The following is a 142,136-nucleotide window of genomic DNA, read 5'->3' as shown; positions in this document are numbered from 1 at the left end:
TGATTTGGAGGCGATTACGCCGAACCATCTTCTGCTCGGCCGACGGGTAACTTGTCTGCCACCTGGCGTCTTCGACAACGGCGAGTCTGCGAGCAGGAGGATCTGGCGACAAACACAAGCTCTGACAGACCAGTTCTGGACCAGATGGCTGAAGGAATATGTCCCCAGCCTGACCTGTCGCCGCAAGTGGACAAGAGACATGCGGAACTTGGCGCCCGGCGACCTGGTTTTGATCGCAGAAGATAACGTGCCGCGGGGTCAGTGGCCCCTCGGCAGAGTGATCGAAGTGATGCCCGGCCCTGACGGCCGGGTGAGGTCAGCTCGTCTGCGCGCTCGTGGTGGTACAGTGCACCGACCGGCCACCAAGATATGCCTTCTCGAGGAGGCGAGATAACTGCTGACGGTGTCCAGTGATACCGGCGTCTCACGCGCGCGTGCGCGTGGAGGGGGGAGGATGTTCTGTCCGAACAAAGTCCATATTAGAACGATGGCGCGAGACAAAAGGCGCATGAAAAATGAAATGTGTTACACTGATGAAGAATGTGAAGAAATGATAACTGGGGAAAAAAGGAATTTGAAATTTGGCTCAAAACTTGGTTCATTGTGGTATTGTTATTGCTTTGGCTCGACGAATGAATGAAATGTTTGCTTGCGTTTCCATTTTTTCTTGATTGGAAAGATCCGGCACTTTTGTTTAATGTTGCAGACACAACAGTTGGCATGTAGGTAGGCACCCACTAGGCACTGCATATACATGTGCCAGAGTTGGGGTGCTGCTGCACGTGCGCACGTGCAGGGGTCGTTTCCAGATCTCGAGAACGGCTCGACCGATTGCGCTCAAATTTGGTACACGGTTAGGGACCGGTTAGTAGGGTGCCGTGCACAAGTCAGTTGGGACCCATTTTGCACGTGCGCACGTGCAGGGTGCCGCTTCCAGATCTCGAGAACGGCTGGGCCGATTGTGCCCAAATTTGGCACATCGCTAGAGACCAGTTAGTAGGGTGCAGTGTGTAATGATCGTGTGTAAACTCAAAATAAAACTGCAATGTGATGTAGAATTTGTATCAACACAAAAGAAGAAACAGAACAAATTTTCTTTGAATCAAAATTCTTGCTATGTAACAAATTTCATCCTGAAACAAAACGAGACATTGATTAGCACAAATAAAATGCTTAGTATGGCCAGACAAATTTAAATGACACATATTCACAAAAATAATCCTTACTTCATTGCAGCCAAAATTCAAACTATGTAGCTGAGTAGCTGATAGGTCATGACAAATCTTGCGTTCAAAATTTAAATGTGATATTCTCGTGCGATACTCTTCTTTCGTTTTCGCTATTGCAATTCTTGCAATACACTCCCCCCACGATTCGTCATAGTCATCGTCATTCGACATCGTCATTTTCATGCGCTTCCAAGTTCCAGTATTGGTACAAGACGATGTATAGGAAGTTTGACTATGGCGTCGGGCTGGCCAGTGCTTGCTTGCTTTTACCTACTTGCTTGCATTTGTAGCATTTTGGGAAAGTGCTGTATCGCAGTATCGCAGAGTAGCGTTCCTCACTTTGTCATCTTAATTGATATGCACTTAGATATGAACTGAACCCCTTTCTTGAACTTGTAAGGACTGACTGATATGTCATTTCTCGACAGGTAGGTAGTGACAGAAAATCTGGTCCTCTTTGACACACAGATCCAGGCCCGATATGGTATGGTCGGGTGAGCCTGATGTCCGCTGGGTTGTCAGTAGCTGCCATCCGCCACCATTCATTTTGTTCCGAATGAATTTGAATTTCTGCAAATTTGGTCGCGATAAACAAGTCACATCCATACAATTCCTTTGGAATTTGATCCCTCATGATAGCAGAATTCACGACATCAAGAAAGTTTTTGTAAATAAAGTTCATTTCTTGCTGGATTGTTTTTCTCAGTCTGCAGTCTAATGCCGTAATCAGTTTCAATTGCACATACACGCATGCTTCGTATGCTTGAATACTTGCATCAAATAAAGTAATCAGTATAGGTTCACCAACAGTATTCAACGGTTTCGGACACCGAGCTAATCTTTCGTCCTGTAACTTGTAACCTGTAACTTTGACAAACTGCTTCCTCAATTTGTTTTGCACATCTTCGCCCAAACTAAAAGTATCTTTCTCATGAGGAACTGGCTGAATAAAATCGTCAGCATAGCTATATCTTATTGTTATAATAGTGGCTTTTCCATGTGTGCTCCTGTTTGTTTCTGCAATTGTTTTCAGTGCTACCATTGCTATTGCTATCAATGCTAACAGCTGAATACCATTAAAAACAATGTGCATTGGAGTCGATGGAGAGTCTGGCCTGACAAGTTCGTGATGTTGCATGTAACGTACGGGATCCGTAGAATTTTCTATCTCTTCATTTGATGATTTTGGAGCTATTCCTCGTGTTACTTTATCTTCCGTTTGCTTGACATAATTATTTCTGTGTTCTTCTCCCATTTTAGTGACATCGCTAAAATTATTGACGGTGTCCGAATCATCCTTCTTCGTGGTGTGTAATGCATCCGAGTGGACGCAACCACGAACACAAAAACCAAATTGATTTCTTAGTAATTGGATCTTTTCTATCGTTTTAACAACTTCTGGTAGTAGGACGCAGCAGTCTGTCCCAACAAGCAGATCAACTTTACCGTGTGGTCTTTTGATGTATTCTGGTTGAATACGAAATATGTTTGCAATATTGATCATGTCGATTTCCTCTAATTCTGTAATTTCTTCTATCCCATATGCATTAATTTCCCAATATTTTCCGTCCTCGTCATATAGAGGAACGACATATCGTTTAGTCGTCAATGCTTGATATTGATTTCCAATTTTCTTGATAGATAATTCAACATCCATACCAGTGAGATTTAACGTAGCTGCAGTTTTCCGATCAATGAGTGACACATTCGCTCCGGAATCCCATAAAACCGCAAGTTTACTCTCGTTGCAGATGACATGGCTAACTGCAAGCAATGGCTCTTGTGTTTTACTTCTAGTCATGTGAATCGCATTTGTGGAGTCATTGACCGGAATTCTGTCAAGATGCAGATATGGATGATGGCGCTTGCCGCATTTTTGTCGCAGATGCTTTAGTTTGTCACATTGGTTGACAAAAGGACATGCCATGGCTATATGCCTTTGCTTCAAACAATTAAAACACACTCCATTTCGTTTTAGACTACAAAGTTTCTCTTCATGATTTGATTTTAAAAAATCGTTACACTTATAAATTGGATGTGCGTCTGTTTTATGTATCCAACAAATATTATTGTCGGCACTGGAGAGTTGTTTCTTTTGATTGGGTCCGTTGTTTCGTTTCGTTCGATCGTCAAATAAATGTTCAATTCGTTCGGTCATGTTTTGAACTTGATTACAAAGTTGAATCATGTTATTCTGAGAATTGTTCGCTTTCATTTCGTTCGTTTCCTCGGATTCGCCGTTCGTTTCGCTGTCACACTTCACTGTATCCAATTCAACGTTATGCACTGTTTTGCTGGTGAATTTTGGTTTAGAATCGGCTGGATTTCGTACATCATTTTCCATATATTCTATTACTCTTTTTTCCTGGAGTAAATATGACAAAAGTTTTTGAAATGTCGAACTGGCTGGTGTATCTACATGTTCTCGCCGATCCAGTAGTGTGACCCATTCCCGCTTTTGCGTTTTGGGAAGTAGCCTTTCTATCATCGTTACCATTGTTGTGTCCATCTCATTTCCCATTCCCATTCTCTTCAGCTCCAACCAGTTCTTCTCTACTATCTTCACCATGTGAATAAATTTAACGTGGTCCCCTTCTGCGATAGGTCTTAACTCTTTAATTTCGTGTATGATTGAATCAACTAATTTTCGTGGCTCTCCGTACTTCGCGTCGAGTCGCCGAAACATTTCGGCATAATCGTCTTCTATTCCTCTGATCGTATTCAGTGCGTCGTCCGTTAAGCATTGACGTAAGGCATACGCGTCCTTTCCAAACTGCTTTTTCATTAACCTGTCAAAATCCTGCTTGAAACTGGAATATTGCCGAATATTGCCAGAGAACTGCGGCGCATTTAGAGGTTTGACTTTTATTTCTGACAATTTAGCATGTTCCTTTTGATTTTTAGTTGCAAAGTGCATTCTTACTTCATCCATGTATGCTTCAATATCAATCATATATTCGTCACTTTCTTCCAACAATTTATCAATCAAATGGTGTGGCCCAGTTGCATTGATTGCTGCGTTGACAAAGTCGTTACACTTTTCGAGTTGACGGTACGAGTCCTTAATGTCTTCAAATTTTTCTTGGATCGCCAATAGTGGACCATCTTTTTCAATCATGTCGCGAAAGCCCCAAATTTTCCTAGTAAACTTTCGTTTTGCATTTCCTCGTTCTTGTTTCGCTTTTCGTATGTCTTTCGTTGTATCCGATGTTCGTGGTTCCTCCTCTTCTAGCTTCTTGTTCATTTTTAAGTAGTTTTACTTAAATTATTTTACTTTACTCAAGTTACTTTATAGTAGGTTTACTCAAGTTTACTTACTCAAGTAGGTTTGTTCAAGTTTCAAAGAAGTTATGACTATGAAGATGAAATGTAATGATCGTGTGTAAACTCAAAATAAAACTGCAATGTGATGTAGAATTTGTATCAACACAAAAGAAGAAACAGAACAAATTTTCTTTGAATCAAAATTCTTGCTATGTAACAAATTTCATCCTGAAACAAAACGAGACATTGATTAGCACAAATAAAATGCTTAGTATGGCCAGACAAATTTAAATGACACATATTCACAAAAATAATCCTTACTTCATTGCAGCCAAAATTCAAACTATGTAGCTGAGTAGCTGATAGGTCATGACAAATCTTGCGTTCAAAATTTAAATGTGATATTCTCGTGCGATACTCTTCTTTCGTTTTCGCTATTGCAATTCTTGCAATACACAGTGCACAAGTCAGTTGGAGGTACCCCCTCGCAATTTCGCACGTGCAAGGCCCACCCTCTCGCTCGCTCCGTTAGTCGCCCCAAAAGGCGTTATAGGTGAAATAGGGTAAAACAAGCTCTTTGGATATTTTCCTGTATTTCGGGGCTCATCTAATTTATCTAGCTTTAGCATAATATTTTTACTTTAGCATATCATGGTTCCAGACACAGGTGGTTAATTTCAGCGCGTAAAGAAATAAGAATAAAGACTTATTATGTTATACAGAATGCAAGTCGCCAGTCCCTGGTGGTAAAGTGAATGATACACAGAGATATCTGTTTTTATCCCGGTAGAAGCATCCTTGTGATCTAAGTGTGATCGATCATAAATTGTCTAAGAATCAGAAGTTTAGCTATAAGTCAAGAACCACGAAACAACCAGCTTATAGCTGGTGGAAGAGCCGCCACTCAGAAGCTTTCAGAAAACCGTGAACGGTTGAGACAGCCGACAGGTTGAGAAATCAAGAGACCTGAGGCGCCAGAGAACCAGAGAATGCCTGGGAACTTTAACCCGGCAGGCGGTGGGCCTACCAGCCACCTTCCGCGCGGTGGGGGGGGGGGCATTTTTTGCCCCCCCCCCGTATCTCCGAAACTACTGGACGGATCCAGAAAATTCAAACGGCGCTCGATAGCCCTGTCAAATTTGTCGAAGGAAACCAAATTTCATTGACCTCGGGGTCACCGATGACGTCACAGGTCAGGTCAAAGATAAAATGTTTCACCGTTCACGGGGCTTCTAGGGAAAGCGCTATAACACCGAGTAAAACGCATTTTGTCGAAAATCAGCGATAAGGCGTCAGTTGTCTAGTACATATGTTGCTATTAGAGGTCACTGGTCATACCAGGTCAGGTCACAGGTCAGGTCACCAAAGGTCACCAAGGGTCACCCACATGAGCCCAACTTTACTAAGGTTATGCGATGCATGTTTTATGGCCAGTTTTCATTTCCAACTCAATGGTGTTGGTTATAAGACCATCAGGTACGGTTTAGGTCACTTTCTGGTGGAGGTCAGGTCAAGGTCAGGTCAAAAAAGGTCAAATATCAAAGTTGATATTTTGCATAAAATGGGTATTGATTCGATGCAGCTCGTCACGGGGAGTCTAATGGTGGTCTTTGTTTTGCGCTACGAGGTCTAGAATTGCTAAAAATTGAGTTTGAAAATTTGACGTCATCAATTTTGAACAGTTTTTCGCTATAACTTGGCCAAAAAAAAAGAGGTATCGATCTCAAATTTGGTATGTAGATAGAAGGCGGTAGGGACTATCACATATATTCCGGTTTTTTCGAAATTCAAAATACTTTTTGGATTTTTTTGGCTATTATATTAAAAAAATATATTTTTTTTTTATTTTTGGGGGTCAAAATCCAAAAAATTCGAAAATCCGAAATAGCAGTTTTGTAGTCCTTTTGATTCCACACCTTTTATGTCTGAAACATTTTTCTGTATCTCTAAAGCTGTAGGCCTGACAGCTCTTCCCGCGAAACCTTTTTTTGGGTCGAAAATGGCAAAAATGACGTCACCCTGACGTCATTAGCGGCCAACCTATCATAGCCTTTGGAAAAAAAATTGGTCACCATGTGCGCTAGCTGCTCCCGGGAGGGTACTGAAAGTTTGGTGACGATCGGCGCAGCGGTTCTCGAGATATATTGAAAAACTAAGGGGGGGGGCAAAAAATGCCCCCCCCCCCACCGCCTGGAAGGTTAAGGAACCGCTGGCTACCAGATCTTGACTAGAAACCAGAAGCCATGAAATGACCATTTCATGATCTAAGACATGGATGATATAACACTGGATTGGTGTCTCGTGGAAATTAGCATTGGGATCCGCGACATTGGGATCAGGCCTGCCATCTAGCGAGAGAATTATCGTAAGTTAGGAGCAAGCCGAGTGAACGCCATCTCTCAGCATTATGACACACGTGGGTGTGGTGTGTTAGTTGGCTTGAAGTGCATATTCCCACGAGTTGGAGGTAATTTTATTTGACCTGAGACGACAAAAAATGTCTTAAATGCTTGAAAGCCAAAAACGTCAAGCAGCCTTTAGGCAATAACGAAAATAAAATGCGTGAGACAGTGTGTATTGGAACGCCCAGTCCGATCGGTTTGTACGACCTTTTCAATGGTCATTTACTCACAATGGTACAGCAGTTTGACAATATGTCATGCATATTTGGTAGGCTTATTCCTTCTTCTCCGAATTTCGCTCGATTTTCTTCATCTTAGTTAAAGGTAGTGTGCCACCTTTGAAAGATTTCCCATTTTATTTTTCCTAGGATAAGAAGCTTCTGGTTTTACCTAATATCGCAAAAAAATCAAAAATGGGCCTGGAATAGTGCCTTTTTCGCCTAAAAGTTTTTCGGTTTTTAGATATGTATAACAACTGTAGTGGGCTCACCTGCAAACAGGCGTCGGGCAACAATCGCGAATGCGGCGCACTTGTGACAATAAGCAAAGGTCATTATAGTGTTACGACCATACGACGTACGGGAATGAGTTATCAGCTGTCTAATCGTAGACAACACAATGTCGAGCCTTAAACTGTATTGGTATTGTTTCTTTTATTTGGCTGTCGAACATTATTTATGGTTTGAAATATGATTTTATGTAAAATAATTGATATGAAAAAGCCGTCTTATAAGTTATGACCCCATTTCACCACACGCAAGTGGCAGAAATGACAATGATCAGCTGACGCATTTTTCTTGGCCGAAGTCAGAGCGCGCGGCCCGACGCACCACGCGTATTTGGAAATTCCGACCTCGACGAGCATCAGAAGCCACCTAACAGGCGTGTTCGAAACCGCAGGAGCTGATGATGAACGGGTTTATCGAAACTTGATTGGATGAGCATATCGGTAATAGCGATTTCAGTGTGTGCATTTATTGTTCATAGTGGTGTGAAATGTGGTTGGGGTACGACCGACAACCCGTCGGGGCGAATTTCGCACTGGGGTACTCAAAATTTGAAGAATTTAAGACGTTTCCATGAGTTTTGAAGGTATGGATAAGTTCTAAAAATCCGGTTCTCCTTAACTGGGCCATTAACTCCATACGGTCCAAGAAAGCTGGCACACTACCTTTAATGTTACGGCACGTGTCACGTGCCAACTTAGGGGTGTCGAAATTGTTCCACATAAAGTAACTCCGCAATGGCTGGGCCCATTACAGTAAAACTTCGTCAATAGTTCGGCACCCAGTGGCCAATGCATTTCCATGTGTCACTATGGGGGTGCTACTGCACGTGCGCACGTGCGGGGTGCCGCTTCCATATCTCAAGAACGGCTGGGCGGATAACACTCAAACTTGGTACACAAATGTCATATCGATGCTCGCAAGTCGCACTGCATTGATCAGTGCTTACATTGGTGCAGAGTCATTAGGAAAACGATGAAATGAGATGCCGGGTGTGTATGCCTTTCTGTTCCAGCAGCTGATTGATCCGCAACAGGAGATCCCTGTTTGTGAAGGCTTCGTCTCCCCTTTCCACTCCTTGTTTAAAATAACATTAACAATGTACGAAGAAGATCACACATCAAAGTTGTTTTAGGCGGCTATCTTGGGCCAGGGCTGCGGAGTTGTAGTCAGAGCCAGCGGCTCTGTTCCGACTCGGAGTCGGTTGATTTTTAAAAGCTGTAGTCGGAGTATGAGCCGAACGTCACCGAAAAGTCGTCGACTCCACAGACTTACCAGGGCTGCAGAGTCGGAGTCAGAGTCGGAGTCTGTGTGAATCGACAGTTCTGCCCGGAAGAGTAGGAGTCGATATTTGGTTACCGGAATCGGAGTTGGACCCAAAGTCACTGAAATTTCATCGACTACGCAGCTGCACTGGTTGGGTCCTTTTCATAGAGCGTCTTGAATGACATATTGAGCGGCAATGACGTTAGCAATTCCGTTTAACTTTTTCATTAGACTTATAGATAGTACTTAGTACTTACGTTCGTTTTGTTCTTTGATTGGACAATTTGTTTGATTTAGGCCAAGTAAAGACTTATGTGAAAAATAGCGAAAACGACACGTGCTGGCGAAGTCTCCAATAACTCCCTGTTTCACGATTTAATGAGGAAATAACATGGAACTGCTTATCATATTACTGACCCTGCACATAAATCTATTAATTTCTACGTTTTTACTGACATATAAAGACATAATCTTTTGAAAAATTGCACAACAAGCCTGCTACTACACCACACTCCCGTGTGTCACAATGCTAATCAGCGGCGTTCACTCGGCTTGCTCCTAACTTACGACAATTATCCCGCTAGATGGCAGGCCTGAGCTCAATAATAATAATAATGCCATATATTTCGCACCATCAGAGGTACATACATCACAGTCACAAGTACATCACATCCTACATCCACCATACACTCACCACCAGACAACCACATTCCGTAGTACCATAATTATTTACATTGTTCGGCTTCCGATCGTTCGCTGGTCATTCGCTAATCTATAGGTCTCCGTCTCAATACAACACGCTTTAAATGAGCAGTGAATATGTTAACGATGCTCGCCTGGCTAGCAGAGGGCAAATCAAGTTCCACCAGCCCATATTCACGCCGAACCGCACGATGAACTCTGACCAGTGTTCCATTCTGACCAACGTCACTATCAAGCACAGTTTTGATAATCGTATTTTCACTCGATGTCAGTCGTCTATAGAATAAGAGTTGTCTACTTGCTACCAGCATTTGACACGTCAACAACCTGTTAGCATGGCATAGTGGATGATTTCTGAATGATATTGGCAACCTTAGTAACTTTTTTAAACATGAGTGATAAGCCACGCACAACTCGCGGAAAGCCTTCTTATCTCTCACAGTGTCCCATAGCTCACAACCGTAAAAACCTGTACAATATGTACGGAACAACTTGACCAGAATGTCTTTACTCGCGTGACCTATTAAAGCACTCAACATATTTACACTGGAGTACAGTGAACGCTTCATTCTGCGCATGTCCCCGCTGTCACTAAGATTACATTGTATCACATGTCCTAGGTATTTAAACTCATTGACACATGCCAGTTTGCTACCATCTAATATGATAACTGGGGACCGTGATTCAGACAGATGGCTATGATAGCGTTGTGGATTAAAAACCATACATACAGTTTTCTTCACATTGAACTTCAAATCCCTTGACACAGCAAATGCCTCACACTTATCAACTAGTCTTTGAAGGCCTGCTCTAGACGGTGACAAAAGAACAATATCATCGGCGTAAGCCAAAATATTCAGAGCTCGACCTCTAATGTGACACCCAACAGGATCTGATTGAATGCTGCGAAGGAGGTCATCTATATACACATTGAATAACAAAGGTGAGAGATTTCCACCCTGTCGAACACCATTAGCAATTGGAAATTCATACGATGTGCTATCGGACCACTTCACACACATCTTTTGAGACTTGTACCATTGCATTAGAAGTCTGAGGTAAGATGAGGGAATCCCCCGATCAGAAAGAATTTGGAAAAGTTTTGAGTGGGCAACTCTATCAAAGGCCTTACTTGCGTCAAGAAAGCAGGCATACACAGGACTGCCCTGCCGTGTATAAAATTGAACTGTCTCCAAAAACTGTCGCCAAAAACTGCGAAGACACCAATCCATTATTATCTCATCCATGTCTAAGATGCAGATTCTGGTGACTGAAAATCGTGTGAACACACTTGACATTCCAACAGCAGCTCATTTCGGTATCGTTATAAGTCCAGGGCTGCGCAGTCGATGGATTTTCGGTGACTCTGACTCCGACTCCAACTCCGGCTTCCAGAAACCAACTTCGACTCCGACTGCGGGCATACATTACCTATCGACTCCAGCCGACTCTATTTCCGACTTCGACTCCGCAACCCTGCCAGGTCTGCGGAGTCGATTGATTTTCGGTGACTCCGACTGACTCCGGCTCTGGTTTCCAAAATCGACTCCGACTCCGACCCCGGTCAGAACTGTGGTTATATGTAAATAACATGTCTGTGAATAAAAGCAGTTTCGGGTGCAACCACCCCCTTTTGCTTTTCACACTCAAAAGCTCGTCCAAAACAGGAAGATGAACAGGAACTCAGCTTAAACATCGGTCTTGGAAAGGTCACCGAACGTAATATTTTTCCGCAAACAGACGAAGACCACGAATTTGAGCAATGACATGTCGATTAAGACTCTGAATCCGGGCAAAACTGTCGACGCCGATCGACTCCGACTCCGACTCCGCAGACCTAAACTTTATTCAACGGATTTCCATGAGACTTTACGCCGGCAAAATGCAGATAAACGTGCTCCTCTCGTCAATACGCGTCAAATAAACTTTGAATTGACCACAAAAAGTCATTTCGACAATTTTACCTCATTTCCAGGTCATGTCCTGACCGGAAAATGCCGTAATGCATATCAGTCGATCTGTATCGTTGGGCTGAACACATTTAATGTATTTTTGTTGCTGTTTAATCAAGAATCATATCTCTGTCAAAGGTTACGGTACAACAAAAACTGCTGGAGACCATTCTTGACCTGAAATGACCTTAGGGACATAAAGAGGGGTCACGGGTGCAATGCTGCGCCTCTTGGGGCACCATATGCGATGAGATTGATGCGTGGCGACTGGCGTACAGTCTGTCTTAAAAGTACCGCGCAAACTGACGGTGGATCCATCAAGCCTGACCAAGGAATGGCCAGCTAAAATTTGAAAGTCACCGAACCAATTGACCTGGGGAATGGGCGAGGATGTCAATTGCTTCGGTGACTCAAATTTAGCAAGCCCTTCCTCGGTCATGCTTGATGGATCCACTTTTACTTTGCGCGGTACTTTTAAGACAGACTGTACACCTCGCTGTTTCTGCCTTTGAACAATTTTTGTCTGCTTTATCTGCTAAAAACACAATAAACACATTATCGAGCGTAGAAGCATGACTCTTTTGTTACGTACAAGCTTTGTTCAGTTTGTCTGTAAGCACCATCAAATATTGCAAGCTTCAAGGGGTCAATGCCCTGGGGCTGTGACGTCACGCTGGGGATCGTGACGTCAGCCGTGGGGTTGCTAGTCTAGTATGAACTAGACTTCGACCCCCCCCTGGTTTTATTCACCTCGGTTTTTGGCTACGGACCTCGTGCGTACCGGCACTCGGTCCTCCGCACAAAAACCTCGGTGAATAAAACGCATTTTCCCAGCCCCGGTCGGGAATATATATTCCCACCGATGTGAAACTTTCTCACCGATGTTTTCTACGTGTGAGATTGCCATAATATAGATATTTTCCCGCAAATGACTTGGTCGACGAAGGGTAGGCGTGGAGGGTAACCCCCTCTCCTAGGGGTTTGTGGGGCGCTGCTGCCAGGTATAGGCGTCGATGAATACCTTTCGATGCAGGGGTCGCGAGCCACTGGTGCGCGAATAGTTGTGAAGGGTTACTACTCTCCAGAGTGAATTGCTAAAGTGTTATGTCCTAAATTGACTCCTGGGAGGGTGGTTAAAAATGGTTGCGGATAGGGGTACCCGCGAGGCACCGATTTACTCGCCAGTTTTGGGTGAAATTGTTTTCAGTGTGGGTCCCCAGGGGTAACCTTTTTACTAATACCTGTGGTGGCGGGCTGTCCATAGCTAGAAAAAGAGCGGGGAGTGATGTGACCTAATGTGCTTGAATTCCCCTCCTTGAATGAAGTTCTATGGTACTTAACGTAGCCAGGTCACATGGGCATGGAAGGGCACTCCTGCATACCTGTTCCACTATGTTTCACATGGTGGACAATTCACAATTCAATAGGTATGGGACAAAAAAAATTGACAGGCATTTTTCACAGGCGTATCTCGGTGATGGCGAACCCTCCGCATGGCGGGAACCATGTCCTCGACAAGAGCATAATGGGACCGTATTAGAGCCGGCGATAATCACGGAACATTAGTGTCGGGGCAGACTGCGGCGGGGCAGACTGCGGCGACCCCTAGGAAGAACAACTAGGGAGAACAGCATTCGACAGATGGCAGCACTAGACGAGATAATCAGGCGATACTTTAATATTAATGGGAAAGAAATCATGTCAATGTTTGCCCTCACCAAGCATGTTACCACGACAATGGAAGAATGTAGTGTAGTACCCCTCCCCGGGCCCGCCGCGGGCTGGCAGCGGCGGCCGGAGCCGGTCCGACCTTTGGCCGGCCGGGTCAGGTAACCGGGACGGCCGCGCCCGGGCCGGCCGGGAGACGGAGTCGGGTGCCCGCCGGCGAGCCGTCGGCAAGGGCGCGGGGCACATTAGTCGAGTTGAATGTTCACTGTTCAGTCTTGAGTGCGAGTGATGTATGTGTGAATCGATATGTGAGCAGCAAAATCCAACAAGAAAACAAATCCGTGAAAGAAAGGCAACGCTGGCAAACATCACCACCATAGTCTTCCTACGCCGAACGAGTTCCACACCAACGTGCATCAGCGAGAGTAAAACTAGGATCCTACTGTGGTCGCGATGGCCCCTCGCCAGCGCACAAAACTGCAGGTATGTTACTGGACATTCCCTGCTACCTAACTAGGTCTGTCGACGGCTTTCACCGCGTGCATGGGGAGATTACCCCCCCCCCCCCGGCGCCGGGCGCCATTTTGTCTCGCCCGTTCCTCGCCGCGTCCCATAACACGCCGGTGGTGATTGCCACTTGCACCTTACTCACTCACGTGATCGCTAACGGCGATTCAATATAGCATACATGATAAGAGTTTGCCCCCATCGCGCCCCCCCCCCCCCTAGCCGAGGCCGGGCGCCGTGCGCCACATTACTGACCATAACGAGCCCCACACTGACTGCAATCAGGTGTCTCACCACCTGCAATGTGCCTGGGGAGCAGCTCACCCCGGTGTGATTTGCTCAGTGTATGAACCTGTGACTTTTTGTACATTTATCTTGTGCCCGGCCAACCAGGATGACCTCCTCTTCGGTACCTACAATGGTTCTTTCCACCAATGTCATTGCTTGCATGGCCCCAGTCATTGACGTTTCTTAGCCTGCCATGCATTTTTAGCCCTATATACTCTTTGCTTGCCTGGCATCAGTATTGATGTCCATGGCCTACGCCCAATGCCCTGTCGCCCTGACGCCATCTTGGCGGGTCCGACCAGCCATAGCGTGATCGTGACGTCAGCTCTACGTGGCACTTCCAACGCTGGTAGCGCCGCGGGCGGCGGCAGCAACAATAGCTACTGATGGTCACGTGGTTGCCAGCGGCGCAGGCGCGGGCGTGTGACACTTGACCGTCCTCCGCACCGGGGGCGGCCGGGTGACTCATCCGGCGTGACGTCAGCTGCCCTTGAAAAGGCCATGACGGGCCTGTGGCCGGCGGTCGGACTGCCGTTGATCGGGGGTGTTGCCTTTCACCGGTCTGCAGCGGACCGACTGGGGGTCAGGTCACTGCTGGCAATGTGCCACACTGTGGATGCACGTATGCCTGCTGCTATGCTGCATTGCCGTCATGAGCCTGTCCACCGACCGTATACCTACACGGAACGCGCACCTACCTGACACCAGTTGGCAGCGCCAGACTGTGACGCAAAGATGCATTTCCGACCCGGCGCCAAGACTGAGAAATAATAAGGGGTCGGCAGACACCCCCTCCGGCGGCGCCTGTTTGCAGTAGTGGCCCTGTCCCATCCCCTCACCTGTCCACTTAGACTCCCCTACAGACATCAAGGGCTGTTTGTGATAGCTGCATCTACACACATACACGGCTGTCCGCGATAGCCCCACCTACAAACAGGCACGGCTGTCCGCGATAGCCTCACCTACAAAAAGGCACGGCTGTCCGCGATAGCCTCACATGCCGACATGACATGCACGGCTGTCCGCGATAGTCTCACCTGCAGACGTGCGTGGCTGTCCGCGATAGCCTCACCTGCAGACATGGACGGCTGTCCGCGATGGCCCCACATTGTCACACGTCAGGCTGTCCGCGATAGCCTCACCTACAAAAAGGCACGGCTGTCCGCGATAGCCTCACCTGCAGACATGCACGGCTGTCCGCGATAGCCTCACATACCGACATGCACGGCTGTCCGCGATAGAGTCACCTGCAGACGTGCACGGCTGTCCGCGATAGCCTCACCTGCAGACATGCACGGCTGTCCGCGATAGCCTCACATACCGACGACAGTCTCACCTGCAGACGTGCACGGCTGTCCGCGATAGCCTCACCTGCAGACATGGACGGCTGTCCACAATAGCCTCACATGCCGACATCCACAGCTGTCCGCGATAGTCTCACCTACAGACGTGCGTGGCTGTCCGCGATAGCCTCACCTGCAGACATGGACGGCTGTCCGCGACGGCCCCACATTGTCACACGTCAGGCTGTCCGCGATAGCCTCACCTACAAAAAGGCACGGCTGTCCGCGATGGCCCCACATTGTAACGTCAGGCTGTCCGCGATAGCCTCACCTACAAGAAGGCGCGGCTGTCCGCGATAGCCTCACCTGCAGGCATGCACGGCTGTCCGCGATGGCCTCACCTGAAGACATGGACGGCTGTCCGCGATGGCCCCACATTGTAACCCGTCAGGCTGCCGGCGATAGCCTCACCTTCAAAAAGGCACGGCTGTCCGCGATAGCCTCACCTGCAGACATGCACGGCTGTCCGCGATAGCCTCACCTGCAGACATGGACGGCTGTCCGCGTTGGCCCCACATTGTGACACGTCAGGCTGTCGGCGATAGCCTCACCTAAAAAAGGCACGGTTGTCCGCGATAGCCTCACCTGCAGACATGGCCGGCTGTCCGCGATGGCCGCACATTGTAACACGTCAGGCTGTCCGCGATAGCCCTACCTACATACATGCAAGGCTGTCCGAGACCTCACCTCCAGACATGCACGGCTGTCCGCGATAGCGAGGATAAGAAAGGCACGGCTGTCCGCGATAGCCTCACCTGCACACATGCACAGCTATCCGCGATAGTCTCACCTGCAGACGTGCACGGCTGTCCGCGATAGCCTCACCTACAAAAGGCACGACTGTCCGCGATAGGCTCACATGCCGACATGCACGGCTGTCCGCGATAGTCTCACCTGCAGACGTGCTCGGCTGTCCGCGATAGCCTCACCTGCAGACATGGACGGCTGTCCTCGATGGCCCCCCATTGTAACACGTCAGGCTGTCCGCAATAGCCTCACCTAAAAAAAGGCACGGTTGTCCGCGATAGCCTCACCTGCAGACATGGCCGGCTGTCCGCGATGGCCCCACATTGTGACACGTCAGGCTGTCCGCGATAGCCCTACCTACATACATCCAAGTCTGTCCGAGATAGCCCCACCTATAGACATGCCCGGCTGTCCGCGATAGCCTCACCTCCAGACATGCACGGCTGTCCGCGATAGCGAGGCTACAAAAAGGCACGGCTGTCCGCGATAGCCTCACCTGCAGACATGCACGGCTGTCCGCGAGTCTCACCTGCAGACGTGCACGGCTGCCCGCGATAGCATCACATGTAGACATGGACGGCTGTCCGAGATGGCCCCACATTATGACATGTCAGGCTGTCCGCGATAGCCCTACCTACATACATGCAGGGCTGTCCGAGATAGCCCCACCTATAGACATGCCCGACTGTCCGCGATAGTCTCACCTCCAGACATGCCCGGCGTTCCGCGATAGCGAGGCTACAAGGCACGACTGTCCGCGGTAGCCTCACCTGCAGACATGCACATTGCACGGCTGTCCGCAATAGTCACACCTGCAGACGTGCACGGCTGTCCGCGATGGCCTCACCTGCAGACGTGGACGGTTGTCCGCGATGGCCCCACATTGTGACAGGTCAGGCTGTCCGCGCTACCCCCTGCCTACATACATGCAGGGCTGTCTGCGATAGCCCCACCTAAAAAATGCCCGGCTGTCCGCGATAGCCCTACCTACATACATGCAGGGCTGTCCGCGATCGCCCCACTTACGTACATGCAGGGCTGTCCGCGATAGCCCCGGGCCGTCCACGATAGCCCCACATCCATCCATGCAGGGCCGTTCGCGATAGCCCCACCTGTAGACATGCCCGGCTGTCCGCGATAGCCCCCACATTGTGCTACACCAGGCTGTCCGCGATTGCCCACTTAGACATGGAGGCTGTCCGCATAACCCATCTGGTCACCTACGGCTCTCGTGACCATTCACTGCCGTTCACTGTGATCTCACAGTCTGGCTCTCGCCAAAAAACTATCCGTTAGGCGCTCCACAATTAACACCCTCAGTGGGGTGGCCCGTTACGCATCCTTTAGCCTGTAAGTACCAGTGCCCGATATGTACTTACGACAACTACAGAATGCCACCATACACTTCGAGTTGTGCTGCCATCAGGTGGCAGTGCACCCCGCACCTGGCCTGTCGCTGGGGCTGGGCGGTAACCTAACATTAATGTTCACTCCACAGCTAGTTCGGCCCGCCAGCCCAGCCGGCTCGCCATTCGCCACCAACTGCGACTTCCCTCTTCCCGTTTATTATCCAGGCGACAGACGGCCGCGCCCCCTGCGCCTCAACCCACTGCCAGTGAACCCGCTCTCGTGTCAAGGCCGGCTACGGCAGCCGACACCGACAGCCGTGGCTCTCCCGCCGACGCAGACATCTCGGTTAGTTCGGGCGGATGCTTCCCGAGACCCGGCCGTCGACCGTCCATCGCAGGCCGCGCCACCGCCGGGCCGGCAGGTCTCCGCCAAGCTTCCCGGCCTGCGGATCCCCCACACCGGAGGTGGTCACATTCGTCTGAGAACCGCGGCCGCCGCCGACGGAGGCGCAGTCCCAGCAGCTCCGGCCTCTCCGAACGGTCCGACTCCGAACCCTCGCGTTCTGCGGGCGAGCCGTCGCCGTCCCGCCGCCCAGAGCAACGGAGTCATAAGCGCCCGCGGACAGGCGGCAGCCGGGGCCACCCCACCTGATACTCAAGAATCCTACTAGTACATTTTCAGTGGACCACACTGCAGTACGCACCACTAACGGACCATCCGACTCTGCAGGCGGGCGCTCCGCTGCAGCAGCACCGGCTCGACCTGAGCCGGCTCGGCTGCAGGAGGCTCAGCCACAGCCGGCTCGGCTGCAGGGGGCTCAGTCCCCGTCTGCTCCGTAGCGTGCTGCAGTGTCTCAGGCACGGCACGCACGGTCGTTCCATTGTCTACAACCGCGTCAGCGCCGTCCTCAGTTGCCTCCCAGTGACAGTCCACGTACAATGGCGGCCCGTCATCGACACTGTCACTGTCCCCGTCGCCGTCATCGACACTGTCACTGTCCCCGTCGCTGTCCTGCCGGTCACATCGGTGACGAACGTTTCTGACGTGCCATGGGACCCCATCGACCTCGACTACCTGTCGCGACACCAAGCCCGTCACCGTCCCGCGCGGTCCTTTGGCGTCTTTCAGCTACGCAAGAAGGAATCGGCAGACGCAGACACCTGGGCGAGCGAGGAGGGGAAGTCGAGACCGTGTTTCCGCCAAAAGAGAAAACAACCAAGGTAGGTGGTAGGTAACTACACCTGCGCTATCTACATCAGCTGCCCGCATGACACTAATGGGACCGTATTAGAGCCGGCGATAATCACGGAACATTAGTGTCGGGGCAGACTGCGGCGGGGCAGACTGCGGCGACCCCTAGGAAGAACAACTAGGGAGAACAGCATTCGACAGATGGCAGCACTAGACGAGATAATCAGGCGATACTTTAATATTAATGGGAAAGAAATCATGCCAATGTTTGCCCTCACCAAGCATGTTACCACGACAATGGAAGAATGTAGTGTAGTACCCCTCCCCGGGCCCGCCGCGGGCTGGCAGCACGTGCGCACGTGCAGCAGCACCCCAACTCTGGCACATGTATATGCAGTGCCTAGTGGGTGCCTACCTACATGCCAACTTTCAGCGCAATCGGCCAAGTAGTTACCGAGATATTGCAACAATTACAAAACTGACACCTCTTCGTTTTGCACGTGGCACGTGCATAAGGGGTCACCCACATGCATCGGGAATAGTCCAATACTTGGTAGAAGGAATGAAGCTACCCTACAAAAATTACCGCGTGTAAATCGGTCAAGTGGTTGCTGAGATATAAGCCTCGCAAAAGCGTGACCACGGCCGGCCGGCCGGCCGGCCGGCCGCTCATACTCAGAAATTTCCGTTAATCTAAGGAAAGACTACGCTCGCTTCGCTCGCTCCGTAATCAACCAGTAAAACGCCTTTTGGGCGACCAACGGAGCGAGCGAGAGGATGGGCCTTGCACGTGCGAAATTGCGAGGGGATACCTCCAACTAACTTGAGCACTGCACCCTACTAACCGGTCTTTAGCGATGTGCCAAATTTCAGCGCAATCGGCCTAGCCGTTCTCGAGATCTGGAAGCGGCACACTGCACGTGCGCACGTGCAAGCGGGGTCCAAACTGACTTTTGCACGGCACCCTACTAATTAGTCCCCAACCGTGTACCAAATTTGAGCGCAATCGGCCCAGCCGTTCTCGAGATCTGGGAGCGCCCCCTGCACGTGCGCACGTGCTGTAGCACCCCAACCTTAACACATGCAGATGAATTATCTGATGGAGACCTAACTTTGTACCGAGTTTCAATTCAATCGGCCCAACCGTTGTGCCGTTATTGAGGTTGCAATTTTGGGGGTTCTTAAAAAATGTCCAACTTTACCACGCGCCACGTGCGGTGGTTGGCAAGAACGCATGGTGGCCATCACACCACAGAACTTTTACGTCCAAGTGACATTCAGTAAAGAAGACCGCTTGTCAATCGGATGTCCCGTTCCTAAGATATTAGCTTTTGAAGAGCGTCCCCACGGCCGGCCGGCCGGCCGGCCGGCCGCTCATACTCAGGATTTTCCCTTAATTCAGTATGAGACTCCGCTCGCTTCGCTCGCTCCGTAATAAATGCACACACTGAAATCGCTATTACCGATATGCTCATCCAATCAAGTTTCGATAAACCCGTTCATCATCATCTCCTGCGGTTTCGAACACGCCTGTTAGGTGGTGCGGTAGACCGCGCCCAAAGCCAGGGCCCCGGTAACGTGAGGTAGCCGAGTCGGGGCAGCGTGCGCTGACCCAAGCCGGGGCCGCGCGTCCTCCCGGTGTCATGTAATAGCCCGGGGCTGCCCGCGGGGATGCGGTAGACCGCGTCCAAAGCTGCGGCCCCGGCTTGGGTCAGCGCACGCTGCCCCGACTCGGCTACCTCACGTTACCGGGGCCCTGGCTTTGGGCGCGGCTTCTGCTCATACTTTGTGGTGCGGTGGTGGTGCGTCGGGCCGCGCGCTCTGACTTCGGCCAAGAAAATGCGTCAGCTGATCATATATAATACTGAACGAGGCCGGTGTAAATAAATTTTCAAGACCGAGGTCCTTACTGGATTTTTGAACGAGGCCGAAGGCCGAGTTCAAAAATCAGTAAGGACTGAGGTCTTGGAAATTTATCAACGGCCGAGTTTGGTATGTATTTTACTGTATGCCAACGATAAATTTATTTTCTGGACCGAAGCTCTTAGCCGACTTAGGAACGAGACCATCCCAAAATGTTGGCTTAAGTACATTCTGGTAATGCATTTTTGACCGTGGTCAATTTGCTTACACCAGTTATTACCACACCCCTCTGGCTAATGTATTTGAATAGGCCAGGCATACAGTAATTGTCATTACTGTATGCCTGGCCTATTCAAATACATTAGCCAGAGAGGTGTGGTAATAACTGGTGTAAGCAAATTGACCACGGTCAAAAATGCATTACCAGAATGCACTTAAGCCAACATTTTTGGATGGTCTCGTTCCTAAGTCGGCTAAGAGCTTCGGTCCAGAAAATAAATTTATCGTTGGCATACAGTAAAATACATACCAAACTCGGCCGGTGATAAATTTTCAAGACCTCAGTCCTTACTGATTTTTGAACTCGGCCTTCGGCCTCGTTCAAAAATCCAGTAAGGACCTCGGTCTTGAAAATTTATTTACACCGGCCTCGTTCAGTATTATATATTTCTGCCACTTGCGTGTGGTGAAATGGGGTCATAACTTAAGAGACGGCTTTTTCATATCAATTATTTTACATAAAATCATATTTCAAACCATAAATAATGTTCGACAGCCAAATAAAAGAAACAATACCAATACAGGCTTACAGTTTAAGGCTCGACATTGTGTTGTCTACGATTAGACAGCTGATAACTCATTCCCGTACGTCGTAACTCTATAATGACCATTGCTTATTGTCACATGTGCGCCGCATTCGCGATTGTTGCCGACGCCTGTTTGCACGTCAGCCCACCACAGTTGTTATACATATCGAAAAACCGATAAACTTTTAGGCGAAAAAGGCACTATTCCAGGCCCATTTTGATTTTTTTTGCGATATTAGGTAAAAACAGAAGCCTCTTATCCTAGGAAAAATAAAATGGGAAATCTTTCAAAGGTGGCACACTACCTTTAACACTATTCTGGGCGGGGGGGGGGGGGTGGCCTTTTCGGCCCCCCTTCAGACCTAAAAAAGTACACATCGCAGCGACAAACGGCAAACGGCGTTTGATAGGTCGTTTAGAGATCTACAACTTTTACATAACACATTTTCAGGTCAGGTCAATATTGAGGTCACCAGAGGTCATCAAGGATAAAATGTTTTGGAATTAGTTACCTATATAACTTTTAAACTAAGACACAGAGACATAAAATTAATAAATTTGTTGTTGCTCTCGTCGAGACGATGCGAATTAGGTATGCGATGATATTCACAGGTCAATTTGAAATTTGACCCGAGGTCAAGGTCACGTCATTCATCAATGAGGTTGCGGAGTATGGTCATGCTGCATACCAAACGACGCGCCTTGACCAGGCGAGCAGTTTGGTACCACTTACAAGTCTTTGGCACCATCATGTCATGATTTATTGACAGAAAAACGATTTATGACATCACGTGACCTCAGATGACTTTTCCCGGTGCCCCTGTCAATTAGCGGCACCAGGATCATCACCGATGAGATAATCTTCCATAATACTGGAAGAATTGGGTGGTTTTGACTCGTTTACACGAAGCAGGAGGCGTTTCAATATTTTCCCATAGGCTTGCAATGTAAAGGTCACGAGTCTGGCCTGACCTCAGGTCACAGATATGAAAATTCTGAGATATACAAATACCACATACTGGTACCCTAGCTAAAATCTGAAGAGAAGAAATTGATCCGTCAAAAACTCTAGCTCTGGCGTGATTGCAAACTTCTAAGGTGGGGTCACCAAACCGCCTCTGGTGACCTGACCTGACCTGACCCGGCAACTTTTTTGTCAAAATGTGCGCAATGAATTTTTAGAAAAAGTCACCGAGTATGAGCTTTCAGTCTTGCGGCGTTTGGCAATGGCACAAGAAAAACCTGAAGGGGGGCCTTAAAGGCCCCCCGCCCGGAATAACGTTAAAGAAGATTCCCTTTTGTTTCTACAGCGTTATTGACTGCAATTTCCTTCACTCAATGAAGGAAGCCATATCAGCGACAAAACTGTAAGTCCTGGTGGCAGCATTTTGTTGAATACGAGGCAGGGCAGCGAGCACTGAAAAGGTATAAGACAACACTGGCACAGTGCAAGAGTCTGCGCATACAAACGACCAACGCTTGACCGGATCTGCTTGGGGTCGGCATAGTTCGTCGAGGGCGCAGTAGCTTGGGTCCAGGGTGACAATGCCCCCCCCCCCGCCTCGGTTCAAACAGGCTAGGGGCCAGCAATGTCTGTATCTGCCCTTCCCCCTTCCACTTTCAGTGCAGTGGCGGTCGCAGAGGGGGGGGGGAATCAGGGACATGCCCTTACCCCTCCAAAGGCAAATGAGGGGGCCATCACATCATTTGTCCCCTCCCCCAGCAACCAATGGGCCCCCATGGGCGTATGGGGCTCTGGGGCCGATTCGAGATGGCGCACTAGGAAGCTAGTAGGACTAGGCGGCCAAGTGACACTTGAAGGTGGTGACACTAAGCGGTATTTTACACCAATCGGCTAGTGGCTCAGCGCGAACCGAAATCGCATAGTGACGCTTGAAATCAAGTGTCACTAGGACCTTAGTGCGCCAACGCGAATCGGTCCCTGGCCCTTATTCGACTGTCACGAGGCTCAAGAAACCCACGCCAGCTATTAACCCGCGCCCCGCTGGGGGTCCTGGATTTTCACGCCCTGTTGGGGGGGGGGGGGTGTTTGAACACCCCCTTAAACTCGGCTCCTGGGCCACGTAGCGATACGCGAGAGGCGGTGTTCGAAAGAGCGCCAAAAGTAATGACGAAATCACTTCGGTCACTTTTTTGGTCAGGTCACCAGAGGTCATTGAAGGCAAAATTTCGCTGATTTTCAGGTCGAATGTCAACAATTTCCAAGAAGCCAACGCATAACTCGAGAACCAAAAGGGCATCGTGTTCCTCTCGTCAAGACGCATCGAATGAAATATAATTTGACATTTAAATGTCAACTTGAAAATTTTACCTCAGGTCAAGGTCATGACCTGACCGGAAAGGGTCATGTTGTATATCAATCGATCTGTATCGTCGAGATGAACACATCTAAGGTGTTTTCGATTTTCATCGCTCCAGCATGCCTCTATCAAAAGTTATTCGCGAAAAACTGTTAGACACCATTCGTGACCTGAGATGACCTGACGGGCATAAACAGGGGTCATGGACACCATTTTCATGTCCAGTGTGTCTAAGTTACTTGTAATTCAGTGTTTGGGAGTGTTTATAATGGCTTTCGTCCAAAAGAGACGCATTTTAGTTCTCTCCCATTGACTTATGATGACTTGAGGATGTCGCAAAATTGACCTGACCTTAGGTCATCGATATCAAACTTCTGAGACGTACATTTTTTGTACATTTTGACGTACATGTTCATGAGGTACATGTTGCATGTTTTCGAAAACAAAGTGGCCGAAATCCGAGGAGAAATTGGATTTTGGGGGTAGGTTAGGTTTTAGGTCAGCCGAGGAATGAGCCTGATATGGGACGCCACCTGCTGCGACACCTTCTCTGCAACTGCTGTCATCAGCTCTGCCTTGAGCCTGGCAGCGCCGCTCGATGTGCGGAAGGACACAAGCGCGTCCGATATGCCGCTCTCCGTGAGAGATACGTTTTCGTTCCTTTCGCGGTTGAGACATCCGGTGTCCTGGGTCCAGCGGCCACAGGTCTCATGAAGGAGCTTGGCCGTCGGCTGACGTCCCGCACCGGGGACAAACGGGAAACAGTCTGGCTGGCACAAAGAGTTTCGACCGCTGTGGCCTGTGGCCAGGGGCAACGCTGCCTCTGTGCTGGCCACAGCTAAGCCAGCAGCGACCAACAGACTGGGACCGTCACCGCCGTCATCCGGGATGCCACCGCCGCCACAGCCTGGGCTGACCCCGAGTGTATTTCTTGACCCCGAGCACGATCGCTTCTTCAATCGAGGCATCGAAGGACGAGTCAGCTGTGGGGCCGCCTCTGAACTCAGTGACTGACCCACCAGGCCATTCACCACCACTGACCCCTGCCTCATAAGTTTTGGATTGCTGACACATAATTTTCGTTCAAAGCGTGACACGAAATCTCCGGGGCCTTTCTCAACTCCCGTCAAATGTCTGCGACAGGCTCAAGTACCGTTCAAGTGCCCCATGGCTCATGAGCTTGCTTTTCACACAGGCTCCTAAGGAGCTCCACTGAGCTCTAAGAAACTTTCAGAGGGCCCAAACCGGCCTCTGAGAGTCCCGCACTGGTGTCCATGTTCTCTGAGGGCCCATACAGGGATCTTTGAGGACCTTATATAGGGGAGAGTGGGGAAAGATGCCCAGGGTTTTACTATGTCATATATTGTTCGAAAATGACGATCGGAAAGCAAAAACTTGGAGTTTCAACGGAAGCCGACATCATTTTTCTCCAAAAATATCACACTTTCGTGCTTGAAATATGATAACTTTTTTTTTGCTATTAAGCATTTTCCTGAAGAAGTGAAAGGGGGCATCTTACCCCACAGGGTGGGAAAGACGCCCCTGGCGTTGGGGAAGATGCCCCCTGCACTATAAGTGACATAAATGGGCACGTGAATCGCCTGAACGAATCAGTAGTCCCTTCGAACTTGCAGTAGACACCAAACGTCATCGTAAAGGCCCTCAAAAGTAGTCGTAAGGGGCTTCAGAGGTCATCGTTATGGCCATCATAGTCCAGCGCGGCCAAACAAGCCTCCGTGGTGGCGTTCGGAGACCACTGTGGGGCCCTTATAGGTCTTCATGATGCTTGAGGGCCCTCGAGCCCATCGTGGGGACCTCAGATGCCAGCGCGGCCCATGGAGCCAACGTGAGAGCCCTCAAGGGATGTCGTGAGGGGCCCTGGAGCCAATAATGGGGCCCACAGAGGCCGTCATGAGGGCTCTCAGAGTTAGATGCCGCCCAAAAAGTCGCTGTGTGGGCCGAGAGACCGGCATGGGGAGCACCCGACCGTACTGGACTCTCAGTAGTCCCAGATCGGCTTTTGTCTCTCATCACAAGTATGTAATAAATGATTTGACGGGCTGCTTGAAGGACAGCCTACGGATTTAGGGGGGCGTCTTTCCCCATCAGGACAGGGGGCATCTTACCCCAAGGTACCGAAGTAACATTAAATCAGTACACTTTGTTAGCCATAAAACTACACCCTGAAACAAACTGTTTGTGACACAGTACACACATGTTAATGTATCACGACTATAGCAAGGGACGCAAAAATTATCTACCTAGTACCTTCCTTGATATTTACAATGTTTTGGCACCAAAATATTTTTGAAAGCAGCAAATAAAAAACATGCAATCACCAGCCAGCCGTTGCCCAACTGAGCTTCGCAAATTTTTGTGCAGTTAACAAGGCAGGCTTCCGCTTTATGCTACGAACATTAATTTCCAGGTTCGATTCTTTGTTTCGCCGCTAGAGGGGGTGGGGCGTCTTTCCCACCCTCGGCATCTTACCCCACTCTCCCCTACCTATATGTAGACCTCTGAAGGGCCACACGAATCTTTGAGGATGCCTCCGAAAATTTCTGAGAACCTTCACTCAAAATTTCTGATAGTTCAGCCAAACTTTTGAGGCGACAGACTTTGCTAACCCCAAGCTGGCATCCGAGGGGTCACAACTCACGTGTCCCTCTGAGGGCCGCAACACATGTTTCTTATGTCCTACGTAGGGTCCTTGGGGATTCGACACAGACCCCGAGGGCTCACACTATCCGAGGGCTCCAGGTCTCCAGGCTCACCCTGGGCCTAGTCTCCTAGCGCCCGCCGCCCACACTGGCTTCTGAGGGTCCCACCTTGGGCTCGGAAAGCCCTAAAGCACCACATAATGCACATAAATATTTGGGGTAACCCACGCCGATCTCCGGGATCCAAAGCAGGCTTCTGGAGTCCACACTGACCCTGAGTGGCCTGAAATGGCCTGGAAGTCCCAAGCCTATCTCTAAGGGATCCCCTACCGCTATGCCGTGCGTAACTTTTGGTTCTGATCAGCCTTTTTTGTTCGCGTTTGCAGCGCTTCCCTTTACACGAAAAACGAGAAACTAGAAACTAGAAACTTCCCTTTTTGTTCACACTCGAGTGAACAAAACACTTCCTCTCACTGGAGCAAAGATGATGATGAATTGCTTCCGATTCACATTCCGACATTCACTCTCCGCCGAATGCCCAACCTAGCTACAATCGGCGGCTGGGATAAACCCTATGAGTATGCATTTCACGTAAAACCTCTGCATGCACGCGTGAATGGAGGTTTTAGCAGGGTGATCCGATTAAATGGAGCGTTTTTCACCTTTTTCTGGGTGATTGACCATGAGCGACGAGCGTCTGCACACTGCACAGGCCACAGGTGTAGTTGCCGCTGTGCGGAGGCGCGTCCGGTGCAGGGCGCGCGTGCGAGTTGTCGCGTGCGGCTGGGATTTGTTGTGGAAAATGTATCAGCGGTGAGTCGTGAGTCGTCGGCGAGAGGGAGCGCGGTAGGGAGCGGCGCGGGGCGGCCGCCGAGCGTTGTTTTTTGCGAAGTCGGTTTTATTTCTGTGCGAGTTTAAATACAAGCTATTTCGGCATTATGGCGACGAATGTGACAGTGTCATTGGACCAGGTTCCGGTGATGGCAAGTGCAGTGGCGCCGACAATCGTCCCGCGACCGGTGACAGCGCCGGTGCCGGTTGGTGATGGTGGTGTGACAGACTCGGCACCCGTCTCACAGCCTGTGGTCGCGGTACCGTCGGCACCTTTTGATGCGCGGCTGATACCGGAGTTTGACGGGACCGAAGATGTGGTTAGCTGCTGGCTGGCGCGTGCTGAGATGCTGTGCCAGCTGAGGGGAGTGGCCGCCGAGACTGTGATTCCTCTGCGCCTCGCTGGCGGTGCTTTCCACGTATGGTCCCAGCTGCCGGCGGCCAGTCGCTGCTCGCTGACGGCCGTGAGAGACGCCCTCCAGGCGGCGTTTGCTCTCGATGAGTACGCCGCCTATGAAGCGTTCGCCGCTCGGCGACTGATGGCAGGAGAGTCGGCGGACGTATTCCTCGCTGACCTCCGCCGGCTGGCGGCGCTGTTCGGAGGAGTGCCGGAGCGAGCGCTGGCCTGCGCATTCGTGGCAGGCCTGCCGGACAGCGTCCGGCAGATGATCCGCGCTGGCTGCCGGGCAGATGGACTGGACCTGTCATCGGTGCTGGCGCGCGCTCGCGCTGTGCTGACCGACGAGCGGCTCTCCGCAGCAGCAGCAGCGGCGCGTCGGACTGTGCCGCCGCCGGCTAGCCACCCATCTGCGGCGCCTGGACCCGGCCAGCCGCCGGGGCCGACGCGTGGACGGCCTCCGCGCGGTCCGCGTCCGCTGAGATGCTAGACCTGTGGAGAGCCCGGCCATATTGCTGCGAGATGTCCGCGTCGGTCGGAAAACGGAGCCGGAGGGGACGGGTCAGCACCGCCGTTCTCTCCTGCGCGACAGTGAGCGGTGCGCTGCCGATTACACGCCTGCACGTGGACGGACGAGAGTGCACGGTCCTCATCGACACCGGGAGCACCGACACCATCATCTACGCGCCATTCTGTGCGCAGTGGAGACGACGGGTGGTGCGCGTCACCACGATCAGCGGCGACGACCTGAAATGCAGCGGCATTGGCAGTGTAACGGTCGAGGCGCCGACGGGCCATCGTGCCGCGCTTGAAACGCTGGTGGTGGAGGAGCGGCCGCTCGGCGTGGACATGGTGCTCGGGGTCAGCGGTATCTCGGCTCTCGGGGGCGTGACGGTGCTGTCCCCCTCTGTGGTGCGGTTCTGTGGAGCAGTGTGTCGTGCGCCGCCAGACATTGAGACGCCGGACTTCCGGGTGCAGTTCAACGCGGCTGCCCGGAAGTGGTCGGTTGCATGGAAATGGTCCGATGGGATCGGACCCCAGTGCCTCACGAACGCTGTGCCGCAGTATGCTGTGCCGCCCACCGCTCGTCACGAGTTCGAGACTGAACTTTACGACTGGATAGAGCGGGGGTGGCTCGTGCCGTATGACGAGCGGCGGCAGGGGCCGCCGAAAGGGTTGGTGCCGCTAATGGCTATGGAGCAGCGCAATCGGGGTAAAGTTCGACCGGTGCTGGACTACCGGGAACTGAATGACTTTGTGCAGGCTCACACAGCTGACAGCGACGTGTGCGCGGAACAGCTCCGCAAGTGGCGCCGGCACGGCGCAAATGTGGCGGTCGTGGACCTGAAGCGTGCCTACCTCTAGCTGCACCTGGAGGAGCGACTCTGGCCGTTTCAGACGGTGATGGTGCGGGGCAGCGATTCTGCTTGACCCGCCTAGGTTTTGGTTTGAATATCGCGCCCCTCGTGATGAAGGCTGTCGTGCGTGCTGTGCTCGATCAGGACCCCGACATCGGGCGTGCCGTCCTCCCATATGTGGACGATCTCCTTGTAAATGAGGACATTGTCAGTGCCGAGCGCGTGGTGGCGCATTTCGCGCAGTTTGGGCTGGACTGTAAGCCGCCGGAGCGGGCGGCCAGTGGAGCGCGGCTCCTGGGCCTGCGGGTGCACGAGGAGAACGGGCAGCTGCGGTGGAAGCGGGACAATGCCGTGAGCGCGCCGCCAGAACGTGTGACTCGCCGATCTGTGTTCGCGTGGTGCGGACAGCTAGTGGCCCACGTACCAGTGTGTGGGTGGCTTCGACCCGCGGTCGCATGGCTTAAGCGGCGTGTAAATGAGCTGACGCGCGGATGGGACGACATCACTGGTGACGCCGCGCTGCGCGTGCAGATGGACTGTATCGCGAGTCGCCTCGCCAGTGACGACCCGGCCCGTGGCGTGTGGTGTGTCGACGGGGACGAGGTGGTCGCCTGGACAGACGCCAGCTCGCTGGCCACCGGAGTGGTCCTGGAAAACACAGACGGTGAGGTGATCGAGGATGCATGCTGGCTCAGGCGAGACGACGCTGTACACATAAATATGGCCGAACTCGACGCCGCTATTCGAGGCATTAACTTGGCTGTTGCGTGGGGCGCACGGAGAATCGATCTCCGAACCGACTCGGTGACGGTGAAGCGGTGGATCGACGACGCGATCAGTGGCCGCAAGCGCCTCCGTACTAAAGCCAGCGGTGAGCTGCTCATCCGACGGCGTGTGGCGATTATCCGTCAGCTGGTCATCGAGCTGGAGCTCCGTCTGACCGTGGCGCTCGTTCGATCGGCGGATAATCGCGCTGATGCACTGACTCGAGTGCCCAGGGAGTGGCTCCGAGACGATCTGACGTCGACAGTGAGCGCGCAGCCGTGAGCGCGGCTGGCGAGCCGTCGGCAGTGAGCGCAGCCGCTGTGAGCGCGGCTGCAGCGGGCGAGCCGTCGGCAGTGAGCGCGGCCTCTGTGAGCGCGGCTGCAGCGGGCGAGTCGTCAGCAGTGAGCGCGGCCGCTGTGAGTGCGGCTGCAGCGGGCGAGCCGTCGGCAGTGAGTGCGGCCGCTGTGAGCGCGGCTGCATCGGATGAACCGTCGGCAGTAAGCGCGGCCACAGCGGACGAGCCGAACGCTGTAAACGCGAGCCTCGATGGTGCAGAGAGCGTGGCTGAAGTGCACGAGCGACCTGGTCATCCGGGCGTCCGACGGACATTGTATTTTGCTCGCCGATGTATCGGCCGCGTCTCGAGAGACCAGGTACGCGCCGTGGTGACAAATTGTGATGTCTGTCGAGCGATCGACCCGGCTCCAGTAAAGTGGCGACACGGGTCGTTGGGTGTACCACAGACGTGGCACAGACTGGCCATTGATATAACTCATTATGGGGGCCATCCGTACCTCAGTGTAATCGACTGCGGGCCGTCGCGGTTCACTGTATGGCGGCCGCTGCGACGGCAGGACAGTGTGTGCGTTATTCAGTGGCTGGAGGAAATATTTTTTGATCGAGGAGCTCCGGCGAAGCTGTTGTGTGATAACGATCCTGTGTTCCGCGGCCGACCGTTTGCCGTGCTCGCCGCGCGCTGGGGAGTGGCGGTGAGGTTCCGGGCGGCCCATGCACCGAGCGGGAACGGTGTCATCGAGCGCTGCCACCGGACAGTGAAAGTGATCGCCGCCCGGAAACGGTGCGATATCGCCGAGGCGGTACACTTGTATAACGTGACGCCGCGTGACGGCGAGGCGGTGGCCAGCGCCCCGTTTTGTGGCGTGTACAGGTACGAGCCGAGTGACTGTGTGCGGTTGCCGGCTGCTCCGCCAGGGACGGCCGCGGACGGTGGGGCCGGGGCGCGGGAGCTCCCTGCGGTGGAGACGGGCCCATACACAGTCGGAGACGCGGTGTGGGTGCGCCGCCGTGGGACGCGCTGCACGGAGCCGTCCCGCCGGGGTACCGTCACGGCGGTGGTCTCTCCGCAGGTTGTCGATGTGGACGGTATGCCACGACACGTCAGGGATTTGCGGCGCAGAAATAGTGAGCCGCCCCCATGTGCTGAAATTGACGCGGACGACCCCATCTACGTGATGGATCCCCCGTCTCTCCCAGTCCTCCAGCCGGCTCCAGTTGAGCAGGGGCCGGAGTTATGCGACGCTCCAGCGCCGGAGCCTCCTGCCGTGGCTCCTCGGCGAAGTCAGCGCACCCCAGTGGCGGCGGAAGCAGGGGGGCAAGGGGGGCAGCTGCACCCTAAAGCTATGGAAAGGGGCGCCTCGAAAATCTTTAGAGGAGGCAGGAAGTTAAGAGGTGCGGCAGCCATAAAGCTGAGCAGTGCGACACCGCAACTGATAAAGGCACTTGTGACACGAAGAGGGTGGCAATGACGTGGGAAAAGTATCTTTTGATATGCTGAAGAGTGGAGGGCATCCTTATCTGAAACAAAGGCAGATGCTGCCGACCCTGTCGAATATAATCTTGCCAGGCGATAAAGGCTAGGAGGGCGCAGCCACTCGAGAAGCGCGCCATGCGGAAGAGGGGCGCCTGCATGCGAAAGAAGGGCGCCTGTGTGTGGGACGAAAAAGAAACATTTATGGAGACGTCTTTGAAGGCGATAGCCTCCGAACGCCAACACGAACATATGAGGGCTTATAGCGTTGCAGGCTCCATGCGACAAAAAGGGGCGCCTGATGGCCGATATGCGAGAGGAAATTAGTTTGTGTAACATTTATCGGGGGCGGTTTGCCGTTTACAACATATGAATGTTAAGGGAGGTCCGAGATTGGGGCCTGTAAAATTGCACTGTCCGTATGGGCGGTTACACTCCTAGTGCTAGGGCGTATTTTGCGTTTTTTTTTTTACTGGGGAGATGATTAGGACCAGGAATAGCACTCTGCAAACTTCTATGGGCGCCTGTATAGGGGCGAAACTGATTTTCCAGTGGAGGGACGGCCATCGGCATTGTGGGGCGGCATTCATTCCACTGGGGCGTCTGCCAGTGTTGAAGGGCGGGATTCATTTCAATGGGGCGCCCGTTGGTGTTGATGGGCGACATGTATCACCTGGGGCGCCTATCGGAGATTGGGGCGGCATTAATTTCACTGAGGCGCCTATCGGCGTTGACGGGTGGTATTTATTCATCCGGGGCGCTTATCGGTGGTATAGGCCGGCATTCGCTTCACTGAGGTGCCTATCGGTGTTTTAAGGCGGCAGTAAATCCACTGGTGTCTGGGGCGCCTACCGGCGTCGAAAGGCGACATTCATAATTCATTTCACTGGGAGGCATATTGGTGTTGATGTGTAACATTCATTCTCCTGGGGCGCCCGGCAATGAGGGGGCGGCATTTATTCCGTTCCCCTGGGATGGGCCCCTATCGGTGTGGAGGCGTCGCCGTCGTATTACTTTGAAATGGGGGCACCTCTGGATGGTAGTAGATGCATTCATTTCGCTGGGACACCTACCAGCGTTGATTGCCTGTATTCATTCATTTCGGGCTCCTATCGGTGTTGAAAGGCGCATTTATTTCACTGGGGCGTCACAAACCTGCTACTCCCACCATAAACCTCAGCCTATTCACTTCACGTTAGCAGTAACTAGAAGTCTCTTAGGGGGGATCCATAGGGGGAGGCTTAGTCTCGGCATAGTCTCGGGTATCATTGCGTCGCGTCGGAGCGATTAGAAACCGGGTTCTAACGATCGAAATTTCGCAGCTCTAACCAACTTGCCGGGAGGACGGATGCAACTTAAACGCAATTTAAATGAGTGTTTTTTTTTTTAACAATTCTCTGTCACCGAGTTAGTGTTATGGATTCGGCGCCTTATTCACTAGTCCACACGAAGGTATTGGAACCGTGGAACTCTTTTCGATATGCCTTATTCGGAGAATCTTATGATATGGTGATGAGGTTGTTTCTAAACGAATATTATGAAGGTTATATTTACGCTATGGAATGTACCTAACTATTTCTCGTTACATAAAAACTGTAAATTCTGAACGTGTTAACAGGTACAACACATTGTCAAACGTCTCTTCACTGTTTGTGTTACTACAACCGTGTATATGGTAAGGGGCGCCCAGCGGGAAGGGGCGCTTCAATATCGTTTGCACCCCTATCCTAGAATACCTTCCGCCGCCACTGGCGCACCCGCCGTCCTCCGCAAGGATGTTTCTGTGAGGGATGTAAATGATCCTCAGGATCAGGGGGAGGTGTAGTTGCCGCTGTGCGGAGGCGCGTCCGGTGCAGGGCGCGCGTGCGAGTTGTCGCGTGCGGCTGGGATTTGTTGTGGAAAATCAAGGCCCTAAAACATAAGGTTGGACGAAGTTTTCTACCAAAAATGTACTAGAATAGCGCACGAGTCAAAGCTATTTCCGTTGTTTCTTTACAAATATGTCGCTAACAAGCTTTTTCTGTAATAAATCATTATTTCGAAGTTAAGCAACCAGTTGCTATAAATTCGATAAGCAAACACTTATTTTTTATATAAAAGCCTAGCTGATATAGTCCAACTCTAGTTGAATAATCAAGTAGCTACTAAATTTTCCAGATGTGACACATATTGCGCACTTCAGACAAATGCGTTGCTAGGGCGTTGCTAAGGACTCTTTCGCATGTATAGGGGGTTTTTGTTATGAAGTGAGGGAAGTGAGATGGACAGGCTTTTAATTTTTTTTCTGGTTTTCTAGGACGGTCTCAGTTATTTAACTTGACATACTTTTCTTGCTTTTTTATCCGAGGCTTTTTCAATAATTGATAGATTCCAGCGTGGAAATAAAAGGGCGAGCAGGCCACAGGGGTAAGAGCAAGTCGACTGATAGCGAAATAAAAGGTAGAAATGTCTGTTCCATTAGAAATTTAATGTGATGTGATGGAACATGAAGCAACAGGATCAGACGCAAGAACCACCTATTGCAGAACCAGCAAGCGCCATGCAATCAAAAAGCAGTCATGGTAACGTTTGATTAGCTTTCAGAAAACCTTGGAAGACGCAAGACGGTGAGCAATGAAAGAGATCTTACAAGACCAGTAGTTACTTGAAAACGAGAGCCGCCAGGAAAATCAGTAGATTCTTCAATGGCAACACATCTCAACATCTATCTAGCAATTATTTGCACCAGCGAGGTGCTATCATTGTGTTTTGTGTCTGTATCCCTAACTGCTCAAAAAATATTTGTCAATAAATAAACAAACAAAATAATACGTCTTTTTCTACTGAAAGTAAAGTCCTCCAAGTGGCAGGGGATGAATGATAGAAGGTACCTACCTAATTAATTGTCATCTATTCATTCAATTCATAGGCAATTCAGGGGCATCGATCGGCAGCGCCCTTACTGCATGGTACTGCGGATCGTCGATGGGTTTCTTGATGACTCCGACTCTGACTCAGACTTTCAAAAATCAACTCTGACTGATTTCAAATGTCGGCTCTGACTGACTCCGACTCCACAGCCCTAGCAGGTCTGCGGAGTGCGGAGGCAATGGTTTTTTTGGTGACTCCGACTCCGACTCCGACTCCGACCCCGACTCTGGCTTTCAAAATCGACTCTGACACTGACTCTGGTCAGAACTGTCGACTCCGACCGACTGCAACTCCGACTACGGAACCCTGAAAGGTCTGCGGAGGGGATCGAATTTCGGTGACTGACTCAGACTCCAGGCTTTTAAAATCTACTCTGACTCATACTCGACGACTCAGGTCAGAACTGTCAACTCCGACCGACTTCATGACTCCGACTCCGGAGCCCTATTGGCAGCTATCACGCCAGGGAGCTGCAAATCGTATGTTCCGTGGCGGTTTATGGCATTAAAGTCGATAATGCGGCTGAATCGCACTATGAAACACCCTTATTGGCTGCAAGAACCACGAACGTTAGCGCATCACCACTGGAAAACGTGACAGGTTATCGATTAATTGGCCCTGGATTTGGATAAATAACATGTTAATGATCATATTAGCACACATTTACATTACCATCTATCTCAAGGCTGCCCTTCAGGCGGCTCTAAACTATGGCAATTTCCCTATCTTCAACATGTAAATGCCCTCGGGCGTCCTCGTGGTGACGTAGGCATGGGAGTGCCAGGTTGGTAGGAACTAGACTTCGACGCCCCCTGTGGAAAATGTATCAGCGGTGAGTCCAAGGCCCTATATACCAGGTAGGGTCGTCCGGCGATTCTACCTGATCGTGACGTCAGCTCGTGACGTCATCTGGGGGCAAGTCTTGAAGTCCCGTTTAAGTCCTATGCAAATGGGCGATTTTTGAAGCGCTGTGGAACAAACTCTGCTAAAGCTAGCACAAAACTAAGTGCATCACCGGAAAGCCGAGACATTTTTCTTCGAATTATCTAAGAAGCGTTTTTCACTAAACCCATTAGTTTTTCCAAAAATGCGTAAAAAAGCCCCCATGCCTCCGCAGCCTCCCTTCCGCCGGCCGCCACGCCGCCGCGGTAGTGTAGTGGTTAGGATGCTTGCGCCGTAATCCAAAGATCGTGCGTTCGAATCTAGGCGCGGGTCGTGCTTAAATCGAAAGTGCATACAGAATATGTGTTTTTTTCTTGATAAATCACTTATATTACAGCTAACCGTTCATAAAACTATCGATAACAATTGACTGAAACCCAAAATATAGAATACATTCTAATAAAACAAATTCAAATATGGCGGCCGTTGCGCCAGGCTCCGCCCCCGACTCCGCCCCTTCGTGTGACGTCATCTGTGCACTTGGACACACAGTGAGATAGGGGATGACATGGGCCTGGGTGAGTCGTCGGCGAGAGGGAGCGCGGTAGGGAGCGGCGCGGGGCGGCCGCCGAGCGTTGTTTTTGCGAAGTCGGTTTTATTTCTGTGCGAGTTTAAATACAACAGGGGCCCTCTGCAGTGCGTCGGCTATCTGTCCGTCGGCAATGGTAGCCACTGTAATTTTACCGGTCGTTTTTGTCCAGAAATTTCAAAATTTCGAATTTTTAACGATTAGGTATACCTATGTCATAGCTAGAAGGAAAACTTTGTCACCATCGTATTACTCGCACCATCGCGCGTCGCATGGTGCGTAAAACAAGTGAGTACCGACTGGGAAAAGGCAAAAAGTTGGTTTTGCCCCCCCCCCCCAACCGAAAATCTCTGGCGACGCCCATGTGCTCATGAGAACTTTGTACCTATCCTATGTATTCTGTTTGAGACGTGGTATATTATCGTGTTATGTAAATATTGTCTTGTAGCACACACCATGGCCCAGTGATACTAATACAGCAGTAAATGCATTTGAAATGCACTGAAAAAAAACTGGGTGTTATCTTGGGTGTAACTTGGGTGTAACCAGTAACCATGTTGTAACGCTGTTTACAGGTTTACAGAAGTTTTTAATTTACTATGCATGAGTTAAGACAATTTGCGCTATGTCTTGAAACTTGTGCGTTGTTTCTGTTTCCTTTTTGTTTATTGTTCAGATTAGAATAGAAATCATGTTAGTTTGTTCCAGTCATCTGATCTCATTGGTCGATGAGAGCGTTGTCATGGTAATTTGACGTCACGTACATTCATCAGGTACTAGTAGCTTACAAAAGAACAGCACCAAACATATTTTCTCAGATCGCCATATGGCGAGTGCAGTGTGTCAGGGGAAAGAAATTAAATAAATTGTGGCATCCTAGCGCTACAGGGAAGTAGGTAAGTTCTGTAACAAAGCAAAAGCAGCAAGAGTCAGAAGTCAAAGTCGTGTTTCACCGGATGGTAGCAGCACACTGCTTTTACAAATTACATGTGTCAAGTTGGGTTTCCATTGAGACGTCAACAAGGCACAAGCCCATTTCTCTAACTGGCTGTAACACTACTAGTGTGACCTAGGCCTTGAGTGTGACTTAAGCTCGCGAAGTGGAATAGCAGTGTGCTGCTATCGCCGGTGAAACTGGTGAAACACCACCCTGGTCAGAATCGTCTGACAGAACTTTGGGCATTAGTAGAGCAGACGTCACACCCACACGAAGGTTTTCCAACCAAGGAGAGGCGCTGTAGGTTTGTAGGTTGTAGGGTAGGTTTGTAGGTTGTAGGTTGTAGGTTTGTAGGTTAGGTTAGGTGAGGTTAGGTTAGGTTTGTTTAGGTTTTGTTAGAAAGAAGGGTATTAGTATATATTAGGTCCGAGTGGACAATTGTGACGCTGTTGATACAAATATGTAATAGCAAAAAAATTAGGTTTTAGGTTAGGTTGTAGGTTTTAGGTTGGTAGGTTTGTAGGTTTTAGGTTGTAGGTTTGTAGGTTGTAGGTTTGTAGGTAAATAGGTAAGGTTAGGTCAGGTTTGATTATGTTTTCCTTATATTTCTAGGACATATAAGTATCATTTTTGGATTCAGGATGTCAAATAATATAAGAATATGAAAACTTTATCTTTAAACAGTCACTCGGACTTAATATATACTTTTACCGAAAGAAGTACCTCCAGGCATAGCGCCTCTCCTTGGTTAGAAAACCTTCGTGTGACGTCTGCTCTACTAATACCAAACTTTGTCAGCTGAGAATATATAAGCCTGAGCCCCACCCATACCACACTGCTAAGTTTGTTCACAGTTGGCTGACAGGAAATGCCAGCCATTCAAGGATGGTGCTCCAGAGATGGTTGAGGAGAGCGAGCATTTTCATGCTTTTTTACTACTACCTATCTTCGGTTGCATTACATTTCTGAGGTTTATTTTCTGAGGCTATAGCAACAAGTTACAGGATAGATAATTGGGGTGGTGTTGGCACTTCAAATTATAGGTAGGTACTGTTTTCAGGCTAACTCGCAATTGCACCATGAAAAAAATAACTGCTATTCATGTGAAATATTAAATACAATATGTAAAGAAAACATGGAATTAACAACACTGCCTAACCAGCTTCGCTTTGACTTGCATGCGCTGTTTTCGAGCCATTTTGAATTTCAGTAAACAATAAACATGCTGCTGCCCTCTCCCAGGCCCAGCAGCTGAATTGCCGGCTGTCAGCAGAGGTCTGACGTCACAGTGCGTGAAGTTGTAATACATCATCTATATTTTTTTAAAAATAAATTTAGTCCGAACCTTTTGATGGAAAGGATTCACAAGGACAGAGCCACCGCTAAGCGAAGCTTGTTGCGATGACCCTGCCCTCTACCCTCCGATCGCGTAATTCCGATTCTATGGCAGAATTTAGAGTCCAAAGCCCTGATCGGCGGCCGGCTAGTACTCTTGCCCGCGCTCACATACGTGCACGTTTCCCCGGCAACGGGCTATTGACCAATGAGAAGCGAGAAAAGTGTTACGTCACTGCGATTTTTCATATACCTGTGCCCCCCGGACGTGACGTAGTGTGCTCGCGCGCGTGCAGGGTCTCTGCGATCGAAAAAGACTCAGAGCGCTAGCAGCGCGCCACTCGACGCCGCAATTGTTAAAAGCGGCGTGTTAGTATGCTTTATTATGAATGATGTGTGTAAAAGTGAGTTTTTATGTTGTTTATTTGGAGGAAATGGTTGGAATAAATTAAGTTATTTTTATTTCTGTTGGCTGGAGTTTTTATTCAAAAGATTTCGGTCTATACCATTGATATTTACTGAAAATACCTTCGCTTGAATAAATTGTAGATATTTGGCAACTGAAGTGTTAGGTAAGCCTAAATGATATGTAAAAAGATAAGAGACACCCTGATTATCATTTGAGAAACGAAAATATATGAATTTTCCTTATAAGACTCGCTCAATATGCTACTCCGCGGTTTATGCCCCGAGGGTGTCCGAGGGTTCCCGTTAGTTTGTCGTTGGCGCTCGGCTCGCGCGCGAGCCGACGTCACCGCCTGTGACGTCGGCTCGCGAAATACGTCATACCCTGCACACAAAATAGCCGGCTGCCGAACAGCGCCCAAAGTTTAACGTGCGCACAAAGCCGCGCACGGCCGGTCCCCTCGCTGACTTCGCCTGGCTACGGCCTGCCACCAACCGCAACCATACCTGTCAGGAGGCCCATAAATGTCGAGCGCCCGTCGCGCTTCGAACCCGGACTGTCATAACCGGGAACGCGTGCTCTCACCACGCGGAGTCCAACGCTCTAACCAACTGAGCTACAGGACCGGCATATCTCGACCAATCAGGGTCTTGGATCTCAGCTTAGTGCTGATGGCAGCACAGCTGCCGATTCCAACCAGGGCTAGAGTTGCAAAGAAATCTTAGGTGCTTAAGTTACAGGTTTCCTAATTCCTATTAGGGTTTGCAGAGAGGTGAGTCTGTGATAATGAGAGCCAAATTGCAATTTTTGTAAAAATTTGATTGTGTCAGGCCAAAACTGCTCAGATCAGCTCAGATCATGAAGCTGGTTGAAGGAGCCAAGGGATCATCCTGCATATTTATATCATTTGATTTGGCAGATCTGTCTTAGTCCATTGATGCCTGGTGGTCTTTCTGACTGCTAGGTACTCACTAGCCCAATTTGATTTGGAGTTATTGCCAATAAATAACTTAGGAGACAATATATAATGCCAGACAAGGTAGTCAGGGTCTCAGTTTGCCTATGATTTAGTGCGGTCTCAGTAGTGCTCTTGCTCGTTGGTCGTCCAAAAAGCCTGGTTCTAAGCCAAGGGCTGATACTCACTGAGCATAAAGAGACTGAAATAAAGCTAGCGAATATGCCATTATTATTGTTTCTTTTGTAGTTAACAGCATACCTATTTCTGCATTGCAGGCTGTTCTGCTTAGACAATGGGCTCCGACTGGGATGAAATCAAGCGTCTAGCTGCTGATTTGCAGCGTGCCCAGCTGCTCTCCACAGCACAGAGGTAGGTACCACACTATGACAGAGGTCGGTACCGCAGAGGTACCGACCACTGACCACACCACTGACCACTCTATCATAAAGGCCAGTGCCACACTATCATAAAGGTCAGTCAGTGCCACGCTATCACAGAGATCAGTACTACACTGTCACAACTCACAGAGATCAGTACTACACTGTCACAACTCACAGAGATCAGTGCCACACTGTCACAACTCACAGAGATCAGTGCCACACTAGCACATAGTTCATTACTGCAGAAGTCAGTAGTTAGTAGGTACTCGCTCACACCGTGACATCGGCCGTGTGCAGTCTCGTTCCGCTGTTGCATGTGGCCCGTTTCTGACCCGCGGCACGGCGGCCGGGCCGCAGGCTTTCAGAGCGCAACTGTATCGAGATCGTCACCAAGCTGGTGGAGCTCGGCCTGCTCGATGTGGTGCACACCAGCACCGGAAAGGAGTACATCACGCCCGAGCAGATCTCGCGAGAGATCAGGGACGAGCTGATCGTCAGCGGCGGTAAGGACCAGATCAGGGATGAGCTGATCGTCAGCGGCGGTAAGGACCAGATCACGAGCTGATCGTCAGCGGCGGTAGGACGGGATCACGAGCTGATCGTCAGCGGCGGTAAGGCGGGCTGCTTGTCAGTTATGACTAGGACGGGATCAGGGATGAGCTGATTGTCGGTGAAGGTAAGGATTGAATAGGCGACAGGATAGGTCGGGGGAAGTGAGTGGTCCTGCATCAATACTCCACTTCTGCTGTTGTTAAAATGAGTAACTACCGTCGCTCCCAGACCTTCTCTGTTGCATTTACTCATTGCTTTATGCAGTCGGCTCCAGCCCCCGCCTTTGCTGCTAGTTCAGTGCACTGTCGTCTCCAGCCCCACCCCCCGTCTCAACTGTTACCGAGTACCGTCGTCTCCCGTCCCGCTCCGCTGGCTGGTGTTAAGACGGGCGCCGCCGTGTGTTCAAAGGTCGCATCGGCCTGCCGGAGCTCTCACAGACGCTCAATGTGGACTTTTCCCACGTGGAGGCGCGCGTGCAGAAACTGGTGAACGAGGAGAAGACCATCTTCCTGGTGAATGGATATGTCATCAACAACGTCTACCTAGGTGGGTGGCTGGCTGACGCGCGACCTCTATGTAGATCGGTGGCGGGCTGGCGCGTCCGGATATTACACTTCTGAACTCGCTCACTTGTCTGCCTCTTTGGACGTTTTCAGATATAACTGTTTTGATTGTGGCAGTTGGCAGGCGAATGTGTAATGCTGCATGTCAATGGTACCGCATATCAACGGTCCGTCATCGGAGCGGTTGTGACTGAGGTTGTTCGGTGCTCTATCTAATGTCACTGACTCCTGAACAGCAATCTCTTCCGGTCACTAAACTATAGGCTAAGTCCCACGCGTACAAATACCGTTTAGTCGGAGCTACATACAGCGGCTGATTTTCGCACGGCCGTGTGTCGACAGACTGTATCGCCGAGGAGGTGAATGAGAAGCTGCAGCAGGTCGGCGAGATCTCGATCGGCGCGCTGACCACGCAGTACGACCTGCCGTCCGAGTTTCTCGAGCGGGTGAGTGGCGCCGTCCGGGCTCCTCGAGAGGAGGATGAGAGGCCAGGGACGAGAGAGAGAGAGAGTCGCCTCCGTCAGCCGCGAGTGGCGTCTCACCTCCGTCCGTCTCTCCTCATGGCCCTAGCAGGAGCTGCGGCGCCGGACGGCTGCCGTCCCCAATCACCCTCCCTCTCCTCCCCTCCACCAGGAGCCTTGTTGGAAATATGGCCATTTGCTGGTCCCAGTCGGGTCCAAACGATTTTGTTCTCCTTTACAAATTTACATATACTCCGGCACCTGAAATCTCTTAAATTTTCAGCCTGTGTGATGAAAACTGCTATTATTACGCCTAAACATGCAGTTATAGCATTGAAATAACACATTTTATCAGCTGTCACAGTATGCCAAACATATTATTTTCCTGTTGAGTGTTCTTAAAGCTGGCCGGGTCTCCGGACAGATTTTATTCTCGGGGACCAGGACCAAAATTCGCAATTCCAACACGCAATTCCAACACAGCTTCTGGGCCAGAAGCTGCTGCGGTCCCCCTCCCCCCCCCCCCAGGAGCTGCTGCGCCGCACTCCCCCCCCCTACCCCCAGGAGCTGCGGCGCCGGACGGGCTGCGGCTCCCACTCACCGTCCCCCCTCCCCGTCCCCCAGGAGCTGCTGCGCCGGACGGGCTCCATCATCCGCGGCCAGCCGGACCCGGACGACCGGCGCACGCTCTTCACCGAGGCGTTCGTGGCGCAGAACTGGGCGCGAGTACGCGGCGCCCTGTCGGCCATCACGCGGCCGGTGACGGTGCTGCAGCTGCTGCAGCGGCACAACATCAAGGAGCAGCTCTTCTTCAGTCAGTGCTCCGACACCCACCACCATCTCCGGGGCCCGGGCTGACTTAGTGGCGACTGGAGAGTTATGATGCGCTGCTGATATATCGAGACAGCTTAGGCGGGTGATTTAATTTAACGGGTATGACCAATTTTTTGTCAATATTCAGCGATTAATTGGTATTGTTATCCTTACACTAGCATGCGTATTTCTATAAGTGGGTTTGTTTTCTGAACCACTGCAGCGGTTTTGCTCACCGTGTTGTTTTTTACCGAGCGCGGTGTTTCGACGTGATCAGCTCTGCATCTGCTCCAGGTGTGGTGTGCTGATGCGCCTCCTCTGCTACCTCCCCAGGCGTGGTGAGCGACCTGCTCTCGTCGGGCCGCCTGAAGGGCTCCCTGACCGGCGGCCGGACGGCCGTGCGCGCCGTGTTCATCCCCGAGTGTTACACAAGCGCCCAGAACGCGTTCGTCGACCACCAGTACCGCCAGAACGGCTGCATTGGTTAGTGGGGCAGCTGTAGCTACCATACCTTACCCAAACAATTGCTACCCTTGTCCACCCTGACAGTGCCGCCAGAGCGGCTGTATCGGCCATTGTTTCCGTTATAACTTCATACCTCGACCAAACCGAGTAACATCGGAACGGTTAACTAGATCGTCAGTACGGGAGGTTTGCTCCCGCGTCTTCTTCACCTCATTACATCCTTAGAGTACGAGGCTGTGTCACCTGTGTATCTGACACTGCGGTGTCCTCTCCCAGAGTACGAGGCTCTGTCACCTGTGTATCTGACACTGCGGTGTCCGTCCCCAGAGTACGAGGCTCTGTCACCTGTGTATCTGACACTGCGGTGTCCGTCCCCAGAGTACGAGGCTCTGTCACCTGTGTATCTGACACTGCGGTGTCCTCTCCCAGAGTACGAGGCTCTGTCACCTGTGTATCTGACACTGCGGTGTCCTCTCCCAGAGTACGAGGCTCTGTCACCTGTGTATCTGACACTGCGGTGTCCGTCCCCAGAGTACGAGGCTCTGTCACCTGTGTAAGTGACACAGCGGTGTCCGTCCCCAGAGTACGAGGCTCTGTCACCTGTGTAGTTTAACTGACACAGCGGTTTCCGTCCCCAGAGTACGAGGCTCTGCGCAGGGTCGGCATCACCGACCCAGAGGCGTTCATCAAACGACGCTTCAAGGACGAGCCGCTGCGCTACCTGTCCAACTGCGCCGTGGGCGACACACTGGTCGAACAGGTCAAGGTCAGTGACATACTGACACCAGGGTCGAACAGGTCAAGGTCAGTGACACACTGACACCCTGGTATAATAGGTCAAGGTCAGTGACACAGGATGGGGAGGCCTGTCATTGTCAGCTACACGGGACAATGGCACGGTTGGATCGTTGGCAGTGTGGTACGATGGTGGGTCATCGTCATCTGCTCTGCCTATGGATAGATCCATGATTGCCATCGGTACTCGGCAGGCCGCGCCTCTGCCCGTCCGTGTGCTCCCCTGTGCTCCCCTCACCCGTGTTGTTCGGGTCTGACCCCGCGTTCCCTCAGCCCGCGGTTTCTGACTCCCGCCCGCTGCTGAGGCCGCGGCTCCTAACTCGCTCCCACCGGCGGACCGCCAGGTGTCGCTGGAGGAGGCGGCGCTGGCGGGCAGCTTCGTGGACGTGGTGCCGCTGCTGCCGGCCAGCCTGTCGGCAGAGGACGTCGGCCAGCTGCTGGAGAGCTGCCGCGCCGGCCACGTGTTCGCCGACTCCGTGGTGGTCAGCGAGCGGCTGCTGGACCAGCTGCGCCAGCCGCTCGAGGACGCCATGGCCAGACGCGCCAAACAGGTGGGCTGCCCAGGCCGGCCGGGGCGCCCTCAGTGCAATACCTTACAGTGCAATACAATTGAGAATTGTCACTTGTGGAAATGGTTAAGACCAGTTGTAATAATTAGGTATCATCATTAAATTTGAATTTAAATCAACAACATTTGTACTACATTTAAAATAATCCAAGAACATACACATTAGGGTGGCACTTAAAAATCAATTTTTGATTTTTAATGCGTGCGGGTGGTTTTCCGGTTCCATTCCCGTAAAAAATAAGGGAGGCAAATTTTTATGGGAAAATATTGATGTTTAGAGGTCGCGAATCAAGGTAAAAATTGAGATTTTGGTAGCATATTTCAATATCATTAAAATCGCTTCTGAGTTTCCTATTACGCTATAATCGGATGATAATAAGGCATTTCTTAGTCATTTTCATATTGTTTATTGATATTCCATGCAGCTTCGGCCACGCCAGAACGCTGGTATATGTACTCCACTACTCCAGTTCCTCCTCTTTAGTAGATTATTGGCGCCTCATTGGAGGGAGGGGTATCATGGGCAACGGGCACCCAGATCACTTTGTGTGTAGCCTGGTTAGCAATTGCAGTCGATCTTCGGGTGTCAGGTTAGCGTTTTATGTGATCTTTTCAACGACATGGAGGAAGAACTGGCGCTAATCTTTGTCTTCCATGAGTGCCAGTCCTACATCAGCGCCATACCGCGCCTGGTGAAGTCATTCACCACCCGCAGCTCCCGGACTACACGAGCTGCGGTTTGGTAGCCGCTGTCCTCCCAGTGGCCTTGGTCATTGATGATGAGCCCCGCGTCCAGGTCGTGTATCCTTGAGAGCTTTTTGAACGATGGTGTGAGGAAGCTCGCCAACGTCTCGGTCGCGAGAGCGGCGTTCATAGTGTCCACTAAGGACTTACGGGGCGGGTCCCCTCTCCTACAAGTCTATTGCCCGCACCATGTCTTGATTGAGCCCGAGGGTCGGGGTCTAAAAGCTCCAGAGTCACCAGCCGATCACTCAATTACTACAGGTGACGGCCGAAGACCGGGACTGTCGCCTTCGACAGCTCCTTGTCGGGGTAGGTGCAGAACGAGTTCACGAAGGTCAGGTCCAGAGCCGGCGCAGTGGCAGTAGAGTCCCAGACCAGGCGGCGGCGGCGGCGGCGAACTTGCAGGCAACGAACAGCGCACAGCGTCTGATGACCTGGGCCTCGGCCGCCGTCAGCCGGAGCCGCTCCCTGAAGAGGAAGGCATCCACGGTACGGATGGTCTTTGCCATCCACCTAACTCAGTGGAGTACTCTGAGGCGGAGAAACGGATGCCGTGCTTGGAACTCCACCGAGAGCAGTTACGCAGAGCTCCAGAAGTTTTCGGTAGTCTTCCCGGAGCTAGGCATAGTCCAGCGATGGAAGCGATGGAAGCTTACCAGCAGCTTGTCCCACTCCGGAACGTCGTCGACGGCGAACGCCACCGGTGTGATCCTGTCAATGAAGCATGAACTCCCATCCGCCTTTGAACCTCTTAAACAGCCGGATGTAGAGGCCGCTCGAGATTCTACGGCAGGTGGAGAAGGCCTTCTCTAGGACCAGCTCTTACACGTGGTGCCGGCAGGCCAGCTGGAGGACGGGCCGATCCAGCTTCTGCTCGATAAGGGCAAGGCCCTAAATGATAAGGGCTAAAGTACCGTTCACCAGCGTGCTGTTCGCCGTCGTGGCGTCGAAGCAAAAGGCCGCAGTTTCGCTTCTCCAGTTCCTAGCCTCCCAGCGCTGTGAGCATGGCCTCCTGTGCTTGGATGGAGGGGAGTTTGGGAACGGCGAGGAGCTTGGCCACCCTAATCCCCCCCCCCCATCACCAGGACCTAGAATCGGTCGACGCTCCTTCTCTCGCGGTTCAGGATTCGCGGTTCAGCCGGAGCCGTATCAGAAGTTCCGTGCCGCAGTTGATAACAGGCTCACGTGTTCTTCACACATTACGGTTGGGCAGTTTGGCCCGGTCGAGGCCAGCTCACTGTTGGGGACGTCCACTCGCCCGCATGCGCTTGGGAGTGTGAGTCGACGTTTCTCTCTCATGGTCGCCATCGTCAAAGACGTTCCCTCCGTGTGCGCGCCGCGACGGCCGGGTAAGTCTGTTGCTGGCACTGGCACTATGTAGAGTCGGAAGAAGCGCCCGCGGAAGAGCATCCCGAAAGCACAATAAACCAGCGCAGCTCAATGCCCACTCTCGCCTCTGCTTTCCCCCGCCGGCGATAGGCTGGCTCCAACTTCTTCACATTCTCTTTGACAGAAAAGGAGCATGTCTCAAGAACCGATAGAACTGTGGGGCTCGTCCTCCCTTTGGAACAGGAGAGACCGTTCACTCCTCACACTCATAAGAGGATATGACCTCCACTGTGAGAGAGAAGGCACCGGTCGCAGGCCAAAAACAGGCCTGACATGGGTAAAACAGCCCAGATCAGACCTGTCTTGGCGTGACCTGGACTGGCTACGATCGACCGGAAGTGATGGGATAAGCAATTGTTATACAAATAAAGGTCAAAATACGTCGGATATGACGCTTAATGACCATATATGTCATTCCAAATAGGTTTAAAGTAGTTTCCAAAAAGTTGATTTTTTCCCCCAAAACTGCCAACTTTGACCTCAATTCGCGACCCCTAAATATCAATATTTTTCAAAATTATTTTGCACACATTATTTTTTACGGGAATGGAACCAGAAAACTACCCGCACGCCTAAAAATCGGATAACATAAAATTCACCCTATTGCTAAGTGCCACCCTAATACACATTGCTACTTTTTGTGACCAATTGTAACTCTTTCATGACAGCACTGATGACAATCTTATCAACAAGCTACAGCCACTTTAATTCAATGAACAAACAGTACAGACAGATGCAGTGGCAGCAGGGCACTGCAGATTTTCATTTTGGTCCCATTCTTTCCACGCAACGCCAGTAGGGCTAATGTTAAAATGCCAAAATCTATGGGGGGCACTGTACCCTGGTGCCACCCCCCCCCCCCCCCTGTTCCGCCGCCTATGGACAGATGTTAGGAAATCAAACCTGGAAGCCAGTTAGGTCAGTTTTGTTAAAAATAATCCAGCAATCCACTTCTGCCAGGTATGAAATCCCAATCCAGAATGTTCGTATGAGCTATCATACGAAATTGTGTATGTGCAACACAATTTCGATTTAGTAAGAATAGCAACCAACCTCTAATACTTTCCTAATAAAATTACAAGTTCAAAAATGGCATCAAATTCTTTAGATTACCTACTTTTTTGGCATCGTGCCACGTATGGTGCCATGCTGCATGCTTGCGTTATGAGAGCCTCCCAAAAAAGACAAACGAAATTCACAGCTCACGTTTTGGTAATATTGTTTTATTAAGTCATTATCATTTGACCAATGAAAAATCTTATTTGACTAAAACCGTAATGATTCCAAAAGATTCCCCGAAATAGACCCTTTAAACTAATGACGTAAGATATTGTAATTCTTTTGAAAAGTGAATAAAATAAAGATGCAAGGCGCACACCCGGCTCAGGGCCATGTAATACCGTTTCAGCTTACGTTTACGTCATTAAATTCAACGCTACAAAGATGATATTCACAAACAATCGTATCGTAAAATTATGTGAGGCAGAAAAAAGGAACATTCTTTTGAAAAAAAAACTCCAGACTTTGGAATTTCCAGTTTGATTATTTATTTATTTTAATTATTCTCGAAGGTAGAACGCTTAGCTCATTTGTTATTTGAAATGACGTCACGAGTTCTGTTTGGAAACTGAATAATCATTTTACGGTAGATATCATTATAGAGTTCAGTGGTAGATATCCAAGGCCATTACAATTGATATTTCGCTTCCCATCGCTTCCGCAGGCTGTTGAATATTTTTATACTATTGTTTATATCTCAGTTTATTTTACCAGTATAACGCCTTTTGGGGCGACTAACGGAGCGAGCGAGAGGGTGGGCCTTGCACGTGCGAAATTTCGAGTGGGTACCTCCAACTGACTTGTGCACGGCACATTACTAACCGGCCTCTAGCGATGTGCCAAATTTGAGCACAATCGGCCCAGCCGTTCTCGAGATCTGGGAGCGGCACCCTGCACGTGCGCACGTGCAAAATGGGTCCCAACTGACTTGTGCACGGCACCCTACTAACTGGTGCCTAACCGTGTACCAAATTTGAGCGCAATCGTTCCAGCCGTTCTCGAGATCTGGAAACGACCCCTGCACGTGCGCACGTGCAGCAGCACCCTAACTCTGGCACATGGATATGCAGTGCCTAGTGGGTGCCTACCTGCATTCCAACTTTCAGCGCAATCGGCCAAGTAGTTACCGAGATATTGCAACAATTACAAAACTGACACCTCTTCGTTTTGCACGTGGCACGTGCATAAGGGGTCACCCACATGCATCGGGAATAGTCCAATACTTGGTAGAAGGAATGAAGCTACCCTACAAAAATTACCGCATGTAAATCGGTCAAGTGCTTGCTGAGATATAAGCCTCGCAAAAGCGTGACCACGGCCGGCCGGCCGGCCGCTCATACTCAGAAATTTCCGTTAATCTAAGGAAAGACTACGCTCGCTTCGCTCGCTCCGTAATCAAATATTTCTTTAAATAGATTGAAACTAGGGTTACCCGCGTGCTCCGCAACGCGAAGGGGGGATTTTTTGACCCGTGGGTATTGGGTTGGTCTGTGTCGATTTGGTTGATAGATATCCATTTCGTTCGATTGCTTTTTGACGGCCAAGCATTTTGTAAGAAAACAAAAAGATACATCGCATCGAGGTGCCCGTGTCGTATTATCATGCGTTCTGCTTTAGAATGATTCGAAAACTGGCGCGAAGTCTTTTGAGGGCCATCGATGAATTTCGCTAAAAATGACAATGTAATGGTTTGGAACATTTACATTTTTAAGGATACTGTTGCTAATCATGCAAAAATGAAGAGTGAATATTGGACAGAATTGAATGCTCTATCCAATGGTACCATATTCAATTGCCAAAGGTATCAGGTTATGCAGCAAACCCCGTGTGATTAATAAAGTGGCACAAAATTGACAAACACCATTTTCTCCTGTGATTTGCACCACCTTGATTTGGATCAATTAGCTTTTCACAATTTTTATATGAGAGGCGGTACATTTCTTTTGCAAATAGGCGTTGTTTCAACTCGCTCCATTTAACGGTCACCCAAAAATAAAATTAATTCCAAAATCCGTCCAAAACGTCAATTTTCCACATAAAAGTGCCCTCCCGGTGTACGTGGCGCGTGCCATCCCCTGCACCGCACACCATTCAATAGCCCGTTCGATTCTCTACACGATGCTGTTTTTCCCGTGCCGGTCGGACCCCTGGCCACCAAGATATAGCACCGGGACCGGACCCGTGTCGGCCAAAATTGGCCGTTTTCGCCCGATTTCGCACGCCGATTAATACATGTAAAGTCTATGACGCGAATTTGCACTTTTTGGGCACGCGCCACGCGCTCCCTATCGACCCGATCGAGCCCAGACCCCTCAAAGGCACGTCGCGCATCCTTGATCTATGAGTTGTGCAAATTTCACCGGGCTAGGTGCAACGGTCTGGCCTGTAGTCCACGCAAAGCACCACAAAGTCGGGACCTCGGTAACGGACAGACGCACCCTCCTCAAATAGTAATATAGACAAGCGGCTGCGCCACTTGCTTTGCTGCGTGGTAGGTAAAAATTGCGGCACCAGCCAATTTGCTTTCGAATGGTGTTTGATTCATGTCGATGTGTTGTCTAGAAGCATAGATATGGACGGAAATGTGAAGAGAATTTAAAAAAGAACTGTTCTGAGGGCATTGTTGGATGAAATTTGGGTGATACGGGGTCAATACGGGTCAAAGGGGTCAGCCCCGGTCACTTTGGGTCAGGCCAGGTCACATAGGTCACCTCTCGTCCAGCTGGGATCAGCCCGGGCCACTGTTCAACTTTTGCCTCCACCACTACCCCTTCCCCTACCACTACCCCTACCCCTACCCCTACCACTACCCCTACCACTACCACTACCCCTACCACTACCCCTACCACTACCCCTACCCCTACCACTACCCCTACCCCTACCCCTACCACTACATCTACCCCTACCCCTACCCCTACCACTACTACTACCCATACTCCTACCCCTACCACTACCCCTACCACTACCCCTACCACTACCCCTACCCCTATCTCTACCACTACCCCTACCCCTACCACTACCCCTACCACTACCCCTACCACTACCCCTACCACTACCCCTACCACTACCCCTACCCCTACCCCTACCAATACCGCTGGGTCATGTCAGGTCACTAAAAAAAGAATCATACTTTGAAAGTGCTTCTAGCCCTGCTCATCTTCGTGCCATTCCATTACGCTTAATCGTATTTGTCGGAAATGGCGCATTGTGACAAATGTGGCGCATGGCGTCAAATGCGGCGCATCTGAACCTGTTGGGTGAGTATGCATCCTGGCACCAAATTGCACCCATATCGGACTATATTTGACAAAACTGTGCGATTTGCGACGAAGATGGAGCCTTGGGACAAATGTGACGCATTGCGACAAACGCGGTGCATTTGTAAATTCCTATCACAAACTGTTGCCATTCAACGAAAATCTACACAATCTCTCGCCACTATTTATTCAAATTAAAACTTGCCCATCCGCCAATGCGAGGCACCCGCCGCCGATCGGCATGCATTTAGCTCACAAAGTTTGTCGACCCCGGCTCTCAATGAAGATATATGAACCGATCAAAATTTCATTGGCGTTCTTCCGGCGCCCGCCACGCGCGAACCGTGCACCCCAGCGAGCCGAAACCTAGAAAAGGCGCTGACCCGCTCTGTCACCTATAAGGTGTGCAAATTTCAGCCCCCTACGATATACCGTCTGCCCTGTAGGCCGGCTAAATTGAACCCACTACACGGCGTGGCGGACAAACAGACAGACAGACAGATGGATCCTGTTCAAATAGTAATATAGATACCTTTACCTAACCGAGCCACATGTGTCAGTAATCAGTATCATCTTTTATTGTTTATCAATCAATTGTGTTAGCTGGAAACTGGAAAGCCTCATGGTTGTCTTATGCAAGATTGTCTTTTCAATGTCATTATGTAGATTCCAACATGAATTGTGATGTGGCAGGTACCTAGTAATGTATTGTTCATTAGTCATTACTTTGACTTACCTCTAAGTCTATGTTAATTGTTAATGCAAACTTTTCTGTTGGTATGTGAACAGAACAATCTTCATGTCACTCAATTCTCTCAAGTTGTGACCGTCATGAGCCTCCTTTATTTTGTATTCTGTATAACGTAACTGGATGCCTTTACTAATATGGCCTTTGTATAAGATTGTTTGTTTCTAACCATACTTTGGTATTCATAACTTCTTATGAAAGAAAGTTGTTAACATTTTGAGCACCTTTGAGCTATGATCCCAATGGATCTCACGACAAAATTGGGGAGCCAGATCTATGATCCGAGTGGATCTCTCGACAAAGTTGAAGGGTCAGATCTATGATCCCAGTAGATCTCTCGACAAAATTGAGGGGTTGGATCTATGATCTGAATGGATCTCGGATCGGGATCCATGGGATCGGATCTCAGATCCATTTTTCCGGATCCAAGCACATGTCTGTTGACATGTCTGAGAGCCCTGTCTTCAGATGAAGGTCTCGGTCCGTGTCGTCACTCTGAGCCGTGCCTGGTTGTTTCGGTCCGTGTCACTCTGAGCCGTGCCTGGTTGTCTCGGTCCGTGTCACTCTGAGCCGTGCCTGGTTGTCTGGGTCCGTGTCGTCACTCTGAGCCGTGCCTGGTTGTCTCGGCCCGTGTCGTCACTCTGAGCCGTGCCTGGTTGACTGACGGTCGCCGTCTTTCGGTGCCTCCAGGACATTGGGTCGGGCCGGTACCCGCCCAAGCAGACAACCACCTCGAACCGAATCAGGGACACGGACGACACCAAACGCGACCGAAAGGACGACCGGCGCAAGAAGGCGGCCGGCGGAAAGGCCGGCGGCGGCACCCAGGGCCGCGAGACCAAGACCAAGTCCACCAAGAAGAAGTACATGAAGAAGGGCCACGAGTCCGACTCGGAGGACGAGCGGCCGGCGGCGGAGGTGGGCGAGGGGAGGGAGCCCGCCGGACTGGGGACCGGGATCGGGGGTGGAACCGCCGCCGGAGAGGGATAACGGATGGGAGCTGAACCCGGGGTGCCGCCGCCGGGTGTTCCACTGGGGTGCTGTACCCTGTGGATGGAGGGTGTAGTACCACTGTGTTATTCACTGAGACTGTGTGTCTGCGCCTCAGGACGGCCGCGAGCTGCCGTTCCTCAGCGTGGCCGAGCTGGAGGAGAGTCTGGCCGCCCACCCGGCGCTGGAGGACGCCCCCGAGGAGCTGGCGCCCGACATCGCCCGCTTCCTGTACAGGTGAGCCGGCCGCCGGGCCGGGCCGGGTCACAGTGAAACGACACGGACCTGAGCGGGCTGCTGCAGCTGGTGTCAGTGGCTGTCTCACGGCGGGACGCGGAGTCAGGTGTCCGACCCTGCTCATTTGTCATTGTCGGCGGTCTCCGGGGGTGGGCGATTGTTTGTATCTTCGTAAAGACGAGCATGCCTTCGATCTTTCCCTCGCCGCTGTCGCCGCGACAGGCCTCTGTCCAAGAAATGCCAGTATGTGCGCACTGACGTATCTGACGTATCTGTCCTCTCTATCCTGCCTATAACTGACGCCTCCCCTTACCGTTTTCGCCGCGGCAGGCCTCTGACCAAGAAGTACCAGGAGGTCCTGATGGTGGAACACCAGGCCGTGCTCGCCAACGCCGGCCAGGCCCGGCGCAGGAACTTTGGCGACTTCCAGGACAAGGTGGCCTGCATGGCGCTCAACATTCGGCTCTTCCAGAAGGGCGCCGCCGACGTGAGTTGGGGCGGATGGAAGGAGATGGGAGGGGCGGTTTAGTATCTCTGGAACCGACAGGTCCTTGGTCCGTTGGTAAGTAGTCGGTCATCGTTCCGCTATCAGTTTGTGGTATCTAGCCAATCACTAGCTTCCATCCGTGGTTTCAGTCCGCAATGTTTTGTCACTGGCTGTCTTATGGCACTGTCTCAATCCGGGGTGTCTGATCACCCGCTGTCTCCCGTCACCGTGGCGGTTCCAGTTCGCGCCCGACACGAGTGCCCAGCTGCTGAAGCACCTGCAGCGCACCCTGTGCGCCGAGCTGGTGAACGAGCTGTTCCAGCACGCCGCCGCCGACAACAACGTCCAGTATGACGAGAACAAGGAGCTGTCGGCAGAGGTAAGCGACCGCACCGGCCCGGCGGCCGTGCGGGGGAAGACAGTGGGACCAGTGCCTATGTAACGCTCAAGAGACGGTCCATAGACTCGCCGCCGCGTCAGTGTGGTGCCAGTCGGGATCTGTAGTGGTCCCGTGAGCGGCTGTCGCGCTGTGCGTTGTCCCACCGGTCTGCTCCCCCCGGTCCCCCGGTACCCAGCAGTGGCTGACCCGTCCTCTTCTGTGGCCAGGCCCGAGTGAAGATCCTCAACAAGCTGCCGCAGGACATGGCGCCCGACCTGCTGAAGCTGCACAAGGCGCTGACGGCCGCCGAGCTGAGCGACTTTGACGCGGCGCTCGAGCCGGCGCTGGCCACCTGCGGCGTCATGCTGAAGAAACAGGACCGCAAAAAGGACCGGTGAGCAGGGTGTGCTGGGGGAATAGCAGGGAGACACGCTGGTGTCTCGCTGGGATTGGGAGCCGTGTTGTGGGAAGTGGAGTCCTTGACAGTTGAGCGCACAGACTGGGTGAGGAGCGGTTACAGACCACAATATCAGGTTGGGATTTTCAATAGAAAATCATTTTAAAGAATAGTGATTTTTGCTATTGAAAAGTCCCACCCTTCGGATACATTGAAGGTACGCAGGGTTTTTACGTTAAGTGCCTACCAACCGGAGTGTGGTGTGCTGACTGTGACTGTGTGTCTGTGTGTGCTGACTGTGACTGTGTGTCTGTGTGTGCTGACTGTGTCTGTGTGTCTGTGTGTGCTGACTGTGTCTGTGTCTGTGTCTCTGTCTGTATGTGCTGACAGACAGCAGCAGAGGGCGCACGTTCAGTGTCTCCTGGAGCAGCTGGCCGGCTCGACGGACTCGGCTCTGACGCTACATCTGGCCGCCCTGGTGCTCTACCAAACGTTCACCGGTTAGTGAGTGTACCTCTAACAAAACGTTCGCCAGTTAGTGTGGCACGGCGTTAGTGCCGATGCGGAACACTGCTCACTCTGAGAGGTCTGGACGCCATCTACCGCGGGCGGCGTTGTGGACGCACACTGCGCAGTGACCAGTTTCTGTGAACACAGTGCTGGTCTCTGATCGGACGTATTGCCCGCGCCGACCGCGGGCTGACGTTGGACCTCTCTCCCCTCCGTCTCCGTCCGCAGGGAACATGCTGCACGCCTCTGGGAAGTTTGTGCCGGCCATCGTGTCTCGTCTGACGGACCTGGTGCCCGCCGAGGTGCTGTCCGTGCTACAGGAGTGCCAGGGTAGGTCTCTGCAGGAGTGCCAGGGTGGGTGTCATACCCTCTGCAAGAGTGCCAGGGTGGGTGTCATACTCTCTGCAGGAGTGCCAGGGTAGGTCTCTGCAGGAGTGCCAGGGTAGGTCTCTGCAGGAGTGCCAGGGTAGGTCTCTGCAGGAGTGCCAGGGTAGGTGTCATAGCCTCTGCAGGAGTGCCAGGGTAGGTGTCATACTCTGCAGGAGTGCCAGGGTAGGTGTCATACTCTGCAGGAGTGCCGGGGTAGGTGTCATACTCTATGCAGGAGTGCCAGAGTAGGTGTCATACTCTCTGCAGGAGTGCCAGGGTAGGTGTTATACTCTGCAGGAGTGTCAGGGTATGTCATACTCTCTGCAGGAGTGCCAGGGTAGGTGTCATACTCTCTGCAGGAGTGCCAGGGTAGGTGTCATACTCTCTGCAGGAGTGCCAGGGTAGGTGTCATACTCTCTGCAGGAGTGCCAGGGTTGGTGTCATACTCTCTGCAGGAGTGCCAGGGTAGGTGTTATACTCTGCAGGAGTGTCAGGGTATGTCATACTCTCTGCAGGAGTGCCAGGGTAGGTGTCATACTCTCTGCAGGAGTGCCAGGGTAGGTGTCATACTCTCTGCAGGAGTGCCAGGGTAGGTGTCATACTCTCTGCAGGAGTGCCAGGGTAGGTGTCATACTCTCTGCAGGAGTGCCAGGGTTGGTGTCATGCTCTCTGCAGGAGTGCCAGGGTGGGTCTGTGCAGGAGTGCCAGGGTAGGTGTCATACTCTCTGCAGGAGTGCCAGGGTGGGTGTCATACTCTCTGCAGGAGTGCCAGGGTAGGTGTCATACTCTCTGCAGGAGTGCCAGGGTAGGTGTCATACTCTCTGCAGGAGTGCCAGGGTTGGTGTCGTGCTCTCTGCAGGAGTGCCAGGGTGGGTCTGTGCAGGAGTGCCAGGGTAGGTGTCATACTCTGCAGGAGTGCCAGGGTAGGTGTCATACTCTCTGCAGGAGTGCCAGGGTGCAGTGTCAGAAAAGTGGTTTGGGGATCTAAGTTCGCGGAACAAAATGTTTAGCTGCTCACGGAACAAAAATCATAAAGTAAGGCACTGTAGGGCTAGGGCCACGCGTATTGTTCTAGGTATGCTTTAAGTATACAAGATACTTGCCAGAGTCTCAGTCAGAAACAGCAGCTTCTAGATATAAAATAAGGGTTCAAGGAACGCAGCAGGTTGTGGCCTTACAGCCCAAGTGTTAGACTTATTTGTAATTAGTTAGCAAATCTGGACATGCAGGTAATGGATGACCACTGATGCTCAAAATTATTCATAATGGAAAATATACAAATAATTCTTAAAATTGTGAATGCAGTGAGAAAAATGAATGGGATATAAAAATATACACAACATCCAGAAAATGCTTTTCAAATGACACATTTTCACATGAAACAAAAACTGCTAAGTATATTGAAATACTATTTGAAATACCTTTAAGCAAAATCAAAACATAGCCAAGTGGACTGGTACCTACCTACCTAGATAGTATCAGTATAAATGGCCTTGTACCTACCCATACCTATATTGATATAATGCAAGTTTGACAAATTTGACGCAATCCAGCTTGAAGCAAATAACCAACAAATAACGAACCACAAAGACACAAAAACATGCCAGCACTTAAAGAAAAAAGGTCTTGTGCAAGACAACCCCCAAAAACCATGCCACAAATGATTATATGTAATCAATAATAGATAATTGCCCACGGCCCACGCGCTTGCCCAAACTGAAACGGACGCCTCGCACCTCGAGCCTTGAGAAATGGCGCGGAGGATGACTCGGCGAGGGAAATTAGAGGAAAGGGATTTCCTCTTTACTGGTTTTCAATTTGATAAAAATGATTCAAATTGATGAAAACTTCAAAATAGCATATCATATTTAAAAAGAATCTAAAATAAATGAATATTCGACCTCAATCTGGCTGCTTTATTTCAAATAATATATTAATAAGCAAAGGGATTTTATGCCCTAGACAAACATTACTTCATGTAAAAGTGATATCAGCATATGTCGGTATTATACCTGCAATCGGCATCAACTGGGCAATAATTTTATGCTATGAAAAGCGCCGTCTCTCAACGATTCTAACGGTACCCAATTTTTTATAAATACAAGTCGAGATTGCTTAAACGTTCCAAATTAAATGAGTTGTTCCGTGACGAAACATGGTCACGGCGTTTCAATAAAACTATATGAAAACGTCCATAAAAATATAAAAATTTGACATAGAAACAATCAGAATGGAACAATCTATGATGCTATACCTAATTTGAACCGACTGCAAGCCTACTTCAACCTTTATTCTACCCTTACTTTTGTTCCGTGTCACGGAACAAGAATATGGTAAACTGAGAAATGCACTGCCATTGAAATGCCGTTATGAGGATATGGCAGCCTCACTGAACGGGCAAAAGCGACCGTCTTTTGGGAAATTCGACAAATAATGCGCATCACGGTCAAAAGTAATGTTTATTTTTTTGTGATATCAGTGTTTCCTGCATAAAAATCGTTTCCTGCCCAATAGTGGACGAGAAAGCAGGAAATCGGTAGTTACTGATTTGATGAAAGAATACGCAAAAGGAATGGCAGTGTATCCATAAACGTGGTGTGGATTGTGCATTGTGCAAAGACGTTGTGGTGAGGCTGGGACTGAGGACTTGCCATTCAAGTCGTAGGTATTGGTATGGGTGGTTGTTCGTGGTAATATTGATTTATCGTAAGAAGCATCTAACCTCATTCCGTGCACGTGACATGCAGGTGATCATGGTTGAATTGGATGGTAGGTATCATCCTGTCACGGGCTGATTCTCTTTCGTAAACATCTGATTCTCATTCGTAGACAAACCAGGAGAAATGTGATGGAATGGAAACATTTATTTATTTCACAAACACACTCAATAGCATACATTCAAGGCACGTATACTGGATTCATTCCTTCACGCTTGTTTTAAAACTTGCTGGATAGTTTGACATGGTTTGTCAATACTTCAATCTTGTAAGCACCTCAACTTTGGAAAGTAATGAATGACTGGCATTTTAATTGATCCAATTATGATGATTGCATGGTGAAATTGTGGAGTAACTGCTTCTTATCTGTTTCAATAGTACTTGCAGGATGCTTGCTTGCTGCTTTTGAGATCTGAAAACAGAACAAAGCACAATGTCAAATTTTCGATTAACATGTTTCTTTAGTAAGTTTCCCTTTCAGTCCTGTGATGCCCAGTTGCAGTTGATACTTAGTCAGTGACGGAACAAAAAAAGTGATTATTAGCAGTGAAAAATATCACAGAACAAATCTTCCAAGTTCAAAAAAATTGAGAAACCGGCCACTTTTCTGACACTGCCAGGGTGGGTGTCATACTCTGCAGGAGTGCCAGGGTAGATGTCATACTCTGCAGGAGTGCCAGGGTAGGTGTCATACTCTGCAGGAGTGACAGGGTAGATGTCATACTCTCTGCAGGAGTGTCAGGGCAGGTGTAATACTCTGCAGGAGTGTCAGGGTATGTCATACTCTCTCCAGGAGTGCCAGCGTAGGTCTCTGCAGGAGTGCCAGGGTGGGTCTCTGCAGGAGTGCCGGGGTAGGTGTCATACTTTCCGCTGGAGTGCCAGGGTGAGTCTCTGCAGGAGTGCCAGGGTAGGTCTCTGTAGGAGTGCCAGGGTAGGTCTCTGCAGGAGTGTCAGCGTAGGTGTCGTACTCTGCAGGAGTGCCAGGGTAGGTGTCATACCCTCTGCAGGAGTGCCAGGGTAGGTCTCTGCAGGAGTGCCAGGGTAGGTGTCATACTCTCTGCAGGAGTGCCAGGGTAGGTCTCTGCAGCAGGAGTGCCAGGGTAGGTGTCATACTCTGCAGGAGTGCCATGAGGGTAGGTGTCATGCTCTCTGGAGGAGTGCCAGGGTGGGTCTCTGCAGGAGTACCAAGGTAGGTCTCTGCAGGAGTGCCAGGGTAGGTCTCTGCAGCAGGAGTGCCAGGGTAGGTGTCATACTCTGCAGGAGTGCCATGAGGGTAGGTGTCATGCTCTCTGCAGGAGTGCCAGGGTAGGTCTCTGCAGAAGTGTCAGGGTAGGTGTCATACCCTTTGCAGGAGTGCCAGGGTAGGTCTCTGCAGGAGTGCCAGGGTAGGTGTCATACCCTCTGCAGGAGTGCCAGGGTAGGTCTCTGCAGGAGTGCCAGGGTGGGTGTCATACTCTGCAGGAGTGCCAGGGTAGGTGTCATACTCTCTGCAGGAGTGCCAGGGTGGGTCTCTGCAGGAGTGCCAGGGTGGGTGTCATTGATCACACTGTTTTTGATGTCTCACCTTATTTCTGTCTTCTTTTGTTCCCTCCATCTTCAGTGTTATATCCCACCCACACCCCTATCTCCGCTGTTCTTGCCCTCTTCCCACCAGGTTATGTCCCTCCCTGTCTGACTCAGCACCCACCCACCCCCCCCCCCCCCCGCCCCCGCGTCTCCGTCAGGTCTGGTGATGAAGCAGCTGAAGCTGAAGGAGGCGGACCCGCAGCGGTCAGAGGTGAACCAGCAGCTGGAGCAGGTCATCCCGCGGGTCAAGGAGCTGGCCGCCACCGCGCGAAAGGCCTCCAGCTCGGCTACCGAGTGAGTCGACCGGACTGGGCTGTCCGGACTGGTCCCTGGACCGAACTGGGCTGTCCGGACTGGCTCGGACTTGTCACTGGACCGGACTGGCCGGACTGGACTGGCTCGGACTCATCACTGGACCGGACTGGGCTGTCCGACTCTTGACTGGTCCGGACTGGTCACTGGACCGAACTGGCCGGACTGGACTGGCCGGACTCGTCACTGGACGGAACAGAGCGCGGTACGTTGTTGGATCGTCGGAATATTCTATCTGGTTGTTGGGCAGAAGCCAATGTCTCTGCGTCTACTGCGTAATACATGGTGTCTAAGGGATATTTCCGGATGTGTGGGAGATGACTCCTTAGCACTGTGGGGCGGTTAATTGGTTGAAACGCCTGTCGAATGAAATATCCATGACGATTACATATGTAAGGAGTATGAACGTTAGAATATCACTCCACGCCGGATACAGAAACTTTAATAACATACGCAGCAATAACACCAACTTCACTTGAGACTGCATTGGTAAACACACTAATAACACCTACACCACCACAGTTGGACAATGGACATACACGTGCTAAACTCGAGATGGAGACTACACCGAGTCGTTAGGCAATAACGCGAACTGCAGGAGACTGCACTGATTCACACACCAACAACACCGGGATCTCCGGAGACTGCATTGGTCCACACAACAATAACACCGGGATCTCCGGAGACTGCACTGGTCCACACAACAATAACACCGGAATCTCCGGAGACTGCACTGGTCCACACAACAATAACACCGGGATCTCCGGAGACTGCACTGGTCCACACAACAATAACACCGGGATCTCCGTAGACTGCACTGGTCCACACAACAATAACACCGGGATCTCCGGAGACTGCACTGGTCCACACAACAATAACACCGGGATCTCCGGAGACTGCACTGGTCCACACAACAATAACACCGGGATCTCCGGAGACTGCACTGGGTCACACAACAGTAGCACCAGCTTCACTGGGAGACTGCAGTGGTTCACACAGCAATAACACCAGTATCCTGGAGACTGCACTGGCTCACACAACACAACACTACCACACGGGTATCACTGTAGACTGCACTAGCTCGCACAACAGTGCGAGCTAGTGCAGTGTAGTCTCCAGCACCGCTGGAGACTACACTGGCTCACACAGCAACAGCCCTTCTTTTGTTGGGGACTGCAATGGCTCACATAACAACATTTCTTTTGATATTGCACTGCTTCGCTCAAGCAATAACACAAATTTACAACCCGCGCCGTGCTGGGGGGGGGGGGGGCGTTTCGCCCTTTCGCGTTTTTTTTCGTTTTTTCGCGAATATCTCAGGAGCCGGCCCAGGAGCCGAGTTAGACGGGGGATGGCGTTTTCACGTCCTCCCCCCCCCCCGCCCAAGCACCCACGTAAAACTCAGACCACCAGCATCCGCGGTTAACTGGAGGAGACTGCACTGGCTCACACAGCAATAACACGGGTATCACCGGACAATAACACCAACCCTACTCTACAGACTTCGCTAACTCAGCCAGTGCATGGAGTTATGTTTTCTTCGACGCAGGTCTCTCTAGCCTGATTCTACGTAGATCTTGATGCATTTGGTGAGATGGTGGTCTGGATAGCTCGTGCAGGCCAATCCACCCTGATTTTATTATTTTGTCATTTATTTATTTTATTATTTTTAATTTACGACGCTAATCTTGTCTTCTTACTGTTCAAAGATCCGATCGCCAGGCGAAACACGTCGCGTGTAAATCGACTAGAAACTTTATTATCTAGACAACGATGAGACTCGCGAGCTCAATAACAAGAGCGGCAGGGCTCCACATAAATAGCATTTGTAACGTGAGGCGCCGCGGAACTGGTGCGCACTACCGCGCAGCCCCCGCACGGCTTCGGCCACCCCTTCCAGCACTGGGAGTGGCCCGGTACTCGGTAAACAAACAACACACATCATAGCAGAATGACGGGGCACTGTGCGCGCCTCACACATGATAACACTGATGATTGCATGCGCAGCTGTGTGACGGCGCCTGGACGGAGGTCGAGCGCCGCCGCTCGCCGTGAACATGGACAGGACAGTCTGACAATGGGATGGATGGCACTGGGGCTGGCGCGCTGGCAGATGGCGCAGAGTACAGTGCGGGTACTCTACCGGTCTCTCTCTCCTCACACATCACTCGCTCGCGGGCGCACCGCCGGCGGCTCCGGCCGGTCCCGGTATCTGGGGGGGGGGGGGGGGGGGGGCGGTGGCGTCCCCTCCGGCGGCTCCGGCCGGTCCCGGTATCTGGGGACAGTGGCACTGGCGTCCCCTCCGGCGGCTGTGGCCGGCCCCGGTATCTAGGGACACTGGCGTCCCCTCCGGCCGGTCCCGGTATCTGGGGACGGTGGCGTCCCCTCCGGTGGCTGTGGCCGGTCCGGGACAGTGGCGTCCCCTCCGGCGGCTGTGGCCGGTATCTGGAGGGACAGTGGCGTCCCCTCCGGCGGCTCCGGCCGGTCCCGGTATCGGGTGGCACTGGCGTCCCCTCCGGCGGCTGTGGCCGACGGACGCCGCCAGCGCCGCGCTGCCGGCAGGTCGTTTGTACGCGCCGCTCCACGCTCCGGTCACACCAGGCTGGATTTGATGCCGGGCGGGTCGAGCGTCTGCTCCAGACCGGACATATCCTCGGTGATCCGCGCCAGGTGTGTCTGCAGAGCCTGGATACGCGGCCCCAGAGACAGCCGGCCGGCCGGGTGAGCGCCCGGCGGCCCGCCCGCGCCCCGGTGGAGGTCGTTCGGCGCGGGGTGCAGGCCGTTCGGCGCGGGGTGCAGGCCGTTCGGCGCGGGGTGCAGGCCGTTCGGCGCGGGGTGCAGCCCGTTCTGTCCAGGGTGGATCGCTGTCTGGCCGGGATGGGGTGCTGTTTGTCCCAGATGTAGTCCTGTCTGTCCCGGGTGTAATCCTGTCTGTCCCGGATAGGGTGCTGTCTGGCTCGGGTGCAGCCCTGTCTGTCCCGGCGGCAGTGACAGCGGCGCCGGGTGGTGCGCCAGAGACGGCGACTGCGAGTGCCCCCCGCTCTGATCGGGAGTCACCGTCCGTCCCGAGTGAGACGGAGACGGCTGAGAAGTGTGGTGCAGCTGTGTACTCGGATGGAGATGCGCCTCGTCCTCTGGTACTCCTGACGAAAGATCACACCGGTCAGCTCCAGGCCAATGAGCACTTTCAGTTATACATTGTTTGACATCGTTGATGAACTTAAAGTTTACGTTAAAATGTCAGAGTTGCAGCTATGAGTGAAACCATGCCTCAAATATCTCTGTTTTTTTATCATTACTGTCAATTTCCAATTAGAGTTGTCTTGCGATATAAAAGAAAACTCAAAGATCCTAACTGCCTCTGACAAAAGAACAGTCCAACTGCAGTGGTAGCGGTGAGGTGAGCCACCGTTCCATTCGATACCCGTGTACCGTCCGTAGATGCAGTGATCAGCAGCTGCGTGCTCCGATAGCCGTGCCAGGTGAGTGCTGTGGACAGCCGGGCCGGGCCGGGCCGCGGCGGGTGCCCCTTCCACCCGCTGACCCGGCCCGTGCCCCGGCGCGGTGCGGTGCCTCGGTGCGGCCGCTGGGCGCACTCACAGTTCCGACAGCACTCACCTGGCAGCGCCACTACCTGCGGAGGCGCACCGGCCGCGCCTCACCTGACAGCGCCGGCGACGGGCCCTGGCTGCTGCCGTAGATCTTGGTGCTGTAGCCCGAGTCGTTGTGCTGGTCAGTGGTCTCCTCGAGCTCCAGCGGCCGGAACTGGCGGCCCGGCGGCGGCCGACCCGGTACCGCCCCCGGCGCCGGCGCCGGCGCGCCCGGCGGCAGCGGCTCGTACTGCACGTAGCCGGGGTTGTTGTAGGCGAGCGGCGAGTACGGGCCGCCGGACTCGGTGGCGCCGGCCGGGTAGCCCACGTAGCCGGGCGGCACGCGCGCGCCGCCCGGCCACGGCTCGGCGCCGGCGCGCAGGTGGGCGTTGCGCACCTCCAGCACGGCGCCGTGCTTTGGCCGCGCGCCGTAGCCGTCCTGGGTGTCGCCGGGCCGCAGCGGCAGCGGGTGGTGGCGCGGCGAGGCGGCCGCCGGCTCGCTGGGCGCCGTCTCGGTCGAGTCCTCCTGCTCGAGGCGGCGGCGCAGGTCGCTGAGCGAGCCGGCCGAGCGGAGCGGCGGGTACTCGGAGGGCCGCTGCAGCACGCGCAGGCCGCCCTCGGCGCCGCCGCTGCCGCCGCTCTCCAGGTCGTCGTCGTCGCTGATGTCGGTGAGCAGCTCCTCGCTGCGCGCCTTGTACAGGTGGCGCGCGCTGGCCCGCAGCACGCCGTCCCGCACGCCCAGCTGGGTGAACTTGCCCTCCAGGTAGGCGGTCAGGTCGTCCTTGACACCGCGCAGCTGCACGCCCTGGCGGCGCTCGAGCTCGGTGCGCGTGCGCAGCGCCACCCGCTCGGCGCGGTTGGCGCACTCGGCCCGCTCGCGGCTGAAGCGCTCGCGCATCAGCTCGTTGATGCCGGTGAGCTGCGTGCGGGTGCGCTTCTCCAGACTGGCGATCTTCTTGTCCAGCTTGCCGTGCGTCAGGTCGATGTGGTGGATCAGCTCGTGCTTGTCCTTGTCCAGCTTGTCCTCGACGTGGCGGAAGAAGGGCGCGCAGTAGCACGTGTACCCCTCTCCGACGGGGCCCTGTCGCACACGGGTCAGAGTCAGGGTCACAAGGGGCCCGTGCCTGGTGAGCACAGTGCCGCGACAGGGGAACACATGGTGCAGACAGTGATTGTAACAGAGCTGATCAGAGGCATGTGCAGGCAGTGACTTGACAAGTTCACTATTGTCCCGTTTCGAGACAGTGTTCCCGTGTCGTGATAGTCTCTTTGCACTTAGTCTGGATGCGCTATCTCCCGTGTCTGGGCGTGGGGTATCCCGTCCCTGGATGTGCAATCTCTCGTGTCTGGGTGTGCTATCTCAGTGTCACTCTCTCACACAGGCGCTGTACTGAGCGGCCGCTCTCGGGTTGGAATGCGACGTACAGGTGTTGCAGGCGGTGGGACTGGGTTCCGGCTGACCTGACCATTGACCAATGCTACCTAGCTGGTTCCGGTGCGAGTATAGGCACACCATGCACTCAGGGGCGGGATGAGGTGTAGTTGTGTAGTGGTGGACCTAGTTTTCCCTGTTGGCACTACTTTCTGCCGTACCGGCCTCAGTGTGACGGCGCTGTGACCCTGGCTGCCCCCTGATCCGACCCAGAGAGGCGTCGGGGAGCGTCCGGTCGGATTGGTCCGCCCCCGCCCGTCCCGGGCTGTTGGCGAACAATGGTTTGAGCCGGGCGCCGGCCCGACTGATTGGCGATAAACGGGTCCGGTCCGGGCCGCCGCGGCTGCTCCGAGGCCGCCGGTCCGGCCGGCGACACATTTATTGGTGCCATTCCCGGGTAAATGGACAGGACCGGGGCAGACCTCCGACAGGACCAGAGCATACCATGAGTCCAGAGAGGACCTCAGGACTACGGCAGACCTCCAACAAGATCAGCATAGACCCAGACCGATTCAATAATCCAGACCAAACGAATGAAGCCGTCATTTCTGTGTACTGATAGATGACTGCACAGCGCACAAGACATGTCCCAATGTGTGGTGCTGAATCTTCCCTCAGTAGGTTTACGGGAGTGGGCAGGACCGGATGAATGTGTGGATTTCAGTCCCGGTTTTTACAGCGCGCAGGCCGGCCGTGCGCCCCAGCTCGACCACTTTTAGCGGTAACCGACCGGTACAAGCCACAGACCGGAATTAGCGGATTAGCTCGCGTGCGACACTTCCTCCAGCAAGGCGTCAAAGACCCGGTCGGGGAGGTGTCGGGCGTCTCGTGTCAGTCGTCAGAGACAGGACCTGTCGCCCCACAAGCAGAGCCGGTGTAAAGCGTCACAGGACCTGTGGGGGGCGCGTGGAAGGCGCCACAGGGCCCTTCAGAGCTCCAGTGTAAGGTGAACTGTCGGGACGTCAGTGTAAGGTGTCTGTAAGACCCGTCGGCACGCTGTCCGATCATCGGAGTCTCTTATCCAGCGGTCATCAGAGCCTGTTATCCGTCACTCATGTTTTCTCGGCTCCACACCGGCTCTATCTGTTCGGAGAAGTTCGGTATACAAGGAACAAGTCGTGTTCCGTGTTCTGGGTATCGCGAACACATCAGATGCCACCTCTGGCCGGCTGTGTTATTGGGCGGCCGCGACTCGTGCAGTCTGTGTACAGTGCCATCTGCTCACTGCTCTCACGCTTTTAGTGCAACCTAGCTATACTCTATATGTATTATCATTTGTTTACACAAGTAAAGTTCACTTCTCAAAGTATCTTATATGCATACTTTCTTGGCACATGCAAGGATGAAGTCTTCGATATCAGTGTAAAATAACGGCCTGTGTATGACAGATGATATATGTCGGCCAAACTTTGTTCCGCTACATAAGATACCCAGAGTCATACGGGTGGTTATATCACACATGACCACACAAACACGGCTCAGTGCAGGCCAGAGAAGTTCGAGACATTAGAAAAATGCTAGACACATGAATGAAGGAGTTAAACAATATGCACATTGTACAAGCGTTAGACTACACCAGGCGTAAGCTAGTCAAGCAAAGAAGCGGGTTATTCCGGAAAGCCAGTCATGCAGGCATGCATTGCACGGTCGGTGGTGCTGGCCATCACTGCGCCTCGCCACGGGAGCGTCTTTGGCAGCAGAGTCTGACGGCCGGCGCCCGCCTCGGCCTGTTCGGCTCCCCCGTCTCCGCGCACCGCCCCTGGGCACCGTGTCCGTCACCACCACCGTCCCCGTCAGCGGCGGCGGCGGCGCGTCCACCGACCTTCCTGATGTTGCCGGAGAGGTCGAGGTAGTACTGCTCGCCCTTGCCCAGCGGGTCCTTGGGCAGCGTGTCCAGCCGCGGCTGCGGAAACTCTGTCATATCCGGCGGGTAGAAACACCCGTACGGAGACCACTTGGGCGACGGCTTCTTCGTCTTGGACGACTTCTTGGGCTCGAAGTGCACCTTGGACGATTTCTGGAATGCGTCGAGGGTGGTGGTTAGGCTCCGAGTGCGGGGGTGGGGCGGCGAGGAACGATAATCAGCTGCGCGCGTTATTGGACGAGACACGCGGCCCGTGCACGCCGGCACGGCATTGTTGCACGCCACAGGGGTCAGAGGCCAACGAGCGGTCGTACACACCGCGCCGGCCGGCCCTATAGTACCCTCACAGCGCGCCGCCACTTTCCGGGAAGCGGCTCTGCGCAACAATAACCGGTCTCCGTCACCCACCTTTTTCTTGTCGATGTGCTTTCCGCTCCCCTCCTTGCTGGAGGAGCCGCTCTCCGGTTTGGCGCGCTTCTCCTCGCGCTTCGTGGAGAGTCGCGTCACCTCCGGCGGGTTGCTGATCATCTCGACGATCTCGACGTGCTCCTTCCTGAGAGCGATCTGCAGCGCCGATTCCTCCTGCTGTGGGACGGACGGCGGGCCGGCGGTCAGCGGGTCAGCGGTCAGCGGGCCAGCGGACGGTCAGACGGACCAGCGGTCAGCGGGCCAGCGGTCAGCGGGTCAGCGGTCAGCGGGTCAGCGGTCAGCGGGCCAGCGGTCAGAGGGACCAACGGTCAGAAAGACCAGTGGTCAAAGGGACAGCGGGCCGGCGGTCAGAGGGGCCAACGGTCAGAAAGACCAGTGGTTAGAGGGACAGCGGACCATCGGTCAGACGTACTAGACGTCAGACGTCAGACGGTCAGTCAGCGGGCGGACCAGCGGTCAGAGGGGCCAACGGTCAGAAAGACGGACCAGCGCGGCGGTCAGCGGGTCAGCGGTAGAGATGTCAATCGGATACCAACTTTTTGGTATACCGTTACCAAACCGATACCAACTTGGTATTTAGTATTTCAATCCTAATGTGTTTGGTATTTTGTTGGTATTATGAACCCTTACTTACGTATAAGAGGCTAAGAAATTGGTAAAAAGTTGGTATTTCCCTCATCTTTCAAAGTTGGTTCGGTTTCGGTATTTCCCCACGGTTTTTGTTGGTATTTGGTTTGGTATCGGTATTTCGATTTTCTGTAATTGACATCACTAGTCAGCGGTTAGTCGTACCAACGGTCAGACGGACCAGCGGACGGATCAGCGGTCAGACGGACCAACGGATGGCCAGACGGACCAGCAGACGGTCAGACGGACAGACAGCGGACCAGTGCGGTGATCAGTCAGGCCGACAATCAAACGGACTTACAAACGGCGTGAACTGAGAGGACCAACGGTCAGGCGAATGACAACATCAAACGTTAAATAGGCAAACAGATGGACCGGCGCTGGGACAGTCGGGAAGTCGCCAAAGCAGGCCGTGTAAGCTGTTGTGCGCCTTCCACAGGCCCTTGCAGTGGACAAACTGGGCATCCCGGAGCAGCCAAGGTATCGGCCCGAAAGCGACGGCCTGTCAGCGCTCGGTTCGCCCAAGGTTCGCCTGCGTGTTAGAGAACTCGGCGATACCTGTCCCAGGATGGCCGAGGCCGCGGGTCCTCGGCGACCGTCGGTCGTATTTCACTCCTTGTCACTGGACCAGAGGCCATGTCAGCCTCACCTGGACACGGCGGCCCTGGTAACCGCTTAGCCGGCGATAAAATCGACATACTATTTCAACGCGCTGACAGGCTGCCAATTAACGAAGGATCAGTTGTGGTTTCGTCGATTGGCAGGGTTGAATGGACGTCCGAAACCCTGGCCTGTGACTGCGCGGTGCACCATACGCCTATACGCCTAGGTTGGTCAGTGTAGTAGATACTCAACATCTGAGTAGTCGTATGGACATGCAAGGGAATGCCGGACCCGTGACTGAGCGGAGGGCCAGAGGAGAGACGGCAGAAATGGCCATGAAGGGTCGAGTGGGACCTGTCAGCGTACCGTACGCGCCGTCCAGAGGAGCTGGTCTGGTCAGAGGGACCGACTGGAGCTACGGGTGGGACCGGCGGGAGCTACGGGTGGGAGCGGTGGGAGGGACCGGTGGGATCGGTCAGAGGGACGGCTGAGAGCGCAGGGTGACACTCACTGTGTGGCTTACTGGGACACACAGTTAAAGCGCGGTGTCTGTGTCGACGCGGCTGAACGTACGGACATGCACAGACCGACCCGCGTTGACACTGTCTCCCGCACTCAGTCCCGAATTGTCTGCCGATATTGACAGCACGGAAATGAAGGGCGACGGTAGGTCACCCGCTCCTCTCTCACAGCCGCCCTCGCCCTAGACAGCGCGACCCCAGCTCACCGCGACCCCAGCTCACCGCGACCCCAACCCACCGCGCCCCGCCCACCGCGCCTCCACCCACCTTGTTCCTGAGGTTGTAGTCGACGCCGCCGTCCAGCAGGATCCTGGTGAGTTTCCTCCGGCCCATGGCGGCGGCAATGTGCAGCGCCGTGTCGCCGTTCTGCCGGTAACGGTCAGTGGGGTCAGTGGTGTGCCGGTGGCCGGCTGCCGTCCCCTCCGACCCGGCCAGCGGCGCCCTCAGCCCTGTCGGAGTGGGTAGCGCAGCGGGCCGACCGACTCGACCCACCGACCAGTGACTGGGCACGGCGACAGAGCAGTCGTGATGCTCAGAGACACGCTAATTGAGGTGTGGACCGCTCGGAGCAGATGGTCCCGCCACGACAGACATCGATAGCTCAGCGATATGATGGATCCGACACGCGGGCTCACCTTGTTCTGTTCGGAGAGACTGGCGTCCCCACTGATCAGGATCCTCATCACGCCGGCGTGGCCATACCGCGCGCTCGTGTGCAGTGGCGTGTCGCCGTACTGGAAGGCCACAGGTCGCCGTCAGAGGGGTCAGGAGATCGCCTGTCCCGGGATGGACGACCCGCGCTCATCAATACCCCTCAATGGAAATCTCAGATGGCAGTCCGTATCAGATAACACGCAGCAACTCTCATCGACACACACAGCACACAAAGTGGGCCATTGAGGTCTCCCTCCCTCTAACTTTCTCACCCCGCAACACGCATCCGCTCCGCTCCTGCCCACCCCCACGCGGCCCCGCGCCGATGATCCGCGTCCAACTCACGCTGCAGCTGACCAGTCCCCGTTACCTACTGCCCTCCCTCGGTCCCACTCACGCTGTTGCTGATGTCGGGACTGCAGCCGGCCAGCAGCAGCAGTCGACACGTCTGGTTGTGGCCGTTCTGGCAGGCCAGGTGCAGCGCCGTGAAGCCGCCCCGGTTGCGCAGGTACATGTTAGCGCGCGCCCGCAGCAGTGCGTCCACCGACTGGCTGTAGCCCTTCCAGGCCGCCTCGTGCAGCGCCGTGTTACCGTTCTGTGGGGGAGAGGGCACACTTTACTGAGAGACTGTCATACGGCACTACCGGTGGTAGCAGGTTTACGTCCGTAGGACACTTGTGCCGCACGAGTTTTACAACGTACAAACACATTATCGCCAAACATCGATAGTCTTCCTAACTACTTTACACACAAAAATCTATCTCTGTCGAGATTAGCATACCATCAGCCGGAAAGCTGTAAATGGCAATCTGTTATTGCTAAAACAACATTTCCAGCATGAATCACGGGGTAGGGAGCCATACCTAAAACGGGGAAGACTCGGGACCGCACGGCACGGTCGGCCGTGAGAGGCTTATCGCCGCCATCTTCCGTGCCGAAAGTATCACCGACTCACTCATGGTAGAGCGGGCCTGCAGCATTCGGTTCGGTTCCTCTCCCGTTCCCATATTTGCCCTCGTATCATCGGCAGGGAGGGGTCGGCACTTCTCCCGTACCCATGAACCCCGCTCGCCGGCACGAGTTTGAATACAGAGACGGCGGCGTGGGGCACGGCGATAGCACGCCGATCAGGGGACGCCGCCGCCCCCGACACAGCGCCAGCCAGTCAGTCAGCCGTGGAAGGCTGCACACCCGAATGACGTCACTCGCCATTGACGGCCACGTCACGAACCGGTGTTTGTGACGTCACGGGTGGGCCAGCGTGGCCGGCGACCTGCTCTGTGCTGAAGGGCGCACCGCACCGTCCGCGGCGGCCGGCTCCGAACGCTACGCGGACCGTTCAGCCCAGAGAGGCAGGGCACACAGCTCCCCGTGCACTGAACGTTCTGAGCGGACGAACACCGCCCAGGGAGGCAGAGAACACAGAGAGAGCCGTACTGAGTGGACCAACATCGGTCGTCAGGCGCGGGTTCTGACTTCTAAGGTTCACGGACCTCAATGGCAGAGGAGTTCAATACGGCAGTCTCCCTGCTATTATTCGGCCCAGTCTCTAGTCCCAGACTCTGCTTATACCCAGTCTCCAGTTCTGTATCCAGACCAGTCTCCCACCTAGTCTCCCGTCTACAGGAGTCAGCCTCAGCCCTGTAGTCTCCCGTCAGTTCGACGCACGGCTGTGACGCACGCTGTGAAGCATAAATCACGCCGACACTGAAAGCCGGTCATCCGAAACCCCGCAAACCGCTCCCATCGGCTCGGCGAGCCGCCCCCTTTACTATTCAGAGCGGCACGAATACGGGGCCGGGCGGGGCGAAGCCGTAGCCGAGTGACGGAGCAGGCTGTCACAGCTGATGGCTCCCTCACGTTATACACTCATGGAGTGGCCGTCATCGGCTCCGTCCTATCACTCACGGACCGCCATCAGCTCCGTCACATACGCTCATGGACCAGCCGTCATCGGCTCCGCTACTACACGGAGCGGCCGCCATCGGCAGCATCACCGCCCGCATAGAGTTGTCATCAGCTGGCCGTTACCGCGCTCATGATGCCGCTGCCGACCAACAGCGCCCCTCCGGCGGCGGGTCGGCCGTGACGTCATCCCTCCCGGGGAGAGGGCGGGGAGAAAGGAGAGATTTCTCCGCGCTATCGCCGCCGCCGTCAGTCCGTTCCGGGATGCTGGACAGCCGTTCATCCATGCGCACCATCCGTCAACTGTGACACCTATTGTCCATTGCCTCGTCCGACACACGGGTCATAGGATTGGACAGTTACGGGCACCGCTGGCGTCTCTATCCGAGCCTATATTACAGCAGGTGACGGGCGACGCTCCCACTGACAGTGAGGGCCCGTGCTGCGCTGACCGCCCGCGGCACTGTACTCACCACCTCGTCCTGGTGGTCGACCGTGACGCCCTTCTGGATGAGCTGCTGCACCACCTGAACGTGGCCCTCGGCGGCCGCCCGCTGCAGCGGCGTGTGGCCGCTCTGTAACAGAAACAGAGCGCACAGAGTTAGTGAGAGGTCAGCACATCGGGCACTGACGTGTACGGAGGTCCCGGGCAATACACAGCGTGTCAGCAGACGAGTCGGGACGGGAACGAATTGATCATTGGTCACGGCAGTATACAATAGAGCATGTCAGCACACGGCGTGTGGGAAGGTCCAGGGAAACACGACAGTGGGTGACATCGACAATTGTTATAGACAGTTGACAGTTGTTGTAGTTACCTTGACAGTTTGTTATAGGACACTGCCTGGGACACTGGGTCACAGGGAAGGCTCCGTTTGGAAGAGGCACAGTTGGGCGGGCGGACAGCCGCGCCGCCCGACCGTACTGCTCGTGACCTTGCTCTGTTCCGGCGCCGCCGGTCAGACCAGTCACGGTCACCCCTTCCCCTCCGCCCTCCCCACCCCGTCCCGTGAGAACACGCTGACAGTGCCGGTAACCGATATGCCAGGAAATAGCGGAACCTGACGGAGCTGACTTTCCGCCGGCGCCGGCCGACCTATCCGCGAGGCCCCGCTGACTGCCCAGTTCCCACTCCGGGCCGGCGTGAGACCGCGGGCGGGCTCCACTGTCCGCCGTGAGGCGTATATGAGCCGCCGCGACTGGCCGGAGCCGTGTAAGCCGTGTTTACACCGGGATCCTCTCCACACTCCGGCCGGCCCACATTGCCGGATTAGCCCACAGATCGTGTCGGGCGCCATGTTGGAGTCCGGAGCTAACCGGCGCCGTCGGTAATGAGTTGGAATGTCGCGGGGGGAGCCGTGAATGTCCACAAATTAACGTGAGAGCAGCCGCGGCCGGGGAGGGTGTCGGTCCGGACTTAGCTCCTCTCCGGTGTCGGGACCCCGCGTTGGACTCTCAGTCCGGTCCCACGGCCTGGCAGTCGAGGGTATGTACGTACGCCGCTGTGGCCGAGTGACTAGGGCAGGCTGTGGCAGGTGACTGCAGTCGTTGCCGGGCTCACTGCACGGCCAGCTGCCAGCTCTGGCGGTACACGAAGCGGACAATGGCGTCCCTCTCTCCTCTCTCACATGCACACTGCTCTCCCCAGCCCGGCGGCAGGGTCACCGCTGAGGTGCGGCGCCACATGCAAATGGAGCTCATGAAAGCACCGCCGACTGAGCCGCCTCTATCCGATGAAAGCTGCAAAGTCACACACGGAACAGTGCTGAAATATCGGATAAATCCTCCCGGCAGGGAAGTAAGCTCGATGGAAAATCAGCGCCGAAGCCGAACCACTCAAATCTATTGGACGAAGTTACCAGGATGAGCTGTGTGCGAGATCGATGAGCGATATCACGTTTGGCCGATGGTCTGTTGCATGACTAGTGTTTAAAAATCTCAGTCAGTAATAGGCCGCGTTTACCCAGCGCATGGAACCCAGTGAGCCGGCGAGCCATTTCCGAGGGCCGGCGGCGGCCCACGTGCTGAAGGCCACGCTCGCCGGTGAGCTCCCCTTCCCCAACCGGGGCTCCCCTTCCCCACCCGGCTCCCCTTCCCCACACGGGGCTCCCCTTCCCCACCCGGGGCTCCCCTTCCCCACCTAATTCCCTAGCTGAGTTGCGCAGCGGCTGGCCGGCGTCACCGAGCCCGTACAAAGGCCCCTGTCGGCTGCGGCAGCGGAAACAGCGAGCGGCGGGCCCCGCCCTGTAACCGCGGCCCGCGCCGTCCCGCCCCGCCCGGCCGACCGCCGCGTCATCCCGCCCCCAGCCGGGCCGTCCGCCCGGCGAGCCGCTGCACTGCGCCCATCGCCGACCGATAGCTTCATATCGGCCGGCCGGCACAAAAACGCCGGCCGCCGGCGCCCTCGGCCATTCGCCGGCTCGGCCGACCCCTGCCCCCGTCCAAAGGTTAAACCCATACGGCCGTCGGAGAGCAGCCGTTTTTGTGGTCGGACCGCGCTCGAGTGGCTTTGTGCGTGGCGGCGTCGTGGCGGCGTGCGCTGCGCCGGCCGCTCGGAGTGCACGGCACCTGTCGACCGCGATTGAGGAGCTCGGCGGGCGCGGCGGGCGCAACATCGCCGCCCGGCCCGGCGCGTCCGCGGCACGGCAGGCGGCGCCGCGGGCCCGGCCGGCGGTGCTTAAGCTTCGTAATGGTATCGGCGCACGGCTCGGTATTTGCTGGTGGGGCGCGGCCCCCGCGAGCCGAGCGCTCCCTCCCACAGGGTGGAGCGCGCCGCCGCCGGCGGCACCTTGATGTACCGCCCAGCGCGGCAGTGCACCGCGGAGACGGCGGCTGACGACGGTGCCCGGGGCGCAGGGCCAGACAAGGAGTCTCTGTGGCCGCCGAGCAGCGCTGGAGGTAGGAGGTGGGGAGGGCTTGATTACGCCCCGGCTGGTTGAGTCAGTCTATTTCTGGTTAGTCAGGGATTCTCTCCCTCCTCTGCCTCCGGGCTAGCAGCATAATGAGATCAACAGTTCGGGGTGTGGGGCGCCCGAGCGAGCGATTGGAGCCGCCCACCGCTCCCCCGGCCAGCCGCGGCACTGGTCAGCCGTGCATATCAGCCGCACCGGCCAGCCTCCCGCACCAGTGACGCTGGCCAGCTGCCAGCGGGCCGCAGCTGAGGGGGGGCAGCTGGGCCCGGCTCTGGGAAGGCATCTGATGATGTGTTCTGATACGGGGCTCGGCGAACCAGCTCGGAAGAAGAGCACCTGCGGTTAGCTCAGACAAAGGGCACCTGTCCCAATAAAGAAGTGACTGTGTGTGGGGGCAGTAAAGGGAGAGTGGCGCGCTGCAGGCGGTGCGTCGGAGAGAGGTCAGAACTGTGGACTCGCCTGTCTGGTCCGGGAGGAGGCGGGCACCGGTCCGGCGCTGCGGGACCGGCCCGCTCTCAGAGAGGACAGCAGTCGGGAGCGGGCTCCGAGCAGCGCGCGGCGCCCGCTGCGCGCCTCGCGCTCTCCGCGGGCCTCAGAGCCGTCCCGCCTCGGCCGCTCGCCGTCCCGCCTCGGCCGCTCGCCGTCCCGTCTGTGCCGCTCGCCGCTGGCCGTCTCGGCGGCCCTGCGCCGCCTCTCTGGCGGCAGGCGGCGCACCTCGTTGCCGGCCCACAGCTCGGAGCCGTCGCGGAGCGCCTCCCGGCCGGGCGTGCCGTCCGTCGTGTCCTCGCGGCCCTCCTCCTCGCCCGAGCTGGTCTCGCTCTCCTGGCAGATGGCCGCCGGCGCCTCCTCGGCCGACGTCTCTGAGTGCGCCAGGATCGTCAGGTACTCGCTCTCCTGCTCCTGCTGCGGCGGAGGTGGCGGCGGCTCGGTGGGCCGGCCCCGCTCCGGCGGCGCCCGGACTCCGGGGGCGGCCGAGCGCGCCTCGCCGGAGGCCCGGACTCCGGATCGGCGCGGCTGCACGTCGGCGTACACGGGCGACGGAGAGCGGTGCGTCGGCGGCGGCGGCTCCGCCTGGCGCGGCGTCTCGTAAATGTTCTCCGGCGGCGGCGCCTCCTCCCGCCAGCCGCTGGCCGTCAGCGGCTTGGTGGGGCGCAGCACGCGAGGAGGAATATCGTACGCGGACGTATCCGAGTCGCGGCCAGCGTGTGCCGGCCGCTCCGGCGGCTCAGACCCTCGCAGCTCGCGGCGCCCGTGGCGTCTCGGTCGCTCCTGCCGCTCCAGCAGTTCCTGCCAGTCGTGGTACTTGTGACGCTGCTGGCGCCTCTGCCACCGTTCGCGCTGCTCCTCCCCGTCATAGGCCGCGTATTTCGGATACTCTGCGCCCAGCCGCCGCTGGTGCGTCCTCAACACCGGCCAGTCGAGCCGCTCGTGCCGCCCGGACCGGTGCTCGTGCCTCTCCCGGCGGGGGTACTCGGTGGCGCCCAGAGGCTCCAGGTAGGAGAACGGTCTGGCCCGCTCTCGGAGCTGTGCGGCCTCCTCGTGGCGCCGGTCCGAGCCGCGTCCGGCCCGGTGCAGCCGCAGCTGGCTGACTGCCACCTCCAGGTCCGTGTCGTCGGCGGACAGCGCGTCGAACGACCCACTCCGCTGCAGCACCTCGCGCTCGAACGTCAGCGTCGACACGTCGCTGTCGGCGTCCGGCAGGTAGCCCCGCCGGCCCGGGTACAGCCGGTCCGGGCCGGCCATCTCGACCGGAGACGGACTGAACACGGGGTTAAACGTCACCAGCGGCGCGCACCGCGCCGCGTACGTCGGTGAGTAGAGCGCCGGCATCCTCAGCACGAAGTTGTCCATGGGGCGGCGCCGCGGCGCGGTCACGCATAGTGGCGCCGCGCGCTCACGCGCCGCTAACGAGCCGCGCCGGCCCGCGGCGCCTCCAGACGCTATCGGCCGCGGTCACTATATCACACGCGCGATCTGCGGAGGAGGCGGCGCGGCGCGCCCGGGTGTGCCACCGGCCGGTGACTGACTGGCCCCTGTGTGACCCGGGCGGGGGACGACACGGGCGGGGCGGCCACCGGATATCCGCCGCGCCGGCCGCCGCCCCTCGGCCGGCGCGTCACACACCGTCACACCGTCACTCGTCACGGCGCAGCGGGCCGCGGTCAGGGCCGCGCTCAGTCCGCGCTCAGCGCCGGACCGAGTAGACGCTTTTTGTCCCTGCACCGACCGACCGGGAGTACTTAGCCGCTCACGGGTCTGGCCCGGCCGCAGACGGCTAACGGCAGCCGTGATACAGCGATCACTGTTATTAATGGCTCAGCGCAACTGGCCGGCCGGACGGCACATGCCAGCGCGGCTATCGGCTGGAATTAGATAATCAGCCGGCGAGCGGTGCGGGGCGGACACCCGGCTGTGCCGCGCGGCGAGCCACAGGGAGGGGCGTTCGCCTCCGGTGGTGAGAAGGGCACAGTAGAGGGGAGGGCTACCGACGGCCGGGCGACCACGGCACGCGGACACGCCGGAAGCGCACCGCCAGCCACCAGGGGGTGGGTACTGGGTAGTGGCGGTCCGACCCAACCGCCGTCCACCGATTCGGCATGGCCATTAAAGTTGAGATGGCATGGTTATCGTCGTAAGCAAGCCTCCCCTGACGGTGTAGATAATGAGAAAGAGAGAGAGAGAGAGAGAGAGAGAGAGAGAGAGAGAGAGAGAGAGAGAGAGAGAGAGAGAGAGAGAGAGAGAGAGAGAGAGAGAGAGAGAGAGAGAGAGAGAGAGAGAGAGAGAGAAAGGGGGGCGAGCGAGATATGAGAAGTGGATGCAAGTCACCAGTCGGAGCACTGTTGGTGACGTTAGAGAGGCGAGCGGCAGGCAGGCAACTCCTCCAGCACGGCCGGGCGGATCACATCTGTCCGCCGCCGCGCCGGTCGGCTGTCCCGCGGCACCGGCCGGGCGTCTGAGTGCCCCGCTATCCCACCCCAGTCGATCAGAGAGAGCGAGCGCATGCCATCGATAATCAGGCCGGCCGGCGATAGAATCGCCGCCGTCCCATACGGGCAGCGCGGCGGGCCGGCCAATCTCGCCAGAGATTGGGCTGAGAGGCCGGCGAATCTCGCTCGAGATTGGATTGGCGTAGCCCTGCCGCCCAAGGGCTCGAGCCCGATCTACGCGCATTGGGAGTCAATAGAATGGGACCATACCAGTCACTATAGCGACTGGTATGGAAAGCTTAATTATTAAAGACAAATGAGAGGCGCGAAAATGGTGCCTTTATAGATGTTATCAGAAAATAAGCACTAGTCTTGTTTCATATGTTACTCACTATTAGGGCGCAGTGAGTCATGCGGTCAGATCAGCAGTCGCGATCGTTAAGCTTAATTCATATCATGCCCGACTCCACATCACTCGACATCGCCGACTCGATGATTTTGCCCGGCGAATATACGCCAAAGTGGTATCACAACTCACAATCGAAGAAAACTGAAGAAGTGACTATTTAAGTCCGCTGCATAGACAATACCAGACATTTAAGGAAAGTGGCATACAGCAAAACCGGCCTGTTTCAGCGCCTAAGGCTCACCTGCCCTGCAAGCCCCATGCCTACGTGTCGCATGCATATTACATGAATATATGTGCTCTTTTGCGCCGGGATGTCCGAACACATGCAAAGCTTCAAATGCGGTGACTTCACTCCACCACGTGCATGTTCCGAGTGCATAGCGATGCCCAAGTGGTGTTCTGTGTCGGTGTGCCAGCTTGTAACGGCCAATGGAGCTCAATTTGTAAAATTACAGCATTTGCAGAGCAGAACAGGTTCGTTTTACTGTCACAACCCAGTGTTGTGCACCTGCCTCATACGCATGCAACAGGCGGTCCGAGTGCAATGCATTACGACCACTTTCCGCACATCAGTTCCAGAGCCAGGCGGGGGCGCCGTCCCGCACTCCGCAGCCAGGGCTGTAAGCCCACAGCCTGAGGTCAGGCCGCCGGGGAGGACAGTGCGGGCACAGTATACTCGTATGATCCTGTGAGGGACCGGTCACAATTTGATGTCCATCTCGTGAGGCTTGCGCCGTAGGTATGTCACGCGAGCCGTGCCGCACGTAACGCCGCCTGCCCCCTGTGTGTTGTGTGGCGGTGCCCCTGCCTCCTGTTCACCGTGTGGGGAGTAGGACCGTGCCGTCGTGTGCGTGGTGGTGCCGTCTACCTGGCCTGTCCGCCGTGTGGGGACTGGGGAGTAGGACCGTGCCGTCGTGTGTGTGGTGGTGCCGCCTGCCTGGCCTGTCCGCCGTGTGCGTGGTGGTGCCGTCTACCTGGCCTGTTCGCCGTGTGGGGATTGTGCAGCTCATGGAGACGACATGGCCGTCTGAGACCACGGTCACAGTGGCGAGCTCACAGGCCGTCAGAGCTCACAGGCCGTCACAACTCACAGGCCGTCCGTGGCACCTGGCCTGCACGGGGCGGCTGGCCCGAGCACCGCCTCCCCTCCCCCTGACGTGTGGCCAGCTAACAGAGCCCAGCACCGGCTCATGTAGGGACCGACTTTTACCCGTCCGTCCTCAGCATGTGCCGTCCACGGGTCACTGCGAGTGCGCTTTGATGTCGAATTACTGCGATACTATCACGCGACCACATCAGGGAAGTTCACTGCACTGAAAGGCAGGTGCGACGCCCTGACTCACTCGGAATCGTAATTTTACGTGTACGTCCACATGCAAGCAAATTTCACGCCAATATCACCGTCTTCAATCACACAGAGAATTCGCGGAAGATGCGGCAACTACTAAGAACGCCCCTGAACTTCCATGCTATTCCCTGTTCTGCACTCATGAAATATCACATTCCCCTCACTATGGCCGTAAAAAATAGATATATAAAACATTTTATCCAACAGACCGTGCTGTCGCGATCGGGATGAGCCGAATAAATTCAAATGGGAGCACAGAGCATGTGGTCGGCCGCAGTCGTCCTCCGTTCGCGGAGAGTTCTTCACTGCAGAGCGGCTCCCCCGCCCCTCTGGCCGTCTGTCTGCCCCCCCCCCCGGCCCCCTCCCCGCGATCGCTGGAACGCCTCTCTGCTGCGTGGCGGTCGGCCGGGCTGCAATAAAATGGCGCCGGCTGCAGCGGCCGGCGGCGGACTGCGGCTGCAGCTTTATACGGCCCGCCCGGCCTCTCATCGGCCGTGTATTGACACGGTTCATTAGCGCGCAGACAGAGACCGCGGCCTCGGCTAGTCGGCCGGCGGCTTGGAGGCGCAGTGGGGTCTGCAGGAGCAGCCCTCCCCTGCCGCGGCGAGAGGGGCCCGCCCAGCCACTCCGTCCATTCAGCCCCGGGGCGGCCACCTCACCGGCCAGCCACGTCCGCCCCCCCGCCCGTCCGTCCGTCCGTCCGTCCGTCCGTCTGTTCCGTTCCGTGCACACATACCGCCACCCAGCCGTTCAGTCCCCTGCTCAGTCCGTCCAGCCGGCCGGCCGGGCCTGGGCGTCCTCTGGAGGCATGCACCCCTGTCTGGACACCGGACAGGCCGCAGGACCGCCTGCCATTGCAACACGAACGGCTGAAAATTTATGGCCGCCGCGCTATCGTGCCGACCTCAGCGAAGCCGACTCAAAACCCGCCGCAGTCGCCGCCGCCTTAGTGTCGCTTTTTGCGCGCCAGAGCCGGGTATGAAAGCGTTCCGCCTCCGCGGCCGGCGAAAGAGGCGGCCTGCGCCCCGGGCCGGCCGGCCGTCGACAGAGCGGGATTACACGCGGCCAAAGTAACGGGACCGCTCGCTGCTGTCACGGAATCGGCACCTTATCCCAGAAACACGCCGGCCAGCACTGCAGGTGACAAAACGTCCCGCTCTCAACTCGCACAAAGAGCACACATGTAACTGCCTGTTCAACTTACAGACTGGCGTGCGACGAAGGTGCCTTGTAACCCTGCATCGAACACTCGAATCGACGCACGATGTTACAAGCGATTAGAATTCAGACAGGAAAAAGGTGAATTGTTATTCCTTGTGCAGTCCTATTGACCGCTACATTGACTATCGTCTCTCTTCGATATTAAAATCTAATCATAGTTCATGTGAAATAAATGGATGGTAGGTACGCCGATACTCTGTAAATAATTTACTTCACTATCGGTTATTTAGGCTCGTCCTATTTGCCATCATCACAACAATCGAGGCGATATAGTAAACAGATTCATTACGGAGACCATTTGATGCCTCCCTATTTTCAGTGTAGCGAATCCAAGCACATTCAAAGCACCGCGAAGAATAATACCTCCCCGGACACGGTATGATGAATCGCCCCATAAATCAGAGTGGACCGCGGCCTGCACGGTCCTCGGAAAAAGAAAACTCTATGAGGACGCGTCCAGCCGATGTGCCGGCGAAACTGTGCAGTGTGCACGCCTGCTGAGGCAATGGGTTGGCCAAGGTCAGGCCAGGCGCCCTGAGGGAACAGCAGTGACTGCAGTGGTGATGGCACCGCCAGCAGACTGAGGGCAGGGACGGCTGCAGGGAATATCGTACCAGCAGACAGTAGCGGCTGGTAAATATAACTGTGTGTATGTAACTTTACCAGCACGCGCTGATGAAGGTGTGAAGAACATCAGCCTGCCTGCCTTACGATAGCGTGTTCGTAAGGCACTGACAATATTGGGATGCCTACATTTGGTTTTCTATCACAAAGCTGACATGACTGTGGTCGAACATCCCACGCAATCAATAAAAACGCTGCGGCTTTCCTGATGTTCAGCAACCACAAACAAACAAACAAGAGCTCGGGACGACACGGAACAGTTTTTCGTTAAATTCCGGGAGTTATGTCACGCGTCACCTTCTTGAAGCTACTCCGTGACAGTCATAAACTCCACGTTGTTTTATTAAAGACCCAAATTCCCACAGGATCCACCTAATGACAACCAGCCGCTGTTTGCTGAAGCCCGCCTGTTGCTATTCGCTAGTCGTGTTATAATATACTGCTGTACGCCCCTCACAGGTGTCGGTGGACGCGTAAGAGCTGCTGCCACACCAGGCCCTCCTAGGAGGTGCAGTGGTCGATAGACGGGAGACGGCGGCCGATGGACGGGAGACGGCGGCCGATGGACCGGAGATGCCGTCAGATAGCTGCGCGCGGTGTGCCGATGGATGGTCGGACGGCGCCGAGCAGGACAGCACGGTGCGGGGACAGCACGCGGCGCCGGGCGGGGACAGCACGCGGCGCCGAGCAGGACAGCACGCGGCGCCGAGCAGGACAGCACGCGGCGCCGGGCGGGGACAGCACGCGGCGCCGGACGGGGACAGCACGCGGCGCCGTCGGCGGCGGATAATAGGTCGGCGGGCGCGCGCAGCGGGCGGCCGCCGCCGCGCGCCAGTAATGGACACGGACCATCGTTCGGCGCACTGTTATATCGCCAGAAACATCCATAACGACATCGGCGTGAGGCGGCCCCATCAGCCGAGCGACGGCGCCATCAGATGACGTCAGCTGAAGGGACGGGACGGGACGGGACGGGACGGGACGGGACGAGACGGGACGGGACGGGACGGACGGGACGGGACTGAAAGGAGCGGTGCGGAAAGGAGCCCGGCGGTACGGGAAGTGGAGCGCAGCGGAACGCGCGGTGGCGGCAGGTAGGACGGCGCTGCCTTTGGCTAGGCCGACGGTAGACTGCTGGGAGCGATGTCAGAAGCCAATACCGGAGATCCGGGGTCGGCTTCTGAATTTTAACTGCGCTCGGCCCGAACGATCGCTCTGCTGTCACCCGGGGGCCGAACACGACACGCGTGGCCTGACTGCCGCTCGGGCGCCGCCGCCCGCGTCCCGAGACCAATACCTATACATACACTCTGTGAGCACCGGCGGCCGCCCGGCCCCAGATAGGCATCTGGTTATGAATTTCTCAGCGGCGCAGCACGCGTCCTTAGGTCTGCGGTTTTCCGCGCTAACGACTCACGTTTGGGGAGCGGCTGGCCTCATGGCGCGGCGGCGGCTCGCTGCGGCGGCCCACGCGGACTGCGGCCATCCGTCAGAGGCGGCGGCGGCCGCTGGCGGTCCCTGTGAGCCGCGCCATCCATCTGGAGTCGGCGGCCGCGGCGCGCAGTACCGACCGCGGCCGTGCGCGGACTGCGGCCGGCCGTGCCGCCGCTAATGAGGCCGGCCGCGGCAGTCGTGTGCCGTCGTCGTCAGTCCGTCATTACACCGGGCCCCCGCAGAGAGCGGCCGCCGGCCGGGCGTGGTGCTACTTTCCTGTGCGCGCAGGGAGTCTCTGGGGCGCCGTGTCGCGTGCCCGCCGCGCCGGCCGGCCGGCCGCACGGTTCGTCGGAAGGTCATCTCAGGCTCAAAAGAAACGATATATACCATTCGAAAGCTGACGGTGAGCTGAATCCAAAAATGTAATTTTTATCAAAATCGATCGATGGCCTTTTTTGAAAATTACGTTTTTGTAAAAACTTTATAATTTTTTAATCAACGGGCTGTCCGGGGCATTCTTGAAAAAATAAGCATGTTTTTTCGAGTTCCAGTGAAAGCTGAATGCCAAAAGAACAATATTTAGCGAAGCAATATTTCCTAACATTAATATGCGTCTCCCACAGCCGACAATAAGGCGCAATCACACAGCTCAGTGCCACGATGGACCAAAGTCAGCCACACAGAAGCGTGAAATGACCCTTATCGACTCGCAGACCCGGCGCTCTCCGCCCGCCTGACCGGCCACGGCAAGGAGGTTTGGCTGTCGTTCTACTAAACAGACGTCATATTTGTTAGTTTAACGATTCAAGTCGGTACTTGAGTTATTCAGGATACATGAGCAGAAGATTCATTGCTCTGTCATTTTCACATCATGCATTAATTTGCATTTGTTCATGTCTACTTTGCTCAATTGAGCTTGGTATCATGCCCATATAAGGAAAATTAGCCGCGCTGAAATGCCAGAGGTTGTACCGGCCTCAGCTCGGATGGAGTGGGGGTAGCGCCCGGCGGGGCAGGGTAACCTTTGACCGGTCGCACGGCCGGGCAGCTGTCACCAGTACAGCCTCTGACAGTGGAACCCCGCTCACTTCCCCTGCGCGGGCACTGAGCGCAGCTGGATGGAACAAAACATGTATAAGAAAAATGTAAATTAAAGCATGTTGTAAATCAAGCAGAACAATGAATTTTCTTCACAGGTATCCTGAATAACTTTAATAGCGATGTAGACAGTTAAACTGACAAATATGACATTTGTTTAGTAGAACGAGAGGCCAACGTTCTTTCCGTGGCCGGTCAGGCGGGCCGAGAGCGCCGGGTCTGCGAGTCGGTAAGGGTCATTTCACGCTTCTGTGTGGCTGACTTTGGTTCATCGTGACACTGAGCTGTGTAATTGCGCCTTATGGTCGGCTGTGGGAGACGCATATTAATGTTTGGAAATATTGCTTCGCTAAATATTGTTCTTTTGGCGTTCAGCTTTCACTGGAACTCAAAAATACATGTTTATTGTTTATGTTTTCAAGAATGTCCGGGACAGCCCATTGAATAAAAAATTATAAAGTTTTTACAAAAACGCAATTTTCAAAAAAGGCCATCGATCGATTTTGATAAAAATTACATTTTTGGATTCAGCTCACCGTCAGCTTTCGAATGGTATATATCGTTTCTTTTGAGCCTGAGATGACCTTCCGACGAACCGTGGCCGGGCGGCGCGCTAGCGTGCGCCGGCCGGCCCGCTCCCGCCGCTTTCACGGCGCCCCACCGGCCAGCCGCCGCTTATCACCGCCGATATGAACCAGGAAGCCGGCGGATAGGCCCACAATCTGGGCGCCGCCATCAGACGGGCAGCACACAAAGGCACTGGCTGTCGCGGGCGGCGTTTTTCTCCGTTTCACTGGTCCTCGCCAACCACAAACGGTGCCCAGTTCCCACCATCAGCTCGTCATGGCGGCCGATTCCGTGGACCGTCTCTGCGCGGCTCTATTTTAGAATAGATTGTCCGACTCTGGCCGTGATTAGCTGCGACGATTCATCACTATTGGGCGCAGAATTAGTCCACTCGCTGCGTTATTCGGGCGGAGGCAGTTTCTGCGCCTCCGTCCGCTGGCTGTGCGTATCAGCGACTATCAGCCGACCACACAATGGCTACTTGATGGACCCAAGGGCAGTGGCCCATCGGCCGGTCCACATATCTGCTGGACACAGTCGGCACAGTCGCCATCACTAGCGGTAATTTCACAGATTATCGAGCATCTCATCACACCAGAGTGCCACTTCGAACGGGAGGTGACATTGGTCTGACCCAATCGTGGACCGGGATGTTTGGTTTACGTAATATCTGGCAAATAGTATGTAATTCTTGTCGTCATTATCGAGTCGGTAATTGAGCAGGCGTCGATCTATCGTCCACTGGGGTAGGGCAGCCGGCAATGGAGGTGACCTTTCAGTAGGTTTCTTTATCGGAACTGTGCTAGATTTATCGATGGATGGCTCCTAAATCGTAAAATATCTTTGCATGTTGTGTAATTGGACAAAGTGGAAAACAAGTGAGACTTATTTATCACCCATCGAACGATCGCCAAACGGAGCGTCTAACCAGCGTACAGTAACTCAGCGAAAGCCCACTGAATGCAAACAGCCGACCCCCGCCGCCTGCATACAAACGCTGAATCGCTCGCCGCGGGGGCTGGGGAGGTGACCTGGCTTTCGCTCCAGTTTCTCGGCAGTACTTTCACAACAGCTACCTCCCTCTGCAGACAACTCTGAGCGTCCTGATGACCGGACAGGAGCTCTGATCGGTCCCAGCCACTGGCCAGCCCCTCAGACACGCTCAGTGCCGCCGACAGGACCGCGGAGGCCCCTCAGTGGTCCTGAGCGCCGCATCATCAGCGCCGGACGCAATTGTTTTGGTATTTTTCCTGGCCGGCAGCGGCAGCCCCCTGCAGTGCCGTCCGCCGACCGGTGCGCCTCATTTTCATTGTAGATCAGATCTCAGTCCGACCGCGTAATGGATCGGCGAATAACTGAATAAACAAAAGACTCGATGTAAAATTAGATTATCTCGGGGCGGCGACCGAGGCGGCGCGCAGAGAGCGACTGGTGGCCATCGGTCCTCTGACACCACCTGAGGGAGGCGGGGTCAGTTCAGACTGCTGCGGCCGGCCCCGAGCTCTCTGGGAACTGAAATTCTGTGGGACATCTCCCCCCACCCCACAGTGGGCGATCCGGCCGTTGTAGCCTCGCGAAACCTATCGGCATTCATAACATCCATGTTTTTGAAGCTAGAACCACAATATTTAGGAGCAACCTTCTTGAATATCCAGTGAGCATATGTTTTAAATAAGGACTATCTCTTATAGGATTTGTGCTCTGTGGCGAGATTGCAATTTGCCTAATTGCTGCTCGAATAACGCATGAATACTTTTGAGGGTAGGTCGAAATTTATGACGATATGAGCTGGGTAGGACATTGAAATGGTGTGTACCTCCATAGAAAATTGCTTCCAAACCAATTTCCTATTCAAACGATTATGCCCTACCAATCTATACATATCATGACACAGGGTAAATCTCGCCCGGCAAGGCCCCATTTCATAACGTGACCCAAGCAGCGGGCTTGGTTTTTGGTAAATAACTTCGCAAAAAATGGCCGCAGAACCACGATTTTGACATCGTCGTGTTCGCCTTGCTCAGGCGCGTCGAATGGTATACTTTTGTTCAGGTGAGGCCACCGTAAGGTCAACCTGACCTTGACCTCGAGTCAAGGTCAGGTCAGAGGTCTTCAAATCACGAAGTTGGTCAAAGGAGGTCATATCACATATCATTCGATTCGGCAGGTCTTCCGGAGTCCATTGGTGATCTTGTCGACTCTCTAGCTCAATTTGATCGGGAGTTATTGACGAAAAACTCGCATGACCCTAGTGACGTCATAAATGACGTCATGCAAGGCCAACAATGCAACTTGCAAGGAGTGCATGAAGTAACGATTCCATGTACTTGAGACAATTGAATATCATTCCTGGGGCCAAAATAACAGTTTTTATATTTCCCCATTGACTTATAGGTGAGGTCACGTGACCTACCTGACTTAATGTGACATTTAGGAAAAATCTGAGATATACAAGCTGTAAGACCTCTAAAGGACAATAAGTCCTGCAAGTCTCACCTCCCTGTGAAAGTTACTTTTGCACTGAGAGCGTTGCAAGGTTGCGACATCTGAGGATCGTGAAGAGGTTCATTTATGACGTCATAGGTCAGTGACCTGACCTGACTTGAAAGTGCAGTTGGTGTCACAAGATGCAGCGTGCATCAAAGGTCAGGTATGCCAGGTTGCAGCTCTCTATTGCCTGGGTGTTTTGAGCTATCGCGAAAACACCCTTGGGGGCATTTACCACTTGTGCTCAAGTGCACCAAGCCACGGCCAACCCTTAGAAGAAAAAAGTGTCTGGATGCCAGGGCTGCAAGTGGCTGCAAATTTTCACTGGCTCTCCTAATAGATAATGTCTTAGTGCATGCGATACAGCATTATTTTCAGTTCATCCTCGTAAAACTTTTTTTGCTGGGCTTGGTTAATTCATTAAACGTAATGTTCAGTGGTAGAAAAAAATATAAAAAGTTAACCTAATTATAAGACATTTTGAACTGATTTTGTCTACTTGCTTTCTATGGCGGAATCGTCTAAAGATCTAAATTTCACTTTCCATGCAAAATGGATGCTCAACACCTAGCAATTTTATCGTTCCGCAAAATATTCAAAGAGCGTAAATATCGGCTGTGATTATCCCCCTTATAAAGTGTTACGGAGCGCTGTCTTTAACGATACTTTTGTCCACGAAAAAATGTCTCGTGAGCCATGCAAATGCACTAATCGTAATCTTTGATGAATTTTCTGTCGACTTGTATGCGTTGTTTTCCAATTTTCGGAAAAAAAGTGTCTTTGAGGTTTCGCGAGGCTAGACCGGCCCGACCGCCTACCGTGCACCCCTCCAAGATGTAATTATACATTTATGAAAGTGGACAGAATTAAGTCGTCATTTATGGTAAAGTCATCCATATATTATCAGTGTATTAGGTATGTGACGTTTGTCGAGGATTATATAGGTACAATATATCGGTATAATCAGGTCAAGTAATTGGGAAACATCATTATTCAACGATGTGTATAGAACATGTGAAACAAAGGAAATTTTTCAATAGCATTTAGTGCCGTTGAATATGAAAGAGCCAGAGGCAAAAACGCCGCAGCCCCACGGGGTGAGAGCCGGGTCGGTGGACCGCGGAACAAAAACGACACGGTCCCGGTAATTAATGAGCTGAGACCGCCATCGAAGCCGGGCGGCTCTCTTTTATGTGGCTCGGGTTTTTATCGTCCACGCGGCCTCCGCCAGAAGAGATGGGGAGCGCATCAAAAGGGCTGATTATTCAATAATTCCCTTCGACTGTGTGCTGAATGCCACTGTTACGGGAGCTAAGAACTGGAGAGAAAGACACGGATGGAAGCAGACCTTCACAACTCAGGAGCTGCGAGCTACCTATCGGATCGCTGCAGTCCATTAGTGAACCACAAACAATGGACCCCATTAGACCGACAACAAACGAGCTGATTGTAGCTAAATGGCCTGCGATGTCTACAGCTACGAATTTGTTCGGAGTGTCAAAGGCCTCTCGGCTGGAGAGTCACACACTGACGAGCTCACCGCTTTAGAGTTGGTCAGGTGAGATAACAAACCCTCAACACACGACAGCGGCGTCCGGATGACTCGGCGCAGGATCGAGCGCAGAGCTGAGCAAACAATGTCATATAGTCGAGCCGAGGCCCGGCCCACTGCGGGCGCGAAACGTCTCACTATCCCGGCCATTTATGACACCACGGGATGAGACCCACTTCTAACACTGAACCACGGTGATGCCGACTGCCGAGGAAGACATCGCGGCGCTGCAGGCGCCCCGAGGGGTCGACCATACATGTCAGCGGGCTGCAGGCTGAGCACATATGTGGCCGCCGGGCCGGGATGGATGGCGGGGCTCGACCCCAGTCGGCCTGGTACCGGTCTCTGACCCGCGGCATACTGGGCGGCCAACTCAGCCTCGCCACCGGGTGCAGTTCGGACACCGGGCGGAATTCGGACACCGGGAGCAGTCCAGGCAGCCGGGTGCCCCTCGGCAGCCGGGCACAGTCCCGGCGCCTGGGAACAGTCTGAGCACCGGGCGCCGTCTCGCCACCGGGAACACTCCGAGCACCGGGAGCACTCCGAGCACCGGGAACACTCCGAGCACCGGGTGCAGTTCGGACACCGGGAGCACTTCGAGCACCGGGTGCAGTTTCGGCACCGGGAGCAGTTCGGACACCGGGAGCACTCCGAGCACCGGGAGCAGTCCGGACACCGGGCGCAATTCGGACACCGGGAGCACTCCGAGCACCGGGTGCAGTTCGGACATCGGGAGCAGTCCGAGCACCGGGAGCAGTTCGGACACCGGGAGCAGTCCGAGCACCGGGAGCAGTTCGGACACCGGGAGCACTCCGAGCACCGGGAGCACTCCGAGCACCGGGTGCCCCTCGGCAGCCGCCCAGCAGCCGACCGCAGACCGCCGGCGTTTTTGCACAGGCCGTCGGACAATGGCGGCGCCCCGAGCTGGAGCGTGCCCGCTTTTTGTCGAGATGACGCGCCCGTGCGAGCGGCGGCGGCCGGCGGCCGGCCGGTGTCCCGGGCGGCCCCGTGTGTGGTCCGGGGGCTGGAGATCGGCCGCAGTGGTGTCGACATGGGGCGGCCCGCCGGCGCCACATATAGCGCACCATGGTCGCTCCGCCCCCCGCCGCCGTCGTGTCACTGATGTACCGCTGCACAGTGCACACTGTCCCATCGGCGGGACCACCGGGCTCGCCGGCCCCGTCCCCGAGTCCATCTAGCTGCAGGCTGCACTCTGCATAAGACCTTGATAGCTGCAACGCCATAAATTCCGCATCGTCATTACACTCACCTCCTATGATCCGTGTAAGACATTATTATAATTTCATCTCACAGGGTGGTGGTTAGTTTCACGGTCCGGGCGCAGGGAGGGCTCTGTGAGGCTGTGCTATTCTGGGATCTGTCGCGCGCGCTCCCTCGCTTTCTCGCTCTCTCCGCCAGTCTGTGTGCTGGGGTACGACACTGCTGTCCTCAGTGGCGCGGCTCGGTCCATTAGCTGCCGTCTGCGGCTGGACAGCGGCCCGGCCGTGTGTCCGACGAGTACCACCGCTCCCCGACACACGGCACAGCACCGCCGAGCGACTGCACCGGCCGGCACGTCCGACCGTATCGCCGACAGCGCTCGGCCGTGACGGGCCGCCTCGCCTCGCTCACACGAGATCCTCCCTCTCTCGCCCGGGACTCTCCCTCTCCCACACGAGATCCTCCCTCTCTCGCCCGGGACTCTCCCTCTCCCACACGAGACGCAGCGCTGGGTGAGAGGAGTGGGGGAGGGGGAGGGGGTTCTGCCACGGCTGGTGACGTAGTCAGTCATAACTGTTCCCAGCCCAGCTGGAGACGTTCCCACATATCACCAGTGCAGTCCGACGCTGCCCCTGTCACCTTTTCCGGACAGTGGGCCCCCACTCAGGGCCAGTGCAGGCCAGTGTCGCCGTCTCACCTTTTCCGGGCAGTTGGCGTCGCAGCCGGCAGAGAGGAGCGCGGCCACCACCTCTGCGTGGCCTCCGGCGCAGGCCAGGTGCAGTGCCGTCCTGCCCTCCTGTAACAGGCCGCGGGGGAAGGGGGGTCAGCGTCCAGCCGCGGGCAGCGCCGGCGGACACACTGCGGCGGATGACGCCTGCTGCAAGAGCCCCAGACGGAAACCAGACGGTACCGTGTCTCTGACCATTTCCGCCGCCCCCCCCCCCGCCGGAACCGCCACAAAAGGCAGCGGTGAGCAGCGCGGCGCCGGGCACTCCGCAGCGGCATCTCTGCAGCGACAGCGGACCCCGCTCTGACTGTGCAAAACTTTGCGCAAACGAGACCGAAGGCAGCCGATGGTGATGTCATACACAGCCCGCTGATGTATGGTTTGCAGGCTGCAAGAGGATTGGATCACATGAGGAAAATGCGCGCCTAAAGAAATGTTTGTTTTAACAAAAGTGCATCGAGCATAAGAACTTCTCACGTTAAGCATGTGCATGTCTACACGTGAGCGTTCTTTTGTAGCTTAGCCGGTGTTTTACGGACTTAATACGGCGAGCGGCCACAGATGTGCTGAATACCGTTGCTAGTAAATGATCCTTTTTATTGTGGGCTTTGTATGGTCACGAAAGCGCGGCGTCAGTTGGCTTTTGCCTGTCTGTACCAGTCTGCTGTCTGAATGGCCGAGCCCAGGCCTAAAGCACTCAGCTGGTGTAATTCGAAGAGCTCCGAAAGCACGCATGCAATTAGCGGCGCAGGCGACGGACAGAGCATCGATCGCATCGCGCATAGTCACACGGCACAAACTGAGTCACCAGTCCGGAGGAACGGGCTCACGCTACCGCTCCGCCACAGTCACAGACCTGCGTCACAGTCACGGCGGCAGCGACACAGTCACAGAGCCGAATCACAGTCACAGACCTGCGTCACAGTCCCAGCGGCAGTGTCACAATCACAGAGCCGTGGCACAGTACCCGGATCGCCGCGCTGCCCGGGGAAAGGCTGTGCGCCCAGCGCCCACCGCTCCGGTGCCCGGTCCGCGAGCGGCGGCCCGTCAGCGGTGATAAGTCAGCCGCGGTTTCACAGGCCCGGCGTGCTGCTCCACAGCAGTCGACCGGCCCCGCCACCGTGAAATCCGGCCCTCTCCAAACAGCACGCACCGCCGTCCGAGTCCTTAATTACCCCCGCGCCCAATGCAGCCGGTAAGAAGGATTTATATGCTAGGTGCTGCATTCTGCGCGCAATTCACAACAAGCTACCGCCGCGCGCGCCGTGCGCCGCTGCGCCGCTGAGCGAGCCGGTCGGCCTTTGACTGATGACGCTCCTACAGATACGGCGTCGTTAATGTCTGCATTATAGAGGCGCTGTCCATTTCTCAGGACAGATAGAATCGGCTGAGGCTGCAGCGCGGTGTTTGTCAGAATACCGTGATAAAAGTGGATGTGCGGGGCGGGTGTGCTTACCTGCCAGGTCCTGTCCATAACGTGGGTGACTCACTCGTAGGAGCACCCATAGTTTGATGGCTAGGCGAGTCTGGTCGCCAGTAACACTGGTCTCTAGTTCGCCAGGCATCAGTCCACGAGCAGAAATAGCAGTGTTTGCAGTGCACTGTTAGTAACGTGTTTTGGTCAGGCCTTACTAATTTTAGCGTATTAGCCATGGCCAAAGATTCAAGCAAATTAGTGAAAAACATTATTTTCAAACATGAATTCGCTTTGGATTTATTTCTTTCTGATTGACGATTGTCGGATAATTCTGCAGTAAAATCGATAATTCACCAACGACGGTTCCGCTTAAATCCGTAAATCCGTTCCGACTTCTCGGGATGGCCTTGGAGAAGACGTCCAGTTTTTGTTCTGGTCTCCGCGGCCGGGCGGTAGAGGTGCTGGCTGTGACGCCGCGGCCCGCGATAGATCACACCCTCTACATCACACCGGTGATAAACGGAGCGTCGGACACCGAGAGGCGCCGGTAAACGGCTGTCATCTGTCATGACACGGCTGGACCGGCCGGACACCTCAGCGGTACATTGGAGTTCAGCGGTGCGGCTACTGACGCCGGCTTCGGTAGAACCTATATCCTGGAGATATGACACCGGTCAGTTCAACCGGGTTCAGCGGTACGGCTACTGACGCCGGCTTCAGTAGAAGCCAGACACGAAGTTATGACACTGCTGGACCGACCATGCTCAGTGGTGGACCGAAGACGACCCTGAGTCGCTACTGACGCCGGTTGCAGTAGAACCTACACCGGTGGGTTTCCTTCCGGTGAGAAGGAGGGTCCGGGGGGGTTGGGCCCTTCCGGGACCGGTTTCCACCACCACATAGGAGAGGTCCCACGTAGAGCGAATGCAGATCTGCAATCGAGGCGACAACCACCTACAAATAAAATCGCGATCTTGAATATTCGTATTGATGCATTTTGAAACTTATGAAACTAGTGGATGCAAAACTGGTCATCAACGGAAAGTAAAAGGTCGCCATTATTTTGTGGTGCTGAAGCGAGCTCAAGAAAAGTTTTGGATGCCTGGTGAGGGGTCTGATGAGTGCGTCAGTATTGTACCTACTGCCTATCCTACCTCGCCGGGACAGGGAAGACTGATCCCGCACCACCGATAGATCACTGACGGTGACGGAGATGGGAGGGAACGTATCGAAGGAATTGAGATGCAGCTGGTAATGAATGGGCCGGAGGAAGGGATGGGAACCGGCGCCCGTGCGGATTGAGCACCCAGAGAGTGGCCGTGCCGCAAACGAATATATAAACTGGAGGACTGGGACGGGGCGTGCCAAGAAAGTAGACGTATCACTCTGGCTCACACAGGACCATACTGGAGAGCATAAAACGCTGCGCAGACGAGCGCGGAGCTGTCATCAATTACAGGGTTGGTCCTCCGAAAACTATACGGTCTCTTTCCCGGCGCCCAGTCTAAGGTGACCAGTAACTCACGGATTACATGTCTTAGACTGAATAATGTATGAGCATAAATAGCAATGACTGTCGGAAGAATGACTTAACCGATGGGTCTATCTGAGTAGGGCATTATCGCATGTAACGCAAGTAACGCAAGTAACGCACACCACTGCAGGACGGTGCGCAGTGGGTAGGTACTGATGGAAATCTTAGGCGCACAGAAGTTAAATCCTGCGGACATCCTGCTGGGGGCGGATGATGGAGAGTATGGCAGTGGGGCTGATGATGCCACCGCCTGGCTGCCTAGCTCCTATTGAATCGATTGAGACGCTCTGTAGCCTTATCAAACGAAATATATAATGCATGCTGTTTAGCGTGTTCTTTGTATTGTGTTGTGTTCCAAGAAAACAGTGATTCCAGAACTATGAAGCTTCTTGCGGAGGAAATCCCGAAAAGTGACGCGTTAAATATTTAGCACAACACTACACCGGCACCTATTCATAAGCTTCCTCTTGAGGAATAATCACTAGAACGTTTTCTATGAGGAGTTCGGCGCGGACCGACCTGCCGACCGACCGCTCTCTGCTGCAGCTGCCGGCCGGCTGACCGCTCTCTGCCGCAGCTGCCGGTCGACCGGCCCCGCTCTCTGCTGCAGCTGCCGGTCGACCGGCCGCTGCGGCGCCGCGGACGGCCTCAGTGACGGCAGCGGCAGTAGGCCGTCCGCTCGCAGCTGTGTTCCGCACCACTCGGCGGGGCGGGCGACCTCTGGCCCTCCGCCCCGCGACACGGGTCGGCACGGGCCAGCTCCGCCCAGTCTGCCGGCCGACACCGTGCACCGTCACCGTGCACCGCTGTGCACCGCTGTGCACCGCTGTGCACGTCCCAATACGGCGCGCCGGGCGGCGGGCGGAGCCGACTGAGCAGGGGAGGGGAGGGAGGGGGTGATCGGGGGCGGACGGCGGGCGGTAGAGCGCCGCTCAACAGCCCTCATAAAGTAGCGGCGTCACGTCCCAGTACACAGAGGGCCCACCGACACCTGCCAGCGATACATAACTCAAACCACTACACAGTACGCATCAGCGCCTGCCGGCGAGACCGTATACTCACTACCCAGTAGTGCGTACTTTACCAAAAACTCATCAGAAGCTTGCCGGTGGCACTCCACAGAAGAACCGACCAACACCTGCCACCAGCCAGCCTGACTCGGCTGGGAAGACGGAGCGACCCGCCATAAACTTCACACACACAATAGCGAGACGGCCGGCGGTGACCCGGCCGATGGCACTAGTTTTCACCCGGCATTGTGCTCATTTAACGACGGTCTACGACAGTGTAAATGGTCTTTACGGCAGTCAGACGGCAGTATACAGTAGGGGAGAGTGGGGCAAAGCGGCCACCCGGGGCAAAGCGGCCACCCATCGTTTTAGCCCTTCATAGCTAGCGTCAGTTCCAATTTATGGTTTTCAATTATACTTCTCTTCATGGTCGTTCGAATGAGCCAGACCGGGGTTTCAGACCCATCACCATTGTTCTGTGAAACACGGAAAAGCATTTCTTGCCAGGTTACCAACTATGTTTACAATTTTTAAATGTTAAGTTATTCCATAACCGTTTGGAATTTTTATAAGCGTTCTTGTCCATGCATTGCATGGTTATCGTACATGTATTCTACCAATTTTAATGTTTTTTACCCCACTAATAGCTAAGCTGGAATATTTTTGTCTCGGACGGTATGCGCGGGGCAAAGTGGCCGGGGCAAAGTGGCCACCCCCCAATTGGCCATGGGTTGTTTCCATCTGGATAAAAAACATTATTTATATTCAAATGTGTCGTCATGCATTCATCTTGGCCACTTTTCAGTTGCATGAGTTACCAAATAATGCAATTAAATGTTTTTTCATGAAAATCCTTCTTTTGTTTACCCACAGGTGGAAGATAATAAAGTCAGCATCCATCCTCACTTAAACCTTGTCACCATCAAATACCCTAGTCGTACATGAGGCAACTATTTTGTTTCTTATATTGGGACTTGAAAAGACGCCGGTGGCCGCTTTGCCCCAAGGTATGGGGCAAAGTGGCCAATATGCATAGGTTTAAAGTTTTGTCAATATATTCCATATGTGAACGCCTTTGGAAATAAAACGCAGTTGAAATAAAAGACAACTTACTAGGGATTACTTTGTTATAGATAGAATCTTTCCAAGTTTAAAAATCAAGCGTTGGCATCGTGAGAAGCGTTAGGGTGGCCGCTTTGCCCCACTCTCCCCTAAATGATATACGGCGGTTTGAGTGACACTCGAGTGTTACGACTGGCTATGACTGCTGTGTAGCATGTTACCTAACTACTGTCATGGTGTAATCTGAGCAAATAATTCAGCATGGGCCTGTTACGATAGTGGTATGAAATTGTATCTTCCTCTCATGGCTGCACTCGCATGGCGCAGTTCACCAAATCGTTTGATAGACGCCCACCTTAGCTGTGAGAGGCTGTGCGTGCCTTGTCCGGCGTCCCACTTACACCGTAATTGGTGAGGAGATGGCGGCGAATAATTACTCTGTGCGCGCCGCATCCGGCGGCTGACGGCGGCGGCGGCCACATTTTTACAGAGCTGGGACAGCGGACGCGGGCTCTGCGCGGCGGACGCCGCGGCTCTCCGCCGGCGTCCAGCGGCGCTGATCGTGCCGCCGCTCTCCCCACGCCTTTGTCGATCGGTTGTAGCGCAGCCCGGAGACCGGCCGTGCCGAGTCACCGCTCAGGAGCCGGAGGTAGCCGGGGGCTCTCTCGGTCGGTGGCGGTGGCGCCGGCAGCAGCAGGCGGCAGGGGCGGGTCGGACGTGGGAACTGGGCCGTCCGCCGCCGCAGACAACTCGCTCACGGCCGGGTCTGAGGGCTGGGTCTTTTGGCCGGGTCTGTATTCCGGGTCTGCCGGACGGGTCTGCCGGACGGGTCTGCCGGCCGGGTCTGTGGGCCGGATCTGACGGCCGGGTCTGTAGCCGGGTGTGTGGGCCGGGTCTCCGTAGCGTGGGGTGCTGATACAAAGCGCCGAGCCTACAGCCGCGGCCCAGCATATTGCATTCACAGAGGATTACTCACTTTGAAATCGGATTTTGAAATTAGACATGCATGGAAACCACACAGAAGAAATAAAGGAAACACCTTTATTTGTACCTTGAGAACACTTAGCAGCTGAGATTTAAAGCAACTCCATATTATACGGACGTGTTTTGGAATTCCAAAACCACGCGAAAGCCTTTACAAAGGAGATAATCTTCAGGCACATTTAGATTTGTAAACCAAACAGATTATGCCCTTCTTTACCAGCCACCAGTTCTCTGAGGATGCATTCAGAATTCAGGGACATTGTTCGATGAGAACCAAAGCCAAATGTGAGCCAGAGTGAGGTTCCGTCGAGCAGCTGGATAGCCTTTGAAGAGTTTCTGAGGAGACCAGCCACTCACATCCGGGATTAAAATCCGTTTCATCTCCATCATAGCAAAGACGAAGCAGCTGTTTGAAAACACACTTCCACTGGCGTCTACCGCCTGTTTTGTCGCCGTTTTTTCTCCATTGCATCGGCGTGGTGGCGTAATGCCGGGTTCCCACTACGACCGTTCAACATCGTAAAGTAAAATAACGGGAGAAAACCGGCAAGATCGGCAAAATCACATCATGCATTTTTACGATCTCTGCCGGTGGTGGTGGGAACCGGGTATTTGACACGTGTTGGCATTTGTAAGGTTTTGAAAGTTTGCTCCCCATGTTGGTCGGTTGGTGAGGTCGCCAAAAAGTTGAACAGTGTTCAACTTTTTGAACGTTCTTGAAGGTTTGTGCAGATATTAAATGACACAATAAGCATTTTTAGGCAGTGCATAGAGCAGGAAGCCCTTTTTGGGAAGTTTCTTGATATTCAAAGTGAGAAGACAAGCAGCAAGGCATGAAAGGTGGTGCATTTTTGCGGATAAAAGCTACATAGCTCTAATTATATACATAGATGTAGTCGAGCGCTAAGTGGCGATGAATAACGTAACTTTTCGGCAGGTATACCGTAGGTCTAGTGCAATTTATTCATTTACCTACCATCAGCGCGCTCTTCTGAAACTAAAGGCAGAGTTTCCGACAATCATGGCCACCGGCGTCGTCGCTCATTTATGATCTCAAGCGGCCGGCGACTCCTCGTTCAACACACCCAGCTTCCGCCGTCGGATCTTCACCGAGGGCCTCATCCGAGGCTCAAACAATCACAGTGTCTTCTGGATCAAGGCCATCTGGACCGCGCCATGTGATTGGGACGACCACATGCGAAGCATGTGATTGTCATTGGGCTGTCTGGTCCTTGTAATGCACATGATATTATAATTGCATTTATACAATTCTAGCATCGCCTGACGAGATGATGTAGTCACATGACGATGGTGACATGAGGTGACACTGCTGTAAGCTGAATGCCGGCTTCGTATACTTGTACTCGTATACTTAACCCTCGCATGTGTAGGGGGGGGGGGGTCGGATGGACCCCCCCCATGGTTTTTCGCGAATAACTCGCGTAAAAAGCGGCCGATTGCGACGAAACTTTCAGTACCCTCACATTGATCAATTTTACACCTACCCTGAAAATTTCATGACCCTGACCCAAATGACCTTTGACCTGTGACCTCTTCCGAGACCATGTTTGGCCGGAATCGCGATTCTGCGTATGTCGGCTCGCATTAGCCGCGCGTTTGCAAGCTTTTCGTGGTTTCAGACGTTCAACCATGTGATTTGATGTTGCTTCCATGCATTAGGGTGGGTGTCAAGGTCACCTGAAGGTCAGGACAGGTCATTGACCTTTGGTGACCTCGGGTGACCTCGGCTCACTTTTTCGAGCTGTACATGTTTCTAGGCTAGTTTTTGGAGCTGAGTTCGAATTTAGCAACCATTTGAACATTTACGAAGTAGTTTTGGTGCCTTCGTAACATGTTACGAAGTTGTCAGAGGCGGTTGACACGTACTACGAATACCCGTCACGATGCCTACTGGTTGACCTGACCTGACCTGACCCGACCTGGTCTAAATGCTTAAAGACATCATCTGTGATCAAAACTAACACGATATTCGTGATCAGCACCCCGAAAAACCCCTTAGCAGCCACACTTTACGACTTTTTAGCAGGTCCCGATTTTCCCGACTTTGGGTCATTGACCTGACCTGGAAGGTCACCCAATGACCTAGGACCTTAAAATTGGGTATCATCGGCTTCCTCTCGTCACGGGCAACACGCTCGTTTTTTCCGCGAAGCTCTAGCTCAATCAGGGGCCAAACGGCAAGCGGGGGGGGGTCCAACCGACCCCCCTCCCCCTACACATTAGAACAGGGGTCGGCAAATGGTGGGGCATGCCCCCTTTGGGGGTAATGGAGCCCCTCGGCGGGGGGTAATGGGTGCCTCTGAGAAAGCCTTATCTTAGAATTAATGTCTCCCTTGATGGGACAGACATCACGCCTGTTTGGTCTCAGGGTTCAAAGATCGAACGCTAACCGTCGCCCCTCTATTGGCGTTTTCATAACAGCTAACGTAAACGGGGAGGGGCCGGTCGGACCCTAGCCTCCAACATTCGTTGGACCCCCAGGGGTCCAACGAATTTCTCCCCCCATAAATTAGCGGCTGGCAAAACACCAATACGGGTGACGGTTAACTTCCTTGGCCATTGGGTGACTTAAGACTTTCAAAGGGTCAATGACAATTGTGTAGTAGATCTGATCAGCACCCGCTGTGCCTTCTAGAATTGAAATTTTATGACCTTCCATGATCTCAAGAAACAACTGCCTAACAAGTCAACAGTTATTTCTGTCAATGTATGACATGCTTTATGGCAGATAAAAAAAAATGATCGGCTCGAGGGTAAAATTGTGTCGTGATGCGACGTTTTTCCATAATAATACCCGAAATACCCAAAGAGTCACGGAAAGGTATGACATTTCAGTGAGCTCGGTTGTGTATGCAATGGGTGTCTGGTAGGGTGGGGGTAATGGCCCTGCCTCGCGCCCGAAAAGGGGGCACGACCCCGGAGGGCCTGCCGACCACTGCATTAGAAGCTGGCAAACGCCGCACACATGCGAGGGTTAAATCGCTGAACCTGTGTTGGCAAATTCAGCTGCATTGCAGCCTGCTTCAAACTGCTAAATGTTTTATCGAGGATTGCGATAATAAACTAGCTGTTAAGAAATCATCGGAACTTGCAATTTATCGGTTACAGCTTCCATTCACAGCAAAACCACAATGAGTTATATCAACTGCACACATTTTCTCTTCAAAAGTCAATAGATTGTCGTTATCACAGCTGTGAATGCTTTTCGCTGGCATTGTTGAAATATTTTTCAATGCTCGCGTACCTAATAAAACACGCCAATAAATTTAAAAGGTTTTCTAATTTTATCATTACTTCAGTTGCATGGGATCTTTTACCACGTCAAATACTTATATTCTGATTTTTTTTTTTACAATAGCTTACTGTGCCGATCCCTCCTTCATCATCGCTCCTCTCAACTGGCTTTGTCCAAGCCGTTTGCCGATGTCTCACGATGTTTCCCCATCTTGCCCCGTATACCAGATCTAGGGAAGTGTTCAACTTTTTTAGAAAAGTCTCTAGATCAACGATCTCGTCCGTTTCCTCCCGTTGTTGCAATTTACGTTGTTGAACGGTCGTAGTGGGAACGCGGCCTAAGGAGAGGAGCGGCGGAAAGGTGAGAGGAAACGAGAGAGGATGCGACCTCAGGTGGGGTGAAGGTGAGGTGAGGCAAGTTGGGCCGGTGAGGTGAGGTAAGATGAGGTGAGGTGAGGTGAGATGAGGTGAGGTGAGGTGAGGTGGGTCGCGTAAGAGTGAGGTAATAGTGGAGGTAAGACGAAGGTGGGGCGGGTGAAGAAGCAGCATAAGGTGAGATGGTAGTGAATACAAAAGGTGAGGTCAGGTGATGTGAGGTGAAGCAGACCGTCGGCTGCCGGTTCTTACCCCATGCAGACAGCCGCTGTGCCGGTCCTACTGTCTTGACTTTTCCGCCAGACACCAGAACCGTACATCATCCGGTGGACGTGTTCCAGACGACGTTTTTTCCGCCCACAGCCGAGGCGGAACTACGAGTTTCAGTTACCAATCGAGCGACGGTCGTGATTGGTCAATTTATTTTCGATTAAGGCGGTGAGAAAGAATGGTTCATTTGTAGGCCTGATTCCCACATGGTCTCGAATGAATCGCACGCCGGCCCAGTAAATGAAACACCCGGCTTTGCTGGGATTGCTGGGTGGCAGTCAGGCCGCTCGCTGTGACCTCGCTGTGACCCGGGCCAATGCAGGAAGTGATTCGAGCGGCGGAGCGGGCTGGACGGATTTCTCGGCCGCCGCTGAGGTCCGACTGCGGCCGCTCAGGGGAGTGCGAGCCGCGCGGCGCCGGCTCGACCGTGACCGGCGCCTTTGTGGGCCGTGTCGAACCAGCGCGGCGGAACCACGCAGTGGAACCACGCAGCGGAACCACGCGATGGAACCGTGCGGCGCCGGGGCGGCGACCGAGCGGGCCGGGCTTAACGGGGACACGCGGCCACTCCTGTCCCGCTCCATCGGACTGACACCACCCCTGTGCGGCTCCATCGGACTGACACCACCCCCTGTCCATCTCCATCGGACTGACCTGACACCACCCCCTGCTCCATCGGACTGACACCACTCCTGTGCCGCTCCATCGGACTGACCTGACACCACCCCTGTGCCGCTCCATCGGACTGACACCACCCCCTGCTCAGTCGGACTGACACCACCCCTGTGCCGCTCCATCGGACTGACCTGACACCACCCCTGTGCCGCTCCATCGGACTGACACCACCCCCTGCTCCATCGGACTGACACCACTCCTGTCCCGATCCACCAGACCTGTCCCACTCAGAAGGACTCTGATACTATAACCACTTCCTGTATGTATTCTGACTCCTGCACCACTCTACACTCGAGAAGCCATTCTGAAGCTGCTGTGAGTGTCGTTTGATGTGTATTGTGTTTGATGCAGTCCAGATTTTGGTGGTATTGTAATTTGTACTACACGGGTTTGCAGTCTCCAGTGCTGGAGATACTGCATATGGACGGAGTTACGTCTCCGGTGATACTGATACATGCGAATTTAAGGTCTCCACTTCTAGTGCAGCTCGCACATGCAAAACTGCAGCCTCCAACATAAGAGATAATGATTACGGAGCGAGCGAAGCGAGCGTAGTCTTTCCTTAGATTAACGGAAATTTCTGAGTATGAGCGGCCGGCCGGCCGGCCGTGGTCACGCTTTTGCGAGGCTTATATCTCAGCAACCACTTGACCGATTTACATGCGGTAATTTTTGTAGGATAGCTTCATTCCTTCTATCAAGTATTGGACTATTCCCGATACATGTGGGTGACCCCTTATGCACGTGCCACGTGCAAAACGAAGAGGTGTCCGTTTTGTAATTGTTGCAATATCTCGGTAACTACTTGGCCGATTGCGCTGAAAGTTGGCATGTAGGTAGGCACCCACTAGGCACTGCATATCCATGTGCCAGAGTTGGGGCGCTGCTGCACGTGCGCACGTGCAGGGGTCGATTCCAGATCTCGAGAACGGCTGGACCGATGGCGCTCAAATTTGGCACATGGTTAGGGACCGGTTAGTAGGGTGCCATGCAAAAGTCAGTTGGGCCCCATTTTGCACGTGCGCACGTGCAGGGTGCCGCTTCCAGATCTCGAGAACGGCTGGGCCGATTGTGCTCAAATTTGGCACATCGCTAGAGACCGGTTAGTAGGGTGCCGTGCACAAGTCAGTTGGAGGTACCCCCTCGAAATTTCGCACGTGCAAGGCTCACCCTCTCGCTCGCTCCGTTAGTCGCCCCAAAAGGCGCTATACTGGTGTGTACGAACAACCGCTCCGAATGCTGAAATTACATTTGTGAGCAGCGGTATGGACTCCAGAGCTGGTGATATTGTTGTGTCCAGATACAGAGCTGGTGTATCACCTGAGTCAGCCTCCAGTGTTGTTGGTACTGTTGCATAAACTATCAATTGTTGCAGTCTCCGGAAAATATTGGTGGTATTGTTGAGTGATATACTGAAGTCTCTACCGTCGGTGATACGGCTTTGTTATTTAACGCAGTCTCCAATGCTGGTGATACTATTCTATGTTCCGTCGCAGTCTCCGTTGGAGGTGATACTGCTGGGTGCTAGGTCGCAGTCTCCAGTGTTGATGATACTGTTGTGTGTTATGTCGCAGTCTCCAGTGTTGGTGATACTGTTGTGTGTTATGTCGCAGTCTCCAGTGTTGATGATACTGTTGGGTGTTATGTCGCAGTCTCCGTTGTTGGTGATACTGTTGTGTGTTATGTCGCAGTCTCCAGTGTTGATGATACCGTTGTGTGTTATGTCGCAGTCTCCAGTTTGGTGATACTGTTGTGTGTTATGTCGCAGTCTCCGGTGTTGGTGATACTGTTGTGTGTTATGTCGCAGTCTCCAGTGTTGGTGATACTGTTGTGTGTTATGTCGCAGTCTCCGTTGTTGGTGATACTGTTGTGTGTTATGTCGCAGTCTCCAGTGTTGATGATACTGTTGTGTGTTATGTCGCAGTCTCCAGTGTTGGTGATACTGTTGTGTGTTATGTCGCAGTCTCCAGTGTTGGTGATACTGTTGTGTGTTATGTCGCAGTCTCCAGTGTTGGTGATACTGTTGTGTGTTATGTCGCAGTCTCCAGTGTTGGTGATACTGTTGTGTATCATGTTGCAGTCTCCAGTGTTGGTGATACTGTTGTGTATCATGTTGCAGTCTCCAGTGTTGATGATGGTACTGTTGTTACGGAGCGAGCGAAGCGAGCGGAGTCTTACGTAGAATAACGGAAATTTCTGAGTATGAGCGGCCGGCCGGCCGTCCGTGGTCACGATTCTGCGACGCTTATATCTCAGCAACCACTTGACCGATTTACACGCGGTATTTTTTGTAGGGTAGCTTCATTCCTTCTACCAAGTATTGGACTATTCCCGATGCATGTGGGTGACCCCTTATGTCGCAGTCTGCCACGTGCAAAACGAAGAGGTGTCACTTTTGTAATTGTTGCAATATCTCGGTAACTACTTGGCCGATTGCGCTGAAAGTTGGCATGCAGGTAGGCACCCACTAGGCACTGCATATCCATGTGCCAGAGTTGGGGTGCTGTTGCACGTGCGCACGTGCAGGGGTCGATTCCAGATCTCGAGAACGGCTGGACCGATGGCGCTCAAATTTGGTACATGGTTAGGGACCGGTTAGTAGGGTGCCGTGCAAAAGTCAGTTTGAACCCATTTTGCACGTGCGCACGTGCAGGGTGTCGCTTTCAGATCTCGAGAACGGCTGGGCCGATTGTGCTCAAATTTGGCACATCGCTAGAGACCGGTTAGTAGGGTGCCGTGCACACTGCACAAGTCAGCTGGAGGTACCCCCTCGAAATTTCGCACGTGCAAGGCTCACCCTCTCGCTCGCTCCGTTAGTCGCCCCAAAAGGCGTTATACTGGTGTATTATGTCCCAGTGTTGGTGATACTGTTGTGTGTTATGTCGCAGTCTCCAGTGTTGGTGATACTGTTGTGTGTTATGTCGCAGTCTCCAGTGTTGGTGATATTGTTGTGTGTTATGTCGCAGTCTCCAGTGTTGGTGATACTGTTGTGTGTTATGTCGCAGTCTCCGTTGTTGGTGATACTGTTGTGTGTTATGTTGCAGTCTCCAGTGTTGGTGATACTGTTGTGTGTTATGTTGCAGTCTCCAGTGTTGGTGATACTGTTGTGTGTTGTATCGCAGTGTTGAAGATGGGTCCAGTCCTGGTGAGAGGGAGTGGTCCAGTCTCCAGAGATATGGAGTGGGAGACTCCAGTCTTGGGGGTACTATTGTCTACATTGTTGTGGTCTTTGTTAGTGTTGCTATTCTGTGAACACTGATCAGTGAAGGGTTCTTGTCACAATGTTTCGACGTTACCGTCCCGCGGTATCCCCTCCCCCCTCCCCACCGGTCAGTACTCACCACATCGGCGGTGACGGGGGTGCCGGCGGCGATCAGCGCCTCCACCTGTTCCGTGTGACCGAGGCTGGCCGCCAGCCGGAGACGCTCCTCACGCGGCCGAGCCGCCGCGCCGGCAGCCGGCACAGGGCTGGCCATCAGAGCATGGCGCCCGGCCGGCCGCGCCTGCCAAACGGAAAACCCGGTCACTCCGCGCCCCAGCGCACAGTCGCCGGCACACACCGGAAACCGGCCAGCAGATGTCCCCAGATACCGGCGGCCGCCGCACGGAACGCCGCGTGCACGGCCGCCGGCCGACACCGGTCCGGGCAGGCACGGCCGCGCTGCACAGTGCAACAGACGGCGGACACGGGAGGCCCTGAGAAGGCCTAAAGGGCGGGCACACGCATACAAACACACACGTACACGCATAAATACACACGCGCGTACACACATACGCACTCGTGCACTCGCGCCCTCTCCACGCCCTATTAATATGCCCCGCCGCTCATCATAAAGCGCGTCGGAACGAGGCGGGCCTCCGGAGGCGCCCGGCGCCGCTCGTAAATATCAGGTGACGCCGGAGCACCTTTCAACTGGTCTGATTTGTGCGTGTCTTAATGGAGGACGAGGTAGACAGGTGCAGGGCGGCGCTGACGCCGGCTGGGCTGCAACGCCGCTCCTCCCGTCAGCTCGATACGGACTCAGGGAGGGGAGGAGAGGGGCCGGACAGGCGTGAACAGAGCAGAGAAGCCTGCAATGTGGCGTCAGACTCAGACCGTGCAAAGGCCTGACAAGGAGCCCCGCAACATGAGTTGGGTAGTACATTGAAATAGTCTTATCGACTGTAATCGAGCCTTAGCCCTTAGCCGCGCACGACTGGCACGATATAGTGAGTGGGACCGACCAGAAAGGACCGAACCGAACTGGGGAAGAATAAAGGCGACTGGCTATAGGCCAGACTAGAGATATGAGTGGGTGATCACACTCGGGCTCGGAAGTGATTCAGAGATAGTTCTCGAAGAGAACTAGAGAGAGAGAGAGAGAGAGAGAGAGAGAGAGAGAGAGAGAGAGAGAGAGAGAGAGAGAGAGAGAGAGAGGAGAGAGGATAGAGACCGCCCAGGCCGGGGAACGGTGGCTGTGGCCGAGGCGTGACGACACAAAGTGCCTCTTTGTCGGCGGGAAGCGGTATTTCCGGGGCAGTTAGCGGCGCCAGAGAGGAGAATCGCGCACGCCAGATCAGCTCCAGCAGGACGGCGCGGCTGGAGGCGAGTCGCCGAATCAAAATGACGCCACGAGGAAAACCCAAGGTTTACGAGCTTCGGCGGAGCACATACCGTGCAGGTGGATGAGCGGCGGGGAGCGGCCGGGGCCCGCCGGCTCGACTCGGGGTTCCAGAGAAATCTGGGATGGTGCACGAAACTCTGGGGTGGGCAAGGCATGAGTGACGGTCGCTGGCGATAATTTGGGCGTGTATTCAAGTCTGCATTGAATGACATCTCAGACACGCTGCATTAACTCTACTGGAGGCTCAGTAATTGGGTTTATGCGTAGCATCGATTGTGAAGTCTTTTGACAGATGATGCATGCTAGCATGGTATGGCAAGGAGCGTTGCACGAGAACAACACGCCGCACGCAGGGGTCAGGCAGACACTCAACACTTCATTGGCCACACTTATCATTCACGAAGTCTGGCTATATAGGCAAGGAAAATGGATCCCGTATATGGAATGTCACTCTCCACCAGATCTTTCCATAACTATGATGTTACAGACGGGGCAGGTGGGCCACACCGTCCTCAGCAGCTATCAGCTCTAATGACAAAAAGACTCCCCTGGGTGTCCCCGCTCGCCGCCGGCAGAGAACGGCCGCCGCATGTCATCATCTCATGGCGCTAACGATCGGTAGTTAATGGCGTCAGCGCCATCCAATCGTACCAGTATAATTTGCTGACGGACCGGGACTGGGAGGAGATGTCACTGACGGGCCGGGAGTGTCCTTGTGAGCGGCGGCGGCTGGAACTCCTCGGGTCGGCGCCGGGCGCGGCAGGCCCGCGGCTCGCCTGACCCCGCCGCGACCTCCCCGCGCCGTCGGCGGCCCAACAGCGCACGGAAGTGCTTTCCCAGCCTTCCGCGACCCGCTGTGGCGTGCCCGGGTCAGACACACCGGTAAACACAGGCGGAGGGATGTGGTTTCACAACCCCAGCCGCCAGCCGGCCGTTTCGCCGCCGCTCACGGCCCGCGCCGGTCACCGCCTCGCGGGCGCCACTGTCGTCGGCAGCTGACCAAAAACGGCGGCCGGTGGACGGGCGCGCCGGTCCGACTGGGGCGGCAGGAGCCCCAATGACAGCGGCACGACCGCCGACCCGCCCACCTGAGTCAGCTCACCGACCCGCTTATTATCCGTCCAGTCTACCACCCTGCTCAGTGCTCAGAGCTCACACTGACTCGCCTCCCAGCTCACCGACCCGTCCACTGCCCTCCTCAGAGCTCACAATCACTCACATCTCAGCTCGCCGTCAGCTCACCGCATGAGACCGGTCGGCGGTGAGCCGCCATGGCTCACCATGGCTCACCATGGCGTCTCCGCGCCGCCGCTGAGCCGGCCGCACCTCATCATCCGCACAGCACCTCCGGCGGCCGGCCGGACGGGTTTAATTACGTCTCTGGCCGCCGGCGGCCGGTCCGAGGTCTAAACTGGTCCGCCGTCTCTGCCGGCGGCGCGCCGCACCAGAGCGCCGCTTCATTGAGACCGGAACGGGCCGCCGATTGGTCGAACGGACGGAGACGTCTGTGGTCCGGGGATGGCTGTGGTCCGGAGACGGCTGTGGTCCGGAGACGGCTGTGGTCCGGGGATGGCTGTGGTCCGGGGATGGCCGGAGATAGCTTCGGTCGGCGGCTGTCGGTCGCGCCGGACAGCCAGACACCGACCGAGCGGCGGTTCGACCCGGCAGTCGCTGCTAAGGTCATTCAGAGGTCGGCCGGCACCAGCACATGCAGTCCGAGTCGAGAGTCCCAGAGCCCGGGCTCTGCCTGTAGGTGCTGGACCGTCGAAAGGCACAAGAATCGGACCCCGCTGACGGTCGCGAGGTATCTCGGCAGCTCGGTCTCGGCAGGTCCGCCCGATCTCGGCACTGGATGGCCGATGCCAATCTGCTCACCCACCCTGTGTCTGCGGCAGCTCGGTCTCCCCGGTCCGGCCGGCGCCGTCCCTCGCAGCACCAGTAAATCGTCGTTGACGCGGCATCGGGCGTCGGCGGGCGCCCCGCCGCGCGGCGGCCCTGCCGGCCTCGGCCTCATGGCCGCCGCTCGCCACCACTGACCGCCCGGTGACGTCACTCCCGGAGACCGGTGACGTCATCTCTACCGGCGGTGGACACTGGCCAGCCGCTGACGGTGAGGGGATCGTGGGTACGTTGACTCGGAGGCACCGCCGGCAGCCGTGACGCTGTCTCGGCCCGCGCCGGTCCCGTGACGCCGTTTCAGCCCGCGGCAGCCGCTCCCACGCCGCTCGGCAGCCGAGCCCAGCGGCCTTGGGCGCCGCGCCGCCGACCGGCCGGCACTCCGCGAGATATACAGCCGCCAACCGGCCGGCACTCCGCCAGATACAGCCGCCGACCGGCCTCTCCGCCAGATACAGCCGCCGCCGAGCGCCCACCCCTCCCAGCCGCTGTGCCGCCGGCCACCTTCGCGCCGACAACCAAACGCCGCAGTCATGACGCAACGCCACTTTTTCTGTCATGTTCCTCTCCATAATAACGTTCAAACACAATGTTCGCGAGCTTTCAGCGCTGTTTTGCAAATGGAGTTCGGTTATTTTCACATTCCGGCTGTCAATGTGGCAGACCGCAGGCCTTGTTACCCGTCTCGCCGCGCGGCGGTGCTATTCCCAGACAGCTGCTGCGTCCCGGAGCCCAGAACTACTGTACAGGAGTATCGTGGAGCTCCCAGGACTGCTATCTGGGGACCTGGCGGAACTCCAGTGGCTATCGCTCACACTCGGCAGCTGTTCAGCTACCTCTCAGCGCGTCGGCCAGCCCGGCCGGAATTCGTCGGATTCCGGTCCACTCGGCCGCTCGTAAACAAACACGGGAGATGGCCGCGCGATCTGTCGGACGGGTATTTTGTTTTGACGCGCGGCGCTGGACGAGACGCGTGCCGGGGGTTCTGGAGCGCGCGCCAGCAGCGATGGGAAGCCGTGGTACGGACTCGGACCCAGCACTGGCTGACTGGGCTGACTGACTGCCGGCCGGCACAATACGGCCTGTGAGAGGCTGTGATTTGGTCTGGACGCCGCGCTGACCGGGCTGACCGACTGCTGGCCGGTACAGCACAGCGGGGACCGCCCAGGCGGGGAGCTGCAAACAAGACGTCGGCATACCGCGCTTCAAACCCATCAGATATCGGTCGCCGGCCTGTGAATCTTAGCCTGCAGTCGACTAGTCACTGAGCCCAGCCGCTGTCGCACGGGCGCACAGCCGCGCCTCGGCCGAGTGTGGGAACATCTCCGCTCCACGTGCGACGCCGCCACGGAAGCAAGATCAGCCGGCAGATTGCCGTGAGATTATTCAGCACGCTACCGGCCGGGGAGCCGGCGACCGCACTGCTGCAGTGGGGAAGCCGCAGCTGCAGCGCGGTCGGCCGCTGCACCGACCGTGATAGTACAGACCGCTGACAGCACTGTGTGCGTGTTACCGGCACTGTCCGACCGATCTGCCGTTATCTCACAGACAGACAGACAAATGTGCGTCTAACCAGCACTGTCAGATCAACACACCGTGATTCCAACGACGGGCAGCCGAGCTGTACTAACAACCGGTGCAGTGTCCCACCAAACTACACGCGGACGGCATGTTGTCACCACACCTGCTCAAATTCTGGCAGTGTCAGTGCGTCTCCAAGTCTGACGCCACAGCCGAGGATAAGGAATGACCGGTCCTAAAACGAGCTGCTGATTTACGGCCCGACCGCCACCGCAGACGGCGAGGCGATATTTCTGGGCGAGACGGGTCGGACGGCCGCTCACCGGACACATGTCAGCGCTGTCCGGTGATCGGCTCTGCGGATTGACTCATTACCGGAGAGGTGGCGGTCATTCCCTAACGAGGTGTGCGTGAGGTCGCTGACAGGTAACAGCCGTCCGGAGCGGGCAGGAACCGCCCTCTCCCGTGACCGGACCGCACCACAGCGTGAATCAGGCAGTCTGCAGCCGACAGCAGCAGCCCGGCCCGGCGGGTTATCGCACTGTCGGGATGGGCGTGTCCTTCTCTGACGATCACATCGTCTCTAATGGCGACTGGTTAAGGAGGGTCAACGCTTCTACTCTGTCACTTTCTCTCTATCCCCCCCTCTCTCTCTCTCTCTCTCTCCCTCTCCCTCTCCCTCCCTCTCCCCGCCGCCGTCCGCAGACGCCCACACCGTCGGTGCCGAGGCCGCGCCCTCCGTGTCCCATAATGGAGCGCGCCGCCGCCGCCGCCGCGGTCGCTCCGGTTTCATTACGCTCGCTAAGTGCACGGTGTAACCGGGCCGGTGATGACCTGCTAATGGCGTGCAGCGCGTACTGCGGGCGGCGCCGAGTGACGGTGCGCCGCTCCGCCGGTGTCGGCGCCTCGGACGAGCACGGCCGCGGGGACAGGCCAGTTCCTCTGAGGGGCCGCCGCCCATTGAACAGCCGAGGGCCCGACTCCAGCCGGTGAAAATGAGGTCCTTCTTTAGAGTCCGTCGCTCTGGGAGGTCGTCGCACAAGCGTGAGAGTCATTATTTGAGGCCGTAGTTCTAACTACAGTCGGCTGCGTCCATTGTGACTTTTTCTGTCTAGATTTCACGGCTCTGACAGGCCGATCATATTTTATTCCGCGCATAACGACAACGAATGACGACCATTACAAATAAATGCGGAACCAATCAAGAATGCTTTGATGGTTCCGAACACGGAATGCTTAACAATTCTTATGGAAGCGACATCTGTGAGTTAGAGCACATTGTTATTGAAAACGAGCTGATAAATTATTGTAGCTCTTGTTCTTACTATCTATTCTAAATATTTTTATCTCTATAATATATGAATTGTCACTAAATCTAAGCACGCTATATGGCAACGTGCGTATTTAGCAATGTTTCCGGCAACGCGAGCCAAAGTAAAAGTTAAAAAGTCTGCGCTATCAAGCACTATCTTCCAGCATCAGACGACGTGCCAGTGCATCCACTAACAGCTCGGACGGAACAATGGTGGTGTTTGTTCCCGGGCCGCGGGGCAGTCACTCCCGGCCGATGGATTAATAACACACAGCGGCGGCCCCGATCTCACGCGTAAGGCCCTAATGGCACGATTAGACGCACAATGATCCAATTTATCATGAGCGTCCCCATTGAGCTGTTTATAGTGGGTAATTACCGCAGTAGTTTATCCTAAATGACGGCACTGGACGGGGCGAAGGGTTAGACACCCCCGCCCCAAACTGCTCCATATCGAGAGGAAGGCGCCCGGACGGAGCCGCCGCAGGGTGGGGATGGTATCGGGGGGAGCGTGGGTCTCACGACAGCCGCTCGTGGTACAGAGCCCCGTCAAAGCGCTCACAGAAGATCAGCTGTGTCGGCAGCTGCGCCTGGAGAAGGCTTCCTCTTAAAGACACCCGAATAGAGCAAATTAGAGCGGCCATCGCCGAGCGGTGGGCGATGGCCGCTCTCTGAGCCTCCTCTCACTCCGTGACTTCTGAATGCACACCTGTGTGAGTGACAAGTAAAGCCGCTAAAAGAGAAAGCTGGCAGACACGAAATGAGAACCAGCGGCGCCGCAACAGTCACGAAGCTTTCATCACGTGTTCTCATTTACATGAAAGGAATTTCAGCCACCGGAAATCACTCATACCATTTTTGTTCACGATCAACGCTTCCTACATCGCTTGGATTGAAATACCAGCAAAAATCATCAACAGTGCTATACATTTTTCATCCATTCATTTACCGGAAGATGATCGTGGACTGATGCAAACAATGGCACTGACCAGAGGCTGACCACGAGACCGATATTGACCAGCATCACAAGCTCAATCTGGGCCGCCTCCTCGGTCGCCATTGCTGGCGAGGGTTTTAACACTGGCGTTGGAGTCGTGCTCAACCCAGGGCAGTGCGCTGGAGCGGGTTCAGCCTGCACCGTCCCACTCCCCACACCCCTCCCCTCCCTGTCGACAGCGCGCCTCTGGTACCCGCGGCTGAGCGGAGCTCCGTGTCTCCTCCCGGGCGGCGCGGCCTTCCCGTGTCCAATGTCCCCCGTGAGAGCCCGCCGCCCCGGCGGCCGATCGCGCCGGCTGACCGCAGTACCGCAGACCGGCCAGTGCCCCACTCCAAACTGGACCAGCTCATTGGGATTCGTAATGGCCAGTTGGGGGATAGGAGCGCGGCCGGCCGCAGCGTGCACGGCCGCTCATGAATACCGGCCGCGTACGGGGCCATGCTGCGGCTCCGGCGCTCACTGGCCGGCTGTTCGTTTTCCGGTTTGCAGTCGGTCGGATCGGTCGGGCCGGATACTCGCAGCCAGGGCCACGCTGGTGAGCCGGTTCCCGTCCGAACGCCCCCCTCCCCCCCCCCCCACCAGACCGTGACGCCGTTGCGTGGCGCTCCAGCGGCGCGTCACGCCTGCCGCCACCGCGCCGAGAATGCCATCGCGCGCCGCCGCGCCGGAGAATGCCGCCGCCGCGCCACAGTCGTCCGACCGGCCGCCGGATCGCCATGAATGCCGCTCGGCAGACGTGAACGAAGTCGCCCCACGCGGCCGGTGCATAGAACGGCCCGCGGTTCTGCCTGATCGGCACACAACAAACCGGCGCCGGGCGGGAGAAAATTGGAGAGTCGCTCGGCTGTCGATCACCGGCTCTGTGTGGGAGAATTTAATTAGGGCCGCCGCCGGCGCCGGCCCCGTCAGGCTGAAGTGTGCCATAACGCGCCGCCGCGCTGCCCTCGGAGGTCACGGAAAACCCGGCGGCGGTGGCAGTCGGCCGGCAGTGGCATGTTTTCTTCGGGTCGCTGCTTCCTTCCGCGCCGTGCCGACCGCCGGCTGTTAGCGGTGGGGTCGCGCCGCGCCGGCATTGTAGCTCCGCGGCGCCGAGCCGCTATCCGCGCTCCATCGACTCGGGTCGGTGTTACGACAGCGGCGCTGCCGGCCCGCTGCCAGCAGAGGCATTGTCACCCGGCAGAGCGGTGGAGCGGAGAGAGAGCGGCGGGGCGGAGGACACGCCGCTGCCGAACGGTTCCTTTGTGGACTGTGGTGGTCTGTCGGACTGCGCCGGGAGTCCAGTCGGACTGCGACGGGAGTCCAGTCGGACCGCGCCGGGAGTCCAGTCGGACCGCGCCGGGAGTCCAGTCGGGCTGCGCCGGGAGTCGGACCGCGCCGGGAGTCGGACAACAAGCTAGAGATGCACCCCTAAAACGCCACCACCTGCCCCCGTGCCCAGTGCAGCAGCTCCCCTCATCACTCTCTCCTGTCAATCTGGCCGGCTGTTCAGCGCGGCGGTCAGAGGCCGCCAACCTTCTGCGAGTGTCGGCCACTGCGCGTGCTTGCACCACTTATGATTGTTGTTCCTTACCCCAGTTTCCACACCCCAACCCATCCGTTGGGCAATCCATCATTACACCGGCATAAAGCAGGCAAGAAATGCCACGGCGCTGCAGACAGGAGAGGGGAAGAGCCTGTCTGTCTCTGATGTGTGTAAGAGAGAGAGAGAGAGAGAGAGAAAGAGAGAGAGAGAGAGAGAGAGAGAGAGAGAGAGAGAGAGAGAGAGACGAGGGGAGAGAGCGCTGCCGATCGGCCAGTGACCGCTGTGGGCCAGCGTCCGTAACGCCCGATGACTCCGTTGCCATCGGTGCCGGTGACAGCTGATGATTGTATCGGGAGCCATAGTGATCACTCAGGAGTGGTACATGACCGCACGGAGCTGTAAGAGCCAAGAGCTAAAGGGATGCGGTCTGCTCTGGCAATTAGAGGCAAACTCCATGCATAGGCTAAATCGATAGGTACAATGACGACAAAGCAAAAAGAATGAGAAAACAATTAAAGCAAACTAAAAAATAAAAAACAAAACAAAATTGCAACTCAAGCCGGATAACATATATCTATTCAAATCATCAGGCATCAGATGAAAACGAAACATCCGATACATTTTTTGACATTTTCTTCTACATCATCTCAGTCATGTCTTCCACGCCGCTATATGCTTCGATTATACAATATAATCAATCATGATACGGCTGATATCGCCGCCAACAGAATGTACCAAATGTGCTCCATAAGCTGGGAGCATTTATAATTTAGACAGGAGCATATCAGTCCATATACGAGTCTCAGTCCAATGAGTCTCAGAAACATGCCGGGCACGAAGCCGCTTTCATCTTTGGTGCCGTCATGCCCCGATATGTACCACAATTCAAATCCCACGGCGATAACATCTTCAGGGCAATTTGTTAGTCTATTAGCGTTTCAAATTTAGAATCGACTCATTGGCGCTCCTCGGCGCTAATTGAATTCGGAGATGTTTCTCCGCTATCGGCATGCCAATCTTTCTCGGAACATGAGAATCGCCCAGATAGGGCCGGTGCCGGCCTCCGAGGCATGATAACGCGCCGCTGGCACACTGGTCCAACAAAACAGCCAGCATTTCTCACGTTACAATCGGCAGCTGTTAACACGGTCGGGCCCCGTTTTATAAATTGAGTAGCTGTTTGTGCTGCTTATGGTAAAAGGAATATCTAGTGTAAAAAGAAATAAGATGCACCGATTTAAGTATACTCCTACCAGACATTTAAAGAAAAATAGATGGATGCATGGGTTCAGATTAAAGCATAAATGCACTTTTAGGAGGCACATCTGATATTAATTGCACCATTACGATGCCGATCGACGACCATAAGCCAATACGGGGCCGTCAGCTGTGCTCAAGTTACAACAGGTAACAGCAGAGAACGTAACGAAACGCACAGGGGAGACTGCAACAACTCCGCAGACATCTGTAGGACAATGCGGCGGCGATTGACGGCTATTTCAGTGGAGATGGCGGCGGCGGCCGCGGGACGGAGACTGCGGCGGAGCACACGAACGTATCCGCGCCACGGTGTGGGGGTGCGCCCCGGGGCGCCGAGCCCCAGACCGCGCCGGGACTGTGGCGCCGGCACAGGAGCGCATCCTCGCGGCCCGGTGGGCGGACAAAAACCTGTTTGGCCGCGCTGTGGTCCCGGCTGCGGCACGACAGGGCCAGCGGTGCGGAAAACCGGCCCGGCCGTGCGGCAGAGACGCTCGCCCCGGTCGGCCGACCGGCAGAGGCGCTCAGCGGACCGCTCGGTCGGCCGACCGGCAGAGACGCTCGGTCGAGACGCCTCGGCCGCGGGTGTGGGGAGTCTGGCATTCAGATGGACTGACGGTCGGTGGGACAAAGTCTGATAGACAGGGCACTGAGGCACCCGCTGCTCCTCCTCATCCTCAGCTCGGACGCTATTTGCCCTAATCCATCACACGGCACTGGATTTCCGGGTAGGTATTTATGTGCAGGACAGGCCGAAAGCAGATCCTTGTTTGTGAGAATGCTGTGTAGTAAAATAAATAATGACAGTATTATTCGGCAAACTTGACACAAGTTTTCACACTGCTTAATCAGATTACGTATATGAAACTAGCAATACAGTGCAAGACAGAATAACCACACGCGCTACGCCACTGAATCATACCCTCAAAAGCTTTGGCGTATGATAATCGGTGTGCCATTGTCCCCCGATTACATGGCACTATGCACGAGTTACAATTGCTCAGTCAAGTTGAGTATTGCTGCTACAATCACGGGAAATAGTCCAAGCGAATTGTGTTTTCAAACAACCACGGAGTGAAAACGGTGCTGGCATCCAGTCAATTGGAGGCCATTAAGATGTTCGTATAGGGCTTATCGTCCAGTTTAGCGGGCCAGGCATGTCGTTAGTCGGGTTTTTGCAGAGTTCGGACAGGCTGGCGGGCGTAAGGCCGGACGCGTAGTCACGTTACACGGCCCCGCGCCGGGTCCTCGCCAGTCCTGTGCGCGAATCCACAGTTTTGTCTCTTGGTCTCGTCCGCCTCTACTAACTACTCTGCTGCATTTTAATCCCAAGTCAGGGCGTATGCCGTACAAAGTACATCCCAGACTATAAACCCAGACATCAGACTGCAGACCCGGACTACAGACTGCACCCCAGGCTGTTCGCCACAGTCTGCAGCGCCAGGCTGCTGGAGACGCCCGAAACGGTCCGCCAGCCCGACCCATTTATAACAGGACCTTTCCGAGATTGGAAAATGCCTAGTCTAATTGGAAAAAATTGAGGCTACGTCTGGCCGATCGATTAGAGCATGAAAGGCATAACTTTTCTGGACGCTTATAAATTACGGATTAATACGGCAGCTAAAATATTTATCTAGTCCTGCGGACGTTTACAAAAGGAGAGCTTTGTCCCATAACACGGCGATGGATGGATGCCGTGTTCGAGGCGGCGCTATCTGCGGCGGCCATCTCGCGGGTCGGCGGCGGTCGTTATAGACCGGCACCAGCAGCCGACAACTCGGCCGAAAATTAGAACCCGCCGCCCAGCGAGAATAATTGGTGCATTTAGTCTGTTTGTTCGGGTCTCTGTGGGCGTCTGTGCGCGGCGCGGCGGGTGGCGGGGCAGTGCAGTTCAGCGCCCCGGGCGGCGCCGCCGGGCCGGTGGACCGCTCCGTGCTGGACAGACTCTCCAGTCCACCCTCCGTCCTCTGCCCTCTGCCCACCCTCACCGCCGCGCCGCGGCCCGTCCCCCGGGCCGGTCAGGACCGTTCGGTGATGCCGACCGCGGAAACCGGAGCGGCCGCGGCGGGGCTGGGTTTTTTGTCCCGTGGCCGCTCCACAGCCCAGGTGGACAAAGAGCCCACTGCGGGTAGGAAGGACGCAGAACGGGCTCTTCACTCGCCGCGCCGCCAGTTTTGTGGTCATTCAGGTGTTAAATTACCCACCTGTAGTCACAAATCGGGCCAAAGCCGAGAAAGGGTTACCCACTGTGCCCTAACAAAGACCTCGTGTCCTTTGGTGAGGTGTCTGCCCCGCGATGTGAGGCCTACGAGGTCAGGTGCGATTTGGCGGAAACCCAGTGTGTCCGTGCGGCCAATGGCCATTAGGCACTACCAGCGGAGCATTTAATTCAGTGACCTGAATAACTGTAATTAGGCGGTGAAATATTTCATCCATTTACCCACAGTCAGAACAAACATGACGCTGGCTCCAGTTCCTCGCGTGCCAGTTTCATTAGCCCGCTGCCTCTCACGGGTCGGCCAGCCGGCCTCGGAGGCTGTAAATCATCTCTGCCCGCGGAACAAAGCCGGCGACTCCGTCAGCAAACACTGGCCGGCCCGTCAAAACGCCCTAATTAGCCGCGACATCGGCGCCGCCGCTTTTGTCGACACGGCGTCACGGGCGTCACAGCGCGCCGCGCCACGATTGTCCGCCGCCGCCGTTACAGCGCGCTGCGTTTGTCTCGGAGTCCAGATAACGAGCCCGCTGTCTTTGTGCGCCGCCGCTGGCGCCCATCTGCCGCGGCTGGCCGGCCCGGGCGTGACTCAGGTACTGGACAGTACTGGTGTGCGGTACAGGCCCGCAGGGTACCGGCTCGGTCTGCCGGTACCCGCCCATCTGCCGCAGCTGGCCGGGCGGCGGCGGCCCGGGCGTGACTCAGGTACTGGACAGTACTGGTGAGCGGTACACGCCCGCAGGGTACCGGCCCGGCACCCCCAGGGCGGAGGGGATCTCCGCTCCACACACGGTACTCCGCCGCGGTGCCCGGCAGCCGGGGACGCCGGCAGTCTGTCAGCCATCTGCCGGCCTCTGACCGCGCCGGCGCCGCCGGACATCGATCGTCATCGCCGCCACCGGCGTCACCGGCGTCACCGGCGTCATCGGTCGCCATCCATCGTCCGGCCAGAGTGCGGCGTCATCGCGTCCAGCGGCAGCCGCTCGGCGACGGCAGCCAGTTCCGCCCGTGTTCTGGTCGTGTTCCGACGGAGTTCCGCTCGTGTTCTCGCCGAGTCTTCGCCAAGTTAGCTGGATGGAGTTTCTCGTGTTTTGGCCGTGCTCGGTCCTGGTAGAGTTCTGGCCCCGTCCCTCTCCTCGTGCGTGTCATCTCCCGTGATTAAGAAAAACAAGTATAGGCAGAACCCATAGAATTCTATGGGTTCTGCCTATACTTGTTTTTCTTTTTCTCATCTGTCGTACCTACCGACTCTGTTGGCTGGCTCTGCCACCATCTGTCTTTTCGTCAGATTCTTCTGCTTCCATCGCCATGTCATGTCTTATAGCTCCGACGTTGCTACTTTGGGATCAAGCAGCGAGCGGAATCGTCTTCTATTATAGAAGTTGACACTCACACCGACGACAACCCGACTACACATAACTCCAATCGCTTCAGACTATCGAATTCATGTCCTTCAGATGCAGGGTATGTTGCACATCATTCCCATTATCTAAAAATACACACCGCGTTGTAATGTTTCCATAATCTGGCTCCTTTCAGCACCATGTGGTTGACATATCAATTTTACCAATCCGGAATCGTCATTCCAGCCTGACCACAATACAAAGTACTTCCTCGTAGGGACGCCGTCTAATCCGCCCGGCTCAACGGACGTGGCCGAGACTCGGTCTCCGGCGCGGCGGTGACCTCCGATTTGTTCCCCTAACGAGCGGGGCGCTCCGACCAAACTCTGGGGACGGTCCGGTCGTCGTCCCTGTCCCCGGGTCCGTCTGCCGGCCGAGTGACGGTTCCACCGGCTGAGTGACGGCTGCTGATCGGCCCGGTGCACCCACCGGCGCGGCGGCCACCAGAACCGGTCTGTCGACCGACCGACCGCGGCCCGCGGAGAGCCACAATTAACTGGCGGCCGCGCCCGACCCGGACGGCTCCAGCGCATCGCACCGCGCTCCACTGGCTGATTGGAGAGGAATATTATCGAAGGGCCAGCATCCCCCGGCCCTGACGTGTCCGGACCACCGCGACCGGAAGGACCTAGGCCCCTTCGTGGAGGGCTTCAGTGCCAACGACCGGCACCCCGAGCGTACATACCAGGGAGTTTGCATTGTGGGGCTACACTGGGGAGGGAAGGCCCGACACCCTGGCGTGTTTCAGTACAACGGCCCTGGATTTATAGATGTAGTAAGGCGCGGCTACAGCGTATTTGAAGCGGTCTGATACCGCTCAGCCGCCGCCTCGTGGGCCACTCCAGCGCTCGGTAATCCACGTTTAGGGCGTCTGGCGTGCCGGGAGCGGATTAGTGGCGATCACCGACGCCCGCGCCGGCCGGCTGGCGCGGTGTTGTGGCTGCGCCTCCCACCAGCCTCCCGGGTCGGCGGGCTCACCTCCCGCCGCCCTTGGCAGCGGTACTGGAGGCGGCGGCCGACACCCAGAGCAGTGCGCGGCCGGCCACTGGGGTACCGTGCCCCGCACCTGCGCCGCTCCAGTTCCCCGGGCCGCCGGACGGGGACGGCACGTGTTCCGCCGGGGGCGCCGCGGCGCAGCCGGCCGGCCGGCGGCTGGCCGCGGGGAGCCCTCATCAGTATGCACGCGGGCCGCTCGTCAGATGGAGTCTGCAGAGCAGAGAGGCCAGTCTGCGCCGCGTATCGTCCCGGCTTCACGCACGGCGGAGAAAAAGGCGAGCCTCCGCCGCTTGCCGTCTCCGCGGCCGCCCAAAAACCGCACCCACGCTGCGCCCGGACGGTCCGGCGGCTTCGGTCGCGCACGCGAGCTCCGAGGAATGGAGCGCGAGCCACGGCCTCAGGCTGTGCGGCGGCCACTGCAGTGGCGCTGGGGCGGACACACGGACACACAGCGCTGTCCTGTGGCACTGGCCGCGATCGTTCCACCGAAGGTTGTCTCTGAATCTGGCTGCCCCTGTGTTAACGCATATCTGTTTGTCCTCTGGAGTTGTGCCTGTCTTCGTAGCTGTGACCATGTGACTAAGCCGCCCTCCAGGTCGCTCTCCTTCGGCCCGCTTAGCTGTGATGGTCGGACAGAGGACCAGTCCTCCCTGCCCAGTGTCCCGAGGGGGACGGCCGGCGGACCGAGGCGAGACACATTCCGCGGTGCCGTGTTTCCGCGCCGCCGCGCCGCCGCCCCGTCAGTATTTCCATGTCATGAATGAAATTAAACGCGTCCTGCGTGCGGCTGGCACGTCGTCCCCGGTCACCATGGCAACCACACCCGTGTCAACAATACAGCTTCTCACCGAGAGCGGTGTCAAGATGGGACAGATAGGCCCTGAGCGCTGACCTTGGTCTCTCGGAGTCAGCCTTATTTATCGCGGGACGTTCAACTGACACCGGGCTGACATATTCAGGGTGTCTGTAATGGAGCGAGGAGCACCACAGGCGCCACTTTATACAAATGTGTGTTAGGTCGCCATTTAGGCTAACAAATGTGTAGGAAAAAGTAAGATTATGTAAACAACCTTAGTGACAACCACCACCCAATGGCCCTTCCTGCTGGACAAAGGTTTATTGCTGCAGCCCAAGCTTGCCGTTTCAATGCTCAGGCTGGCTTTGGTCTTACACTCGGTGTTATCGTCCACTGACAACCGTACACTGGAAGGCTTATCCCGCCGATACTCAACAGTGCAACACTAAACATAGACATCACTAAGAGAGTGCCGCTGCACCAATGGCGTCTCCCCATTGATGGCGCGACTAATGCATTTCGGTCATTAGTGCTGCACTCACCGCTGGGTTGGCGGCGGGACGGTCGAAGCCGGTGAGTGTACTGAGTACCTATCCCTGGGATCGGAGCGTGCCGCGATCCCTCTCCCTCCCCTCCCAGTTCCCACTCGTATAGTTGCACAATGGTGCACCGGTGCCCGTGATGACGTCACGGAGGACAGTCGACAGGGCAGCTGATCCCCCCGTCACGGACAGAGGCCATTCTTATAAAGAAAAAGGACGGAGGGACGGAAGGAAAAAAAAGAACTCAATGAATTAAACGATTCCGTCCTTTTTGGTTATCATAAAGGTTCCGTCCCTCTACCCCTCCCCCTTCGTTGTTTTGCTAGGATGCGTTTTTCGTCTAAATGATCAAGAGCTTTAGTAAATGAAACAGGAATTATTTCCTGCAATATTTTCTTATAAATTTCGTCACAAAGAATGCAATAAGACTAAGAAAATACTGTGTGATCGCTATATGGGTATAATAAAATGAGAACCTGCAATTATTTGGGATCACATTTGAATTTTTATGGGACCGGGGACTGTTGTCTGCTACGATACATAGCCTTGGCCAGAGGCCTTGGCTACGATCAAGAATAATATAGATAGGCGAAGTATGTAATATGTTGTAGTCTTTCCTGCTAGGCTGAAACCCACCAAAGATTGTTTTTGCGTATAAATGTGGTAATGCCTATGTCTTACTCAGTGATAGGATGTCTAATAAGCGGTAAGGGAACAACGCAGACACCCTGAGTTAGCGTGGCGGCTCGGGACAAGCGGTAGAGATAAAAGAGGAGGGGATACTGATAAGGCATCTTTCGCTCAAGGGGACGACGCGGCGCGCGGCGAACGCGCGCGGCGGCTCGGGATGAAAGGGAGGGAGAGAGGGAAGGAGTAGGTAGAGAGAGAGAGAGAGAGACGGGGGGCGCAGGTGTTGTTTTGACGAACTGACGCTAAAGAGGGGGGAGGGGGAGCGGGGGAAGAAATGGCCTGTGGATCTTCTCTGTGTGGGGACAGCGAGGACAGTCCAGCGAGAGCGCTTGAGCGTGGTGGAGTGTATACGAATTTCTCTGCGTGCAAACAAGAACTTTAAGTGCTAACGAGAAGTTGTAGTGCCACGTGACTCAGACCTCCAACCGTGATACCAGTCGAGGCGCCAGAGGACACAGGACACAGGCCAGGTGAGGGTGGAGCTACTGGGAGGCAGTTGCAAACAGTAAACACCTACCACTTACTGGATATTGCATCTCAAGGTGTCCAATCCTGCCTGTTAATGTGTATGCCCGATAAACAACGATAGCTGCAGAACGATAAGGTGGCGGTCTATAGGTACTTGGTCTGCATGTGAAATTGACTAATTTTCGTGTGAAATAACTCCCGACCAATGTCATACAGTTCACATATCGATTAGCACGCAGCCTGAAACACATTTCGCACAAGTTGCTCTCGCAACTAGCTAAATATCGTATCAATGCCGTAAAAAAGCGCTGCTGAAGAGCAGCGCTATTTCTGATGCGTTATTTTTCACGAACAACGCAAAGTCTTACGTCACCAGAGGCGTCTTTGTCTCTTTATGATACGGAAACGCGTCCTTTTGGGTGGGGGTAGCGTCAATCTGGCTTCGTTCTTTTAACGGGTTCCGTCTTTCGTCTTCGTCCTTTTATGATAACCAAATTCCGTCTAATCTCAGAAATGACGGAGCGTCCCTCCGTTCTTTTCTTTATAAGAATGGCCACAGGGCGGTCAGAGGGACGGCGTAGAGGGACGGCGCAGTCGCGGCGCGTCGCGCCAGGTGGCGAGGGCGATCCGGTGGATGGGGAGGATCACCATTCACCAGGAATCTTTAGTCTCCAGTCAGCACCCCCGGGCTGAACACTGAACAGTCAGCAGTCTCGGCAGTCAGCGGCCCGCCGCCGCCGCTGAGGTCAGCGCAGTGCCACCGCTGAGGTTAGCGCAGTGCCACAGTGGTCCGATCAGACGCCGCTGACGGCCGACGCCGCCACCGCGCCGCCATCGCCGCGCTCAGCCGCTAATGACCGGCTCTTAGCAGCGGCGCGGCGCAGAGTGCCGCCGAGGCGGGCCGCATCTGGTGGCCCCGCCGCCACAGCCGCCGACACGCTGCGCCAGCTGACGCTCGGCGGCTCCTCCGAGCGCGTCTCAGTGACGTGGCTATACGGCCGGACCAGGAGGGCGCATCCTCCGCCGAGCGAACAGCGCCAAAATTGCCGCAACATCGCCGTAATTACCGCACATCATAATTACAGTTTTCAATTTGAAGGTGACTGGAGCTGAGCTAATTCGGGGTGGCGGCGGGCGCGTCCCGTTGGCTGACGGACTCTGGCCGTTGATTGGTGGGTGCTGACTGCTGGCTCTGAGTGGGGTGGCTAGGACAGACACCTGCCAGCGACGCCGGCCGCCGATCGGGACGCGCGCGGCACCGGCGACTTTCTCCGGCGGCCGGCACTGCTGAGACGGGACGACCGCTGCTGGGACTAATGGGACTGCCGGGACGCCCTTCTGGTGCTGGGACTGCTGCTGGTACTCCCGGCACTGCTGCAGGACACCCGGTTGGCAGCCGCTGAGCCGCTGTTCTCCTGTCGACCAGACAGCTGTCCCGCGGCGAGGGCGACTCCTCTCAGTGGGTGTCATTTTTCCGTCAGCTCGTGCGACATTGGCCAGCAGGTGGTCCATGAGAATGTACTGAATGACCCCATTGTGCATCAGAAATATGTCCTTGGGTACCCGATTGTTGTTAATGCATTCAATGCCTGGTTGTTTGTCGATGTGGCGCCGATTTCACCTGTAACACACGGATTAAGGCTCCGATAAGCAGCCGACCAATCTGTACTGACGCGCTAATAACGGATCAAATACGATCTGCAGCGCCCGCACATGACAAATTCCGTGCAGCCGATAAGTGGCAGCATTGTGGCCAAACCTGTGCAGAAGTCCTGCATATTTCAATCAGCGACATGGTGCTGCGGCTGTCACCGCGGCTAGCGTGCCGGGCCACCCGGCTAGGTGGTCGGCGACCGACAGTTCGAACCAGTCGCCAGTCGCCCGGACACAATGACAATCGCGGACCAGACACCCGCCGCCCATGGACCAGCATTGAGCAGACGTCCCTGGCGACCGACAGCTCCAGATCCGGCGTCCCCCGCCCATGACACTATGACAGCCCTGACCAGTCACCAGACGTCGACCGGCCCATGACAGTTGCCAACTGGACGTCACCAGGCAAGGAAAGTCCCTGATCGGACGTCCCCACGCTGCATATAGACAGCCTAACTGATCTGAGGATGGTGCTACCATTAATAGTGATGGTGCCTGGCCGTTTCACCATACTGAGCTGTGTCACCAATTGTGTCACCAGCCGTGTCACCAGCCTGGTCACCAGCCGTGCTGTGCCCGCAGTACCGCCCACAGTCCGGTGCCGGCCGGCGGCCCCACGGGACGCCCCACTCCCTGACCTCCCTGTCGTCGAGACACGCCCGTTTGGACACGGGCCTTTTTACGGCGACGGGCCGCTGCTCGGAGAGGAGAGCCGACCTGCCGCTCGCCTCGGACGGCCATTGTGACCGGCCGGATTGGCGGCGAGGGCCGGCGGCGGGCGGCCGGACCACCCAGTCGGCCGGGCGGGGGCGGCGGCGGCGGCGGCGGCGGCGGCTGCCGGGAGGGGTGAGCCGACCGACCCGGAGTGGAGCGCCCGCCGGCCGTCGCATTGTCACCGCGCCGATAGAGATCGTGCGCGGACCGCTCGCTGCGGCGGCAACTGGGGCTCGTTTGTTCGGACCGATCTCGGATCGGGCGGCCTGTCGACAGGATATTGTGGAGTGAGTATACGGCCGTGGGGTACCGCTGAGTCCCGCCCACAAGGTGGCCAGTGTAGATCAGCTGAACCGCTTTCATGAGCTCTATTGTGACTGAAGGAAGTTTTTCCAATCTTACAGTAAGCAATGTCATGTCCTCTCCTGGAACTGTCCTTTTCTTCACGCCGCCATCAGAAAATCAGCGCGGAATCTGGATGACCAGTCCTTTCGGCTGCACGCGCTGCAGTCCGAGTCTGATCAGTCCGAGTCAGTGCAGCCACCCTGGGTCGGTGCCGCTGGCCGACGGAGCTGTTACAGCCGTTCCCGGAAATCACTCAGCATCCTCCTCCTTCTTCTCAGCCTCCTCTGAGAGCTCGGCTAGAGCCCCGAGAGGCTGCTGTCAGCAGGTGCTGCGTATGGGGCCGATGGCAGCCGCAGATAGGCGCGCTGCGAGGAACCGGTCGGCATTGACCGACACTTAGTGCCTCTCTGATGGCGGCCAGATCGAATAACAAGGGCGCCTTGATGTGTCCGAGAAGACCTCATCTCACCATTATTGAGTGCATATAATTTACTACCGGCTGCCGACCATACTTAGCGATAATTGGACCATTCCAGATGAAATAAGATGTTAATTGAACGTACAAGTTAGCGCTGCAAAACCTCCCAACGAGGAGCCGAAAATAAATAAATTTCTTGTCGCTTTTCCAAATGTATCTTGAAGATTAGGCGTCTACTGTTTCGTAGGGATCACCAAAAGAGTCTATCGCCCCACCCATGTATCCATTGCGGTAGCTCAGGGGGAAGCTGCGAATACCATCGGGCATCTCCGGTTCGGTGATCTCCCTCGGCCTCGCTGGGACAGCGTGTGGAGGATATCATCTCTGTGGACCCCATCCGTGCAGTGTCCCAGCGGCTTCCTAACGAGCTCTGCGGGGCCCCTTTTCAGCACCCGTGTAAGCCCCGCGAGGACACAGGTGTGGTCCCGGCACTCGTGCAGCCTCGCTCGGCGGGCCCACTGGGACGGACAAAGCCACACCGCCGGCGCTCCCGACCCAGCCCGCCGCGCCGTCCAGCGGCCGTCCCGCGGGATCCACTGTCCAGGGTGGCCGTCCCGCGGGACCCACTGTCCAGGGTGGCCGTCCCACGGGACCCACTGTCCAGGGTGGCCGTCCCGCGGGGCCCACTGTCCAGGGTGGCCGTCCCGCGGGACCCACTGTCCAGGGTGGCCTTCCCGCGTGACCCACTGTCCAGGGTGGCCGTCCCGCGGGGCCCACTGTCCAGGGTGGCCGTCCCGCGGGACCCGCTGTCCAGGGTGTCCGTCCCGCGGGACCCACTGTCCAGGGTGGCCTTCCCGCGGGACCCGCTGTCCAGGGTGTCCGTCCCGCGGGACCCCCTCTCCAGGGTGGCCGTCCCGCGGGACTCGCTGTCCAGGGTGGTCGTCCCGCGGGACCCGGGGCGGACCCGTGTCGGACACCGAGCCCGGCCGGATCCCGGCGAGTGCGGAGGCGCGGCCGCTGCCTGAACATGTCCAAAATGCAGGGCATTAGTGCTGATGGCACACAGTGATAACCCGCTTTGCAGCCGCCTTCAACCGAGCAGAATGAAATATAACTGGGGTAGCAGGAAATTATAGCTCGGGTAACAGTTAATCGTGATTTTAATTCTGGTTCGGGGACATGTCCGGTAGGCTGACAGCAGTCATGGGAAAACATGACACCACAGTCGGACGGGCTGTCCGTCTCCGTGGGAGTGAATGTCGCCTTGTATGTGCAGGTGCTGAGCTGACATCTGTCTGTATTCTGCTGCAAGCATCAGCGCTGAGCTTATACGGATGCACCGCACGACGGCAGAGTGACGCCAACATGCATGCCGAATCCGCTACGTCTGTGTGCAGACACTAACACTCTAAAGCACCATTGTTGCTCAAAGATCAACACCGAGCCGCGATCAGGCCAGATTCCCTGCAGTTGTCGGTGATGAGCGGGCCAGGTTCTGGATGTGCGAGGGTCGCTGCCTCATACAGTCGCGGTCACACTCCGTTACCTGCAGCAGTGTAGCCTCCACTGCTCCGCTACCGCTATCGTGCGCTGCCCCCAGGTGCGAGTTTCCTCAGGTGCCCGCAGCGGCGACCGCCCTCTGACAGCCGCAGCCTCTGACCGTAACCATCCTCCGCCGGCCGCCGTCCTCAGTCTCCATCCCATGCCATCAGATCAGCGCCCGCTGCTGCTCCCGTGGGGGCCGGTGTGTCTGAGCTCACTGCCAGCCCGTTCAGCCCGCCCACCCCACCCCGCCGTCCGCGTGGCTCGTCTCGCCCCAACCTGCCTATACGTACCCTTCCCCCTCCACTCCCTGCACAGTTCGGCCACATACCCCACCCCCACCACGGTCCTCCCAGACTACCCCACTCTCGGCACGGCCGCCTTCCCGCCGGCCGGTCAGCGCCGAGAGCGGACGACAAAAACCACCATCCCGGCGCGGCGCCACGGCCGGCCGGCGTCCACGCGCTGAAAAATGGCCCGCTCGGCCGGCCGGCCAGTTTCGGTGCGGGTAATTTATTCACCTGGGAACCGCCGACGGCGCAGAGACGCGCTGTCGCTAGCGACGCAGATGGAGGCGCGACGGAGTGGGTGTGCGTGGGGGAGAGGGGAGCGGGGCGCAGACGGCACGGGGACGGCCGGGGGTGCGCCGGCACAGCCCGGTCGGCCGCGACCGGTCGGAGCTGCAGAGACTCGCTCCGAACCGCCGTGCGCCGGGCCAGCCGAGTCGGATTAGCGATTCGGTGATAAGCCCCCATTAGTTTGTCACACAAAAAGCCGATGTTCGTGGACCATAGTGTCCACGTCAGGGTTCGGAAGCAGTGTTTTTTCATTCCCAGGGACGCGCTGTTTAGTGAAGGTCATCCGCCGGGTGACCCATCTCGCCCGGCCGGCTGAGTCAGTGCCCTCCCGGATAGCTGTTCCCTCGGAACTCGGCCGGGTCGAGGGAACCGCCGAGCGGGCCTTCTCACGCCCCGGTGACGGCGGCTCAACAGACAGCGCGCCGCACCGCCAGCCCAAACTGGAGCAGCACAGCGGCACAGAGGATCGCACAGCGGCACAGAGGCCCAGCACAGCGGCACAGAGGACCAGCACAGCGGCACCGAGGATCAGCATAGCGGCACAGAGGCCCAGCAAAGCGACACAGAGGCCCAGCACAGCGGCACAGAGGCCCAGCACAGCGGCACCGAGGATCAGCACAGCGGCACAGAGGCCCAGCACAGCGGCACAGAGGCCCAGCACAGCGGCACAGAGGCCCAGCACAGCGGCACAGAGGACCAGCACAGCGGCACAGAGGATGAGCACAGCTGCTGTGAGCCGTTGTGGTGCCGCTGCGCAATAACAACACCACGGCACGGCACTGCTCACAGACCTGGGTGTATCTAGAGCTCACAACAAAACAACGCAGTGCAAGTAGGTAAGTACCAGCACACTGCGCAGTACTGTGCCCGACACTCGTATCCATATTTCGCTCTCCTAGCGTTCGATATCAATGGACACACGAATTTTGGTTTGCAGGCAGGTGGTTGTGTGCAGTATTTGTGAGCGCCGCACGGTTGTGAGCACCTGCGGCGAGCCTCACCTTCTCGGCAAGCTCACCGGCCGGTCCCTTCGTGAGCTCACCGGCAGTTCTGTGCCGGAGCACACCCGGCCAGCCTCGGAGCACACTGGCCGTTCTGTGCCGGAGCACACCGTGCCAGCCTCGGAGCCGACCTGGCGCGGTCGGCCGACCCGCCCCGACCAACACGGGACGGTCAGCCGGCCTCCCCACGCCGCGAGGCGTCCAACGGAGCCGGGATGTTGCTGTGCATCAGAGGAGGCACAACAGGAGACATGCTTCTTTCGTAACATCCCTTCAGATAGAAATGGCGACATTTGGTGAAAATAAGATATAAGGTAATGCTCATTTCAGTGTTTCTCTGCTCATGGCGCTTGCCGTTTTGTCCATGGAACTTGCAGGCTGCACCCATGGCCGCCGGAGGAAGTAAAAACGGGAAAAGTCGACAGGAAAGGTCACCAGAAAAGCTCTTAGCTCAATGAGATGAGGGTGTTGATCACAGATACTGCAGCCACTCCCGGGAAACTTCAACGTAGGGAAAGGCATGTAAGTGCAAAGTAACAGTTTTAAAATGATCTTTTCACTCCCGTGTAAGCTGTGTGCCCGAATTCACCATGAATCAGGACTATTCCAAATGCAGCCACTATCGCCTAGGGCCCAGCAAAGCTTACTGAGCCTCGGTGTAACCCACCTGTACGGGATCCGTGCTTGGTTTGTTCTCTGCTCACGCTCGCGATTCAGTCGCGCACTCGCGCACGGCTGGTCACCGTTGGACCGTCACCGCACCGTTCGCCGACACTCCGCGTGTCACCGATCACAGCTGGCTCGTCACCGCACTCTGTTCACTGCTGGCCGCCGCACGGCCCGGCCCCTCGCGGCTCTCACTCTGAGTCACACGGCTGCGCTCCTCGCCCGCTCGCGGCACACGCCGGAATGACTCGGCGAGGAGGCCAGCTCACGGCGAGGCGAGGCGACTGGAGGTGCGCCCGGCCGGCTAGAACCGGCCCGGCGCCGCCGCTGCACTCAGCACTACCCGCGGCTCCGACTGGCGGCACGAGCAGCGGGACGCCGCCCGGACGGCCCGACCACCGCCGGCACACTCAGTATTGATGGCACTGCACGCTGCAGAGCGACAATAGTGACGCCTTTCATATCTCCGGCGGCGAACGAGGTCCGTTTGTCGTGCGCAGCGCGCGCCGGCCGGCCGCCGGCACGGGGCCACGCGGCACGACGCCCGCGCACAATCTGATCAGTCATAAAATGTTTATGGCCAGAAGTAGCGGCGGTCGACGGTTTTTGATGCGACCTCCCCAATGAGCCCGTCACCCTGAACGGCCACACCGAGAGGGGCAGGCGGCAGCGACACTGACGCTCCCGTAACTGCGCTGGGGTGGGCCCAACTGGAACCGGGGTCGAGGGACCACACTCCAGCTCATTTTTGGCTTTGATGATTTAGAGTAAAAGTGCTCCAGATAAATCGAAATAAATATCAACTTATTTGATTAAAGTACGCCTTACTAATATGATGTTGTATGCTTCGAGGTGTCACAGTGTGAAAATATAAGCATTGTGAAAAATATGTGAAAATAGCGTATTACTGTAAAAATGTGTTGTGATTAAGTGTTTTTACATTATAGTCCTTGTGCGAAGGATGATAGGGAAAAAGAACTTAAGTTTACGGTCATGGAAGCAGCTACTAAGTAAAATATTGTTTCATGATTATATTAGTCTGGCGCATTCTGAAGATGCAAATAAAGAGCCAAATCCAACTCTTCGATACGAAGAAGCTATCTAAATAAAACGCTACATTTAATAAGGCTCACCCCAATTAATGGAGACTGCAACAGTATGCATAATAGCATCACCGGCAGTCGAGAACTGCAACAGTGCACAAGAAAGGAACACGGGAACTGCAACTGCGCACACAGTGGTGGCACCAATCACGTGTGGCGCCAGTACACGGAAGGCGGCAGCACGCCTCGGACAGGTGCCGTCACCATATTTTGTTGAGAACCGTACTTCTGCACTCTTAGGAAACGCATCAGGCCAATGCACGCACTACGCACTACGCAGATCGGTCAGACACTTGTTATGCTCCCAGACCCTTGTTACGCTCCCAGACCTATAGATTACTTGTGTGGGTCATCGGAAAAACAGACCTCTCTTCGAAAGAAGTGGCGCATTTTCCCAGTTTTTTTTTCTTAGTTGACTAAAGATCTCAACCATCAGTAAAATTAAGTATAAGACTCAAATATTGACAAGTAACCCAATATTCAAATTCATTTCCTGACTAGCGTCAAAACTATACTTTAAAAAAAGCATCAGTCACATTTCACACGTGCACGAACAAATTAAGAACAAAACTACGGGGGCATTTACAAGGGACGGTAACAGGCATCATTCCTTTCAAGCCTGATAAAAAGGGACCATATGTGATGCCTTGAAATGCGTCAAAGACATTCAAAAGCTCATACTCGTAAGTTCTATTAAAAGTCGAGAGTTTTTATGTCATTGTTTCACAGTGATGGAAAAATGATGTCACCAGAGGTTGCCTAATCTCAAATTTTATAACTAACCGGCTAAGATCCAGCCGGAAAACGACACCCGGCAAAGGACGCTGAAGCTCGCAAAGTAGGTACCAGAGTTAGAAGCGTATGAATAAGCAGCTGATCGAGAACCAGTAAAAACGATCAAGTGATGCGACAGTGCGGCTGCACAGCTCGTGTCGTACTGCTGTTTGATCAGGACCGGCGGCGGCAGGCGTGAATACAGGAGGCTCAGTCAGTGAAAAGTCACAGTGCTCAAGGGTGGGAGACATGTCTTAATCTGCCAGAGGCATTACACTCCAGTGAGATAAGCCGCCATCAGATCTTAAGAGATCATCTTCAGCGAAGGCCATCAGCCGATGAAAGAAACTCTCCGGGCGCTCATCGTCCTTTCTTCCTACAGTTTTCTGCAAAGTATGGCATCCTCTTTGAGCTTAGGTCAACGGTTTAGCCTTCTGAAGTCGTTGAGTCTTATGATAACTTGATTTAGCTGTTTTTCTTTAAAGGTAGTGTGCCACCTTCGAGTGATTTCCCATTTTATTTTTCCTAGGATAAGAAGCTTCTGTTTTTACCTAAAATCGCAAAAAAAAAATCAAAAATGGGCCTAAAATAGTGCTTTTTTCGCCTAAAAGTTTATCGGTTTTTCGATATGTATAACAACTGTAGTGGGCTGACCTGCAAACAGGCGTCGGCAACAATCACGAATGCGGCGCACATGTGACAATAAGCAAAGGTCATTATAGAGTTACGACGTACGGGAATGAGTTATCAGCTGTCTAATCGTAGACAACACAATGTCGAATTTAAACTGTAAGCCTGTATTGGTATTGTTTCTTTAATTTGGATGTCAAACATTAATTTATGGTTTGAAATATTATTTTATGTAAAATAATTGATATGAAACAGCCGTCTCTAAAGTTATGACCCCATCTCACCACATGAAAGTGGCAGAAATGACAATGATCAGCTGACGCATTTTTCTTGGCCGAAGTCAGAGCGCGCGGCCCGACGCACCACCACCGCACCACAAAGTATGAGCAGAAGCCGCGCCCAAAGCCAGGGCCCCGGTAACGTGAGGTAGCCGAGTCGGGGCAGCGTGCGCTGACCCAAGCCGGGATCGCGGCTTTGGGCGCGGTCTACCGCATCCCCGCGGGCAGCCCCGGGCTGCGAGTTTCCTAAGTGTGGAACTATTCAGGCCGTCGCCCGTTCGAGTGACGTCATCACTCGGCGCTGGCGGCTAGGTGCATGGATTGGCGGGTCCTTAAGTTGGCGAAGAGGCGGAGCCAGTTATCCTGCGTAAATATTTAGTCAGTCTTAGTTTTAGCGAGTTCCCTAGTTAGAGAAAGAGTAACTTGCTCTACGTGAATATATAACCGGTGTTATTTCAGTTATCGTTCGTGCATTCGCCCACCTTGGAAGCATATTGATATCTCCTACGAGGTGCTTGTGTTTTGACAGCGGGGTTTGTGCACTGCGTTTCGCTTCAGCATTGAGCAAATGTCTTCAGTAGGTATTACGGCTGGTGATTCTGCCTATCGGCGTTGAATGATGTTTGACACCAATAGGATCCAACCCCGATCCAAATCCTATTGACACCAATAGGATTTCAGTGTGTGCATTTATTGTTCATAGTGGTGTGAAATGTGGTTGGGGTACGACCGACAACCCGTCGGGGCGAATTTCGCACTGGGGTACTCAATAATTTGAAGAATTTAAGACGTTTCCATGAGTTTTGAAGGTATGGATAAGTTCTAAAAATCCGGTTCTCCTTATCTGGGCCATTAACTCCATACGGTCCAGGAAAGCTGGCACACTACCTTTAACTGATAACGTTTTGTAGCCAGAAAATAATGGTTTTACTATGATTGCATTTCTCTTGACGAGACGCTACTATTGGAAAGCAGGCGATCCGTCTCCTTCTTTGGCGGAATGCATGCTGATCGCCCGGGCCGGCTCATCGTCTATATTTTATAGTAAGCTTTATAGGAAGCCATATAGTTTGTTGTTTGCTTTGATCATAAGAATTATTTGCAAAAAAAAAAGAAGATGACCTTCAGTGACGTCTTATGATTTCAGTCAGCCCTTTCACCAATCATTTATGAATATAGGGTGTTAAAAAACATTGCTTTTTTAAACATCTCCCGTTTCCTAACTATATATGTGACCTAACATCGTTCACATACATCGTTCAAATTTTCCAGATTGAATGCCATTAATTATCATGACATGGTATGTGGCAGAATTAAAGTTCCTAGACGGAACGTTTTTGACACCAGAACAAAAACTATAAAAAAAAAACATTTTTACAATTATAAATGGTACGTCACAGTCTCATGACGATACTGGTAAGACTCGGGCTTCTTAGGTACGTACTTGTTGCACCCAGCAACATGCTCATCAATAGTTTTCTGCAGCTTTTGCCTCCTAGGGATCAAAAACACCATGCAAAACAGAAAACGGCAAACATGTTTGAATACTTTCGTTCGCATGTTTGTAAAAAAAAAACTTACAGGGGCTGAAGTTCTCCCAGTCTGTGCGCGGCAGGGGCGGATCCAGGAAAACCCCAAGGGGAGGGTCATGAATCGAAGTGGTGCCCCTACCTACCTATACCCAAAATTAAAAACTCAACGGATTTCGTTCACTTCATTTTGGTGGTGCCCCCATTTTCAGTTTTATTTTTATTTTTTATTTTTAGTCAGTATCTTAACTCTTAGCCACAACCACATTTACCAATTGTAAGCAGGTATATATGAATGTGCTATGTGTATATATGTTGTGGACGCTGAGTAGTGAGTACTTACCAGGAACGTTATCAGGCAAGCAAATCGTTGTCAGTCCGACGAACTTGACCCTGGCGTCTAAAGGGTCTGTCCTTGACACTTCAGGCTTGTCAGGGGCACCAAAGTCCTTCCAGGGACACCACAAACCTGTCAGGGGCACCTACGGCCTTGTAGGGGCACCACAGGCCCGCCAGGGGCACCACAGGCCTGCCAGGAAGCAGGGGTACCACAGGTCTAGCAAGTATACACGACAGGCCTGTCAGGGGCACAACGGGCCTGTTGGGCCCATGAGCACCCCTAGGGGCAGGGGCACAACAGTCCTTCCAGGGGCACCGCAGGCCTGTGAGGGGCACCAGCGGCCTAGTAGGGGCACCATTCAACACAGGCCTGCCAGGGGCACCACAGACCTGCCAGGGGCACCAGAGGCCTGCCAGGAGCACCACCGACCTCGCAGGGGTAACTTGGGCCTGTCAGGGCCCAGGGGCACCACGGGCCTGTCGAGAGGCACTTCAGGCTTTTCAGGGGCACCATAGTCCTCTCAGGGCGCAGGGGTAGCAGGGGCACTACAGGCCTAGCAAGGGCACCACTGGTCTATCAGGGGCACCACGAGCCTGTCATAGCCAGGCATCTCAGGCTTGTCAAGGCCCAGGGGCACCACAGGTCTGTGAGGGGCACCAGCGACCTAGCAGGGGCACCAGTCAACACAGGTCTGCCAGGGGCGCCACAGACCTGCCAGGGGGCACCACAGACCTGCCAGGGGCACCAGAGGTCTGCCAGGGGCACCACCGGCCTCGCAGGGGCACCTTGGGCCTGTCAGGGGCACCACGGGCCTGCCGAGGGGCACTTCAGACTTTTCAGGGGCACCAGTCCTCTCCGGGCGCAGGGGCACCAGAGGCCTGCCAGGGGCACCAGCGGCCTAGCAAGGGCACCAGAGGCCTGCCAGGGGCACCACAGGCCTAACAAGGGCACCACGGGCCTGTCAGGGGCACCTCAGGCTTGTCAGGGCCCAGGGACACCACAGTCCTTCCAAGGGCACCGCAAGCCTGTCAGGGGCACCAGAGTCCTGCCAGGGGCACCACAGGCCTAGCAAGGGCACCACTGGCCTGTCAGGGGCACCTCAGGCTTGTCAGGGCCCAGGGGCACCAGGCCCGTGGTGTCCCTGCTAGGCCTGTGGTGCCCCTGGCGGTCCTGTGGTGCCCCTGTCAGGACTGTGATACCCCTGATAGGCCGGTGGTGCCTCTGGCAGGTCTTTGGGCCCCCGGGCCTCAAGGGGGGGGCCATGACCCATGTGACCCCCCCCCCCCTTGGATCCGCCACTGGTGCGCGGGCCGTAAAATATCCACTGTATATCGATGCCTTAGCCTTTGGGTTAGTTTTGTTTAGTAAATGGTTTTCTAAAAACACTATCAATGATATGCAGTACTTTGTTTGTGTGTTTTACATTGGTTTAGTCGGTTTATGGACGCATTTCGATTGTTAAATCTTCATCAGCATGACATAATCACAAAGAAAACAAGCGCTATATCTTGTTTGCTTTATGATTATATCATGCTGATGAAGATTTAACAATCGACACGCGTCCATGTTCTATTTTTTCCGTGTTTCTCTACTTGTCTCTATCAATATACAATAGTCGGTTTATGCTCTATTTCTATTCAATAAATTAACAAGTCAAGTTCCTATCTAATAGTGACAGTGAAACTTCAAAGCTGACACAGTTGAAGTGTCTAGTGACTTTTTACAGCGCTTATTTTCAGTTCCTGCTGAGGCTCAGCTCTGGTTTCGGACGCTGACGGGACAGTTACAGTCCACAGAGGTCTACCCACCGCCCGATATGTGACGACTGTTTTCAGACCGTGAGAACACACGATGTGCAACATGGCCGGGCGCAGTTTTACCGGCTGTGCTACAACAATGGGCGACACCGACTGGCGCCTAACGGAGCCGCCTCTGGGGTGACTGCGCCTTACAGCACCAACATCGCACCGCAAACACCGCGACGGCCATTGTGTCCGGGGCTCTCCGTAAGGATGGGCTCATGTCTTCCACTGGTCTGATTTCATAATACTACACACAAACATTCCGGGTTTTTGTGTGACCGGCAGGAGGTGTACTGCCACGTAAATAACGGACATGTATTGCAACAGAATTCGCCAGAAACTGTGTCAATATATTCCTGCCCGGGGCCGGGATGATTCAATAAATGTCACCGAGGTTTTTTAGCGAAAACTCCGAGGGCCGTTAGGCTCGAGGTGATTTTGCCAAAAAAGCGAGGTGACATTTATTGAATTCCCGGCCTTAGGGCTGGAAGGTGTTTCCCATACCTGCCAAAAAGCTCACAACTATATGATAGTGACGTCAGCAGCGGTGTGGTTCAACATGTTTAACCACACCCCTTGAACCACACGGCTTGTAATATTAAAGCATGGCATTAAACTTTGAAAAGTGTGGCACAGTGCACGTGCCGTTTAAATGCCTGGATGTCTCGATTTAATCATGCAATGTAGCAGGTATGGGAAAGTTAAAAGATGCATCTCTGGTGGCGCAAACATCTTGCTCGTCTTACACGTCATCCAATCTGTCGCAGGCATATTGTTGTACGTTTGTCTATGTCAATAGTAGAAGCCGTTTTCACGACAGCCATCTGGTACACATTTGGTGCACATCTGGTGCAGATTAGGTGCAGATTTGGTCAAATTAGGTTCAGTGTGTCTCTTAGTAGCTATCATCTAGGGTTGCACTAATGGGGTTGGGAACTCGATTTTTGAAGAATGTGTAGAAATGATCAGACTATTTTTGCAGAATTTATGGTGCATAGAGTTTCCTCATAAAATCATCATGCTGAGAGAAATGGGGGAAGACAGATAGAAAACATATTTTTTTAAAGTTCTTGAAAAAGACGCTCTTGATGCTGTTACGTCACATGTCACCTTCTGCGGTTGACAAATAATGGCGCATCTGGCGCACCACCGATTACATGTTATTTCTATGTGTGAAAGAGGTTGGTTGTTTCACTCTGCCATTCGCGCTGTTTTTAGCTTTAAATTATGCTAAAGCATTCACGAATGAATGGTTCAGTGTCAAAAATTGATGCGTCTGCCGTGTACTGCTCCCATTTAACATTGAGCGCGTGGTAAACATTTTGTGAACCTCGAATTTTCAAATGAAAAACATTATGAATCGGAAGATGCTGAAGGGCAAAAGCCTTTCCAATACGCATTTGGCCTAATTTATAATTAAAATTTTAACATTTCTCTAATCTTATTAATCATTGCTTTGTATTTTCATAAAAATAAATTAAGGCGTTGAGAACCGAGGTAATTTCTATCTACCGTGCCTTAACTTACCAGCAACAGCAACCTATCTACGCCCTACGGTGGCAAGCGAGACTGTGAAAGAAGCGTAAGATGGATTCTAAACAATTATTTTGTGATATACTGAAGGGCAAAGTGCAGAGAAAAGCGTACAAGTCCTGTTTTGTGCCAGGCTGTTGCAGTAGCACTTATGAAACTCCGAAAACGATCTTCGTTTATATCCCGAACAACATCACCCTGAGGAGATGATCGTCTGCAATAGCAAGAAGAGCTGATGCAAGTACTTTGAAATCCACTATCAAGTCGGTGATATTGTTGCAATGATCACTGTGAGGTGAGATATTTTGTGCAAGGGCTGAGTGTAATGCCCAGGAGATGACCTCCATTCGCCCCCTGACCGGTCAGGGTTATAAAATTTGAGTGGATGGCGGTCCGTTTGGGGTTCAGATGTCAATAGGGTTGGGACCTATCTGCATGCTCTGTATGTTTGGGTAAAATAAGAAAGCTCAGAATTTTTAATGATTTAATTTAAAATCAATTTGTTAAAAAAATGCCTAGTTAGCTCAAAAATTGATTAATTGTGACTGAAAACAACTTGCTTCTGATTGGTCGGGCTAATCATGACGTCACATGTAGGTATATAGCTGTCTGTATATTTGGCGCAGTTGAGGCATACATTTTCTATGTATTTCCCTATGGTAAATCGGAGTGATTGGTCGTTTATTCAGTGTCTCTTTGTTTTGCGCTGGTATTGCGTGGCTAAGAAGTTTTATCAAGAATGACATATACTAAAATGTTCCTTTAATAGTGGAGCTTCAATATCTGTGAGTTTTATTGGCAAGCGAAAACTGATTTCGCTGTTATTTTATCTGGAAATTACTCATTTTCTAGGTCAATATTCAAAATATTTTCCGGGAACAAGTTGGCACTTCTCTTGATTTTTGCACTCAAATCGCGTGCGATTCAACTGTATTGGAACCATATTGGAACTTGCAAAGAAGCTTGGTGATTAATTAACTGCGTTGTTATGGCACTGTTTGCAAAGCATGGATAACGAAACTGCCAAAGACTTACATAGCAATGCCTCAAGTAATACGCATGAGGGACATAATTCAGAGTCCGATCGAGAAGAATCGGTGCAAATGCTACGAGGACCAGGCAGCTCTGATACGATGGCTAGTCGCCTCACTCCATTAGACCAGCTGATTCCTGACAGCACCGACTCAGATGCAAAGATGGAGCTCATCTTCCAAGCCAGAAACCAGTTCTTTGATGGAAGATGTGATACTGCCTCTGTCTCTGCTTTGTTGGCCACTTTGGACGGGGCGGAGCTCCGCTCCTTGCGTGAGCGGCTATTCGCCTGTCATCCAGAAATAGTTGGCCTTCGTTTGCTGGCCGTTCCCTGATTAGGTGCAATACGGGGAGCTGTAATCAGGGAAGTAACTTTCCATATGAAAGGGGTGCAGGTGCACCCCCGTCCCCCATCCACTAGAAGTGCACCCCCATAGGCTAAGCGGCGCCCCACACGCCGTCCCACACCGATTAGCTCTAGAGCAGATGGCGAGGGTGATTTCCCGGCTACATGCCATCTCGGCGTCGTGATGCTTGTGGGCTTGGAAAATGTCCAGAGGGTAGTGTAGGAGTAGGGTTGAGCTCAATAAGGTCCTTACATTTGAAAGGTTTGAACAACCCGCAATCAGCACAACATACCACAAGTTAAATAAAAAACTACCAAACTCCGCCCAACTAATATTAATAAACATAAAACATTACAGCCAAACTAATGGTCTAAATAAAAATATATCTCAAATCCTAACAGTTCTCGCGGGTGATGGCTCCATGAGTTGCTATTATCCAAAACAGATGCAAATAAACATGTTTGTATGTGATATGTATGTATGATTGTTTTAAAAACGTTGCAGCGGCGCTGGGAACTGCAGTCTTAGATCTGGGTATGTTTAGCATCTGCAACTCTTCATATACACATTAACCCTCGCATGTGTGCGGCGTTTGCCAGCTTCTAATGTGTAGGGGGGGGGGGAGGGTCGGTTGGACCCCCCTTGCCGTTTGGCCCCTGATTGAGCTAGAGCTTCGCGGAAAAAAAACGAGCGTGTTGCCCGTGACGAGAGGAAGCCGATGATACCCAATTTTAAGGTCCTAGGTCATTGGTTGACCTTCCAGGTCAGGTCAATGACCCAAAGTCGGGAAAATCGGGACCTATTAGAAAGTCGTAACTGTAAAGTGTGGCGGCTAAGGGGTTTTTCGGGGTGCTGATCACGAATATCGTGTTAGTTTTGATCACAGATGATGTCTTTAAGCATTTAGACCAGGTCGGGTCAGGTCAGGTCAGGTCAACCTCAACCAGTAGGGGTTGTGACGGGTATTCGTAGTACGTGTCAACCGCCTCTGACAGCTTCGTAACATGTTACGAAGGCACCAAAACTACTTCGTAAATGTTCAAATGGTTGCTAAATTCGAATTCAGCTCCAAAAACTAGCATAGAGACATGTAAAACTCGAAAAACTGAACCGAGGTCACCCGAGGTCACCAAAGGTCAATGACCTGACCTGACCTTCAGGTGACCTTGACACCCATTCTAATGCATGGGAGCAACATCAAATCACATGTTTGCACGTTTAAAACCACGAAAAGCTTGCAAACGCGCGGCTAATGCGAGCCGACATACGCGGAATCGCGATTCCGGCCAAACATGGTCTCGGAAAAGAGGTCACAGGTCAAAGGTCATTAGGGTCAGGGTCATGAAATTTTTAGGGTAGGTGTAAAATTGATTAGTGAGAGGGTACTGAAAGTTTCGTCGCGATCGGCCGCTTTTTACGCGAGTTATTCGCGAAAAACCATGGGGGGGTCCATCCGACCCAATTCTTTAAGAATTGTGACAGATTATCTTATCTGTAATGATCCAGGTGCCATTTACTGACAGGGACACCGGAGAGGGTTATCTGAGGGCGAATTCATGTGAGGTGATATCTACCATACATCAATGCTCACAATACTTACAATATTGACAATGCTTACAATACTGTTACAATACTTACGATGAGACCAGCAAGCACTCTGCCGTTACAGTTCTAACTTCTGTTTCGAAAACCGACGTTACACACATTCTCTGCCAGCATAACATGTATTGTTTGACAGCAACAAAATACAATGGGGTTGGGAACTCGATTTTTGAAGAATGTATAGAAATGATCAGACTATTTTTGCAGAATTTATGGTGCATACAGTTTCCTCATAAAAGCATTATGCTGAGAGAAATGGGGGAAGACAGATAGAAAACATATTTTTTAAAGTTCTTGAAAAAGACGCTCTTGATGCTGTTACGTCACATGTCACCTTCTGCGGTTGACAAATAATGGCGCATCTGGCGCACCACCGATTACATGTTATTTCTATGTGTGAAAGAGGTTGTTTGTTTCACTCTGCCATTCGCGCTGTTTTTAGCTTTAAATTATGCTAAAGCATTCACGAATGAAAGGTTCAGTGTCAAAAATGATGATTATATTTATTAGCATATAAACACACATTAAAGCAAATTCAAAAACTTGACCTTTCCAAAATCACACCTCGGTCAGACTGAGGGACACGATTCGCGCGCCGTCACAGCCCCGTGCACAGAGCACCATCCCAAGCTACCGCAGTCGCTTACACAATTCGCTCGTAGAACAACATGTAAGCTTGCGCCTTGAGCACCTTGTCCAGAGTCACCTCTGTGACGTGCGTGTCACTCACGTAAAACCACCGCCCGGCCTCCGGCTGCGGCTCCGGCTCCGTCTCGGGCTCCGGGGCGGGCTGTTTTTGATCCGTCTGTGACTCCTGTGGCGCGGCGGCGGGGTCCTCGCCCTCCCCGTCATCCCGGCCCTCCTCTGCGGGACTGACCGGGGACGGTCCGTCCGTGGTCTCCGGTCGGGTCTGCTCGGCGCGCTGCCTTGCCCGCTCACACGCCACGGCGAACGCGTCGGTGACGAGTGTGGTGAGTCGCGCAGGGTTGACGGTGAGCTGGTCGTGACGGCGGCGCACGCGCACGTAGGCTGTGTAGTGGCCGCTGGTCAGTCGACCGCTGTGCTCAACGACACCAAACAGCGAGTAGAGCACCCGCCGCTGGCCGGCCCGCATCTGAGGCAGGTCCTGGCTGATGGAGGAACAGAAGGGGGCCAGATCGAGCCGCTCGCCGAACTGCACGTGCCGGTTTACCTTCCGCAGGCTGAAGCTGCACACCTCGAACCGCTTCAGGTGGATGGTCAGCACCGGCGGCGGACTGTAGATGAGCAGCTGCTTGCTGGCGTTGCTGTATACTGTGCCGAGTTTTTTCTCAGCTGCTTTTTCAGCCGCCGTGAGCCGTTTGTTGCGCAGCTCGGTGCAGTTGTCGCAACCGAACTTGTTGTTGCCGGTGAGCAGCTCGGGCGCCGTGTACTGGTTAAGGCAGGTGAGCAGGCTGCACTCGCCGGCGGCCGCCTGGTAGCGCGGCGCCAGGGTGGTCAGAGCTCGACTGAGCCACTCACAGCGGCTCAGCGGCGGCGGCGGGCCGTCCGAGGGATTGGCCGCCGGTGAGGGGGTCCCCGCCCTTTCGGCCGGGGCAGACTCGGTTGGCGCGCAGGTCCCGCCGTTCGGCGCAGACTGGAGTTCACCGCCGTCCGCCAACCCTGCCGTTGAGCTCTGGCCGTTCGCCACTGCCTCCGTCGGCACACCGCCCGGCACCTCACCGGGTGACGGCGACTGGCCCTCCCGCGGGGCCTCCTCGGCTGCCCTTCTGCAGTGACCGTTCGGAGCGCCCAGACTGTTCTCACGCGCCTCCACTGCCTCTCCGCAGTTCTCCGCCGGCACAGAGCTCTGCTTCTCCCCCACCTGGTCCGCTCCCGCTGTCTCCGGCGCACCGTTCGGGGCTTTGTCAGCACTCTCCCCGACCAGTGGCACCAGCCCGGCCGGCGCCGCGTCCGACTCCATCGGTGACGACGGCCGGCCGTTCACCGTCAGCGGGCCCGGCTCGTCCCCACACGAGTCCGCAGCGGCCGCGGCGCCGGCGCGGTCCACTATCAGCGCGCTGAGCCGCTCCGAGAGCTCCTCCGCGGCCAGGTCGGCCGGCAGGTCGGGGCTGACCGAGGCAGGCGGCTCGTCAGCCGGCGGGTCGGGGCTGACCGAGGCGGGCGGCTCGTCAGCCGGCGGGTCCGGACTGACTGAGGCCTGCGGTTCGTTCAGCTCGTCTTCCGTCGATTCCCCGCTGACCGAGGCCGGCGGCGGGTCGAGCTCCGACAGCGGGCTGAAGATGATATATTCGGCGGCGGGCAGCGAGAGGTCGAGGAAGGGCTCCATGCGGTGTGTGCAGGCCATGCAGGCCTGACACACCACCAGGCTGACCAGCTGGCCGCTGAAGATGGAGTCGATGGTCGTATGCGATACCTGGCGGCCCAGCGCCTTGGCACGCGCCTTCATGTCGTCGGGTACTTCCTTGGGGTCGGCCTTGGCCGGCAGCCCCAGACCGAGCAGGATCTGCTTCTGGTGCCGCCGGAGATCCTCAAGCCGCGCCTGCTCCATGAGCGCTCGCAGCAGCTCGTGTGCGTCCTGCTGGTCGCAGCCCACAAACTGGGGCACCTTCAGGGCGATCTTTCTGAGCAGATGACTGGGGGAGACGGTGGAGCCGGTGCCCGTGATGTGCATCTTCTTGAGAAAGTCGCACAGCGAGGCGGTGATGGGCCCGCCCTCCGGCAGCACCAGCTTCATTGTCTCCCCGTTAGCGCTGGCTGTGACCTTTCGCCCGGAGCGGCTGCTGATGTCTAGGTAGTGCGTCAGGTAGTGGCACTGGCTCAGACACTGCAGCACCGAGTTCAGGTAACACGAGTTGCCCAGGTTGATCAGACCCTTGACCTTCGGATGTGACTCGTTATCACAGTCCGCTTGAGCCTGTTTCTCCTTAGCGGAGGCGCCCTTGGAAGACTTGGGAGGCGGAGTGTCCTCCTTGGATGGCGTGGCCCCGGGACGTAGAGTTCCCTGCTTTTTCTTGACAAACTGCACAGCTTCGTGAAGTTTCTTATTACTCTTCAGTGACACTTTCTCGTTACATGTGAAACACCAGACGCCCCAGTCGGCGGCGGCGTTGACGGCCAGCGTGTGCGAGTCGGAGCGCGGGGTGTTAAAGTGCTGCGTGGCGTGCCTCGCGCAACCCTGGTGGCCGCACTGCATGCACAGCCAGACGCCGTGCGGCAGCTGCACTTCCGACGGCACCGACTGCTCCTCCCCATCCGCGGGTGCCGTGCACGGGGTCGGCACCTCGTGTCAAAAATTGATGCGTCTGCCGTGTACTGTGCACATTTAACATTGAGCGCGTGGTAAACATTTTGTGAACCTCGAATTTTCTAATGAAAAACATGATGAATCGGAAGATGCTGAAGGTGGCTGAAGGGCAAAAGCCTTTCCAATACGCATTTGGCCTAATTTACAATTAAAATTTTAACATTTCTCTAATCTTATTAATGATTGCTTTGTTCTTTTTCATAAAAATAAATTAAGGCGTTGAGAACCGAGGTAATTTCTACCTACCGTGCCTTAACTTACCAGCAACAGCAACCTATCTACGTCCTACGGTGGCAAGGGAGACTGTGAAAGAAGCGTAAGATGGATTCTAAACAATAATTTTGTGATATACTGAAGGGCAAAGTGCAGAGAAAAGCGTACAAGTCCTGTTTTGTGCCAGGCTGTTGCAGTAGCACTTATGAAACTCCGAAAACGATCTTCGTTTATGTCCCGAACAACATCACCCTGAGGAGATGATCGTCTGCAATAGCAAGAAGAGCTGATGCAAGTACTTTGAAATCCACTATCAAGTCGGAGATATTGTAATGATCACTGTGAGGTGAGATGTTTTGTGCAAGAGTGTAATGCCCAGGAGATGACCTCCATTCGCCCCCTGACCGGTCAGGGTTATAAAATTTGAGTGGATGGCGGTCCGTTTGGGGTTCAGATGTCAATTATATTTTGTTGCTGTCAAACAATACATGTTATGCTGGCAGCGAATGTGTGTAACGTCGGTTTTCGAAACAGAAGTTTGAACTGTAACGGCAGAGTGCTTGCTGGTCTCATCGTAAGTGTTGTAACAGCATTGTAAGCATTGTCAATATTGTAAGTATTGTGAGCATTGATGTATGGTAATTGGTAGATATCACCTCACATGATCTCGCCCTCAGATAACCCTCTCCGGTGTCCCTGTCAGTAAATGGCACCTGGATCATTACAGATTAGATAATTTGTCATAATTCTTATAGAATTGGGCGGTTTTGACTCGTTTACTCGAGGCAGGTCGCATTTCAATATTTTTTTCATAGGCTTGCAATGTAAAGGTCACGAC

The 142,136-nt window shown here is 54.5% G+C and overlaps 6 protein-coding genes across 12 annotated transcripts in view; 3 read left to right on the top strand and 3 right to left on the bottom strand.

Moving 5' to 3' along the window:
• LOC122380842 overlaps positions 1-654 on the top strand; it is a 7,382-nt gene extending 6,728 nt beyond the window's left edge. The window contains exon 2 of the mRNA XM_043364346.1: positions 1-654. This exon is cut by the window's left edge and continues 472 nt beyond it. Within this exon, the coding sequence (XP_043220281.1) occupies positions 1-394 (394 nt within the window). The 3' untranslated portion in view covers positions 395-654.
• A 394-nt stretch (positions 655-1,048) lies between these two features.
• Positions 1,049-4,944, bottom strand: LOC122380841. 2 transcript variants are annotated; one of them, XR_006256405.1, is made up of 3 exons: positions 4,815-4,944; positions 1,227-4,721; positions 1,049-1,133 (listed from the first exon to the last, which is right to left on the bottom strand). XR_006256405.1 is itself a non-coding variant. In XM_043364345.1 (2 exons), exon 2 carries the CDS (start codon positions 4,471-4,473, stop codon positions 1,573-1,575), a length of 2,901 nt encoding a protein of 966 aa, XP_043220280.1. In that variant the 5' UTR covers positions 4,474-4,721; positions 4,815-4,944; the 3' UTR covers positions 1,049-1,572. The 2 variants fall into 2 exon arrangements, 1 of the variants encoding a protein (XP_043220280.1); XM_043364345.1 differs by having other exon boundaries at positions 1,049-4,721.
• A 23,818-nt stretch (positions 4,945-28,762) lies between these two features.
• LOC122380834 lies at positions 28,763-29,698 on the top strand. Its single transcript, XM_043364331.1, has one exon. The coding sequence runs from the start codon at positions 28,763-28,765 to the stop codon at positions 29,696-29,698; it is 936 nt and encodes a 311-aa protein (XP_043220266.1).
• Positions 29,699-35,551: 5,853 nt separating this feature from the next.
• On the top strand, positions 35,552-59,256 carry LOC122380840 (E3 UFM1-protein ligase 1-like). Of its 6 annotated transcripts, none has more exons than XM_043364343.1 (18): positions 36,309-36,461; positions 39,477-39,570; positions 39,939-40,084; positions 40,542-40,679; positions 41,039-41,142; positions 41,782-41,971; positions 42,304-42,453; positions 43,074-43,201; positions 43,575-43,781; positions 51,686-51,913; positions 52,104-52,222; positions 52,553-52,709; positions 52,951-53,088; positions 53,316-53,482; positions 53,876-53,985; positions 54,224-54,325; positions 58,806-58,972; positions 59,092-59,256. In XM_043364343.1, exons 2-17 carry the CDS (start codon positions 39,494-39,496, stop codon positions 58,943-58,945), a joined length of 2,301 nt encoding a protein of 766 aa, XP_043220278.1. In that variant the 5' UTR covers positions 36,309-36,461; positions 39,477-39,493; the 3' UTR covers positions 58,946-58,972; positions 59,092-59,256. The 6 variants fall into 6 exon arrangements, with proteins under 6 accessions (XP_043220275.1, XP_043220274.1, XP_043220278.1 ...); XM_043364338.1 differs by adding an exon at positions 37,346-37,545 and having other exon boundaries at positions 36,310-36,461; positions 58,806-59,256; XM_043364340.1 differs by lacking the exon at positions 36,309-36,461 and adding an exon at positions 35,552-35,580 and having other exon boundaries at positions 58,806-59,256.
• Positions 59,257-60,698: 1,442 nt separating this feature from the next.
• LOC122380839 (ankyrin repeat domain-containing protein 6-like) lies at positions 60,699-127,074 on the bottom strand. The gene is made up of 11 exons (XM_043364337.1): positions 126,831-127,074; positions 103,035-103,196; positions 89,082-89,180; positions 71,058-71,159; positions 69,077-69,274; positions 68,661-68,759; positions 68,293-68,391; positions 66,254-66,430; positions 65,804-65,998; positions 62,622-63,630; positions 60,699-62,102 (listed from the first exon to the last, which is right to left on the bottom strand). The coding sequence occupies exons 2-11, from the start codon at positions 103,167-103,169 to the stop codon at positions 61,552-61,554; spliced, it is 2,664 nt and encodes an 887-aa protein (XP_043220272.1). The 5' UTR covers positions 103,170-103,196; positions 126,831-127,074; the 3' UTR covers positions 60,699-61,551.
• Positions 127,075-138,442: 11,368 nt separating this feature from the next.
• On the bottom strand, positions 138,443-140,974 carry LOC122380864 (ubiquitin carboxyl-terminal hydrolase 16-like). The gene has a single exon (XM_043364390.1). It carries the CDS (start codon positions 140,972-140,974, stop codon positions 138,443-138,445), a length of 2,532 nt encoding a protein of 843 aa, XP_043220325.1.
• Positions 140,975-142,136: the final 1,162 nt, after the last annotated feature.

The sequence above is a fragment of the Amphibalanus amphitrite genome, unplaced genomic scaffold, assembly GCF_019059575.1.
Source record: "Amphibalanus amphitrite isolate SeventyFive unplaced genomic scaffold, NRLGWU_Aamphi_draft 000108F_arrow, whole genome shotgun sequence".
Taxonomy (NCBI): Eukaryota; Metazoa; Arthropoda; class Thecostraca; order Balanomorpha; family Balanidae; genus Amphibalanus; species Amphibalanus amphitrite.
The sequence above is the reverse complement of the archived record's forward strand: the minus strand, read 5'-3'. Positions and strand labels throughout refer to the sequence as shown.

Bases quoted from the DNA above. Each gene is read 5' to 3' on its own strand.
- LOC122380839 (XM_043364337.1), bottom strand. From the start codon at position 103,169: ATGGCCAGCCCTGTGCCGGCTGCCGGCGCGGCGGCTCGGCCGCGTGAG. The intron at 69,275-71,057 runs GTGAGTACAGTG...TCTCCCCCACAG, and splicing joins TCGACCACCAGGACGAGGTG to AACGGTAACACGGCGCTGCA. The intron at 63,631-65,803 runs GTCGGTGGACGC...CGTGTGCGACAG, and splicing joins TCTCCGGCAACATCAGGAAG to GGCCCCGTCGGAGAGGGGTA.
- LOC122380864 (XM_043364390.1), bottom strand. From the start codon at position 140,974: ATGCAGTGCGGCCACCAGGGTTGCGCGAGGCACGCCACGCAGCACTTT.
- LOC122380840 (XM_043364340.1), top strand. From the start codon at position 39,494: ATGGGCTCCGACTGGGATGAAATCAAGCGTCTAGCTGCTGATTTGCAG. The intron at 52,223-52,552 runs GTGAGCCGGCCG...TCGCCGCGGCAG, and splicing joins ATCGCCCGCTTCCTGTACAG to GCCTCTGACCAAGAAGTACC. The intron at 52,710-52,950 runs GTGAGTTGGGGC...TGGCGGTTCCAG, and splicing joins TCCAGAAGGGCGCCGCCGAC to TTCGCGCCCGACACGAGTGC.
- LOC122380841 (XM_043364345.1), bottom strand. From the start codon at position 4,473: ATGAACAAGAAGCTAGAAGAGGAGGAACCACGAACATCGGATACAACG.
- LOC122380834 (XM_043364331.1), top strand. From the start codon at position 28,763: ATGAAGGCTGTCGTGCGTGCTGTGCTCGATCAGGACCCCGACATCGGG.